Source organism: Dreissena polymorpha, chromosome 1, assembly GCF_020536995.1.
Source record: "Dreissena polymorpha isolate Duluth1 chromosome 1, UMN_Dpol_1.0, whole genome shotgun sequence".
NCBI lineage: Eukaryota > Metazoa > Mollusca > Bivalvia > Myida > Dreissenidae > Dreissena > Dreissena polymorpha.
The window spans coordinates 112,194,423-112,304,278 of NC_068355.1; the positions used below are offsets into that span (position 1 = coordinate 112,194,423).

The 109,856-nt window shown below is 35.6% G+C and overlaps 6 protein-coding genes across 7 annotated transcripts; 3 read left to right on the forward strand and 3 right to left on the reverse strand.

Annotated features, from left to right (window-relative positions):
- Positions 1-2,362: 2,362 nt before the first annotated feature.
- Positions 2,363-5,783, forward strand: LOC127844862 (uncharacterized). Its single transcript, XM_052375426.1, has 5 exons — positions 2,363-2,456; positions 3,068-3,181; positions 4,127-4,270; positions 4,823-4,918; positions 5,277-5,783. The coding sequence occupies exons 1-5, from the start codon at positions 2,363-2,365 to the stop codon at positions 5,510-5,512; spliced, it is 684 nt and encodes a 227-aa protein (XP_052231386.1). The 3' UTR covers positions 5,513-5,783.
- Positions 5,784-19,306: 13,523 nt separating this feature from the next.
- LOC127844930 (uncharacterized) lies at positions 19,307-19,828 on the reverse strand. Its single transcript, XM_052375528.1, has 2 exons — positions 19,693-19,828; positions 19,307-19,608 (listed from the first exon to the last, which is right to left on the reverse strand). Exons 1-2 carry the CDS (start codon positions 19,826-19,828, stop codon positions 19,307-19,309), a joined length of 438 nt encoding a protein of 145 aa, XP_052231488.1.
- Positions 19,829-19,976: 148 nt separating this feature from the next.
- LOC127845002 (uncharacterized) lies at positions 19,977-20,972 on the reverse strand. The gene is made up of 2 exons (XM_052375643.1): positions 20,894-20,972; positions 19,977-20,641 (listed from the first exon to the last, which is right to left on the reverse strand). Exons 1-2 carry the CDS (start codon positions 20,970-20,972, stop codon positions 19,977-19,979), a joined length of 744 nt encoding a protein of 247 aa, XP_052231603.1.
- Positions 20,973-28,373: 7,401 nt separating this feature from the next.
- On the forward strand, positions 28,374-81,149 carry LOC127844534 (uncharacterized). Of its 2 annotated transcripts, XM_052374864.1 has the most exons (12): positions 28,374-28,658; positions 70,011-70,098; positions 70,495-70,682; positions 71,824-71,951; positions 72,647-72,828; positions 73,110-73,226; positions 75,459-75,595; positions 75,914-76,833; positions 77,156-77,301; positions 78,074-78,147; positions 79,804-79,889; positions 80,891-81,149. In XM_052374864.1, exons 1-12 carry the CDS (start codon positions 28,529-28,531, stop codon positions 81,005-81,007), a joined length of 2,313 nt encoding a protein of 770 aa, XP_052230824.1. In that variant the 5' UTR covers positions 28,374-28,528; the 3' UTR covers positions 81,008-81,149. The 2 variants fall into 2 exon arrangements, with proteins under 2 accessions (XP_052230824.1, XP_052230831.1); XM_052374871.1 differs by lacking the exon at positions 78,074-78,147 and having other exon boundaries at positions 80,891-81,027.
- Positions 81,150-85,797: 4,648 nt separating this feature from the next.
- Positions 85,798-86,538, forward strand: LOC127845063 (uncharacterized). The gene has a single exon (XM_052375767.1). The coding sequence runs from the start codon at positions 85,798-85,800 to the stop codon at positions 86,536-86,538; it is 741 nt and encodes a 246-aa protein (XP_052231727.1).
- A 9,449-nt stretch (positions 86,539-95,987) lies between these two features.
- LOC127844637 (uncharacterized) lies at positions 95,988-108,964 on the reverse strand. The gene is made up of 3 exons (XM_052375045.1): positions 108,800-108,964; positions 97,930-98,087; positions 95,988-97,678 (listed from the first exon to the last, which is right to left on the reverse strand). The coding sequence occupies exons 1-3, from the start codon at positions 108,873-108,875 to the stop codon at positions 97,583-97,585; spliced, it is 330 nt and encodes a 109-aa protein (XP_052231005.1). The 5' UTR covers positions 108,876-108,964; the 3' UTR covers positions 95,988-97,582.
- Positions 108,965-109,856: the final 892 nt, after the last annotated feature.

A 109,856-nucleotide genomic window follows, 5' to 3' on the forward strand; every position in this document is an offset into this window, starting at 1 on the left:
AGAGATCAGCAGCGCCATCAAGCAATTGAAGAACAGCAAATCTGCAGGGCGTGGCAGCATACACACAGACGCGTTAACGGCTGACGTCAATACCCTGTGTGGAGTTACTATACCCGCTCTTTAGTAAGACATAGGAAGAAGAAGAATTTCCATTAGAGTGGAAAGGGGGATACCTCAACAAGCTCCCCCAATAAAAGCGACCTCAGTTTCTGCTCTAACTACCGAGGAATCACGCTGTTGTCCATCACAGAAAGGTGTTAAATCGCATCCTGCTGAACCAAATGAAAGACGCAGTAGACCCACATCTCCATGACCAGCAACCCTGTGCATCATTTTGGAACAATCTCTGGTGTGGAATTCGCCCCTGTATGTCAACTTCATTGACTATGAAAAAGCGTTCGACGGCGTTGACCGAGAGTACATCTGGAGACTTCTGAGACACTACGGAGAGCAAGGAAAGATTACCAACATCATCAGGCAGTCTTATGAAGGGATGACCTGGCGAATCTTTATTGGCAGACAATGCACTGACGCATTCGAAGTGAGAACGGGGATAGCCAATGCTGCTAACTCTCACCTTTCCTGTAACTACTGACCATAAATTGCGTAATGAAGACATCGACGGATCAGAAGCGGAATGGAATTCAGTGGACACTCTGGAAATAGTTTGAAGACCTCGACTTTGCCGATGATCTGGCTCTTTTCTCCCACCCCCAACAACAGATCATCATATGCAGGAAAAGACAGACATGGTAGAGGACAACTCAGCTAGACTGGGCCTCATCATCAACACATGGTGTTCAACAACAACGTATACAACAGCACACGTATCACAGTCCAAGGCAAGGCGCTTGAGGAGGTGGACAGCTGGTATCTCTGCAGCATTTTGGACAACCAGGGAGGAACGGATGCAGATGTCAGCATCGGTAAAGCACGAGCAGCCTTCCATCAGCTGAAAAACATCTGGGTATCCAACGCAATTTGCATCACCACCAAGTTTAGGCTCTTCAATACCACCGTGATGCCAATACTCCTCTATGGAGTAGAGACCCGGAGAACCACTGACACCACCATAGATAAAAAAAATACAGGTCTTCATCAATGCCTGCCTAAGGAAGATCATCAAGATCCGCTGGCCATACAAGATCTACAACGAACAATTATGGAGAAAAACAAAGCAGCAGACAGTTGAAGAAGATATCCTTCAGAGACGTTAGCGTTGGATAGGCCACACTATTCGCAAGCCTGCATCCAAGACAACAAGGCAATCCATCACATGGAATCCCCCAAGGGAGTAGGAAGAGTGAGCGGCCTAGAAACACCTGGTGCCGTGATCCGGATGCAGCTGCTAAGCAGATGGGTCAAACATAGGTGAAGCTGGAGAGACTCGCATGGAAGAAGCTGGTTGGCGGCCTATATGTCCCAGACGTGACCACAGGCGAAGATGAGATGATTATCAATCGAAAAGATTTGCGCATATTTTATATGCCTCATGTATGGGTTGGCTATCCCATGTTTAAATACACGCATTATTTACTTTGCTCGTGTTAGATAATATCAATACAGTAATAAGAGTTTACATTTCTGTGAATATAAATATGTGAATACATATATGGTTATATGTGTTGTTTTTTACCATAGATACTGTTTTACAATATATACAGAAGTTTATATACGTTATGATTAACAAACATCGCTGCAATATCTTTGACTCAAGTTATCATGTCCGCAGCAGCCAGGAAGTTAAATTAACGTATCGCGTTAAGATACTCGAATTAAGATTTCGCATTATCCCAAGTTTCCTGTCGATTTCCTTAATCTATATTACTTTATAATATTGAATTATCACAATCCAATCGAAAATTACATCGGGTACTCGGGGAGTGAGGCTATCTTAATAAAAGAAATGCATAAAATAATCCATCGCGGTATATATATATATACCAAACTGCAGTTTTTCTTCATTCAATTTTATTGACAATGTTAGCTATGAAAGTTGTAATCGGTACGCTTAACGGATATACATTATATAGATTGATGCTATCAAAACGTGTGTGCAATGAAAAAACATACACCATGCAAGCATGGTATTCATTTTGAAATATCATTAATGTGCAACTTTGCCATCTTTGAAACTGGAATTTTGTTTATTTTGGCATAAATCGCTATTCCTAAAATATCGGAACTTAATGTTATAATGTGGATGAATGACACGGACATAGAGGCGTTTGCGGATTTGATTTAACTAACGATGGCAATCTAATTAATATTTATGTAAATGTATTAATATAAGATTGGAACGGTCATGTAAAATTACAGCTAATGTTTGCTTGTGCCAAATGTAATTTATCACCTCTCTGAGATGGGTATTTGTGACAATGGAGGGATTATTTTCGTCGGCAACACAACCGTTCTGCTTATAATCGCGCTCACGACGGACTATTGGGAATATAGAGGTATAAACAGAGACCAAGTCATAAAGGAAATAGAAACAAACAATTGGAAAACGCATGTTGTGCTACCTTTCGATACCAATTCGTATATTCAAATTCGGACTATTAGCAATAAGACGGAAAATAGAACCTTTGAAAATTCAGACGATTGTGTGGATACCTGCTTTTCGTACCACGCACCTGTATTTGTGGTAAAACATTCCATGTCAAACACAGCCAGTGACTACAACAGCGATGACAATGGGCTCGTAATGCCAAGAACAGCCAATTTCAATGCCTCAAATGTCATCTGGCAACATGAAATTAATTTGTTCAACCAATACGGCAATCTTTTTCGAGATTGTGACGATGTTGAAGGTATATACCAGTCGAGCGAGCGAATTTCCTCGGAGTTTTCAAACACATCGAATTGCACTGCAAATCAATTAAAGCAGGTTAAATTGTTTGCTTGTAGTAAATTTATATGTATAAGATTTTGCATTTAATGTTTATTTTTCATGTACCGAGTTGTGTGAAAAGTGAAGCGGTAAAAGGTTAAGAAAAAGCAAACCCTAAACTTTTTGTTCAGAAACGTGCTGATTTGCTTCCAGATTTGTCGTATTATATTATTACAGAGGTGGTCCGTGCACGAATTGGTCTCAACTTTTCGCGACCCAGGAATTGCTTGTATGTTTTGTTTTCGGAAGATTCAAAAAACGATGAGCTACAACATGCGTCGGAGCTTGCATGTAAGTAGAACTATCTATGAAACAATAAAGATTGTTTAAGGCATTTATATTTGAGGGCACAACAAGGAAATACCAATAGAATAAAAAGAAACTAGTTCTGTTCTGGTTAACTTTAGACGAATAATATTTTGTCTGTTGCAAACGTGGAAATTTAAGAGTACTTGATCAGATAAATACGGAATGCGAATGTTTTCTGTTTGGTTGACGGCTTCTTCGTGATCAATGTTTTTTCTCAGACATTATACCAACATATTAAAGTAAATGTGTGTGTTCAGTTATCACATATACCTAATTAGGAAAATTTATTTTTTTGCTATTAAAGCGAGATTATACGAGTTTGTCAAATATTTATAAATTATATAAAATGTGTAAAAAAACTAGTTTTACATATATTTCAATATAAATTAAAATAAAAGTTAAGAAGAACATGCGTCGAAAAATGCAAAATAAGCATGATATTTAATTCTGAAATCGAAAAAGGCTGTACAGTATATCATGCATGTACGATGTGAATCTAAATTTAGTTTAACGGTTTATTTTAAATTTCTGCAACGATATATATTCATACGACACACGAACACTAGCTCCGATCCTAATGAAAAGACGAATGCTTCGGTTATTGTAGGAAAATATGTACGAAATATCTTCGTCACAATCGGCTAGGGGCGCAAATTTGTCTTTGCTGCATTTTATGAAATTCGTCTTTAATGTATAATTTTTCTTGCCTATTTTGTGTTATTAAAACATACTTTTATCAATATATTTCAATTTAACATACATAAAAATCGTACAATCTCGCTTTAAACATGTCAAACATTCCTATTGCAAATAATGCCATCTTTGATAGGAAAGATGGGACAACCCGCAAAAATAAATCAGCGAAATAACAACAGTATGCACATACCATTTATTATATTATTCCTGTTTGGTTTCCGCTGTGACCAGTTCTAAAGTCGATGGCCTGCGCATGCGCAGTTGGATGTATTGTTCTCGTAGGCGCTGCGTTTGTTACCGGATGGCATGCCACGTTCTTGAGGTTCCCTAACACACGTTTGTTCCACATCGCTTCCATTATGTCGCTTTCAGCAGGTACTGTTGATTTGTTCTATTATACATATTGAGTTATTTTTATTATTTGTAGTATTATAATTCATACTAGAGAAATATTTACGCAAGTTTTCTGTTCAAATTAAACAGAATAATGAAAAGCACACAACGCAGACGAGCTAAGATATTGCAAAAAACAGCATCAAATATTATTGCGATTTGTCAGAACAATTATATGTATTTTACGATTTGATTATTATATGTATCGTTGTAAAGTGTATATTATAAGCAACATAAGTGTGCCATTGCAACTTTTGCATGATAAATCATTCCATAATCTTCCTCAACAAATGAACATGGGGTTTATACAATACTATTTTGAGAGGTTTGCATTTGCTATATGTATACATTGTATTACGATAGACAGAAAACGTTAAATTCTAGTTTTAATAAAAAAAAACTCACGGCAAACATGACGTAAAGTAGACAAGTTTGAAACAACATTGCGTAGCTTCTTTCTGTCTTAAGTTGACGGTTACACGGTTACATTTTGGCTGATAAATTGATCGTCGTGTAATATGTGGTACATTCCAGGGTTTCTGCTAACAATTGGCATAGCACTCTTCCATGGAAGGTGCTACGTTCTGCGTAAGATGGAATTATTTCCAGGCCAAGATGTTCCGTTCAAAGGTAATTCATGGCGAAAACGGGTTTATTGTTGTAATTTTTGTTAAAAGTGCGATATTCCGACATACTAGACTTTCTCAAAATCTTGATTTTGCTAAAGGCTTTCTTACAAAGGACAATTTTTGCTAATGTCAAGCATGTTTATTGAAGAATGTTGCCTGCAAAACATGTCTGTGAAATCCGATCCGTGATTTAGAACTCACGACCAAAATTTGACCAAACATGTTGTTGTAGAAGTGATTTGCTTATCCATTGTTCTTCTAAGAAAACGATCTTAAGAGTGTCTAACCATGTCATGGCTTTTAACAAAAACAATACAGAAAACTTGACATCCGTTTAAATTAAACACTATTCTCGGCAGATTTGATACACCGATCCAAAGTGTACAGCTACGGTTGGTCGTTCGACCTTGCCTGGCTGTGTGTCGCCTGCAGCTACATATCTGCTTACATATGGCTGCGCAAAGGACATGGAACCAGGCGTACGATTGCCAACGCCGACACGACCCTAAGCCGGGCGACACAAAAGAAAGTCACATGTTTGGTAAACTGGAAACCTCATAAAACAATGAGCCCAACTACTATTGCTACAATTTGATCAGTTGAGGCGACAACAAATTGATACGTTGTTCAACGGCAGACGCGTGTAAAATAGATCAACAGACACAAATTTATGTTTTATAGTGTTATATTTCGGCCCACACATATGGAGAGAGCGGACACAACAAAATACTTTTATTATTCCAAGTTCGATATAATACGAGGCTATCGAAAAAAGGAAGAATAAAAATACTGATTTCTTGATATTTTGACCGTGTTTGTTCTTGAATTGTGATAGTGATTGTTAACAATGACTTCCAATAAATCATAACTGCTATACCGGTATTGTGGGATTTTGATCTAACTTGACACAAACGTAAACCCCACGGTTAACCCATTTATGCCTGGCGTTTAGAAAAAAGGCCTTGCCAAACAATGTAGACACAGATGAGACGCCGCATGATGCGGCGTTTCATCAGGGTCTGCGCTGTTTGCTTAAAGGAATTTCTGTAAGAAATATTCTAAATATAGAAATAAATATACAAGACATCCCTTATTTTGGAAATATTTTGATCCAATTTAGAAGGATGGGAGAGTCCACTAGGCATAAATGGGTTAAGGTCATATTTAAGAGGACGAAAGTCAAAGTTGACCAAACACAGCTCGAACAGTGCTGTCTCGGCTATTACTTTGCAATATATTAATGGATTTTAAAATTACTTGACTTGCAACTGATTGTAAGAGGACGTTTCGAATGTTTAACTCTTCTATCTACCGTAAAGTCAATGCCACAGCTCAAATATAAAATTTGGCAAAAACAGCTGGGACTGTTACTTTTTCATTAATTACGCTATTTTAAAACAACACACCACTGATGACAAACATCAGTCGTGTAATCCACGAATTCCGTCTCATTATCTCTGAGGTCCGGTTAAAAAAAATCAAATTTGGCTATTAACAGCTTGTTCAGGTTGTAACGTTTTTAGTTATTTTTTAATTATAAGACAACCTTCTACAAATAACTACCATGAGTGAATTTGAGGATACAGAGTGTCGCGTGTATGACCTGTCTCATAACTTCACACGTCAATGTCAAACGTGGGGATAAAAGTCAAAATTGGCTGTAAACAGCTTGATGTTAGCCAAGTTTAGAAAGAAAAGTGGAACTTGGACGCGTCCGTTTACTCCATGGACAAATGTCTTGTTCATTTAGGTATGAACTAGTGTTCTGTTCTCTTAGTAAGTTCGTAACTTCTAGCAGGTCAAGCCTACAACAATTGATGTCCGTGAACTCAAATGAGCGCTTTAGGGCCATCAACCCCCTGTTATTTGTTCATATTTATCACGACTTAGTATCTCATTCCTATAACTTAGTATGTCGTGGTAGTATTAACTCGTGGTGCAGACGTTACAAGTAAAGGGAACGAAATAAGTAAGTTTTATAAACAACATAACTATTAAGTTATCTTGTTCCGACGACTTAGTTAGTTTGTTACCACGATATAATTATCTCGATACCACGATGTATTAAGTCATAGAAACCTGTTACTCAGTCGTGGAAACTAGTCACTAAGTCGTTGGGACGATATACACAAAAATATGCACATGTCATTACTGTTCTTCGTAATGCAAAACCAGAAGTATACTGTATTCTTAATCTACATTAGAGTGCTACACATAGCATAAAAGGGACCTTTCACAGATTTTAGCACATATAGAAGTTTGTCATTAAATGCTATATATTGATAAATGTAAACATTGGATCTAAAAAGCTCCAGTAAAAAGACAAGAATAACATTTAAAAAAAAAAAAAGTAACACTCAACTGGGATCGAACCACTGACCCCTGGAGTAAAAGTTTATCGATGAGACCACTCGGCCATCCGTGCTCATACAATTATATAAGCAATCCTTGTGTATCTCAAAATATAACGACAACATTAGAACTCTCCAAATTATTCAATCGTTATCAATCAATTATAATTTTCAGGTTTTTAAATCGTCCAGATATGCATTAAATGGATATTTTAGAGCATGGTAAATTTTCAGTATTAATTTTTCCTCACAAATATCATAACTACAACGAGAATTTGCGAATCTGAAACAATCTTTTTTAATTTTGTCAATTGACCTAAACGTGAAAAGGCCCCTTTAAATGTGTCTAATATTTACTCTTCAAACAATTATAAACAAAACAAGCACATTGTACGTACAAATCTACACCATAAATCTTGTGACTATTTACTTTCGATAAAGATGTATTTAACGTAAAATATATTGACATATATGTTGTCGACAATTACGGCGATTTTTTATATTATTAAACAATTGGTTTGTATTGAATTTACGAAATAAACTAAACCATGCCTATTTTGGAACACTCTGAGCTTGAAAACCATTCCACGAGTGAAATCAACCCTCTGTATTATAATTCGAAACGTTAATAATTTATGACACGGTCATTTATTTACAAAAGCAAAACACTCGTGCAATAAACAAATATTCTTCACAGAATAGACACACGTACACACGTGTGTTTCATAACGATAATAAAATTATTATATGCTGTATTTTATTATTTTGTTTATTGATCAATACTCCGCGGATATATTGTCAGAAAGCGCGTTTAATTGTGGATCAAAATCGATTGTTGTATTTCTTGATTTTAAATAGTGCACCGATTTGCCTTTAACACTGTGCACAATTAATTATGCAAACAACCGAAATAGACGATAATCTAATACGAAATTTATCAATTGCACGTGTGTGTTTAACATCAAGAAGCCATGCATTTTGGTTGCTAATCCTTAAAAGCCACACCTCATCCATTTAACAAACGCGAATAAAGTCTGTGACACTGTGTGTCTTCTATGTAATTAATAGGTACATATAAGCCCACTGGCACTTTTATTTGACTTTCCTTTCAGCGCTCGCGTTCGATTCTCCAATTCATCTCGCCAGCAAATGAACAGAGCAGAGTTTTTGTGTAACAAACAATAGCATAGCCGCTTTCAGTCCTTTTGATAGCCGCTAGGTTTATTGCGCTGTTAAAATTTAATTAAATGTAAAACGAATCATTTACACGTTGTTATTATTATTATTTTCGCAGCTTATGTTTTCATTTATAAGAGCCAATGTTAAGGCCTCGACCAAAAGAGCTCGCAGTTTAATTTAGCTATATGATTAATAAAATAATACAATGTAAATAAATTTTCAAATAACATGTTTTAGTACAACAATTAGTTTGACTAATACGGTGTTGTGGGATATATCGGCGAATTGTAGACGTAAACAAACATTATGGTGAAAACAAATCTAAAGATTGTCGAACGGACATTGGAGCTGCACCGTAGATGCGTGTGTTTATGTCACTAAGGTAAGGACTATAGAATTATAGAAATGTATATTGTGAAATTGAATAATAAATTATGTATGGAATATGTAAATATATGGTTTACATTTAAGATACACCTTTATAATAACATATAAAGAATGACTCCATAATGATCTCGCAATTTTGACATGTTTTTGTAAAGTCATATAGCTCCTTAAATAGCACGCATATTTTAGCTTTGAAAGCGGATAGCTCAATTATATTAAGATTTTTTATTTATAAAGAACGTTGGTGATGACATCTAGCAGATCAACGGGTACTTCCGGTCACTTCAGTTGAACAGCGCAATTTAAATACCTTTAATTCAAACATGTAGCTATTTGTAGCAAGATGTTGTTTTTTAGATCGTGTATCAAAGAACTGTGAACGTCGATAAAATAACTCGATACTTCAACAACGAATCGATTGTGGCCTGCGTTACTTTAGAACCATTATCATACAAACATACCTTGGATAATGAGTGCCCGGTAAACAATCGAGCATCTTCACAGTGTTTGCTTGATGTGTTTTTTTTCAAATTTCTCCAACGACGTACAGTCTAATTTATTTTCTCACTCATATTTACTCATGGATGAAGTACGCGTTTGGCTTTCACGTACAGGGCAATCACATGAATCGGTTCTCATCATTATAGTTATTTACACATGTTGGTCCTAGTTTATATTTCACCACGCTTATTACACTTGTTTAAAGATTTGTAGTAGTATTGTTTTGATCTTCAAAATCCACAGGGAAAAGCTATTCGTAATGTATTAGATATGCTTGGAAATGCATATCTTTGATAAATGTTTAAAATAATCCGTTTGATTAATATATGATTAAGCAAAACATACTACACCTATTTGCATATACAGCTGTGATAGTATACATACGTAAAGACACAAACATATATTTACAGAAAAAAGTCTCCCAGTGACCAAGTGCATATTACAGAGAAATGCATTAAACATGCGACTAAATATTACGCCTTTTATGAAAGATTTGTTATCCCTTCTCTACAATGCTATGCTCATGAGCCGTACCAAGACAAAACCGGTCGTTATGAGACTCATATCATTTGTTTAATATACATTTTTTTATTGCAAATGTCTGTCACATTGAACGGCGTATTGCTAACATTATGCTTTATCGTTATATGTTGCTAGAATAACGGCATGTATATTTGCGATTTACACACTAAAAAATATAGAGCGCGCTCTGTGAAAAGGGTTTTTATACATGTGCGTAAAGTGTCGTCCAAGATAAGCCTGTGCAGTCCGTACAGGTTTATCAGGGTCGACACTTTCCCCCTTTAACTCGATTTTTGCTAAGAAGAGACTTTCTGCAAACGAAAAATACCATAAAGACGGAAACTGATTCGCCTGTGCGAACTGCACAGGCAAAGCTGGGACGACACTTTACGCACATGCATTGATTTCCTTTAATCAGAGCACGGTCAAATCATGTTTTATTTCCTAGATCACCCTCGGTGTCAGTATCAAATGCAAGTTGTATATAACGATTTATACAAAACTTCAAAAATTTCTGTTGTACCAACACAAACACAAAATAGTTTTATATCACATTCTACAGCCTGTAGTTAATGTACAGTTTCAAAATCAAACGTCTTAGCTCAAGCAAACACAACCATTGAGCATATTGAGAGTAAAAAAATTAAAAACGAAATGGGAATTTGACAAATATGACAAAAATTGTAAATAAAGATTTATGCAAAATAAAATATCATAAAATGTCGTTGAATTTTCTCTCAAAGTGTCGATAATCTTCGATTGCTCTGTCGACGACCGAGTTTTATTCAATATTCCCAATAACTTCTTCATCAAACGCCAATTTTCAAAGGAAATCACAGGCAAAGCGTAAACAATGTTGAAATCAAATGCAGGAAATATGAATAGCACAACTGGTGTTGATTGAAGATAGTTAAAGGGATCTTTTCACGCTTTGGTAAATTGACAAAATTGAAAAAAGTTGTTTCAGATTCGCAAATTTTCGTTTTAGTTATGATATTTGTGAGGAAACAGTAATACTGAACATTTACCATGGTCTAATATAGCCATTATATGCATCTTTTGACGATTTTAAAACCTAAAAATTATAAAGCGTTGCAACGCGAAACGATTGAATAATTTGGAGAGTTCTGTTTTTGTCGTTAAATTTTGTGAAACTACGAAGATTGCTTATATAAGGTATAAAATACTTCATGTATATGTACTCGGCGGAATAGCTCAGTAGGCTAAAGCGTTTTTACTTCAGGACTCTGGCAGGACTCCAGGGGGCAATGTTCTTTTCCTTTTTTTGATTTTATTCTTGATTTTTTACTGGAGCTTTTACGATCCAATGTTTACATTAATCGAAATAAAGCATTTAATGAATAAGATAAAAAATGCCAAAATCTGTGAAAAGGCCCCTTTAATATTCTATTTACCAGTGTCTATGCGGAGAAACGAACTCCGGATATTGCGGCAATTTGCTGTGCATAATAGCCATTTCTTTCTACACAGCTCTCTGACCAGTCGTTTTTAATTTAACGATTTATCATAGTAATGAATGTTGATCTGTCATACTATGCATTATTTATGTTTCCCGGCTCTTTACCTTTCGTACAACATTAGGATGTGTGCAATCTTTGTTTTAACCGTGTTAGATACTTGTAAAATAAATTTGTCAAAAATGTATTCAGTCCGAATATCTCGTTTCGTTGTCGTTTTACATGATCTTAAAGTCATAAATGCACATTTTGTAGTGGCAAATATTTGCTAAACTCTTAGTTATTAACTGTTAATATCAATTGTGTACGTCTAGAAATATGGACGCAAGAGGCCAAATGAATAATCTGCAGTTGTAATAAGTATTGACATATCAATTGTTGGTCTAGTGGCCATCACCGTTAACCGCCCGCACTATATATAGTAGGAACAATTGCTAAGTATAAACGCTCATAACGCATAACGTTTGATATAAAGTTTGATTTAGGGAGCTCCACTTTCAATTTTCAACTTTCAGTAGTGTTTTTTTAATATTATTATAACATAACTAATTGACGTAGATGGATACATTACATCTTACAGATAGAGACGTACTAGTACATAAGAGGTTCCAGGGAGGGGGGGGCGGACGCGGCGTACGCCCCCCCCCCCCCTAAAAAGCCAAGTAAAGTCAATTCATATGATGTTTCACACTTAACTAGATCTAAATCATCTATTTAAACTTGTCAAAGCCTTCAAAATCACTAAAATCGTGGACCCCCAAAACTATAAACTATTCACTTGTTTGGCATTATAAGAATGTACTTTGATGAAAGTATATAAGGCGTGACATGCTCGAGAAGTGGTTGTCAAAGCCTTCAAAATCACTAAAATCGTGGAGCTTACGGGGGGCTTCGCCCCCTGGGCCCGCTAGCAGGGCTTTGCCCTGCACCCACCAGGGACCCCCAGCAAATATTTCAATAAATGGCCCCCAAACAGAAATCCTGGATCCGCCCCTGTACTAGTATGTATTATTTAATCGAAAACACTGCTCTATTTTATACATTTCTTCATGTATTCTTCTCAACTGAACAGCCTCTAAACAAAGGCGAATGTTTGCAATTTAGATTTTCTGATTGCAAATTATGATATAATTCGTGTCAATTATAATGTCAAAAAAATGTGTCTTGTTCTGAGAAAACTGGGCTTAATGCTTGTGCGTACGCCGTCCCAGATTAGCCTGTGCAGTCCGCACAGACTTATCAGGGACGACACTTTCCGCTTTTATGGTATTTTTAGTTTCAAGGAAGTCCCTCCTTACCGAAAAGCAAGTTTATGCGGAAAGTGTCGTCCCTGATTAGCCTGTGCGGACTGCACAGGCTAATCTGGGACGACACTTTACGCACATCAATTAAGCCCAGTTTTCTCAGAACAAGACACAAATAATACACATGTGACAATTTTCTTTTTTGCTGACATTTGGAACAGGAATATACCCTTCCACGTTTTGGTAAGTTGACCAAATAAAAATTAAAAAAAAATAAAAATTGCAAATGTTCGTTGTTGTTATGATATCTGTGAGGAAACAGTAATACTGAACATTAACCATGCTCTAAAATATCCATTATATGCATCTGTTGTCGATTTAAAAACCTGAAAATTATAAAGAGTTGCAACGCGAAACGATTGAATACTTTGGAGAGTTCTGTTGTTGTCGTTATATCACACTACTAGGATTGCTTTACAAAAATTAATATATAAAGTATAAAATACATCTTTCAATGTACGAGCACGGATGGCCGAGTGGTCTAAGCGGTAGAGGGTTCTTCTTCTACGTTTATTGTACTATATCCCTCTCTGGGGCATTGTCGTACAAGAAAAATGGTTAAAAAAATCGCAGTGTGGCGCAGTTGAATAATTTTTAAAACTATTTACACATTCATTGTGGCTTATTTCGGTGTCATCCCTTCCTTGAACGCTTCAAGACTGTGAGCCGTCACAAGGTGGTTAGGCAGTTGGTTCCACAGTCTTGTTGCTGATGGAAAAAAGGAGTGTCGGAGGTAGTCAGTATTGCAGTATGGTACGATGTATCTAATACTGCTGCTTCTTGTGGATGATATAGCAGGGCGGAGGTAGGGGTCAGACGGAATATCAATAAGGTTATTAATTATACTGTACATCATGGTAACCTTAGATGTTCGGCGTCTCGCTTGAAGGGGCTGCCATCCGATGTCTGCTATCATCTGTGAACTACTGCTTGTAGTTCGGTAATCCCATTTCACAAAGCGAGCAGCGCGTCTCTGGACTGCTTCAAGTTGGTCGATACATGTTTGAGTGTGAGGATCCCATGCAGCGTACTCCAGTATTGGACGCACTAAGGTGGAGAATGTACGTTCTTTGACACTGGGTGGGCAGCTGGACATGTTGCGCTTCAGGAAGCCTAGACTGTTGCTTGCCTTCCAGGTGACTGCAGCTACATGTGGTTTCCAGGACATGTTATCCGAGATAGTTACACCAAGGTAGTTGCCTACCTTTACAGGTGCAACCTTCTGACCATGAATAAGGTACTCTGACTTTATGAGGTGCCGCTTTTTGGAGATGTGTATTACTTCATACTTTGAAAGGTTGAAGTACATCTGTCAATCCTTTTCTGTAAGAAATCAAAATCTGCGTCTTGTGCTGTCTTTATCCTTCTGTATAGGAGAGTGTCATCTGCAAAGAGCCATGTTTTTGAGGTTACAGTGCCTGAAAGGTCATTGATGTAGACCAGAAAGAGCAGAGGTCCAAGTTAAGAGTCCTGGGGGGACGCCTGATGTGACGTCGCCTGAGTTGGAGAACTGTCATTTAAATAGTACCCGTTGACTCCAACCAGATAGAAAGCTTTCTATCTAGATTGACTGTATCTTGATGAAGTTATTTTTTTTCACTTTGTCATTGCTGTCAATGGCTGTCGTGCAGAATTCTGCGAAGTTGGACCAAAGCGTGTCGGCGTCTGTCCTCTCGCTGAATTTTGAGGTGAAATCAGATGAGACATTTCTATCCATTTGTTTTAGGCCTTCGATATTTGCTTGTTTCCAGAGGCGGATTTTGTGGCTGATTGGTCGTTGTTTATGTGCGATGTCATGATCACTTATTCCAGGAAGGGGTCATGACTTTCTATGAGGGATGGTATGTTTGTAATGAAGAGGTCGAGTGTATTGTTGTTTCTTGTTGGGAATGTTACTATTTGCTCAGAGACTGCATCAAAGATGGCGTCAATTAACAGCTGGTTAGAGTTTCCATCTATAATAGAGCTGACCCAGTTAATGTCGTGGAGATTAATGTCACCTGAAATCCAGATGGTGGACTTAGTGTAGTTGAAATGTAAATCCCTGATCTTAAGGCACATTTCTTCTATGTAAGCTTGGTCTGTGCAAGGTGGACGGTACACTGCGCAAACAATTAGGGGTTGGCTTCCTGCCCTTTCAATAGAGGCCGCACAGATCTCAGTGATTGTTGTTATGTTTATTTCCGTGCCAACGATACTGTCCTCGGCTGCGATAATAAGCCCACCATGTAGGCTATAGGTTCTGTCCCTTCTAGATATAATGTGATAGCCAGGATGGATTATTTCCCTTTCATAGAAGCCCTGGTGCAGCCATGTTTCGCTTCCAATTAAAATGCCTGGTTCTGTCCACTTTTAGGAGTAGCCAGAATTCAGCTTTCTTAGCCCGTATACTTCGGACATTGATAACAAGTACGCGTAGGGACCGAGTGTTGCTATCTTTGTTGCTGCATATGGTGGGTTTCCTTGCGGGTGAAGAAGTGTGCATTGGAGAGCCGATAGAGCTGATATAGGATGTGGAGCTGCTTTGTGTGGTGTTTGGGCTTTTGGGTTGATCGTTGTTTTGAGATAGTATACTGTACGCATTTTCTGTGGCTATCGAGGTTGCAATGGAGTCAATGTGTGTTGTTTCAAAAAGAGTAGTGGAGACGTTTGGTAGTCCGCAAGTACAGCAAATCCAGCTGATGTTTTTCGTTGCTTGGAAGACTGTTAGTGGCATGTTCATACATTTACGATGAAATCACTGGTCACAGGAATCACAGGCAATACATTCTTGATTAGATTTACATGACTTTGCACATACGCCGCACGGGAATCTATAGGTTGGTCCTGGGTGGGGATGACGGTTACCGGATCTGGCGAACTTAAGATTTGGTGCATAGAATGTTGATGGAGAGGCTTCGATAGATTGTAGGAGAAGTAATGCCAATACCATGGAGACATGTTTAAGACAGATCATCAGGGAATGCATCTAGAGTCAACAGAAACGGTTTGGTATCCGCGAGTTTTTATGTCCGGACACTAGTACACTTCTGCCGGAAGTTACATTGTTGACATCTGCCATTTTCATTTTTATCTTCTCAGGCTTTGTTAGTGACTACTGCCAAGAAGGTATGACATGGACATAAAGGGACGCCGAAACAAACCATAAATCTTACAAATCGTATGTCTAAGATGTTGATTTAGTGCGAGAAAAAAATAATTAAAATAATAATTTTTGGATGTGAGACTTATTTTCCGTTTGCGCCACATGACGACCTTTGCCTTTTTGAAAAGGATTACTTTTTGTCTTTCTATATTTTTTTTTTACTGGAGCTTTTTAGATTCAATGTTTACATTTATCAATATAAAGCTTTTAATGTCTAACTTCAATACATGCAAACATCTGTGAAAAGGTCCCCTTAATAAACGAGCCAAGGCTAATTCCGAGGTGGCACTAAGGACCGGATGTTTAGAAATTCACGAAGAATTCTGCAGTTAGTAGTTTTTATCTGTTGCAGATTTTCAACATATTTTGGATTTGTTGAAATTCTCCAAAAATTAGTCCACGTGATTAAAGTCCGAGATATTAGAGGAGGTGGGATTACAACATAGACAGTTGGCATGAACGTAAACTTATGATGAATTTGAACTGGCAATATTAGATAAAATCACAAAGAGCTCCTTAACACCTTATCAGTTGAAAAAGATCAATATCGATATAACGCTTTACAATTGAACAAAAAAGAAGAGTAATTTACAAGATGGAATATTCTGCTAACATTTGAACAAGTGCTGTATATTGACATCAGATGTCAGTTTTTCGACTTGGTTGACATTCATCATCGAGTCATTTTAAACAAATTCACCTTCCTTAACAAGTGAATTAATTGTTACATTCAAGGTATCGTACTAAAAGTAAACGTGCAGGGATGTCACCAATGTCGGCATAATTATATATATTTTGTTTTTATTCACGTAAATAAGTAGATAGCATGTGGAACTTATATACAGACTGATGCGTCCAGTGAAAATGATATTTTTGTCCAGTGATATTTTGCAATAACAAATGGCGTTTTCCCAACATGAAATAAATTAAATACGTATGAACAGCTTGTATTGCGGTGACATCGTATTATGTTACCACTGGGGACTTAACACAATATATAAACAGTATAATCTCAAGTATTGTCTACATTAGTACACTATAATAATGAATAAGACGACGTTGGAAAAGCAACTTACGGGAAAATTACTCAAATGTTATAAAAATAGAAATATACACAAGATCACTGTACGAATATAATTATTATAAGTTTTGTATGCAAGCAATAAGTTTATTTATTGAGATGTGTTATCCTACATTTGGGTAAAAAAACATTTTGTATGCAAGGCCATATTTGTTTCGTGATATAACAATATAAAACAAATGTGTATGTATTTTACATTGAGCTAAACAGGCATGACAATTATATGTAAAGCATCATCTAACAACTTCTTAAGTTTTAAAGTGATCTACATTTCAACACTGCCTATTTTCGTTTTCAATAAAATGAGGCAATCGTGTTAAGAGGATTCGTGTCCCGGTGAAACTACGGATTTCTATAGTTTACGTAATTGTCCTACAATAGCCGCCGGTCTGCCTGCTCTTATTTCATTAATGCAAAGGCAAATTTCAGTTATAAATTTAAGGCTTTAAATCAATTATAAAGATTGAAATGAAACTTATTGTTACAATGTGGCTCATAAAATATTGGTTTGAGCTTAAAATAACTGTGTCTACGGAAAAGGGCGCCGATTAAACAACTGTTTGAAGAAATCATAATTTTAAATATTAATATTATTAAGTAACCGTGATTTAAAAGATCATACTTAAATACCTAATACTACTTATAAAAGCACACTATGTAGGTCCTTGTTTAAAAGATTGATTAATGATAAATGATTCGCACCAACGGATATGTTCTGAATATCTATCTACCAGCCAGCTGTCATATTTAATGAAATCGCACTATCGTGTTTTTACGAACTGACACGTCAAATGAATAAAGAAATCATAAATAGTTAAAACCATGTCATAACGACAGTATATTTGAGTCCGCTGGCTACGCATTTATTACAGTGAGAGAAATGAACAAATCTATAAAGCCGATGCAATAAGCACTGTCCCTGTTCATTTAAGATCAATCCATAATACATTAGGTAAGGTATTAAGAGAACAAAGGCGGTGTCACTGTTAAACCATGATGGTACATTTTGTACACGCATCGTTTATGATATGCAATCGCTTGACAAAAGCTGGCGGACTGCTTCCGCTTTTGTAATTGTGATAAATGCTAATGGACGTTATTTGTCCCATGCTCAGTATCCAATTAAAATACTGACCACTGACAGTCGTTGTTTCATGACATCTTAGATTAAGAAGAAGATATGGATCGGTACAGGATCCAGTAGAAGCACACACGTACCGAAGGTAGATACGCTCAACATAACTTTGTTATATATATCGTTAAAAATTGCAATTCAAAGAACATTTCTCATTAATTGAAGAGGAACGCCGCGACAAAAACGATATCGCAATGGTTAGCTGTCATCTAAAATGAACCCAAAATGAAGTCAGCATCCATCAAACAGGTTTTTGTTCAAGGAATCACATCAGCGTCTTCCATTGTCACTGCCGATTCACAACAAGGCCCCGTCCTCGGACCCCTTTGATCACCATGTCGCCACGTTCGCGACTGTTTGCAAATGATACTCTTACTTAGTAGAAGATAAGCTCTCGTATGGGCCCCGAAGTCTTAAGGGATGATTTGGACAGATTCCGGAATAGAGAAAAGTGACTAGATGATGAACCTAAATTGCATAAATGCGAGGTGATAATACATTACGAGAAAGCTCGTTTCCGTACATGCCTCGTGTTCACCAACGATCACGAAGACTTCGTGTTTGCGAAATTCATCGCAAAAAATATTGCATGAAAACCAAAGTCGCGGTCAATAAGCGAGCAATTCTCTTGCCATTCTACAATCTTAGGAGCTACCGCAGGATTGGAAAACCCGATGCTATTACACGCTTGAAATGCGTTATATTAAGCATGACACCAAAGTATGGGACCCATACACCAACAAAATGAGCCAGATTGAAGGTGCACAGTGACGTGTAGCAAGGTATGTTACTTGCGACAACAGGGCAGCAGGCAGTATCAGCCAGGAGGCCGTTTCATAAACGATCGTACGACAATTTTAATTTACGAGAGAATTTTGTAATCTTAATAAGTAGACGAACTAGTTCGCCATGCTCATCAAGTATATACTGCGCTAGAGATGCCAATGCAATCCATTAAGAACTGAAACTTTATAATCATATGATAGACTTAAGCAATTATGCATCTTCGAAAAATGTATCGAATCGTAAATGTGCACTACGATGTTTATTGAAATGGCCCCAGGTGATTATATAACTATCAGTCCGCATAGGCTAATCAGGGTCAATACTTCTAGCTTTTATGGAATTTTGCGTGGAAAGAAAGAATCTTCTGAACAAAATCCACAGACCGATCTGGGACAACGCTTTATGCATTAAGCATTAAGCATTCCTGTATTCCTTGCCTCCTTCCCTCTGTAGCGCGGCGCATGATCCAGTCAATTGCCATTGAAAAGAGGAGCGGCGAGAGGATACACCCTTGCTTCACTCAAGTTTCCACCTTGAATGGTTCAGTGAGCTGGTTGTTGTGGACGACTCTGCACTCAAAGTTTTTGTACAAGGACCTGATGACGTTGACAAGTTTCTGAGGGATGCCATAATGTCCCAGAATCTTCCAGAGGGAGTCTCGGTGTAGGCTGTCGAAGGCCTTCTCAAAGTCCACAAAAACCACATAGAGGGATCCATTCCATTCATGAGACTGCTCAAGGATCTGCCTCGGGACGAAGATGTGTTCGATGCAGGACTTGCCTTTCCTGAAGCATGCCTGTTCCTGGCGAAGAATACCGTCCACTGCTGTTGTGATGCGTTGGGGGATGATGCGGCTATAGATCTTACTGATAAGAGATAGCTAAGTGATGCCACGCCAGTTGTTACAGTTCCCCAGGTCTCCTTTCTTGTGCAGTTTGATGTTGCCGGTCTTCCAGTCGCTTGGCGCTTCGTCACTGTCCCAAATCGTTTGAAGAATCTGGCAAAGAAGCTGCGGCGTCACTGTGTCTTCTGCTTTCAGCATCTCAGGGCACACTCCATCGTCGCCAGGCGCCTTCCCATTCTTCAACTTAAGGATGGCTTCATTGGCTTCCGTTACAGTGATGTTGCCGAGGTTGATGTCAATGTCCTCTTCAGCGGTTTAGGATGGACTCGAAGTGTTGCTTCCAGCTCTACAGCTTCCCCTCTTCCACAGTGACATGAGTTCCGTCTTCAGCCCTCACTGGAAGGTCATGGTTTTTGCCGTAGTCGCCCTTCAGATTCATGGCGTTCTGGTACACTGTCTTCATGTCATTGTGCTCGGCTGCCGTCTCCGCCTCCTCTGCCAGCCTCTCTATGTACCTCCTCTTGTCTCTTCTGGCTAATGTCTTCACCACATTGTCTTTCTCACTATACTCCTTTGAAATTCTTAAGGATTTGGTGTCCAACAGTTTCTTTTTTATCTGTCTTCTTTCTTCTATACGAGACCACGTTTTTGCTGAGATCCATTTTGTCTTCTTGCTCTTTCTGAAGCCTAGAATTTCCTCTCCTGTCTCTTTCATTACTCTGTTGAAGCCTTCGGTGGTCAGTGCTGCCTCATCTTCCAAAATACTAAATCTATTCCTGAGGGTTAGCCTAAACTCTTCTTTCACTTTTGGGTCTTTCAACTTGACCACATCGTAGTGTTGGTTCTTGATGTCTCCCGTCTTGGCTTTCCTTAGCTTGAAAGTCACCTTGGCCACCAGAAGACTATGGTCGCTGCCGATGTCTGCATGTCGCATCACACGCACGTCCTGCAGAGAATGCCTCCACCGACCGTTGATGATGATGTGGTCGATATTGTTCTGGGTCCTGCCGTCTGGTGATGTCCATGTTAGTTTGTGATCTCCTTGTGCGCGAACAGGGTCCCTCCTATGACAAGGTCGTTCTGTTGGCAGACGTTGAATAGTCTCTCCCCGTTGTCGGTGATCACACCCACTCCATGTCGTCCCATGGTCCTTTCTCTGTCTTCGTTGTCGCAGCCAACCTTAGCATTGAAGTCGCCGAGCAACATCAGCACGTCGTGTTGGGGGATGTCCTCTAAAACACTTTAAAGAGCTTCGTAGAATACATCCTTGTCCTCTTCTTCCGTGTCGTCTATTGGTGCGAAAGCCCACAACAACAGACAGCTTGGAGTACTTGGAGTTCATCCTGAGGTGTCTTTGTCATTTCTTCCTGACCAGATGATGACTTCTCCGGAACTCACCTTCTGCTTGCTAGAGCAAGTCCATCTTGCTTCTGTTACTCTCATAAGGGTCAGGTTGTATAGGTTCAGCTCACTCATTACTTGCGCTAGCTTTCCAGTCTGGTAGAGTGTTCGCACGTTCCAACATCCAACTCTGATCCATCGCTTTGGCGTCAAGAGTTCCGCTATCGGGATGGGGACGTCCTTGCGGCTTTGATCCCCATCCTTCATAAGTCCAGTTGCCTGGTCTGCTTCACTCCCGGCGCCGTTTGTCGCTTGTTCCCTTGTTGTCGTTTTCGTTGCAAGCATTTTTCACGGAGTGGAGTTGCTAGCCCCACACCCAACCCTCTTCCTTTTTCATCACGGGCTTGGGACAGTCCTTGGCGGAGTTAACTATTGCATATGCACGTCTCTAATTGACTTTGTATAAAGCCCAACTGAATCTCTATGCCACGCATAAAGAATTGTTAAAGAATCGAATAGGACGACAAGCAATTATATGTTTTATTGACATATTTAGACTGTTGATCGATATTTGGAGTACGCAGTATTCATCAAATGTATTTAAAATCAAACTCATTCTATAATAAAACTGAAGATCCATACAAAAGTCATGAAAATTCAACCGTAATTGGAATTGAGTCGTTCGATCTGTATAATGCATTGGCCATTGACTGTATTATTGGATACAATCGGCCACAAACAGCCACGAAAACAGCACCGATATCAATCGATGGATTAACTCTGTAATCGCCAACTGCCTATTGCAATTACTATGTAAACTATAATCACTGGCAATTTTCACCGTCGTCATCATCAACATCCGATAATCGGGTATACGGTTGGGAGATATTGTGAAGTGTCGCGGCGATTTTGTGTGTATGAATCGAACGCTTGGATAGATTAGTATGGGAACTGCATGGAAGCGTTATTTATAATTCCTATTAATGCACTGGTGATCAGGTTCGCTACTTCATTGAAGGTGCGCGGATGATATAAAAGGAGCTTAGCTGAAGAAATGATAATACATAGATTATACATAGAAACGACTCTCATTTACACTTGGAATAAATTACATGATTTTGAAAGAGTGGAAGTAAGTTAAGGTTATTGTTTTTAATAGTATTTGATTCCATCAAACTTGGTATTTATTATAATGTATGCATTATCATTTAGAATGTATTACGATATATATGAGTCGTGCTCTGTGAAAAGGGGCTTTAATGAATGTTCGTAAAGTCTCTTCACAGATGCAGTCCGCACAGGTTTATCATGGACGACACTTTCCGCCTAAACTAGAATTTTCTAAGAAGAGACTTTATTTATACAGAAAATGCAATAAAAGCGAAAAGTGTCATCCCTAATTAGCCTGTGCGGACTGCATTAAACCTTCACACAGAACGGCTCACATTGATTTGCTTCATACCTATTTTTTTTCTTTAAAGAATACCTATGCTTCATGTCGAGGACTTAAGTTAACAAATACACTTTTTTACAGGGTAAATTGTGTTAAAGAGATCATAATTAAATTACAAACTGGAAATGTAACGGCTCATTAATAAGGTATGTTCATATTTATTAAAATCAAATTTAATAAACTGTCTTCAACGTTGTACAGTGTTAGCAGTGTAATGCCATTGATTAATTTACCACAGATTAAAATTATTGAACGTGTGAACAGTTGTTTACCTTGTTTTCGACTTAGACAGTGTGCATTTTATAGCTTGTACGAAATCCTAATCACCCTCTCGTGTGAAATAATCGCACAATTAGTCGGTTAACCCATTTATGCCTAGTGGACTCTCACATCCTTCTAAAATAGATCAATTTATTTCCAAAATGAGGGATGTCTAGTATATTTATTTCTATATTAAGAATATTTCCTACAGAAATTCCTTGAAGCAAACAGCGCAGACCCTGATGTCTCATCATGCGGCGTCTCATCTGGGTCTACGCTGTTTGCCAAGGCATTTTTTCTATACGCTAGGCATAAAAGGGTTAATGGAACAGGCACACAGCGCCTAAAGATGAGGTAGAAAAAATATTTTATACCATTTTTACTTGCCCTTCAATTGTCTTAAATATTTAAATTAAACATTTAAAAGTATTGAAGGATTCCTTACTGAAATGTTACATGCTTAATGGTTAAATTCATTGCTTTTACAAAGTTTTACACGACAACTGTCAACAGATGATATGTCCCTCAAATATGGACGCGTATTAAAACACTGTTTCTTTCTTTTACTTTTATGTGTATAAAATGACACTGTTATATAATATTGATGAAATATTAATGAAATCTTACATGAAAAAATAATATCTATAACGACAAAAAAATCATGTACGCGAGGCAAAAGATAGAAGGTACAAATGGTTAAATAGCGTTGTAAATCTTGAAATACTTAAAATTGCGGAATGGCTCGAATAAACATTACATATCTATGCTGTTGGATTCTTTATAATTTCTTTATAAATAAATTTTGGAAAATACGTTTTCTAGACGGCGCGTTATAATTTTCCAAAATAACTAAATCTTTAAAATAGGCCTCAATAAAACCATATAACAACGGAATCTCAAACAGTTAATTAATAATAAAAAAATAGGCACATTTAATTATTATTTTTTTAATTTTTAAGTCAAAAACTAAATCGTCGACACGAAGAACGCAATAAAAAGTATAAGCAGATTAGAAAAAAGAAAGTTAGAATTTATCAAACGAGCTTGATTTGTTAACATAACGCATGTTGACGAAACGCTCGGTCAATGTCATATGTAACAGTGTTCAAATTTACAAATTCAACACGCAAACTTTATATCGATGTTTTTTTTTCTGTCGCATACTTTTATCATCTTTATATCAAACATGTCTATCGCGGGGAATTGTTAGATGTTAAGTAGTATTCCTTGTTTGTACTTGACATCGTTTTCCAATACAAAGCACGTTATGCACTTAAACGATTTTTTATAAATAATTTATAAATTAAACATGCAAATAGCACCCATTTTCAATTTCATTTATTGCAGTAATTGCTGGTAACTCTTTCGCAGAACATTGACATACAAAATTTTCTTTTTTCTGAGGAATACTCATGCCTGCTGTTGGATTTAGCTTTGCGTGGAATGGGAAAGAGCATTGATAATAATCGTTTTATTATACAAGTGTTGTAGTAAAACGGGTAGGTTATGATAGACGGTATAAAATGTATGAGCCGCGCTCTGCGAAATCCGGGCTATATGCATGCTCGAAAGCTCGAAAGGTTTGTCCAACATAAGCATGTTTAGTCTGCACAGGCAATTTTGGTTAGTTTCAGTTGTTATGGACTTTTCGTTTAAAGGAAGTTTCTTCTGAACGAAAATCCAGCCCAGATGACATTGGCATTGCAGGTTTGGCTGTGCGAACTACACCGGCTAATCTGGGACGATACTTTACTCCTATGTAGTTAGCCTTGTTTTCCCAGAGCGCGGCCCAAATTTAGAGACCAGAATGGTTGCGTTAGAATCAACGACTTGTTGCAATCGGACGGGAAAAGGACATGACAATACATAAAAACTCATGGAAGGATTTAAGCTGTATTTTTTTCTTATTTTATGTCTTGTTGTTAACATTTAAAATGTTTTGTACGGTTCATAGTAAGAGTGTTAAATCTAATAAAATAAGACTTTAAATCATATGAAATGAATTCTATTTGAATCGATTATAATCACGTAATGTTTAAAGTCGATCGATTATAATCACGTAATGTTTAAAGTCGACTGGTTTGATAAAGCTTTGCTCGAAACCAGAGATACTTTCTCTGTTTAATTGTACAACGATACGTGAACGTTTAGCACTTTTGCTTGCTATAAATTCAAGTTTCAAGTTTCAAAGTTTACTCGCGATTCGGCAAGCTGCCTTTGGCAAAATACAAATACGCAAAAGAAATATGACCAAGACAAATGGACTGATAGATATATAAAAATGTATAAAAGTTGTCAATTATAAACAATCCGTTTAAAGCATTTAAAGTATATTTTGGTGTATGTTTTCGAGAGACTTACTCTAAAACATTGAATGCCTGATGTATAAAATTGTTGCGAAGACATTAAAAAAAATTATGACCAAAAGAAAAAAGGTACTGTGTTAAATGAAACTTCATAGATACGTTTTACCAAAGTGAAGAACATATAAAGGCTTATACGTTAACGACTAATGTAAGTTGCACGATTAACTGAATCTATGACATGCAATTCTGTACTTACAGCACTGTCATACAAAAGCACCCTCCTTAAAAAATGTGCACATTTCATCTTCATATGTCTAAGAATAACTCGGATGCAGACGGGTAAAATAACGAACAAATTTCCCCCCAGTAAATTGATTCTGATGTGAACCGTGTAACGCGCATGAACAGGAAAACTAATATAGGCATGTGCCTTCTATCGAATCGTTTTAACAAAGTTTAAATGAGAGTGGACAGAGTAATTTAGAACAGATCCTTTTTTGTAACCAGCACGATCATTTTTAATTTATTCATATTAAAAATAAGTTATCCCTTTAACTTCGTAACCGGGGCCATCAAGGGATTTTCATTACTGAACATGTTCCCAAAATACAGTGTATATTATTTGAGGATGATGTTGGGAGTTGCTCTGAAACCGCTATTGAACTACAGCGTCAACTGATATAGTATTTTTTATTTTTGACATATAAATGGTATGACTGTAATAAAAAGAAAACCGACATAATTGTATTCAGAAATGGTGGCCCATTGAAAAGTTGGAAAATTGTTTCTATATTTGAAATCGTGTAACTGTTACATCAGTGTTCAAATACATGAGTTAACTGTTACTCCTAAATTATGTTTGTCCAAGTCTAAAGCTTAGCTGGCAATGCAAGCAAAAAACAACATCAATGCGATAAAAGCTACCAAGGCTATTTTGGAAAATTTGACCTTCAAGAGTATTTCAAACTTTTTGACTCAATGGTAAAGCCAATCTATACATACGAGGCGGACATTTGGGGCCATACCTTTTCCTTAAAATATAGAACAAATCCGGACTCAATTTAACAAAGATTTTCTTGGTATAAATAGGTCAAACAACAATATATGGCTCTAGGGGAGGTTGAAAGATTAGGAATGTGTAGACTATCATATCAATTGTGTAAAGTACTGGTGTTAACGTATTCACATGCCATTCCATAGATACCCCAAAAACTGTTATAATATGTTGAAACGCCCGGGTGAAATCGGAGGGACCAATTGTGTTACGTCTGTTAAAAGTCTGGTATTTAATTATTGTGTGGGTTATATCTGGTAGAATCATGATGTTGGTAATGTTGATGTATTTTTACAACTTTTTAAAGATCGCCTTATTTGTTCTTACAAGCAAAAATGGTCAGGGAATTTATTCGACTCGTCTAGATGGAGAAGCGGACAATTACAACGAGCGAGGCATGGTATAGGGGCGATAACCCTGGGTTATTGCTAGGTTAGGGGTCGGGTTAGGGGTCGGGTTAGGGTTAAGGTATGGGTTAAGGCTAACCATAACCCAAACCCGACCCCTAACCCTAACCCTTACGCTAACCCTCTACCCCCCTCCCCCCCCCCCCCACATGCGCATAACAATAACATGCCTCGCTCGTTGTCGTTGTCCGCTTCCCGTCTAGATGTGAAACATAAAGAATGTATCAATCATTGTTTGAACCAGAACAATATTCCGTAACCCAAACCCGACCCCTAACCCTTACGCTAACCCTCTACCCCCCCCCCCCCATGCGCATAACAATACAATGCCTCGCTCGTTGTCGTTGTCCGCTTCCCGTCTAGATGTGAAACATATAGAATGTATCAATCATTGTTTGAACCAGAAAAATATTCCGTAACCCAAACCCGACCCCTAACCCTAACCCTTACGCTAACCCTCTACCCCCCCCCCCCCCCCATGCGCATAACAATACCATGCCTCGCTCGTTGTCGTCCGCTTCCCGTCTCGATGTGAAACATATAGAATGTATCAATCATTGTCTGAACCAGAAAAATATTTTTCGCTTAAAACACCATTCTACTATAGAAAAGCACTTGCAAAGTGTAGATGTTCCAACCACAAGTTTCTTATCGAAACTGGGCGATATATTGGTATAGAACATGATCTTATATATTGTACACATTGTCTAAATGTAGAAAACACTTGTGTCATTGAAAACGATTTTCATGTATATTTTTATAGTTCTAAATTTCACGAAGAACGTAACATGCACCTTTTTTTCTTGGTATAGTGGAAACAGAGAAGAAATTAATCTTATCCGTCTGACATAAACGAAAAATTATATTAAATTGAAGAAAAAAGCATTGTTCATATTTTTCTTAATGCGCAAAGCACAAACATAAAACTATTCACAACGCATGTATGTATAATATGACATGTCTGTATATTGCATTTTGGGCCGGTGGCCTTTCATTACGAAATAAATTGGCTTGTCTTGTCTTTTAAAATGCATAAAAGTTTGGTTATTAACATGCACAATGTAGAACTTTCAGAACTGTTGCTCTAATATGTTTTCAGCTATTAAATGCAATATACGATAAACAAATGGTGTTTTGATGTGTTCTGTGTGAATTAATCACATAATATTCATAGCCAATAAACCCAAACGAATCCGCATTTAAGTTAACGATCACCGGGTACGCCTGCTTGTTTTCAGCGATAATAACTTCACTGATTAATGCATGATGAATAATAGGAAAATAACGTGGCATATTCTGCTTTTAATGCATGATTACTGTTGTATCTTTATGTCTCCCTTCCAATAGCTTAGATATTTAGGCTGATTATTACTGCTTTATTTTCTGTTATCCATTAATACCAATTCTTAGTGTAAACGTTAAGTATTGTTTAGGCAAATTTTACCTGAATATTCTGGAATGTGAGTAGTGCCATATTCGGGATTGATTTAGAACTTATTCGTGTTAAATGGTTTTCATACAATACATACACAGGCTTGTAATAGCTAATGACCTTAAATAAGACAATTAAACAAATATTTGATAATTGTTTATTTTTAAAGGAGCGACGTGCTTGAGGTCAAAGAACTCATTAGCAAATCATGTTTACAAAAAATAATCCCATAGATTCTAATTTCATTCGTAATCAAGATATTATTTTTAGTTCATGTATTACTCTTTAAGAATGTCATTTAAATGTGATTCTTGGTGGTCTTAGTATATAGTAAAACCAATCATACGATTGTAATGACGCTCGTTTTGTCTAATCGTTAAATTGTCTGTCCACCTGTCCGTCCATTCTTAAATTTTAATAATCGCTTTTTACTTTATTTAAGATTTTGGTTATCAATCTAACCACGGTTTTACTTGTTTTGTAGGTCCAATTTAAATCGCTAAACCGAACGGACAACCTATGTGCGACGTTGACAATAATGCGCCATTGGTTCATGGATGTGTGCTACAACCGTCATTGCCTCGATTTTAAGGGCTTTTGTTTTAAAATATACTTTTGATCAGTGAACTGCGCAGACCAAGGACATGTCTCTGCTATATGACAAGGTGATTCACATTGTGTCAAAGTGCCCGGATGAACGATCGGACGCTGAAATCGAACAGATTTTGCCATGGTTTCGCAAAAAGTCGGAGCTGTTCAAGTCGCAAAAATCGGGTAAGTGACCTTGACATTGCATATAGGTTGGACAGTGGTTCGTAGTAGTCGCCGGATATCCAACCTAGGCTTACTCGAAAGTTAGTCGTTTTGTATATAACAAAACTGTCAATATCGATACTTAGTGTTTGTGACTTATAGAAAATGTTGGGAAAAGCAAGTAGTGAGATAGGTGTCTGTTCTTATTATAACAGTATTATAATGGCGTTGAATACTATTTACTTTTTTAGCTCACCTGAGCAAACTGTGCTCATGGTGAGCTTTTGTGTTCGTTTTTAGCCGTCGTGCGTTGTGCGTCGTGTGACGTCAACATTTGCATCGTTTAAAACTCTAGAGGCGACAGTTATGCCCGATCTTCATAAAACTAGGTCAGGCGATTAGTGCCAATGAAAATCTTGGACTTCCGGTAGTTCGAAAATGGTTCCGGGTTGTTGAAACACATTGCTGCCAGTGGTCGGAGCATTTTTCCATATATTGCTATAGTAATACCTTGTTAACACTATAGACCCACATTTATTGTCTGATCTTTATGAATTTGAAACTTGGTAAGAATATTTGTATCAATGATTTCTTGGATGAGTTCGAAAATGGGTTCGGTTGGATAAAGAACATGGCGAAGGTTGGGGATTTTTCCTTATATGGCTTTAGGAAAACCATGTCAACACTCAGCCATATATATCGTCCGATCTTCATGAAACATTGCTAGAAGAATTGTACCAATTATATATTGGACGAGTTCGAAAATGGTTCTTGTTGGTTGAAAAACATTGCAGCCAAGGGGCGGGGCATTTCTCCTTATATGGCTTTTGTAAACATTGTTCACACTCTAGAGGCCACATTTATTTTCCGATCTTAATGAAACTTGGTCAGAATATTTATCTCAATTATATATTGGACGAGCTGATAATTGTTTTGGGTTGGTTGAAAAACAATGCTACCAGGGGACAGGGCATTTTCCTTATATGGGTAAAACCGTGTTTATACTCTAGAAATCACATTTATTGTCCAATCTTTTTGAAACTTGGCCAGAACATTTATTCTAATGATTTTTTTGATAACTTTGAAAATGGTTCCGGTTTGTTGAAGAGCATGACCGCCAGGTAGGCAGGACATTTTTACTATATGTCTATAGTAAAACCTTGTGAACACTCTAAAAGTCACATGTATAGTTCAATATTCATGACTTGGTCAGAATATTTGTTCTAATAATATCTTGGGCTGCACAAAACAGGTCAGATCGTTTGTGTCTTACGTGAGCGACTTTGGACCTGTTTTGCCCTGTTATTTATATTACAATTTTTGTTTCACAATAACGTTGTTCCCATATTATAAGAAAAGCCCTTATTATTTTGTACGGACCTTTAAATGTCATATAGCATTCAATACTGATAGTTTAAGTAAACCGATTATAAGAAAACGTATATCAGTAGCTTTGTTTGCTGGATCAGATCGCGATTAATTGATTACATTTGAGTCGCGTTCTGAGAAAACTGGGCATAATGCATGTGCGTAAAGTGTCGTCCCAGATTAGCCTGTGCAGTCCGCACAGGCTAATCAGGGACGACACTTTCCGCCTGAATTGGATTTGTGCTTAGAAGAGACTTCATTTAAACGAAAAATGTCATAAAAGCGGAAAGTGTGGTCCCTGATTAGCCTGTGCGGACTGCACAGGCTAATCTGGGACTAAACTTTACGCACATGCATTATGCCCAGTTTTCTCAGAACGCGGCTTAATTGATTACATTTGATGAAAGTACTACTCACTGAAACACAAGATGAAACACGTATGAAATTCATTCAATATTTTCCTTTACAACACAAAACCAAGTTTAGTATAAACACTTATAAACACTTCGTGTATTGTTCCTAAGATATATTCAAAAGATTTATTCATCTGATGATCAGATGGAAGGAAAATGATATTTTCCGTAATTTTGAAAAGGCGCCATTGCTGAAACATCAATAAAAAGTATTATAAGAGAAATAAATTGTAAATCAAATAAATTAACTACGATTGATACTTGAACTCGGCAGAAATGTATATTAGCCTGGGCATAAAGACTACACTTTCAAATTTTAATAAAAAGATTCTTAGACGGAAACATCCATCTATCAATTTGAAATTATAATATTTATCCAGAGCATGAATGCATTTGAATGCCATGTACTAAAAAGATTACCAGATATGTTAATATTGACTTTTTATGCATCATGTTTATTTATTTCATCGATCATTTTCCATTAAAAGCATTGGAAAGTATGAATGGATGGGGAGTGCGGAATGGGCATTTTACGTATTGATAATTAAGGACCTAACACGTTTTTGAAACGCAATTGAATATAGTCAGTGGTGTCATTTAAAATGCCATCTTTCAAATCCATTCAATTTCATTCGGTCGGCGGACATGAAATGGCAAACGTCATTAGCAGTAAAAACGACTGTCATTAAATACATTTGTAAAGATTGATTGAATATTAATGACACCTCCGAATAAGGTTGAAGGAGTTAATTTTGCTGTCCTAATGCACCAGTTCTTAAAGTTTTGTTTTTAATGGTTATTACCCTCAACGTTGTTTCAATAAAAAACTATTTTACATTCGAGTATGAATCCTTCAATCATCTCTTTCATCCGTCTAGTTTAAATTAAAAGGTAACATAAAGGTATCATATTCAAGTTAAAAAATGTGTTTTTCCATGTCAAGTTATTCGTTACAGTTGCAAGCTACGAGTATATTTATTGATGCTTTTTTAGAAAAATATTAATCAAACTTAACCCATTTATGCCTAGCGTCTAGAAAAAGTCATTGGCAAACAGCGTAGACCATGATGAGACGCATGAGGCGGCGTCTCATCAGAGACTGCGCTGTTTGCTTGAAGGGATTTCTGTAAGAAATATTCTAAATATTGAAATAAATATATACTTAACATCTCTTATTTTGGAAATAAATTGATATAATTTAGAAGGATGAGAGAGTCCACTAGGCATAAATGGATTAAGCTAATACGAAAAAAATTAAACCTGGAATAACGGATTTCAGTTGAGTGTTATTGTTCACCTTCGGCAACCAGTTCATTTTTTCTTCAACCATGGCTTGATTGTATGTTTGTTAAGTAGAAACTTCATGTCTAAACGATCAGTCCATCTCTGGGATTAGGTTGCTGATATGTATGACAGACAGTCACTTGTTTCTAGAAATCAAAAGCAGTTGAATTATCTCAATATTTTTTATCGATTAAGCATGCGTATACACGGAGCAACACTATCATAGCTCCACAGACGTGGTTTTACCCTGGAATAACTCCCTCCTGAAAAATAAATGCAATGGCTAAAAACAAGAAATTGAATTATTGAAATATCATTGAACATGAACAACGCACACACTGCACAATAAACTACGAAAATCACGAGTTTCGATCGGTCACAAGTCCAATCTCCAAACAAAAGTTTGTACATTTGTAATTACAGTTGCTTTCGTCTCCAAAAGGCAAGAACATATTATTTAGAATAGATATATTTTTATTGCTATTACACCAGTTGCATGTCTATCCCTAGTATCGTCCCTCTTAATTTATTCATACGAATTTTGGAAGTGAACAAATATAAAAACACGCATGTGTTAAATGTCATTCTATAGTTAAATGTGTATTCTTGAACATAACGACGAAAACTGCATTTAAATCGGCAATGTTCTGACAAAATACTGGCTATACTTAGCTCCTTGTAGTAATTTGCTTCATGTACAATTGTCTCGTAGTTTAGGCCATTCTGATTGGTTGCCAAGATTTGTTAATATGCGCATGTGCTTTTTTTCTTAAAAAATAGTAACTTAATGGTAAAACGAAACCATTGCTCATGTTGTTCTTAAAACGTTTTTACATTTCATTAAAAAAAAAGCGACATTTGATAACACAACTCATAATCCATAAACAAACTAACATGATTGTGTTACGTAATTAAAAATCATTGCATCACCCTGGAATAAACATGACCTACTTTCCAACGAACACCGGGAATGATCGGTAATATATAAACAAAAAATAAATTACAACTTCTTAAAATTGAAAAAAACAGCATTAATTTTCCACCACTTCTCGAATGTTTTTCGTTAAAGGCACGATACTATGAAGAGGACCGATACTTAGAAAGTAAGGAGTATTTTTTCTTGTAACTGTCTGAAGGGAGTAAGGGGCATTATTGACTTAATCAAGCTGTAAGGTTTGAGCTTCTGAATATGTAGGAAGAAAAACATTGTATACTGCATATTTAATCCGAATAACGAAGGTTGCGCTGCAGGATTTGAAATTCACATACATATGGGAATGATTTCTCTTTATCACATAAAGCTATTTGTGCAGTTGCATTGATTCATCTTTTTCCCTACGTTTTCAGTGCTCATCATTACAAAATAAACACGAAATGCGTGCGCATGCGCATTGTAAATGTTGTGTGTAGGTATATCAAGGTCATGTTCTAATGTGAAAAAGTGGGATGGGAACCGAATGCACGAATGAAAAAGCTCAATACCCCTTATTAAATTACCAGAATGTTACAAGTAAAAGACCCTTAAACAATTATATGTGTTAAAAAAGACCGTCGTATATAAATGGTCGCAAATACTGTTTGCAAAATCATTACAAATGTGTCATAGATTGGCGGTGTTTTAGGAGGAGAAATACAAATTAAGAAATGTTGCGGAAAACTATTTTTAAGTGCTTCTGTCATGCATGCATGCAAAAAGCTAAGGACGTTTGTTAAAGTATATAAACCATAACAGTTATCATGTTATGGCAGAAGGCCAGTTTCTCACTTACCGGTACGTGAACTCATGAAATCACTCTGACGTACTTAAATATAATACTTAATCATTATTTGAATGTAATAGTCACCCCCATTGTTGGACATATATAAGAGACAGATTTACGTTAATACTATGTTTGCACCATTTGTTTGACTTTTTGACTGCTTTAATCCATAATTATGTACACGTAATTTACAGTTCATTGACTTCGCTACAAGAATACTGCATTTGATTTAAAAACAAAGTCTTTGTTAACTTGTTTATTGAAAACACCAAAGCTGGGAAGGCATTTTTTAAGGTCGTCGAGTGAAAAGTGGTAACAATATTATATGAAAGCGGCAATCTTCTTTATTGAAAACGGCAATCTTCTTTATATGCATAAGTCGAATATTACCTGTATTGAGCCATAGAATAAAATGAATTCTTTAAATAATTAGAACATCCGATAATAGTTTTCTTTCGGTACATACGAAGAAAGATCTTCTGTATGTGGTCTGCATTGTATTTTTTATTATCTGAGGTTAAGATCAAAAGTAATCTTTTTTTACCACGAAGAAATCAGTACCGGTAGTCTTTATTTGACGACTAAGAAAAACACTGATTGTATTAATTTAACAATAAAGAAGAAAGCAAAGAATGTCTTTTTTGATGAAGAAGAAAACACTGTCTTTATTTTAAGATGGAGTAGCAAGTGTAGGCACTTTATGTACGTGTTAATGTACTATAAACGTATCCAAAATATTTCAGACATTGAAGAAGAATCGATCTACTTTTTACGCGTGCAATATTAAAAAGTATCTAAATTACAATTAAGTAGAACCGGTATTCTTCGATAAGTCAGAATCTATGTCTCAGTTTGTAATCCCAGGACACCGCATCATACTGACAATGGTACGTATGCATTATTTAACACTGACAGACGTCGGTTCATACGCTGTTTTGACAGCGCGGATATTAGTTTATTGAAATCGGCTCACAATTGTCAGTTATGTAATATTTAATCAAATAACGTAGGTCGACTTATGTTGTGAGTCATGTTTGACTGGTGTATTACATTTCGACCGTGCTCTGTGAAAAAAGGTTTTAATGCATGAGCCTAAGGGGCGACCTTTCCGCCTGAACTGGATTTTTGCTAAGAAGAGACTTTCTTTAAACAGACAATATCATAAAAACGGAAAGTGTCGTCCCTGATTAGCCTAGTCGGACTGCAGAGGCTAATCTGGGACGATATTTGACGCACATGTTTTAAATCCCCATTTTCACGAGCACAGCCCAAATAAATAAACGAACATGTCCGACCCGAGTGTTTGTGACATTTGCGGTAAAGTTTGCATCGGTTTGCTGTTAACAATTGATATATTTTTTCTATAAAAGCTATTTTGTGACTTCTGGGCATGTCTAGCGCAGTAGGCGGAGCGCAAGTCGCTCCAGCTGAGAGTCGTTGGTTTGAATCAGCACAGCCACACAGCTTGTTGTGAGGTCATAAAGTATACCCATAACCCCCTATCACCCACACACCTGAATCAATAAAGACACTGTCTGTGAACTGTGTGCTTTCAACTACGTTTTTGTTAACTTATAACCATTATGTGTATAAAATACTGCTTAAATACGCGTTTATATATACAAACAAGTAACAAAACAAACAAGACTTGCTCCGGGAAAATGGGACGAAATGCATGTGCGTAAAGTGTCACCCCAGATAATCACGCGCGACACGTTCCGCCTTTACGTGATGCCCGCTAAGTAGATACTTCCTGTAGCGAAATATATCATTAAAGCTTATATGTGTCGTCCCTCATAAACCTCCGCGTTCTGCACAGGCTTATATCGGACGACAGTTTACGCTTATGCATGAAACCGCGTTTTCCCATATCGCGCCTCAAATATTGGTCAGTTTAAAGCACGTGCTCTTACGTTTCTTAACGCCGTACACGTGGCGCAACAGTCGGTCAGGCTGTAGTGGTTGCACCAGTAGTCGGGGTCCTTATGCATGCCCCACAACGAGGGTTCCGTCAGATGCAGGCAGTCCACCGAGCCGTCTGCCCACCAGATGTACCTGTCACGGCACGTGCTGCCGGCTGGTGGCGGCGGAAATATACCGTATACATGTGCAACACGAAGATTTTCGTCGCTAGGTTTACACGATTTTGTACTTGTACAAATGGCGGATTATAGATACAAATACTGGAGTGAAATGAAGGAAATATAGTAATAAAAGAAGCATAAAACGAACGTTCAAGATACCCAGAAGCTCAGGATCACCAATGAGGTTTACTTGGGTCTTAATACCATGTTTTAATACGACATTGTGACTATGGTATAGTGGATTGGACGTCTGCGTATATATCGAACAGATCTGTGTTCGTTAGTTACTTTCAATACTCAAGGGCGTGGGGGAAATAGGTTTTTACTATTTAAGGTGTGGGAAGTAAATATCATATTAGCATGTTCACTCTTGATTGTTCTTGATTGAAATACACGTACAGATGAGCATCGAGATGTGCGTATTGATCAAAAGTTCGTGTCGCATTAACCCATTTATGCCTAGTGGACTCTCCAATCCTTCTAAATTGGATCAATTTATTTCCAACATTGGGGATGTCTAGTATATTTATTTCTATATTTAGTATATTTCTTACAGAAATTCCTTCAAGCAAACAGCGCAGACCCAGATGAGACGCCGCATCATGCGGCGTCTCATCTGGGTCTACGCTGTTTGCCAAAGCCCTTTTTTTAGACACTAGGCATACATTTTTACTATACATACTAACTCTGTTGAAACAGGGCTAAGTGCATGTCCGCACAGGCTAATCAAGGAAGACACTTCCCTTCAGCAGATTATCGTTTTGAAGAAACTTCTTTTAAATAAAAAGCAATCCATAAAATAGGAAAGTGTCGTCTCCGATAAGCTTGTGCGGAACGCCTTTCCTAGACTCGAACTTCTTCCCTTTGAAATAAAAAGCTGACATATAGACCACCCGGTTCCCACGCTGATACATGATGTAGAGCATGCTTTAGCCTATATTAGTATTAAACATATTGTCACAAAATATAAAGAAAGGAACACAAACAATCCAAATTATTGAAATATTTCACGTGTTTAACGTGTGTAAGTCATTAATGTTATTTTGTTCCTTGAGGTACAGTGGTCTTTTATTGTTTAAATCTGTGACGAAAAGTAGGAATATAATCATGTGTGAACCAAGTGAAAAAATCTGTGAAGTCCCATTCCCAAAATACGTTGAAATATAAACTTGGCAAAACTCTTCTCTAATGCATAACAACCGGCATTCAGAAACGTATTTAAGGCGGACAATTATTTTAGATTGAGTAGAAAACTTCTGCAAACATGATGATTAATCTTGACTTAACCCATTTATGCCTAGCGTTTAGAAAAAAGGCCTTGGCAAACAGCGTAGACCCAGATGAGACTCCGCATCATGCGGCGTCTCTTTAGGGTCTGCGCTGTTTGCTATAAGGAACTTCTGTAAGAAATATTATAAATATAGAAATAAATATACTAGACATCCCTAACTTTGGAACTAAATTGATCCAATTTAGAAGGATGGGAGAGTCCACTCGGCATAAATGGGTTAAAATGCCTTAAGGTAATCTAAAACAGATGCAAACTCACCCAGCGTTCCGGCAACGGTGAGCGTCAACAGGGTGAGAGCGACCGCTATATTCATGCTTTCTCCGCAGTTTGAAAACTTACTTTAACTTGTGTGCACAATTTCTTATCTCCTATCTTCTAACTCATGAACATATGGGGACCGATTTGACTGTCGTAATAGTGGTACGTCACCCAAATTTAGAGGTCGCCGTGGTGTAATGGGTATGGTGTCCGCCTAGCGACCGGGAGGTCACGGGTTCGATGCCCACCGTGGGAGCGTTCTTTAGATCTCCCCCAAAGATACAAAGTACTGGTACCAAGCCCAGGAAACGGACTCGAGAGCGTGTATAAAAGCCCTAGGCTTTCGATGCAATCGAGCTAAAATAAATAGGCTTAAACTAAACTGCTGTGTCATTATATCGATTACAATCCATTTCTTCGGAAACCTTTTGTTTTTTGGGCATTTACAAAATGCCCAAAGTTTCATTTTGCTTTTTGAAAAAGTTTCTGTTAAATAGCGCCCAATGTTAATTATTTCATCTCAATGATGTAACGACAACTAATAGAAAGTCTAAGTGTGTGTAAAATATAAACGTATAGCTGATGATTTATTTTAGAATGAATGAGTTTTCCTGCATTTGATCTTTGAATGAAATGTCGGGTAAAACGCCTTATTTGCATATACAATGACGACCTGTAAGCAGATATTAGGCGTAATGTTCTCGAATAGTCATACATAGATGAAATACAGAAAAATACCATTTAATTCTTATAATGATAATAACAACATAATGGATTCGACACCTGCATTGTTTTTTAACTATAAAGACCACACCTGATTTTTTATTTTCTGACATACGAATCATAAATCACTTGATAATTCGAGTTGTTATTGCCGTTAAGGTTTTATAAATCTAGACTGCAACGACTGAATCATCAGAGACGATATACGCTTTTTTATTGTACGATGCGTGCATCATGCGAGAATTTAAAATATTAAGCTTAAAGTCCACGATTATTATTTTTCATTTTTATTGCAAATGGGCAACATGCAATGAAATGAACGGAAATGTAATTTATGAAGCACCAGTAACGTTTCAAAACCACATAATGTCAGCGATGGGCGCAAGAATCCTATCCCGAGATCTCACCAGCCTGAAAAGTAGAAAACAAGTATCATGTATATTTCGAAAAGAATGTTTCCAGGTATAACGTGCTAACTTAAAACAAACGTACATTAATCTTGAACAGTAAAATGATAATGTGTTATGATAGTATAATGCTATTATTTCAACATCCCGATTTTAAAACATAGTTTATACGAGATGGGGCAGTGTGTAAACGGCAGACTTCCAACCAGCACTATATGGGAACATGTGTGCTCTACAGCTTACTGATAAGAGCCCAAACGAATTTATAACATTTCCATCGCAATTGTTTAAGCAATACCTTTTGATAAACCACGTTTAAGGTAGCGCACCCCTAATGATTTCCCGCGATTTTTTCGAAGGTTTAAGAGCCTAATATAAGGTGCCGTAGCCTAGTGGCTAAGGCGATAGACTAAAAATCTTTTGGGATATTCCCGCGCAGGTTCGAATCCTGCCGACGACGTATACTTTTTTTGCGACGCGTTTTATTTCTTTTCTTACGTAATTTGATTTAATATCTGGAAATCTGGATGAATTCAGGAACTTTCATATACCCCAGTGGTGCACATAAACTGGGCAAAAGCCGAGTGTGGGTGGTTTTGAAAAAAAAAAGTATATATTTTTTAAAGCACGGAAAGACTACCTAAAAATTTGCATGTAGTTCAGTGAAATGATGCTGATTAAGAAAATAATAGATTAGATTATATTTGGATAGGTGCCCATTACGGGTGCACTACCTTTACACCGACCTTTAAATAAATGAAGTCACGGACTATAGACCTTTAAATAAATGAAGTCACGGACTATAACCTGTGTTGTACACACACAGTGGAAATAACCGCTGCTGCGAGGAGGTTTCAAAACTCTTCACGGTAATCTCCCCTTAATCGAAGTATAAGCAGCGACACATTATTAGTGCCTAATCTCAACACAGAAAAGAACCATGGTAAACAAATCGTGTTACTGTCGTTTGTACAAGAATGCGTACCGGTAATCACACTTCCCGAATGTGTATACAATATTTCCTAGCAATCGAATCTTTTATTGCATGAACATTGTATATAAGTGCGTTTTGCTGCTCTCAACCTCTCTAAAATGTAGCTGTTTGATTTTAACAACATATATTAATAAAAAAAATCTGACCTTTATCATTAAGTATTGTATTTATTTTATTCAAACAACTGTATGTTGCGTTTACTTCAAACTGTCTTTGTTGCATTTCTATGTCTGTCAGCTTGTGACAAAATTCATTATTTTTAGTAACACGTTAATCGGAAACACAAAACGTGTTATGTCGCGAGGTTATATTGTTTAACTTGTGACTCAATATTAAGGGTTAAATGACGCGCCTTTGAAGCGTTGCATCAGCGGCTTTCTTGTTCCTCTACAATATCGATATATGTGACCTACCTAATTTTTTTTTCTTCAATATTTCTCGCATAAATATTGCCCAAAAGAACCTATTTGTCACACGTTCGATCAATCGGCTGATAGCATTTAGTTGATCTTACGTTTCGGAGATTGGTGCACGTTCTACAGCATTCGGTGAGCGGGTATTGGTTGCACCAGTAGTCCGGGTCCTTGTGCAGACCCCAGAACGAGGCTTCCACTAGGTACCGGCACTCAACAGAGCCATCGGCGACCCAGACGTATCGATCCTGACACGTGGTCGCACCTGTACGGGTTGTAACGCGAACGTGTGTCGAGTTATGAGAAAAGCATGTATCAGCCATCGATTTAAGCGTTAATTCAGAACGTAAACAAGTTACTGGGGAGAAACAATAAGCTGGGCTAATTTTTCGAAAAATAATTACAGACCATATACATATTTAAAAATACATATTTTTTCATTTATTTAGGAACCGGAAATGTTTATTACATTTCAAAATATTGTGAGGTTCTTAAAACACAAGTGCATGAAGATACTGTTGTTTGAAGACCTGTGATTGTTCTCTTTGTAATGTTTATATATTTTACGGCTAATACGAGTCCTCATGTGGCAAAAAAAGTCGACGAAGTGTGTCATGTGTTATTGTTGTATGTGTACATGTAAATGTACATGTAGTACATTTTACTGTCTGTATGTATTTATCTGTATATCAAAGTCATATGGTTTGCCCATTTATTCAAATATGACTTCTTCTGAGAAAATTGGGATTAATGCATGTGCGTAAAGTTTCGTCCCAGATTAGCCTGTGCACAGGCTAATCAGGGACGACACTTTCCGCTTTTATGTTATTTTTCGTTTAAGGAAGTCCCTTCTTACCGAAAATCTTGTTTAGGCGGAAAGTGTCGTCCCTTATTAGCCTGTGCGGACTGCACAGGCTAATCTGGGACGACACTTTACGCACATGCATTATGCCCAGTTTTCTCAGAACGCGACTCAAATATACATAATAAAAACGAATTTAACGTATTGCCTACATGACATTTATGTAAATTTACGTAAAACATTTGAAGTGACAAGATGTATAAATACTTTACAGAGTCTTCAAATGTAGAAAGAAAACTAATACTTATAAGTATCTTACCAAAAACAACAGCAGCAACGAAATTCCCGAGAAACACTACAAACAATAACTTAGTCATGTTTACAACGTCTTTGTACTTCTGTTATCGTTGACCGTTTTGAAATGAGATCGAGAGAGAGAGAGATAGGGCAAGTAATATATATACGTTATCTAGGGTTTATGCCATGATTTTCTGTTCCTATACTTTGTATAAACTGCAACCAATGAGAACGACGCCGTCCTCGGACGATACAATCGGCTGAGGTCCGATAATAGTTACGAAACTGATGGACCTTGTGTCCGACAAAAAACACAACAATATCAAAGACATTGATTAAAAAATGAACACGAAACTATGAATATGTAAAAAAGTTCCGGTTTATGTTTAATTTACTTCGATAGATTATTAAACTTTAAAATTAATTTTAACAACCAGTCGAACTGGCTTTCTTTGCTGGTGTCGTAACAAATTCCAAGCGCAATTCTTCGAATCAGTCAAATATTGCACGTTTTTCGTGACGTATGCGACAAAACACATTTTGTGTGGTTGAACTTGAACATTACTTTTTAGAAAAATTAAGAAATTTCTTAACATGTCACAAAATTACAGCTCCTTTTAAGGAAATTCGTGGCGAGTAAAATTGCAAAGTATATAAGAATCACAAAGCCTTCTTCGCTTTCAACTCAAAGTTTTACGATATGTTTTCATATAACGAGTTTAAATTACGTTGTTATTGTATTGTATTTATAATTGTTAAATCATAATAATAAAAATTAACTCTACAAAATTATTTTCTATTGTTTGTTGATGAAGAACGAGGTCCGATAAAACCTGATAAGGTCCGGTAAATTTTAAAAGTTATCGGACCACATTTTGGATAAGTTTTTTCTTGTCCTTCGCATGGGTTGGTTGACGGAATAAACAGGGTTTTTGCACTGAAAAAGCGACGTTATCGCCGACCGGTTTGAGTTGGAAACCGTAGTTTTCAATTGATGGGGTAACACAAATTCGAAAATTTAATAAAAACTAATGCTTTTTTTCAAGATCAGAAAATGAAAAATATATAATTACATAAACTGATCATTTAACCACGTACGTCGGAAACAGTGTCATTGGTGAGGTTAGCATTTAATCATATATCATTATTATTTGTACATTTTTTTGCCAATTCTTGAATTAGTACGCTTTTTATTTTAAACTTACTATCTAGTAATAGAAATAACGCATACAAAGTGAAAGTGATTGAAACTCCATAATATATAGCTTTGACATAGATATAACAAGAGATTTGACATCGTACGTGTATTTTTATCGCACATTCCTAAATGAGGACATGAAATTTGGCCCTTGCATGCGACTCATCGTTCCATTTAAATATCATAACTAATAACTTTGGTAATGAAAGTTGATTGGGGCTTGATATGCTATAAATTTACTACTTTTTATCCATAAATTCGTTGATGCTGGAGGTGTATGCTCGATCTTGATTGGGTCAAAAGTCAGATGCAGCATGAAGCTCCAGCATCCGGCATCCGCGGCTATCAAAGGCACAAATTACCAGCCGAACGCATAAATTCGACCAACCGATTCATATAGACAACATGATAAACTTCCGGATGTTATTTATACAAAATACACCCTGGTTAAACGCTACCATTAAGTCAAAAATTAATGAAAATGAAATACAAATGTACTTATTTCCATAAAAACCATTTTTTCAGGCACGAACGCTTACGTAACGAATGAGAAAATATTGTCATGTTGTAACATAAGACAATCCTTAAAGTAGTCGATATAATTATAATAATATACATAAAAAACACACTATACGCACAATAATCTACAAAGTTCAATAAAAACAACGACAAGTCTACATACGTTTAAATGAGAGTGATGATATGTGATTCGGGTGTTCAATGATTATAAACACAAATATATCATTATATATTAATGAAATTTTATGTAAACTATTTAACTGTTCTTTGCTTTATTTGCCCTTAAAAGTTCAACGTTTTTTTTCACTAAAATTTTGTGTAAAATGTACGAACTTTTTTGTTCTCTTTACATGAGGAAAACTTTTACAATTTCAACATTTTTATACTACATGTATAAAGAATGGCGATCAAATGAAGCGTGAATTTAGAAATCTATAAATATTGAATGCAAACAGAAGTTCATCTACAACGCCAAAATATTTCGGAAATGCAAACATTGCTGCCATCTTGAAGTAAGATACATCTTACATATATATATATATTTTTAAATTGACCACTTGGAATAAAGTATGTCTCTCTAGGCCTTTGTGTGTCTAAGGTTCTCATATTAATTATTTCGATTATGCTATCCTTATGCTTGTATTTAACACAAAAATGTAAACCGTATTTGAAATATTGCATTCTGAATTTTGAAGTTTTGCAACTGGTCGACGCAGGCAACTTGACTTCTGTACTTCTTTCCTCGTCTGATGACGTAATTAATGACGTAACAACTTTGAAGAAATGTACTAGTGCCACGTGTGTTATCTGTCTGGTTCTGATTGTACGGCGTCGCTCAGTGTTAAACACGTAATACATGTACTATGTTAGCCACAATTAAGGTGCCTATGAAGATTGTTCTCTTGATGTCGTAAAAGCGTCCCCCCGTCTCCCCATACTTGGCGTCTTCGTAGTAATCCCCTCTGAAAAGCACATCGATAGTGTAAGATCTCTCTTAAAGGGGCCTTTTCACGTTTTGGTAAATTGACAAAATTAAAAAAAAATGGTTCAGATTCGCAAATGTAGTTAGATCCCTGATATTTGTGAGGAAAAAGTAATATTGAACATCTACCATGCTCTAAAATATCCATTATGCATCTTTTGGCGATTTATAAACCTTAAAATTATAAAGCGTAGCAACGCGACACGATTGTATAATCTGGAGAGTTCTGTTGTAGTGTGTGATACTACAGGGCTCCAGGGTTAAATGTTTCGAGCCCAGTTGAGGGTTTCTTTTTTTCTTTTTTTTCTTTTTTTCTTTTTTTTCACTGGAGCTTTTTAGATCCAATGTTTAAATTTATCAATGTAAAGCCTTGAATGGCAAACTTCAATACATGCCAAAATCTGTGAAAAGGCCCCTTAAAGTCATACGTGAACTACACCAGAGCCCGTCTTCACATACCCTTTATAAGAAATGAGATTTATGCACTAGGTTCATACAACCGTGAAAGGCGCTCGCCATTCTTTTATTCTGTGAAATAAATTCGGTATATAAGTATTACCTGTCTCAGCCTGTCGCAAGTGGCACAACAACGTGTCAGCGGATACACGTTGCACCAGTAGTTTGGATCCAAGTGGAATCCTTGCGGACTGACCTCGGTTAGGAGCCTACATTCGTATCTTCCCTCCAACCAGATGCTCTCATCTATGCACTGCATCCCTGAAATGATCAAAATGTTCAAGAATCAAAACGCTTTTAAAATCGGAAGAATATGTTAAAAAAAAGAAGACAAAAATCAAGATAGTATGCTTCATTCGTTTATTCTATCTTGCTTAGCTCTATGAAGGGCGACGTATAAAATTTGACAGTGGTTTTATCCACTTAGTGAAAGCTGCAGTTTTCATTGCTTTGCGTTTTACTTTAAAATTTGTTATGGTCCTATGATATAGAGCCGATATTTAACACTAGCATCGACGTCCTATCCATTATAACTGACTGATGTCAGATGTTAAAGGGACCTTTTCACAGATTTGGGCATGCATTGAAGTTTGATGTTAAATACTTTATATTGATAAATGTAAACATTAGATCATAAAAGCTCCATTAGAAAAACACGAATAAAATTACAGAAAGAAAAAGTTACCCTCAACTGGGCTCGTACCACTGACCCCTGGAGTAAAAGTTTTACGCTTGGCCCACTCGGTCATTCGTACTCATACCATTAGTGATGTATTTTATACTTTATATAAGCAATCCTCAAAATATAACGACAACAGATCCCTCTAAATTATTCAGTCGTTTCGCGTTGCAACGCTTTTTAATATGCAGGTTTTTAAATCGTCAAAATATGTATATTATGGATATTTTAGAGCATAATTTAAATGTTTAGTATTAATGTTTCCTCACAAATATCATAATTACAACGAAAATTTGCGAATCTGAAACATTTTTTATTTTATTTTGTATATGTATTAAAATGTGAAAAGATCCTTTCAAATGTAAAATAACAACAACGTTTAAATCCTGACAAGACTAATACAAAATTGGGAAAAATCTCAAAACTAAAGTACAAAACTATAGAAACAAACAATGTGTGGTCATTTTTCTGTATATTGTGGCTGACAAGGCCATGTATACACCAATACAAAAGTCGTGGTGTAACTTTGGGTGTTCGGTTAACCCACTTGTTGGTACGAGCGCATTTTACCCCAGCGACCCGGGTTCAATGGCCGCTCCAGGCGCACGAGTGTTTGGCTCGGGGCCACCAAACCGGGCAGTTGGGGTTTTCCCCGGGTTCTCCCTCCCCCCTACGAATCCGCACAACACAAGCCACCATCAAATTGATTATGTTTCAGTGACAACCAAATAGCTGGAATTTGCAGCTTTGATTAAAAATTTGTACCAACTTTCATGAGTCAAGCGAGTAAACAGACACGAGTCCTGAGGAACATTCCATGTCCACAGTCCATGCAGCCTCAGGCGCGGAAAGACTTCATAAATTTCGAAAAAACACATACGTAGTGTAATTTTAATACACATAATAAACCTGCGGCTTAAACAGAGGGGGTAATTAAATACTTTCTAGATGGCGACGTCAGCGCCGAAACGAGTATTTTTCGCCGTTTCATACCCTTTATTAAGTTTGTTTTAGTTTGTGTATTCATTTCACTTTCCATCCGTATCATTAAAGGGATCTTCACGCTTTGGTAAATTGACAACATTGAAAAAAGTTGTTTCAGATTCGTAAGTTTTCGTTTTAGTTATGATATTTGTGAGGAAACAGTAATACTGAACATTAACCATGCTCTAATATAGCCATTATATGCATCTTTTGACGATTTTAAAACCTAAAAATTATAAAGCGTTGCAACGCGAAACGATTGAATAATTTGGAGAGTTCTGTTTTTGTCGTTAAATTTTGTGAAACTACGAAGATTGCTTATATAAGGTATAAAATACGCCAACAATGTGTACTCGGCGGAATAGCTCAGTAGGCTAAACCGTTTTTACTTCAGGACTCTGGCAGGACTCCAGGGGTCACTGGTTCGAAACCTGCTCCGGGCAATGTTCTTTTCCTTTTTTTAATTTTTTTTCTTGATTTTTTTACTGGAGCTTTTACGATCCAATGTTTACATTTATCAATATAAAGCATTCAATGAATAAGTTAAAAAATGCCAAAATCTGTGAAAAAGCCCCTTTAAGAGTCATTAGCGTTTGTTTCGTATTAATATTCGTTCGATATATCGACTTTACTCGTTGCGTATTTTCTAAGCAGGAGTTGTAATTGTGTGATCCCCCTAAGAGATTTCGTAGCGAGCAAAGTCGAGCTATTGGGCGAATATTCATACGAAATAAACGCTCATAACTTTATGCTTATATGGCTGGAAAGTGAGTGGCTTTAAGAAAAAACAATAAAAAGTAATACGTCGTATGTAATTGCGAAAAACCTGGTTTCGGCAAGGACGTCACCATCTTGACTCGCCTAAGATCGTCACGTGATTACCCCCTCTGTTGTAGAATTAACTGAAAGCGTCTTTTAGTTCATATCTTTATCAATTTGTGGTTCATTTGGGACTTGAACTCGATTTAACAATTATGTACGCCAAATAAATGTCGTAATGCACTGTAAGTCTAAATATACGAATTCACAGATGGCAATCACACTAGGCAGTCACATAGTCGTGTTTAGCGTTACTGATCGGACTTCCATTCTTGACCTTCATTTACATTACTGAATCGATAGGGTTTTATGTAAACAATTGTTTTAATTACGAGTTGGCCATACTTTATCAAAATTAGCAGCTATTATAACATAACGATAATCAATGTTGTTAGGTTGATATCATCGTCGAAACCGAATGTGTATATTCAGGATCTTCTACATTGTAGCGTGTTTCATGGTAAATTGGAATGATCGTAGGTTTCGACAATGTGTTTAATATGCAGATTTATTAAAAAGGATTGGCGTTATTAAGCATTATTACTTGGCACTATCAATATTTAGATTTAAAAAGTAACAACGCAGATTTAATTCGGTTATTTGGTATTGACCAATCTCCACACAGAGTTGTCGGTCCTTACTCTCACGATACAATCTCTTCAAGTGCAATCACAAGAAAATCCTACAAGATTTAGTAGGATTTTATTTTTTTATCTATTTAATTGAGAAAAGTAGTATACATTTTTTATATTTTGAATTATTTTTATGTTTTGAATGAAAAAAGTGTATAAGTTTAGGTTCATGCAAATATACAAATTGACAAAATTTTAAAAAGTTGTTACAGATTCGCAAATTTTCTTTTTAGATATGATCTTTGTGAGAAATCAGTAAAACTGAACATTTATCATGCTCTAAAATATCAATTGTATGCATCTTTTGACGATTTGAAAGCCTGAAAATTATAAAGCGTTGCAACGGAAAACGATAAAATACGTCTCTCATTGATTGGGCACGGATGGCCGAGGTGATCATTTACTCCAAGACTCCAGTGGTAAGTGGTTCGAGCAGTGGATGGTTACTTTTTTCTTTTCTAATTGTATTCTTTCTTTTTTACTTGAGCTTTTTAGAATCAATGTTTACATTAGTCAATATAAAGCATTCAATTACAAACTTAAATACATGCCAAAGTCCGTGAAAAGGCCCCTTTAACCATTAATTGTTACTCATTGAAAAAATATAGAGACCAAATCTTATCAGAATAACACGAAGAGCAACATGCGTACCGGTAATCAATGATAATGCAAGCTAATAACTAATTCACACACGCATTTATAAGTTATTTAAGGCGCAAATGCCACAACTTACAAAAATATATGAAAATAATGTTCTGAATGTTGCTTTTCAACGCGGGATAATTGACTCCTGTGTTTTCATTAATTCAAAACTGCACTTTATAAAAATAATAAAATAAACGAGACTATCACCATACAAATTGGCAAACATTTATGTTGACCTTGAAAGGTGTAAACGTGTGTCGATATTAAACGAATGCTTAAATAAGATATAATGTAGATCAAGGTTGAAATGTCAAGACAATGACAGCTCTCTATCTCCGTATAAGTGACATTTGTGACCGCGTTTGTGCCATTATTTGTGATTGTTTATTAACGTTTTTGCCTGAAGCACCTGTGCAATAAGTTGGTTTATGATGAAAAATAATTATTTTGTATTATACTATGTGGGAGGTTTTGTTTCCAAACATAAGTATACAAACTGAAAGTGGTTATTCCGAAACAAAAACTATTTTATTTTAATTGTAAACATACTGTTATTTGTGATTTAATGCACTTAATAATTGCTTGTCGATTGATCACTGTTTATCTGCAAATATGCCAATATACACCGAGTTGTAATTACGATGCGCATGTGATATTACTAAGCGCTATAGGACTATTATAAGGTTACAAACGACGAAACATCCAAATACAACAAATCAAACAAACAAACTTATACATCAATAGCAGAGTATTAATAATCGCCGACTGGTTGTCTTTTCGAGCTCTATTAAAACCTTAAATAGGTCGGTTCATGTCCTACGCGTCAAACTAAAGGCCCGAACTCTAAACCAAGTTCTTCACATTGTGGTGTTGATTCATATTCGATATTATCGTCCTCTCGTTTATAATTGACTCAAAGTTTAAAGACTCTTGTGCAGTTACTTAAAATCTATATATTGTATACTATTAATCGGAAAGTAACTTCGTTAATTAAAGTAAAATTCTATATGAGCTGTGGCGAATACACGCGCGAAGAGAAACGGTTAGTTATATAAAAGCAGAACAAAATTACATCACTTTTCAAAATAAGTGGAACTACAAACATCGATAGCTCATAGTGAAAAGATAACTTCGTTTCGGTAAATAGTATTGTCAAAAGTCAGTGAACTGGAGTCGAACACTGCGAACGTCTGCACTCAGGGGACACAGGTTTGATTTTCCATCATATGAGCCGCGTTCTGACAAAACTGGGCTTAATGCATGTGCGTTAAGTGTCATCCCAGATTAGCTTGACTCAGTGCTCACTCTGGCTCTCAGAAAATAATAGCCATAATTTTTTCCCTTAAAAAAACATATGCGGACTTTTCCGCAAAACGGTACTGAAGGCAAAAAGAAAGAAAAAAACAATGAATCTCATTTTTTCTATGTTATATTAAAGTTATATCTATTGGATTTAAGTTATATATATATATATATATATATATATATATATATATATATATATATATATATATATATATATATATATATATATATATATATATATATTCTTATGAAATATTATCATGGCTTTACAATAAATATTACAATCAATGTTGTGGGTGTGACTAAACAAACCAGATCTCAGCTACAGTTACATACACATAACAATTAAGGGCAGAGGCCCCAACCCACCCAGAGCCCTTACTAATTATACTATTTTTTAAAATAATTTTTCCAATTGCAATTTTTGGTGAATACAGCTCGAAATATTATAAACCACACATTCCGTATCACCGCATGTGTATTCGTCATTCTATTTTTGCTATTATGAACTTCGAAAATAAATCATAATCGACGAAAAGAATACAGTATCCGAAAACGGTAATCCGAAAATTAGTACGCGTTTTGCACATGAAATATGCATAATATAAAATATTAATATGCATAATCTAAAATGTGCATATCGTTCGACTACTTTATCTCTTAATACGACGTTTGCCATCGGCCGTAATATTGTAGGCAGAGGCCAATATCAATTGTAAATGATTTATTCCCAAAATAAAACTTTCGCAATGCCGATCATGTTTACATCCAGAGCTCCAGATAAGGATTTGTGAAATTAGTAACGGTACTGCTACTGGCAGAAAGAAAAGGAGTAACGCTTAAAATCAATTAGTTCCTGTACTACCATATCCAAAAATACAGGTAGTACTGTACTACCCGTGTTCTTGGATATTGAAGGTTGTATAACTGACTTTACAGAAACATTTGCAGCAATTATAATAAATATATGTAGCTTCTTAAACAGTTACTGTATTAGGTTTTCCATTCTGAATTATGATGCAAATACAACTACACATTAAAACTAATGACTAATACTATTTCTTCATTTTTCTTGACAAGAAAACACAAGCCAACTAGTAAGCTAAGTAAATGAACACTTATTTCACTGTCTCATTCGTTTCCATCGTGTTTTCTAACGTTTTAAGCCACCGATGCAGTTCGCACATGCTAATCAGGGACGACACTTTCCGCTTTTATGTTTTTTTTGTTTCAAGGAAGTCCCTCTTCACAAAAAAAAACAAACAAGTTTAGGCGGAAAGTGTCGTCCCTGATTAGCCTATACGGACTGCACATGCTAATCTGGGATGACACTTTACGCACATGCATTAAGCCCTATTTTCTCAGAACAAGGCTTAAATCATTACAGAAACACAAGTGTGATCTAGTGCAAACACACTGGTATCAAAGCTCAGGTTCAATCCTACGTTAGTGTGGTCCAGTGGTAACAAAATGACGAACTAGTTCAGGAGTAGCAAAATGTGTTCCTCTGGTAAACTCTTACCATTATACTGGCGCTAGAACTAAAGAGTCGCAATCTTCAGCTCAACATTTACTATAGGGTCGACTCTGTTAATAACAAGGCATATACACGTAAAATAAGGTCCATGTTTGAGGGATAGTCAACACGTGACCCTTTTTCTATGGTGGATGAGGCAGGCGCAGTCAACTTTAACATAATATCTTTATCGGTGCAGATACAGGAATTAAATAATGCGTTGATAAATTTAATGGGTGAAAAACCTTCACTTTCTTAACATGTTTGTAATGAGGAAAAAGGAGCGTCTTGTTCAGTTATCTGGTTATCAATATTTTACAAGCAAACAAAAACATCAATATCACGACAATGTATTGGTAGTTTTGTTTTGCTAGAGGGTTGAAATCGAAAGATAGATACATAGTACATTGACTAGGTTCCGGTTGAAATGAAAAACATAATGATCGTCGTTGAGTACATGGTCCTTGCAATTTATCCCTAAACTGTCGGTCCTAATCTTTAGCAATCAAGCCATAGTTAATGTTTTTAATAATCAATGACCGCTCCGGTTTGTACTACAAAGTAAAATCTTTGTATAATACGTCGTCATTCGGAAAACAGAAATGAACTTGATAATGCTTAACCCCACGTCCGCCGCGTAATAGTAAGTCAGTTAACTATGTAAATACCGGGATAGTACTACTTAAAGCAATTGTTTAAATTGGTAATAAGAAATATTATTGTTTAAAATCCGTTCAATCATTTAGGTTAACAATTCACATCTGTTGTTACAAGTTTTTTTCTGTTTATGTCCCTATTTTTTGTGTGATAGGCCTATTTCACCATGGACGTTCTCGTTACAGTGTTGTGTTTTTGGTCTGTCATTAACGACATTACTGACATGTTTGTTCCCGTTGCATGGCCATGACAACATTCAGGACTTACAGGGTTTTGTTGATGACATAAAGTCGATTGTCTAGTGAATATAACTTTTTCTATTCTTGTTGTTGATGGTGGAAATTATTATATAGAAAATGACAAAAATATCGATTTTGCAAGTCATCATCATCATATACTGATCATGAGGGCACGTCAAACATTTAAACAGTTAAAAGTCTGTCGAAGCCTGTTCATACCACTTTACTACTGCTCACACATATCTCTTCTGGTCAGGGCAGGTTTGGTTACATTATTGCCTCCTACTTAACGATACTCATGCCTTTATCGATGTATAATCATCGACTTATGATTCGACGAACAATGCATTTTCTTGTCTCATCGAATGCATGCTGTGATATCTCGCAACATTGCATCGCATTTTCCTCGCTTCAAGCACTTGTTAATCTTAATGTCTGTATTATCATTTTCCCAATATTTTTTTCATAAAATGGTTTAGAGCAACATTTAGGTTACAAAATGCTGTTCGATACTAACGTCAAAATTTATGATATTTACAATGACCTTTTCTTTCCTGTTCAACAAAACAGCACACGCAGTTCACTTTTAACAGCACACGCAGTCCACTTTTAACATTTCGTGATATTTAAAAGGTGTTCAAAATCGTTGCAAGTTTAAGACGAAATGCTAGGTGTGAGATTGTTCAAGAATTCCTAAAAATAAACTACATATATCTTTTTTTCTGTATGTAATCACTCACTTAAATGTATATGCTAAAGTCATTTAAGTGGAAACGACTTTAATGTTGGCTTTACACAACATCATTAATTATGTTAAAAAAAAAAAGAATATTGCGTTCATGTATTTTGCATTATTGCATATAATTATAAATAAGCATTACGCATATTATACTAAATATATCTTATAAATTGGCATTTCGTATCTCACTAAAAATAATACAATCACATTTTTATTTTCTTACCGTTAACACCAGAACAACACATGTATGACTGAAACGCCACAGTCTAAGCTTGCATAATTGTCTTAATGAACTCCATACTTATACACACTCAACCATCCCTAACATGTTAATATCGCGATATTTAAAAGTTGTTCAAAGTCTTACCAGATTTTACACGGAATAGTATTTGTGTGATTGTTCGTCAATGTCTAAAATAAATCCTCATTTATTTTGTTTCTATGAATTTACACTTTCTTCTTTAATTTATGCTGAACTATAAAACGTTATTTTTTAAACAAACATCTGTTCTGATTTATTCATGTGACGTGTGAGTCACTTTAATGCACAAGGCATTACAATTGACGTTACAGAACAGCACTACTACGTAAGTATTTATTATAATATATATAACATAACGAACACGTAAGATGCTTCAATGTAATAAATTAAAATTGCTTACCAGTGTTTAAAGCAGAAACAAGCAAATTGTCTTAATTTTCCTAATCTTACCATTTACTCCATAACAAAACATGGATGATAGTAACACCAAAGTCAACGCTGCCGTATTTGTATTTATTGACTCCATCGTTATACACAGTACACACTAGATCAGTAGCCCGATCGACTGACTACGATGGCAATTTCGCGTAGTATTTTGATTCTCGATTAAGTAGAATGTAGACGCATTCGTGGTCAGTAGAGTTAAATCTGGTTCGTACGGTGTTCCGTGAAGCCACTCGATTGTCGTTCTGTTGAATGCACTAGCGAGAACAAGGAGCGAAATCACGACGTGAGAGCACGAAATACCGATGCCCAAACGAGAGGTCACGAGATAGTATTATCGCAATCTCGCATCGTAATATCGTGTCTTCTCATCGCGTTTAAATGATGAAAATGCAACAACGATTCAATAACACGATATTAATTTCGCGACCACGCAGATTTCGCAGCGTTTAAGTTCTAGTGGTTTCGTGATCATTTGAGTATAAAGTCTAGAACGCGATATAGCGCTATTAACTGTACTGTACATGTTATTGTATACAATACGTAATTAATTATATCAGTATATATGATCTGCATTGTAAAAACGTTTTCTTAATTTTTGATAATGTACATTTTAAAGCGCACACTTAATTATAATGATAATATAAAGAGCATTGGTAGGTATGTGTGCGCCTGTCAGGGCCGGAACCAGAGAGGACCCAACTGTGGGGAACAAGATTTGTCCAGATGCGGGGGGTAGGGGGGGGGGGGCGGTGGCAAGAAGTCAGTGTACAATGAATGGTCAAATAATACGTTGATACTTAATATGGGTGCGTTCAATATAAAGATGTTAAATACAACGCTGTGTACTAAATATGTTGAATTGTTATTTAAATAAGTGATAGACAATACACTGTGTATACTTGCCCTTACAGTTGCTTTAAACCAATCTTCGAGATCATTGAGACGCTTATTTAGTGTAAATGACAGACGTTCACTGTAATCTAGACACTTTAAGTCTACTGCCGAAAAGAGTGCTTATCGCATTTGAGATATTGTTACTATGGCGATAATCAATTGCTAATGTTTAACATGTGCCCTCTGCGGATGTTATGTAATAACAAATAGCGGGGGGAGGGGGAGCACTTCCTCTGTCGGAAATCGGAGAAATGAGAACATCTGGTCAAGTTAGTTTTACAAAAACTACTCACACAAAAGGTTTCAACTGCTGGTGGTCGCACGTTTTTCTCGTGCCCCCTCCCAAATAAATATGTGCCTGCCTTTCTACCCCACACAGGTCTATCTTGAACGACGCTTTTCTCTTTCTGGTTTCAAGGAGTTGCATTTTTTACCAGGTGTCTTTTGTCGCACGTAATTGAAATTCCGGATAAGACTTTTGGATTGCACAGGCTGATCCGGATGACAAACTACAAAGATGCATTAATACAGATTTTCTCATATAGAAGCTTGATATTTATAAAGTGACGTAAAGCATTGTTCGAGGTTGCGAAACTCAAATACAAATTCGTTTCGGAACTTATTTACTTTACTATGATTATATTTAGATACCTTGATTAACTTTGTGATATCAACTGAAGTCCAACGCGACTGCGTTCCCAGTCGGTCTTCAAAGTCAACTGAAATTCGTTCAATATATTTAGTATTGACGGATATGAAGAGTGCTTTTAAATTGAAACTTTTTTTGCCCCGCGTATGTAATACTTTGCCCCAAGGCACCGGGTTACGAGGTTAAATGTATCTGCCCTTTTGTAAATTAAGTGGTTGAATTGCTGTAATTGCTGTAATTATAACCATCGTGGGATTTAAAAGGTATATCGTTTTATCAAAACATGGTTTTACTTGTGACTTAACCAATTTATCTTGCCTATAATTTAAAATATTTAGAAAGTGCAATTCTGTGCCCCGGGCTTCCCTAAACCTATTATTCACGTTATGCAATTTATACCATGACAAATATTTCGAATATTTCAAATATCCCAACGTCCTTATTAGTTCTGTAATGTATGTCAAAGTTCACGTAGGATGTCATCAAATCGGAATCTCTTTTTTTATTCAAGACATACAATGTATGCATGTATATGATCATACAACAAAGTGATTGTACAAAGCAATAATGTGCAGACATGTTATACAAGATATGCTAATATATATATATAATTTTATATACATTTGTTGGTTTTCTTAAGGTTAAAAAAAGGGGTTAATATGTTTTTTTCTTTGGTTGTTTGAGAAAATTTTAAATGATTTAATGATTTTAAAAAGAGAAAAGAAAAGAACAACAGAAGAATAGAAGAATGAAAAAATGATGAGTTGTATAAAGTGGGAAGAAAGCATACTGGACTTGTGTGTTTTGTAATATATTCACAATGATCTTATAAGATTGAAAAAAAATATTCAAAAATATTTGAGAAAGATAAACTAACATTAGAGTGAAATGTATTTAAGTGGACAAACATTATGAGAATTTAATCCGATTCCTTTTTTGTTCAACGATTTGTAATGTGACTTTACTGAGGGCTATTTCTTTCTCAATCTGGATTATTAGTTTAAGACTATGGAGAAAACAATTAAACGTTGGTACTTGTTTTCTGTACTTCATGTAAAAGATAAAATATTTCATCAATATAAGAATAAAATTCACAATATTATTACAGTCTATTGATTTCAATGCACTCCCAAAAAGATGTTCTATAGTTTCGATGTTTTCACTGCAGAAGTAACAGAGATTTGAGTTAGATTATTTGCATTTAAAGAGATATTTATTTGCAGCTATAATTCTATGGATGTAATTATATTAACAATTTCTCAGTGTGCTTTCAATAGTTGCTTTATATGGCATGGTAAATATATGTTTCCAATTAAGTTCATGTTCTCTGAAAAGGACTTGCCATTTATTCTGGGTTTTGGAGTTTTCTGTAGGGTTTTTAATTGGTAGTGTGTAAAATATTTTGTTCGTTTTGTTTTTTCTTCCAAGTATGTTTTCTACGAATGTTGTTTGAGTACATGGTGTATTATTTGTATTGATTTCAGATTTAATATGTATGGGTTTGCTTTTGATTAATGTGTAGTCCTTCAGAAAATTGCTTGCAGGTATTCCGTATATATAACATATATTCTCGAAAGAATAGAAGTCCTTTATTCTGTAATCGTACAATTTGTCGACATATTTAATGTTTTGTTCAAACCAATGTTTATAGAAAAAAGTCATATTGTTTGAAGTTATGTCTTTATTGTTCCATAAAATAGTTTTACTGCTGGTTTGGGTTTCTAGGTTATGAGTAACATCACTCCATGCTGATAGAACATCAGACAGAAATATGTTTTCGTTTGCAATTTCATGTAAGATAGTATTGCTGATGTTACATTCAAAAAGTAAGGAGTCACCATATTTTTTTAGGATTTTCTGGTAGAATAATTTTCATTAACTCGTATTGGTATTATCTAGGTATCTTTTAACCCAGCTGCATTTGATTGCATTCAAGAATGAGTCAATGTTCGTTAATTGGATGCCTCCATTTTCTACAGATTAAATTAACTAAGTATGTTTTATTTTATCAGGCTTACCGTCCCATATGAAATTAAATATTCCTGATTTTATATCGTTAATAACATCATTTGGTGAATTTGGGAGAACTGTTAATACATAAATTCATTTAGGAAGTGCAAACGTTTTCAATACTGTGTTTTTTCCGATTAGTGTAAGTTTACGGTGATGATACCATGATTTTAAGCAGTTTATAAAATTCTGTAATTTAGGTAGTATGTTTTTAAGAACTGTATCCTTTTCATTATTTGTGAAAGTAATTCCTAACATTAAGGCTTCATCGGATGTCCAATTAAATTTCATTTCTCTTTTATATTGGACATTACTTTGTTTTAATTTACCTACTCGTAGCACAGTACATTTACTTTTGTTTAGTTTAAGACCCGATGTCATTCCGTAAATGGTTAGCGACTCTATTAGGTTATGGAAAGAATAGAAATTGTAATTTAAAAAATAAGTTGCATCGTCAGCAAATAGGGACTGTTTGATTTCTTCGTCAGGTTCTAGTGATATGCCTTTTATGTGTTTATTTGATTGGATGTGATGTGATAGATACTCGATTCAAATAATAAATAGCGATGATGAGAGTGGACATCCTTGTCGAAGCCCTCGTTCGATGTGAAAACTGTTTGAAAAGAAGCCATTGTTAATGATTATACTGTTAATATCGGTATAGAATAATTTGACCCATTGAATGAGACTTTCACCAAAGTTCATATTATCTAAGCAAGAGAACATAAATGAATGATCAAGCGAATCGAATGCCTTTTCAAAGTCTGCAAAGAATATTAGAACAGGATTATTTGAATTGTTGAAATAGTTTATGCATTCTTGGATAAGACGAACGTTTTCACCAACGTAACGTCCTTTTATGAAACCCGATTGAGATTTTGAAATGATTGATGGTAATATTTTTTTTAATTCTGTTTGCTATACTTTAAGTTGCAATTTTATAATCATTGTTTAGTAAACTAATTGGGCGCCAGTTCGATAAGGACTCTAAGTTTTTTCCAGGTTTTGGAATGAGTGATATTATACCTTGTTTTTGAAGCCTAGTTAGGTTTTCATTATTATATGAATAGTTTAGTGAATTAATTAAATGTGTTTTGATATCATTCCAGAATATTTTCTAAAACTCAATAGTGATGCCATCAGATCCTGGACTTTTGTTATTTTGCATTTATTTTAGTGCTAATTTACAGGATTTACAGGATTTATTTCCAAATACATTGGGGCAAAAATGCCCATGAGTACACAAAAGTATACGAAAGATGTTCTACACATATCAAAGTCAAGGTCATAATAAAACATGCATATTGTTACACAATGTTATGAAGTACAATATATTCTCTATGAAAATACAAAGGCATATGAACAAGTGAAATGTCTTACAATCCAATAATAAAGCATTTGTTATATAAAACGTAGTACAGAATAATACATGTACTAAGGAAAATATAACATAATGTAGATGTTTATTCAGGAAAAGAGGCAATATGCCCATCATTCCGCATGTAACACATGACAAAGAAACATATAACCGGTTAATGGTGAGATATGTTGCATCATGTTAGATATCTGTTAGATATATGCTGATACATCAGCATGTAGTTTTGATTGTGAAAATACAATAAAAGATAAATAGATAAATAAACGTTTGGAAGAAATGGGAGGAAAAAGTATAAAAAATTAATATAACGTGTATTTGTCTTAGGCCAGGGTTATTGGGACATTTCGGAGAAAAATGGAAGTTCTATTCTAATGAAATGTAACTAGAGTTTATATATTAAAAAGTGTAAATTTAGATTTGAACGGTATATTTAGTATATATTTGAGACACAAAGGTGAGTTAACCCAAAATGGATATTAGATCTAGGTAGCCTTTTTTTGGTGTGTGTGTGTGGGGGGGGGGGGTGAAAATGTATATTCCTTGTTAGAAAGCCAAAAATATAGAAAAACTCACGTAGGCGTGCCATAGTGTTTGATTTCAGGTACATGTACATATACGGGTGCATTTATCAGTAAAAGTTATTTACATATATATTTACATACATGTTTAACAGTTTACAAAATAACATTTGTTATATACACACACACACACACGCATAAATATATGTATACAAATATTTGGTATCATATAACATTTTTACAACCTTGGTAATGTAATTATCCCCACGCTTTTTGAAAAAAAGGTGGGGATATTGTGGTTATCTCCGCCGTCCGTCCGTCCGTCCGTCCGTCCGTCTGTCTGTCCGTCCGTCCTGGCCACTATCTCCTCCTACACTAAAAGCACTAGAACCTTGAAACTTACACACATGGTAGCTATGAGCATATGTGCGACCCTGCACTATTTGGAATTTTGATCTGACCCCTGGATCAAAAGTTATAGCGGTTGGGGTGGGGCCGCGTCAGAAATTATCACTCATTTTTTTAGGTTATTTTACATTTACTTCTTTATTTCTACACCGATTCACTTCAAATTGATACTGGACCTCTCTTATGACAATACGGTCAATCTCAACCATGCATGGCCCCATTCCCAACCCTGGGGCACCCCGCCCACATAGGCCACACCCACCAAAAATTTCCATTTACTATAATTTTTTCATTTCTACACGGATTCACTTCAAATTGATACTGAACTTTTGTTATGACATTAGGGTCAATCTCAACTATGCATGGCCCCAATCCCAACCCTGGGGCGCCCGCACACATAGGCCACACCCACCAAAAAATTCTGTTTGAGTTCTGTTTTTATAATCGATTCAGCTCAATTGACTACAAATTATGACATTGGTGCATCTCAACTATCAGTGTTTGAGTTCTGTTTGTTATATCTTCGCCATTGACTACAAATCAGTGTACAGTTTTTTGTTCACTTCTACGTTTTTCAATGTTTGCGAAGTATTTTGTATTTTTTTCATTGTGTTCAACATGCTGTGCACGCGCTCTTAGTTTTATTCCAGTGAGATGTGTATGATAGATTCCATCTAATTTTTTTTTTATGTTATTTTTTTTCAATGGCGGTGGTATCATTTGTGTTTGTTTGATGCAATTGTTTTTCAAGCGTTTCAATGGTTTTGATGGTTTCAGTTTCAAGTTTGTGTTTTTCTTTTTGTTTAAATGATGTGTATCTAATTATTGTGTTACGTATATTTCCTTTATTACTTCCCATAAGGTGTTTTGGTTTGCAACTTTATTATTTTGAACTGTATTTAATTTTTCCTGTTTTATTTGTGTTTGATATTGTGTATCTAATAAGATGCTGTTGTTAATTTTAAAGTATCCTGGGCCTCTTTCAGGTTGTATATTGTGCAGTTTCAGTTCAACTAGAGAGTGGTCAGTCATAAATCCTGGTTTTATGTTACATGTGTCAATTATGTTGCAAAGTGACTCAGATATTAAAAAATAGTCTAATCTACAAAATATTGTTGGTTTTGTGTTTCAGTGCTAGGTGAATTTGCTTTCGTTTGGATTTATTGTACGCCAGATGTCTATCATATTGTAATTTTCAATTATGTTATTCAAAATGTTTCAATTTTTAGAATGAGCATAAAGGTTTCCCTTCTTTTAATCTAATAATGGGTTAAGAACAGTATTGAAATCACCACCGATTATAATGTTTTTATCTTGGTTATTGATTACAAACGATTGTAATGTTTCGTAAAATGTGGAATCATCTATGTTAGGGCCGTAAACGTTGATTAATGTTAATTGTGTTTCATGTATTTTGATATCTATACTTGCTTGTCTGCCAATTATTATTTCGTTAAAATTATCGACTGTGATCCCAATATTATTTTTAATCAGAAAGGCAATGCCTTGTTTAATAGTATGTTGTCCACTAAGATAGATATCTCCGTCCCATTCATCTTTCAATGTTTGTGCTAAAGTAGGTGTCAAGTGACTTTCTTGTAATAGGCATATACTATTTATTTTTTGCCTAACGATTTGAAGATTTTTATGCGTTTATCTTTATTTTTAAGCCCTTTTACATTCAAAGTACATAATTTAATCATTTAAAGAGGTGTAGGGTGTAGGTTCTATTTTAATACATGTCCAGTTGGTTTCTATTATAATACATAAGATGTCCATACAAACAAACAAAAATAGAGAACAACAATTAGGGATATAAAAAGATGCATGTCCCATGGCAATGAAGAAGTAGAAAAAAAGAATCACAAAAATGAGAAAAAAAAACAATTTAAAGAAAGAAAAAATAAAAATATAATAAAAATGGAACAATGTACAAAAGAAGGTTCTAGGTATGTAGATCCCAGTTGATGTGGTTTACAAGCACCCACTGAGTGATATATTTACATTAACAATACATGAATTTTACAACAAAAGAAAAGTGACCTTATAAGAAAAATTAACATTTTCTTCTTAATGGTTGTTAAGATAAAAATAAAACATCATCGTGTAAGACACAATTATGTATATACTGATTTATATTACAGGTAAGATGATAGTTTAAATTCTCTACCTAACTGCATACTCTCTTGATGAAGTATTATTTAAAAAAAATTAAACACATACAGACACTACAAATGAGTTATTCGCAAAAAGATATCTTCACATTGTCAATATGTCAATATGTAAATACAATTAGTCAGTATTTAGTTATCTAAATCAATTATTTCAGATAATATAGAATGCATTCTGGTAAGAGTTTAAATAAACTAACAAACGACAACAGAAAAACAAGCAAGCAAAACAACACCACAAATCAGTGACATGCAAAACGAAGATTTGACAAATACATTATAATAACATATAAGTTTTTCAATAAGCATATTATACATATTTAAACGCATACATAATACTTATAGACAGACATTTCCTCTTAATGGTCTTTAAAATAAAAACACCATCTAGTAAGCCCAATTATGTATATATTGATTTATATTACAGGTTAGGTGATATTTTAAATTCCCTACTGCATACTATCTTGATGAAAATTCTACAAAAATTTTAACATAAATTATAATAATGTTTAATAATGTATTTGCAGAAAGATTTGTTCACATTTTTAATATGTGAATAAAATGAGTCAGTATTAAGTTATCTAAATCAGTTATTTAAGATAATAATTTAAATTCCCTACCTAACTGCATTGTATCTTGATGAAAATTCTACAAAATTTAAACACATACATACAGTACAAATAATGTATTCACAGAAAGATTTGTTCACATTGTTAATATGTAAATAAAATTAGTCAGTATTATGTTATCAAAATCAATTATTTCAGATAATATAGAATGCATTCTGGTAATAGTATAAACAAAGTAGCAAAAGACAACATAAAAGCAAACAAAAACACACCTCAAAATCAGTGCCATGCAAACAAGAAAATTTGACAAATATATAATAACAACAATAAATATATTATACATGTTAAAACGCATACATAATACTTATAGACAGACACCGACATCGTAAGTGAAACATAAATGAGTTTTTTCCTTTAATAAATACATGAATGTATGTATTGTTGCCGTCTTTATACTAAGTGATACCTCTTTAAATACAGAATAGAAAAATCCTTTACTTAGGCATCAAAATCATACAATGTATTTATAGTCAAATAATTATAGATTGACATCAATGGGAATGCCAAGTTATATTGTACAATTTAGTTGATTATTTGTATTATTGAAAAATATATGTCTTGTCCATGAAGCATATCATGAAACATTTAAAAACAATTTTAAATTTTGAAAAAACTATTTAAAATGTGTATATGTTTTACAGTTAAGAAATAACTGGTTTTGGGTACGAATAAACCTTAATTTCATCGACTTTCCAAGTAACAAGATTCATAAACATTGAATGTGTTTACTTGTATTTCGCAACGGTGACCTACATTCTTGTTAATAATGCCCATGTTTTTCAGTGAAAAACTGCATTTCTCACATTCATGTCAATTGTCCTATACACAAGATGAGGGCTGTCTATAAAAACATGCTGTGTGTTATGGTATACTTGAAATATGTGCTACATTGCCTTTGCGATTTTTCAAACACATAATGTTCATTTGAAATAACATTACTTCTTAAAACTGTTTTTTACGGTTAAGTTTTTTCAAAGTGGGATGCCAATTAATTCTATACAAAAATTGACTCGAATAGGTGTGTATTTTGTAAACAGCCCTCTATTTGAAGAAACACTCCAATGAACATTATCCTACATTGTCCATAGAAAAATCATGCATGTAAACGTCACCATGCAAGTACCGTAAAACTTCTTAACAGCCAGTAACATATAATGTAAACAAACACATGCAAGAAAAAAAGGTGTAGAAGAGCATTAACTACAAAAAATGATTGAAATGTATTGTGTGACATCATTGTTCCGTATGCGTTTGTATAAAATTTCAATATTGTTTTTCGTGTGTGTTGCTTTTTTAATCCCCGTGTGTTTGAATATACATTGTTAAAGACTATATACTTGTTTATATTTGGGGTAGCCATTCTAATATTTTTACAGGCTATAATCACGGTTATAAGTATGCCAATTTTAAATTGTATAGTCTGTTTCCTAAAAATATGTACATGTATACATATGATGATGTCATATAGTTCCTTTCATTGATAGTGATTTTTTAAAGGTCATAATACGTTCTCATATATTCTGAAAAGCAGACTTTTATAATAAATTGAATTATATAATACTACGTAAACAACAGCATAAGACTAGTTATGAATGTCAAAGTAATCTGTAGATAGTCAATAGATATCAGTTATTTCTCCATAGTTAACAACATACCAGGTCTGTTTGTAATGTTTAAGTATCTTCTAGCGACTTACCGTGCCATTACGTCTGTACTGACTGAAATCTTCTATGACACCACTCACATTGTCATAGATGTCGAATTTAATGCGTTCACCCGCGACAGTTTGCTCGTACACCGCCCCATTGAAATACCAGGCACTTTCGATGTCTGGATGAAGGTGGAGCCTGTTGATGAGCCCTTGATTGGGCTTGGTGACATCATCAAATCGGAATCTGCTGAATGCTCAAAGGCTTTTCAACACGATACACTTTGTCCCATATACAACCGTGGGATATTATTTAGTAGAGACTCGTTCTGAGAAAACGGGGCTTAATGCGTGTGAGTTAAGTGTCATCCCACATTAGCCTGTGCAGTCCGCACAGGCTCATAAGAAACGACACTTTCCGCTTTTATGTTTTTTTTCGTTTAAAGGAAGTCTCTTCTACACGAAAATCTAGATAAGGCGGAAAGTGTCGTACAGGCAAGCCTGCACAGGCTAATCTGGGACGACACTTTACGCACATGCATTATGCCCTTTTTTTCTCAGAATACGACTCAGTAGATAAGTTACGCACGTTTACATGAAACACCATGACGTATGCAACACTGTTATTATGGTCATTTCTGACAAATACCGTTCTAATGTTGAATTCATAAAGACGATTTACAATATCGTTGACAAAATGTTTATCAGTAATATATGAACCATTATTTAAATTTTTGACGCGAAACTTGATTATGTATTTCAATAAAATTATATATAATATTATATATTGTATTGTATTTAACAATCCAATGCGTTAATTCCAGCTTTATTCATTTTGTGTTTATAGTTTGTATTCTTTTTATAAACTTAGTGGGTAAGAACTTAATATTTCTCTCATTATTTATTTTTTGCTTCCTTAAATGATGACACATTTTGGGTTGACTTTCTCTGCGTCGGTTAATTCGATGCATTTAACATACGCGACTTTTATGTCAATTATTTATTCAGAATTTACAATATTTATATATATTTTTTTAAGTTTATATTCGTTAAAAACGGTAAGTTTTAAGTGAAATTTAAATCTGGGTATCAAGTGCGGGGACTTCCAGTCCAGTGTTTCGTAAAGGAGATATACCTTATACAGAAAAAAACATTTTTTACGCTATGAAGGTTCGGGTCGGCTAGTTTTGTTTGCAGATCACTGAATTACAAATACAGTTGAGTCGCGTTGTGAGAAAACTGGACTTAATGCATGTGTGTAAAGTGTCTCCCAGATTAGCCTGTGCAGTCCACACAGGCTTATCATTGACGACACTTTTCGCTTTTATGGTATTTTTAGTTTCAAGAAAGTCCCTCTTTACCGAAAATCAAGTTAAGGCTGAAAGTATCGTCCCTGATTAGCCCGTGCGGATTGCACAGGCTAATCTGGGACGACAATTTACGCTATGCATTAAGCCCAGTTTTCTCAGAACACGACTCAGTTATACATGGCATTTCTATTCCACCATACTAATGAGTTTTCGTTGGCGATGTTAAAATAAATATATACAATATGGAGCTATTACGAGAAAATATATAAACATAGAAATGTCATATTTTATTATGCACTCAACAGCATAGCAATGCTCAACACAGAAGGGTCTGAATTGCTACCCTGGGTAAATTATCCCCATATAATATTAAGTAATAACGCCGTAGGAGATTTGCTTGATCAAGGACCTTTTACATTTTTCATGAAGTCAAACTTGGTAGGAAACGAATCGGTTAGGCCTTGGATAACCAGAAGTGATCAATGAAGGGTATATCAATATCTTCAACGTAAACTTGACACCGAAGACATTTAAACATTAAAAAACTCACACATTATTTAACAACATGTAAATATTTTTTTCGGCGTCGCTTTAGATGGGGGTTTAACATCGCTTTATTAAGAGAACGAAAAGTGGGATTATTCAATGCATAGTAGAATGGCACAAAGTATGTAGTCTTAGGAAATTGAAACTTACGAAGTCACCACGGACTGTAGATAATTATATGTCAATATACGCTCCGTGTATCCACTCAATAGTTGTTTCATACACATTTCTGAAACAGCATACATTAACGTTGGTGTAAATAGTAATCCCAATTAATATTTACACCATAATTGATATATGTTGGTACAAAAATGTGTCAATACACTTTTTAACAGAAAAAGGACTTTATAAAGAAAATAATGAGTTCTGAAGAAAATAGTTAACACTATCAGGCAATCATTGTATTTAAACAGAATATTATTTCTATTCAGATAATAAAACACATATTTTATTTAGCCTACAGCACTTTATAAACCTTAACTGAGACCGTGTTACTGGAGTAGCGCACCCGGATATTCATGGCTGTGTTCGCAAAAACGCCTATGCTGAAATACACATTTTGCGAGGCATTTTCATAAAAAGAAGTGGCACTAATTTTCATTTGGTATTCGCATTGACATTTTCGAAAGCGGTATTTGTGGTCTCTTCTGTAACTGCTGTTATAGGCAGGGACTAATACAAAAGTAGGCGCGTGTTATAGGCATGTGTCCTCTTTCTGAGCATCGAAAACCGGTATTTATTGTCCCCTACCGGTGAAACCGGAGGGGACTTATGATTTGCGCTGTCTGTCAGTTGGTCTGTCTGTCAGTCTGTCCGTCACATTTTTCTGGATCCTGCGATAACTTTAAAAGTTCTTCATATTTTTTCAGGAAACTTAAAACATGGATAGATGGCAATATGGAGATTATGCACGTCATTTCATTGTAACTACATAGAATACAATCCGGGGATGTGGGTTCTCTGGGTGACTGATAATATCGTGTTTTGATAAGACAATTTTTTTTTAGTAAGACTGCCTTAGCCATTAAAGCATTTGTCCCAGATATTTTCCACTGTTTTGTCCGTATAGATTAGTAGGCGTATATGTTCGACGTTGACACTGCCCTTCGTTTTGATGTTCAACACATGCAAATGTTTACTCGCTACAGTATATATATTTTGCCGAAAAACCGGAAGCACAATATTTATCGTAAGAACAGAATTGCAGGTACAATGATTCTCTGCACAACAATATGGAGAGAATTTATGTTTTCATGACTGGTGCCATTGTTGTAAAATCATGTGGCATTAATGCCTCCCTCAAACAGTGGTTATGTCGAATATTAAATTTATAAAATCAGTTTAGTATCAGACTTTTGGGAAATGTTTATGTAGACTTAAAATTTGTATTTATTGATGTAGGATTTTCTTACAGAAGTAATGAAGTGAGTTGTTGCAACTAAAAAATACGCAAATACTAGGAATTAACCAGTTAATATTACCAAAATTAAGACAATTACCTGAAATAATTGTTGATATACGAAATGTTAATAGCTGGAGATGTCGCATTCCATTAAAGGAATACATAATGAAACCCAATCTTAACATACAAGTACATATTGATTTTGAAAAGCGAATTTTCGTAACTTAATGGTAAAAGCAAGAATGGAATTAGAAAAATGTCAATGTAGCATGTGAACTGATACTACATCTACACAAACAACTCCTTTGTTAAGGCAGATATACACCATTGAAGGAACATTTGACTCCGATGATGACCCAAATAAATAGAACCAAGGGTAAAAGAAACGACACAATGAAACACATGGACCAGCAATCAGGAAATATGTATGCAGCACGTAATCGAATGATTTGAGCTTAATTGAGTGAATATTTTAACACAAACTTAATTTCGGTGTGAACGGACGTGGTTTGGTCACCTACCAAATCACTTATTGAATCGCGGGGTGATATTTCTGTTTGAATATCTTTGAGAAGGTTGTATAGGGTCACTAGCTTTTAAAACTTTCTCAATCGAAGCTCAAGCCTCTTGGACTTTCTCCGTTTTCCAAGTTCCGTCCCACAATAAGACCCGCGATGTATCAAATTTTGTTGTTGTTATTGTTGTTGTTGTCATCAACTGTAAGTTAACGTGTACACATGTGCAAGTGTAGCGGCGATCGAAAAAAGTATTATTGTTATACAAGAACGTTGTATACAGCTGGTACTGATGCTAAAATAACGATATGAGTAGGTGTGCTAATTACACAGTCCCGGAGGTTTCCCACAGGCTAATATGGCCTGTCGCTTTTGAAATCCGTTGTTTATATGAGATGGTCTTCTGACGTGCCTTAATTGCCGCGAAAAGTCTTAATTAGCCACCCGATGTGTTATAATGTGTAGTGATTATCTGTTTATGTAGACACTCTCCTTAACATGAACAACATGTCAGTAATTAATTTAATGTGAGTCTCTCGGTAGCGAACGCTTATCGATTCAAGAACCGGTTACTGTGGACACTAGAGAAGAGAGAGGCTACACCAGATATCATTTAGTTAAGATCTTTGATTACACGCATTAGCTGTAGAGTATACATACGTTAGCTGTATTATTATTTCAAGCTATGAAAACAAAACAAGTGCATTCTGTAAATGTGTCGATATGACGCTGAAACAAGTAAAATTGTATAATAACTGTGCAAATCTCACCTGTAGATTTCGAATCGTAATTTTTGTTAATTAACATAAAATAAAATGTTTTTTCATATTTTCATAAATGAAAATATGTATTCTGATAAATTATCTCAATCATTTTCATTTGTTGTTTTGCAGTAAAATAATTATAATGAAAAAAACATTTAAGAGCACATCGGGTTTAATTGTTAACCTATAAAGATAAGTTTATTGTGTTCAACCTGCTTTACCATATTGTTATCCATTTTAAATAGTTATGATAGTTATATGTATGTTAATCATATTAATTGAATATTAACATGTTAATGGCATAGCTATGTTAAACGGTGAGCTATTTAATAGCTGAAATAATGCGCCTAAATATAGCAGCAGTTGCTTACAAATAATCGGTTGACTCATATGTGAAAAATAATGAGTGGCATTGAGCTTCTCATAACAATTAAGTGGCCTGCAACCAATAATTTCAAACGAATCTTCGACGAAAGTGTTTCGTTTGCATACGCATCAATACAGCTCATTCTAAAAGGTGAAACGTATTTCATTGGACCTTTTCAAAGTATTCAATTGTTGACAACATAAAAAAATCGTTATTATAAAAAACATATCATCGACATTATTGGAAAGATGGACGGAGAGTCATTCGCTTTAGCATAGGACTTCGTGTTAAAATTTACACAGCTTTCACCATTATAAAAAATGTTGTAACACGTTGTGCATAGAAACTTTCGCGTAAATTTACAAGCAAATAAACTAAATGTTAAAGTTAGTACTGGTTTTTTTACTTATTAATTATTGTTCATTATCTTTATAAACGATTGATACTAAATTGTAATGCATGAAAAGCTGATAACAAGTTACACCAATTAAACTTATAAAGATACATTTACCGCATGTACAGTGTATCGCAAACGTGTTGTTAACTTCTTTTCGACATTGGTTGCAAAATCTAGTTCATATAGTATTTATCGAAACAAAGAACAAAGAAGGAAACATATACGTTATAACTTGTAGTCATTCTATTTTGCAAAGAAGTCAGAAAAATCATGTTTTGCTTACATACAACTGCATAATGTAACTGCGCCAAATACACATTCAAGCATAACGTCACTGCGCCTAATACACATACCAGCATAACGTCACTGTGCCAAAAACACATACCAGCAAAACGTCAATCCGCCAAATACACATACAAGCACAACGTCACTGCGCCAAATACACATACTAGCATAACGTCACTCTGCCAAATATACATATAGAGGATATTTGTTGGATCCGGTGGATTATCGATTTTAATTCACGAGTGATCATAGAAAATAATATTTTCACGAGTGGCGCAGCCACGAGTGAAAATATATGTTTTCTTTGATCACGAGTGAATTAAAGTCGATAATCCACCGAATCCAACAAATTTTCTTTTTATTTAATGCATTTTTCACAGTTTATATACATTGTTCAAGAGTTTAACTAACGAATTTTGCTGGGATAATGACGTCATTTCGTAAAAAAAATGACGTCATTTCACAGTAAACAATGAAAATTATCGATAATTCTCACTGATAATTTTCACTGTTTGAAACAGTGAAATTATCAGTTTTAATTCACTGATATTTCTCTATAAACCACCGGAAAGCATTAAATAAACCAGCATAACGTCACTGCGCCATATACACATACCAGCATAACGTCACTGCGCCAAATACACATACAAGCATAATGTCACTGCGCCAAATGCACAAACCAGAATAACGTCACTGCGCCAAATACACATACAGGCATAACGTCACTGCGCAAAATACACATACCAGCATAACGTCACTGCGCCATATACACATACCAGCATTACGTCACTGCGCCAAATACACATACCGGCATAACGTCAGTGCGCCAAATACACATACAAGCATAACGTCACTGCGCCAGATACACATACCAGCATAACGCCATTGTGCCAAATACACATGCCAGCATAACGTCACTGCGCCATATACGCATACCAGCATAACGTCACTGCGCCAAATACACATACCAGCATAACGTCACTGCGCCAAATACACATACCAGCATAACGTCACTGCGCCAAATACACAAACCAACATAACATCACTGCGCCATATGCGAAAACCGGCATAACGTCGATCCGCCAAATACACATACCAGCATAACATTAATCCGCAAAATACACATACCTGCATAACGTCACTGCGCCAAATACACATATAAGCATAACGTCACTGCGCCATATACACATACCAGCATATCGTCGAACAAATCATTGTAGAGTGTGGCTTCTCATAAAACGTGTATTTTCTTTTTAAAAGGACATACATGTACATGTTCATACTAATTGCTATGTTTGTTTAATTTCAGAAATCGTAAAGGACATTTTGAAAAACTGTCGATTCATGACTTGTAATCGAGACTATGTCCTCATCAAGCAAGGCGACATGGGTGACTGGTAAGTCCTGCTCTTAAACAAGAGTTCAAAACTTGATTATGGTTTAGTTGACTTGCGAAATAATTTCTAAATGAGTCACGTTGCATCGTTCTCATAAACATTAAGTGAAGTTTGATTCGCTTTGAATCCGATCTTGACTACCGGTGGTCAGGCGAATTGTGTCCCAATCTCTTATTAATAATTGACCGGATCAATGCAGTAACACAGGTAACACTTTCCCTATGAGAAAACCTGCTAATTGGAATTTCTTCAACAGATGTTTCGTTAGAAACACGCGTGCAAAATAATAAACTTCAGAAATAGTTAAACTGTGGCCAAAATTTCCGCACAGCAGTTTTGTCTTCTAGCGTTTGTGATAATAAAATTAATTATAACGACGAACATTATATGTTTCAGTTTCTACAGCATTCTTAACGGATCTGTAGCCATCCACATACAAACGAACATGCCAGAAGAGGGCATCCCCTATGACCTTGGTGCTCAAGATGCCGACGCCGACAGTACGGAGAGTGTCATCGACACCAGCGGACAAAACGGGAAAGAATTGGATCGATCCATTTTCGGGAACTTTGTCGGCACAATACGTAAGAGGGGCGAACTCCTGTCAGTGATCTCCCATTTAAAAATACTTTTGTTTCGCACATGATTACGTTTGTTGAGCAAATTGTGTATTTTTAATCTAAGTTTTATTCAATTTAATACAGTTTCATAATGGTATAGTCCGTAAATGTCATGAATAGTACCTGGTTATTAAGTTGAGAGATTGTCAATCTACAATGCGATATATCAATACAATCTGATTTTCATATCCCAAATTAATATATTAAAGAAGTGAAACTCAAGCTGCTGGACTAAAACATGTTTGTCGGTGTTGCGTACTAACTTTTGTCGAGATTATATCCGTTTGACTGCCGCTATTAACTTAATTACGTTTTACATGTTTCTATAGGGATTATTTATACAAATATCGCGCCGTGGTTATAATTAACATTTCTGTTTCAGCGCTTTATTACAAAATGACGTAGAAAAAACTCACTAGTTAAATGTGCCAATATATTACCGTTATGCGATATTCACAGAGTCTGAATCGAATGTCATATAGCATGATTTGTGGTAGTTGCTAAGTGCTTTTTCAATGTTCCTTTATGAAATTGACGAAACTTCATTTACAAAATGTTGCGTTAATCACTAGGGCATGAACGCATGTTTCATTAGCAATGGAAAAATCATATTTCTCATTTATTGTTTGAAATAACACATTAAATATCTGTTTGTGATTGATGCTGTTCTCAACGGTTCCTTTCAAAAAATGACGAAAACAACGTAGCATTTTTCCTTCGGTGGTTCGATACAAGTCATATTCGACCTTCATCTTACCTATTTACCACGAATATGCATTGAACAATAAGACTGTTGGACTATCAACAACAATCTTTCAATAGTACAAAAAGGTTTATTTTGTTGACGTCTTTGTATTATCTGTTTCAAAAATATGGATCGGACATACGTTGATGCAAATTTAATAATTATACCGGTAATACATTTGAGAAGTTAAAAATTTCCAATTTGAATGGATTATTAAAAACACGTTACTTAATGTCCTTACCTAAAAATGTTTACTTCTAAGATATTTCTTGATCAGGAGTGACATTTCGATTTTTATAAAGTAAAAGGTCTAAACCGTAAACACGCTTAGTAAATATTTACTTATCTTCGTCCTCGCAGCCGCCGGAAGGAGCTTCGGGGAGCTGGCGCTCATCAACGCCGACTGTGTGCGGAACGCTTCCATCATCGCCGACGAGACGACGGATCTGATAGTGGTGAATCGTGATCTGTATAACCGATCACTCAAAGTAAGATATGTTACGGCAGAACTCTAATCCGATCACTCAAAGTAAGATATGTTACGGCAGAACTCTAATCCGATCACTAAAAGTAAGATATGTTACGGCAGAACTCTAATCCGATCACTCAAAGTAAGATATGTTACGGCAGAACTCTTATCCGATCACTCAAAGTAAGATATGTTACGGCAGAACTCTTATCCGATCACTCAAAGTAAGATATGTTACGGCAGAACTCTAATCCGATCACTCAAAGTAAGATATGTTACGGCAGAACTCTTATTCGCTTAACTTTGCAACACGCTCTTCATAAATACATACATAATGTCAGAAAAAATATTTCCATTATGATTGTCGAGTACTTATCATATGCAACGTTTTACCAATTTCTGAATGCGAAATTGCACGAGATATCGATTAATTATTTACATGTACTAACAGGTTTAAACCTGTTGTTGATGATATTTTGTTATATTTCATATTTGGTAGTGATATTAATTGCACATTTCTCGGCTAAATGTTAAGCGTGTTGTGTCATTGTTTAAACATAATATTTCATAAAATGCGTTTTTCACGCACCAGAGCTTCCTGTGTCGTGCAGCATTTTTTTCGAACAATCAACCATTTTGATTAGAAGTTCAATGTCAATGTAATGGCAGTTTCGTTTGGCAATGTTTTATATCTACCGTATGCATTCTTCGCAGGCGTTTCAAGAAAAAGAGTTCAACGAGAAGAAGCGGTTTGTTGAAGAGTTCCCGTTGTTCCGGGGTTGGCAGACGAAGTATCGGAAGCAGCTCGCCATGTCGCTTCGCAAGGAGAAGGCTAACTTTGATGGCATCATCATCAAACAGGGCTGTCCCACAGACGGGATCTGCTTTCTTTTGAGGTAAGACCGAACATTATCACGGCGTTTCACAGCGATTTATGATATCGAGCTACCAATTCGTGACGGTTCTGCACGTCGACTTTATTGGAATTAAATTTACAGTATTATGTTCCAATAAAAAGCTGACAAGAAGTATATGTACTCTGCTAGTACAGTGAATCTCACATCTCTTGTAAACTTTGTACACAACTGGTTTAATATACATGTATATAACATAATGTGGCCGTTGTACAGATCTAGAAGGAATTTTGTGTTTTAAACTTTACTTGTGAATTCTGCAGCGGACAGGCGAAGATTCTGGTGGACCCACAACAGCACGAGTCTCAGTACTCAGAGCGATTTCCGCTTCCGGATATTGCCGAGTTGGAGAAAGTGGAGGCCAGGGAGTCCATTCGCAGGTAAGCTTACAGACCGACGGGGTACGCTTGACGATGGACGTTATTTAATGGAGTAAAAAGTGTTTTTAAATTCGTGTATAGTGTTTTTATATTCGTGTATAGCATGGTGAGTCAATGAGTTTGAAGAGTCATGAATCGGGATATCTTCGAGAAAACGTTTAATGTATTATGCGATTTTACTGCTCAGCGCCTCGATTGTTAGGTATAAATAGCGAGTGAGTGCGCGCACGTGCAATTGCTGTCCGCTTAGCGAAGTGGTTGGTACACGCGCTTTTCACCTAGGCTACCCTGGGTCAATCCCCGTTTCCGGAACATGTGGGATTAGTCGGTAGTCACTATACATGACAAGTGTTGTTTCATCGAAGTACAAAGGCTCTCCCTAAAAAATACGACCACATTAACATTCAACATATTTCAGTTACAACTTAAAAGCTTAAAAGTGCTGCTATTTTAGCTCGACTATTATATATGAAATATATATAGTGGAGCTATCCTACTCACCCGGCGACGGCGTTCCCGTTAGCGTTAGCGTGCAAATGTTAAAGTTTGCGTACTACCCCAAATATTTCCTATGTCCCTTGACATATTGCTTTAATAGTTTGCATACTTCTTTTCCAACATGACCCCAACCTATAAACAAGAGCAGACAACTGTATCAAGCATTTTGTAAGAATAATGGCCCTTTTTTTCACTTAGAATATGCATATTATTGATAAATCTATGTTAAAGTTTGCGTACCACCTAAAATATTTTTAATGTCCCTTGACATATTGCTTTCATATTTTGCAAACTTCTTTACCAACATGACCCCAATCTATAAACAAGAGCAGACAACTGTATCAAGCATTTTGTAAGAATTATGACCCTTTTTTGTCGTAGTAACTGAATATTTTGTTAAATTTTGTGTTTAGATCCACTTGACTTCTAAAGTACCAAAGCTATTGCTTTCAAACTATAAATATTTTCTTACTATCATGAGGGTACTGTACCTGCCAAGTTCAATTTGACCTTGACCTTTGAATGACCTTGACTCTCAAGGTCAAGAGTAAATTTTAGTTAAATTGCCATAACTTCTTTAATTATGATAAGATTTTATTAATACTTTGACAAAACAACACTTACCTGAATACCACAATGGATTCCACCCAAACAATACCCCACGCCCCAACCCAGAATCCCTGCCCCCCCCCCCCCCTCGCCCCCCCCCCCAAATTTTTTTTATTTTTTTTCCCCTTTTTTATTTTTGAAAGATCATCTAATACCCCCCCCCCCCCCCCGGACTGCCCTGGCTAATCTGGGACGACACTTTACGCACATGCATTATGCCCAGTTTTCCCAGAACACGACTCATATTTCAACCTCAGGCGCGGAATGACCTCATAAACTTCGAAATACACATTCACTTGCAACCTTTCTTTCATGACGTCACCTAGGACATCACTGGACTCGCTAACGAATCGTGATAGAACAACTTTTAAGCACAATACGACTATTGCTCTAAAATTGTTTAAAAGACAATACTTAATAAGTTTCCATATATCTTTAAGCAATCTTGATATTTTTTTTAAGATCGAGTAGATGTGGCTGGCTGTAATGCTGCTGCCTACGCACCTAACTTCAATTCGAACGTTAACTCAGAGCTAGTTATAGAGATTCTCAGACCTATTCAGGCTACAGAACATAAACACTTTTTCTAATTCAGAATCATTTCATGCTGTGTACAAGAAAACGGCAAGATTTGCGAAGAACAGTGGTCTAGTCGTAGGATGCATGTCTTGGAAAGTCTATAGTTCGCACAGAGACGTAGATCTCTGGTTCGCATCCCAATCAGACCATTGGGCATTTTATGAACATATAATTAATCCCACGCTTGCTTCTCCCCACCCAGGAGTATAAACGGGTATCTTTGAAGGAAATAAACCAATGTGCCATGGCTGCAAACTGCGCCGAATGTAAACAATAATATAGCATCATACCCCCCCTCCCCCCCAAACACAACTCGATTTCTGTTTATTTTTTTTTCACCTAGTAAATCTAGCTCTCGAAAATCGAACAATCAAAATGAAGTCATGAACAGAGTCAGCCATTACGGACATCTGCGGGTGAATACGCATAATGGCGAGCAGCAAATACAAATTAACCTCTAAATAATGTGATGGAAATCATAAATCACCGTTTGTTACTGACGCCTTAAAATGACTTGAAATCAACACATCAGTCATATGTTTGCAGGGAGATGAACCTCGCCGTACCGCGCACCGAGGAGAAACGCCATATCTACGGGCCGCCGCGGACGCCCAGCTTTGGAGACCGGAAGCGAACGCACCGGACCGTGGAGGTTTGCGTCATCGGAGCAGTGGAGGTTATCGGTGTGTTACGTTTAAAAGAAACGCGATCAAATTATGTTCGTTAAAATGAAGTTCAACATAGATGATCATCATCATCACCAAGGCCACCACCACCACAACCGTGATCATCATAAAAAGTCTTCAAATAATACAACATAATTAGCATCTACAGTGTTCACATCGTCATCATCAATATTTTGTGTAGCTTTATAATAACCATCAGCATCAAAAGCATTGCCATCTTCTTTGACACACTAGCAATATCAATGATTACCATCGTCATTATCACTGCAGAACGCTTATTGTTCGCCCGCATTATCGATGTATTTCTCTTTGCAGGAGACCTGGAAATCGCATTCGGGCTCCCGTCCTACGCACAGACGATACAGTGTACGCAAGCCGTGGAAATGTTCGTTCTTGACCAGAAAAACTACGAGCGTCTGATCGAGAAACGCAATCCACAGTCGCAGGACGCCATGCGAGACTTCCTGCACGAGAAGTTGAAGGTCCGCATGACGTGGATACAGCCGGACGACTTGCCACTTTTGAGGTACTTCTTATATAAATTAGACGAGAAACGGCGGCAAGAAGAAAATAAGTGGAGAGAATACAATCGTAAGCGGGATAATCGTGAGACGGTTGATTTTTGGAAAAGCGGGAAACTCTTTAATGGGCCGTTAATTGATCAATACGGGCCCGGGAGTGTGTTCTATACTATACGCATGCGTGCTAACTCAAAAAGACCTCCATTTAAAGCAAAATTAGGTACTTCCGGTTTTGGAATAACGAGAGCATTGCCGTCAAGCCGCCACACAAACGGTACCGGAAAGCTCTCGCGCACGACAAACGCGCGAGGTTCAAATCTTAGCATCAGTGCTCAAAATGGGACCGTATCTAATATTAACGGACACTCCGATAAGCCCGGCAACACAACGAACAACAAATTCAACAGTAGCGGAAGTGAGGACGAAACGGCGTCGGATTCCGACGTAGACGCTACTGACGGCCCGCGGGTGTCGCGCTCAAGTAAAGTCGTTTGCGACAGGATTAAACAATCGTCGAGGAACACGAATTCCAATAAATCTGGATCGGGTTGCTCCGTTGATGAGTTTATGAACCGAGAAATGAACGATCTGGCGTTGACGCGGCTTGAGACGCGCATCGAGGAGTGGCACACAAGAGTGAATAAGCTGGAGGAGGGCCGGAACTCTCGTCTCGACAAGAAACACATGGTGAAGTTGCACAGGTATCAGGCAGAGGTAAGCTTTACATGGATATTGTGTTGTTTTGCTGCTTTTTTACTATCTGTTTTAAAAGCGTTACGGTATCAGCAAACTTAGTTTTATGACCAAACGAAAAAACAACAACACAAAACAATTTAATGTGCAGTAAATGGCATGATGGTGAATTGACTGCAGTGAAGAGAGGTACAGTTAAGTTACTGAATGAAATAGAGCGATATAATTTAAGCAAAATGTCAAGTAATCCTGTTCCATTTGAGTTATTTGCAATGTTACGTCCAGTATCAGTATTTACCACAAAGAGGATGCCGAATTTTTGTTCTTGGTTTGCATTTTCCAGAACAGCAAAAAGCCACTGCCGGGGAAAAAGATCATTTTGAAACCTCGCTCCAAACCTAAACCCAACGCGCTGACTATTCATTTGGAGGCGATAGACAACGCTCACAGGAATGCCACGCCCCCACCTGATGTACAGGAAGAGCCAAGGTGAATCCGGGTTCCGCTGTCGTCATACTTTTGTAAAATTGCTTTTTAATGGAGCTTTAAAACACAATTTGCTACCGTTTGCACTTAATACCTACTTTACTTTTCTCTTTTGTGTTAATTTTATTTTATCGCAGGTTTCCTCAAATTAGAACGTAATTCACTCAGTGAACACTTTGTTTTGTAAATACTATATATGCAATATAATGAATTTAAATTGTATTTTCGCAATAAATCGTAAACAAACCTATAAATCCATTCCTAAAGGGCTGGTATTTTGTACAGTTTATCGCGCAAATAATGTATGATATTATTATACAGAAATAGCTCAAGTCGGAATCACGTTCTCTTAAAATCTTAAAATAATACGTCTTATGCTGAACATCTTAGCTAAACGATTACTTTGCATTCGTTGTTGCCGGAATAAGTTAGAAACCCTAGTACGCAGAGTTTATATATGATTTTCGTCTTTGTTCTAAATAATTTGCAGTACTGTTTTTAGTAAATATATATAATGCATACCGGGCATGTTTTTTTAAATTAAGACAAATTCTTTAATTTAATTAATAAAAGCAATTATTTAATTAATAAGTTTACTATCTTTCTATAATATTTCGTGTTTCTTAAATACTAAACTTTTGGGGATTTTTAAAACCTATTGTTATCAAAATAACCGCACTTTTAATGCTCACTTTTTTGTATTAATACAAAACATTAATACACTTTTAATCCTTACTGTTTATGTTTATACCAAAAATACTTCCCCTTTCTCAAGCACAAGCTCAACACGTGACTGTACTCGCGAATTAGCACGTGTCAATACGACACGTGACACGTGGGAGGAGACAGGTCTGTTGCATAATATAGTGTTGAGAATTGACACGTGTGTCGCTTCCTGACAGCACTGCGCACGCGCGACCAAGGGACTGAACTCTGTGTGACGGGGAGGGAGGTGGGAAGAGGGGGGAGTAGGTGAGAACGTGGGACGTGGGATCACGGTTATTTTTGTTTGTCTTGGATATCGTTTAGCCGTGTTCAGTGAAAACGGGTTTAATGCATGTGCGTAAAGTGTCGTCTCAGAATAGCCTATGCAATCCGCACAGGCTAATCAGTGACGACACTTTTCACGTGTATGGTATTTTCTGTTTTAAGAAAGTCTCTTCTTAGCAAAAATCTAGTTTAGGTGAAAACAAAGTATGAATAAAAAACAAAAACAAGTATTACATATTTACACAAGACAATACGCTTTCCGCTTGGGGTTCAATGGTGGGGTGGCGTGGCTTCACGTGGCTTTGCATTCGGTTATACTCGGGACACTGCATTAATATCCAAATGCTGCATAATCTTTGCATTTTGTTTGCATTGAGACATCATAAAGCACACATACAGAGTTGAGTCATTGTTTCCAACTGTAACACTCTGGATTGCATCGAATCCGCTTGGACTATATTCTTCTTTTTGTGTTGTTTTGTTCACGATCTTCTTGCCTGGCAGTCCTCCTCTCTGTTATTTTACCATGGAAGCGTTTTAATTAAATTACCAATATATCTTTTGTAACAATATCTGATTTCATTTGTTTTATTAGAGTGCGCACAGGTTGTACTTTTACAAAGTATTTAACCGCGCATGTATGTATATGAAATAGATGCATCAGCTTTCTTAAGACAGTTGCATATAGGCTGGTATTATACCTTCACTCCTTTGAAATGCTCATTTGACAAGGGCTGTCCAGTAAGCACTGCTTCTCACATAGGAGTCCGGGGTTAAACCCCGCTCGAAGCGCATGATGATTGGTTGATGTTCACATTACCATATAAGTGGGGTATACTTGCATCCCCGTACAACACAAGACATAAATTTAATTTCTTTCAGTAAAAAGTTTAAGAGCTGGGCATCACAGCGATACTTAGAAACCCGTTCATTTAGTGTATAAAGTAGGCATGCTGGAAAAGGCATACATTTCTAAATACAGCCATACTTATGCACATTTTTTTAAAGATGCCATTCGTTAGAAAATATAGCACTATGCAGCTCGATATATTCTTCAATATAACTCTACACAGTGCTATTACACCACCCGTGTATGCCTTTATGCATAATTTATTCAATGTTTTGTGCTACTGATAACTGTAGTACTTGCTTTTGTACATGCAGCAGTTTATATGCATGCTATCGTACTTCGCTGCGAAATGCTGTGCATCTTGGCCTACTTATTTTGCTTTACCATATTGACTTTTATTATCAACATTATTTTTTATTCTTATAATACTGATGCGATGTAATGAAGCACATTTATCATTGTTTTATTAAAAAATTGAACATATGTATTTTAAATGATAGCATTTGATTAAATGTGTCGAAAAACAAAGACATCTTAGTTATGTAAAATTATCGGCTAATAAAACAAAAGTAAATTTTCAAATGAAAATTACATTCATAATACACTTTAATTTATGAGGTAATCACCGACTCTAGCTTTAATGATGACGTCATTACGTATTTCAGACCCGCCGTTGCGTCACTGCGGTATAAGGAGACCACAGTCTTGTAAACCAGTGACGTTAACTACTCCCGTACCACTGAATCGACGGGTACGTCCTTGTTATATACCACCATATTAAGATATGCATTAACTTTTTAAGCGTAAAACACGTGTAAATATATTTGATGTTTACATCACCTCGTTTATTTTGGCCGGCCAGCTATGATACCGTCATCACCAACTTCAATGTCACCTCATATGCTACGAATATCCCCACGTGCATTGCCACCAAATATCCTACTGTATCTCACCACCGAGTGCATTTTCAAAATCTACGCTTACAACCGCATCACCTTCGTGGTCACTATCTACGCTACCAGCATCAAGCAACTCATTCTTTCCACCAAAACCATCAACTGTTTTGACACCACAAACTCATCAAACATAACCACATGCATTGACACCATGTTTGTTACCACATCACACTACATTCATGTGAATACATCACCACGACAATTATCAACATTTAAGATACCAACATGGCCACAATCATTGTCACCATCAACGCTGTCAACATCACCACGCGCATTGACGAATTTAACGCACCACATTCAATCCCACATATAGGCTACCCACACAACCGTGTTGACAACCAACATCCCCGCGTTCATGACTGTCATCTTCGCGACCAAAGTCATCACATTATTTCCACCATATCCGCTACCAGTATCACCTAATTCATTGCACCAGATACGCTACCAACATCGTCTTGATCGTACTCATAGACACTACCAACATTCCCACGCTCATTTCCATTATCTACGCTACTCACTTCACCGCGCTCATTTCTATTATCTGCGCCTCAAACGTCACCGCTTTCTTTACAACATCCTACGCTACCAACATCATCCCTCGTGCAGTGCCACTACATCAAGCATATTGCCACCGCAAATGATACCGCAATCATTTTCATTCCAGCCACCTATAATTCCAACTAAAACAGATCTTTCACTACTACATGTTTATGTCCACCACATGCGCAAACAAATATCCTGAAATGACCGCGTTCTTTGCCACCATTTTCGTAAGAGTTTTCATTCTTGTTTTCAGCCGAAATCTGCCCGGAACTACACCGCGGAAGAATACGTATCCCTGAAAGAAGAGCTTCGCCGGAAGCAGATCGCGTATAAATCCCTCCTAACTCGACCATCGACTTCATTTATTTAGAAGACCAAATTTTTAGATTTTGATTTCTATGTTACTTATTTTAGCATAATAATGCATGGCACTACTAAATCTCGCCATTTTAACATGACGGACTATATTGAAAGGATGTATTAATGCAATTATTAAAACCAAACCAAACTCATATCGTTCTTTTGTTCTGTCGATTTTTACCACAGTAGTGAACATTGTTTAATTGTCTACCGGTAGTCTCGCTAAAACAAAACCACCTAAATACTATAAATTATCTATACAAATTCGAAGATACGTTTCTAGGTTCATTATGTAGATGTATAAGTCATTTCTCGTCCTTGCACTTCGTCGGATCCAATTTCATTAGGGGTCATCTACTGTCCACGGCCAATTCACATGTAAAGTATCATGCCAATCGGTTAATTTGTGGACGAGTTATATATCGGAAACGATTTTCACACTTATTGTGATAGTGACCTTGACCTTTGACCTGGTTATCCCAATTTCAATAGGGGTCGTCTACTGTCTACGACCAATGCACATGTGAATTATTAAGCAAATCGTTCAAATTATTGACGAGCTATTGATCGACAACGATTGTCACACTTACTGCGATAGTGACCTTGAACGTTGACCTAGGTGACCCCAATATCCATAGGGGTCGTCAACTGTCCAAGGCCGATGCAAACGTGAAGTATCAAGCCAAGCGGTCAATTCGTTGACAATCTATTAATCGGAAACGATTTTCACACTAATTGTGATAGTGACTTTAACCTTTGAACTCGTGACCCCAATTTCATTAGAGGCCAATGCACATGTAAAGTATCAAGCCAATCGGTCGAATCGTTGACGAGTAATTGATCGGAAACGATTTTCACATTTATTGTAAAAATGACCTTGACCTTTGACCTAATGATCTCAATTTCAATAGGGATTATCTTCTGTCCGAGGCCAATATACATGTGAGGTATCAATCCAATCGATCTTTTCGTTGACGAGCTATTGATCGTAAATGACTTTCACATTTATTGTAATAGTGACCTTGATTTTTTACCTATTGTTCTCAATTTCAATAGGGGCCATCTACTGTCAATGACCAATGCACATGTAAAGTATCAAGCCAATCGGTCGTTTCGTTGACGAGTTATTGATCGGAAACGAACTGGTCTGCCGACAGACCGACAGACCGACCGACATCCAGCGAAACAATACCCCCTCTTCTTCGTAGGAGGGAATGATAAGAGCTGGTTATTATGACTGAAGCGAACGGAAAACCAAGTGAACATCGCCAGCATTGTAACTGATTTGAAAAAGAATAGTCTGATTGGTTGCATTGTATTGAGAATTGGACACGGGGACCACTAAGATGTCTTATTAATTAAGCATAACTATGAACGTTGTGCTGACCTAATCCCCACGGAAACTCAAGAAACATTGCTTTGAATGAACGGAGGTTCCGACGGTGATGAAGGTGATACGAAACGTTTTGACTTTGCTTTTGTGTGAAAACTGCATATAAAAACTGATGCGGTGGCAAAATGCATTCAATACTAACCCCTTCAATGCGTGAACAAATCGAGCAATTGCGTTCAACGTTGTCAATAACGTGTTTGTTTGTCTGATATAAAATGTTCTGGATTTGTAACGAGGGTAAATAAACAATTGTAAAATCGATTTCCTCACAAAGATTCAGTCGGATCTAAAAGATAAACCCACTCACCTTTCACAAATCACAAACATCGCAAAATGTACGGAAATTTGCCATGTTTGAGTAAAAACGTGATGGCTTTACTCGATACTTTTCTTGTGATTGGTATTAAATGGTTAAAGGGATGGAACTTCTTCATAGACGATGTCAACGAAATAAGTAGAAATCTTTTTTGAAGAAGTCGAACATAGTAATCCCACTCGTGAATTCGGAAATTGTGGCGATTTGTTAGCGCGAAGGACTTGCAAGTACATGTCATGTTATCAATACACGAGGGCCTTTCCAGACTTTCGTAAACACATTATACAATAATAGCGTACTGTCGAAAAATACTTCCTATACAGTTTTGTTATTTGGTATATAATTAAAAAAAAATATTTTTTCATATCGAAATTAGTCTACACGAAAACAAATGTTATTCGACATTCACCAACCACGTGAGGCCATATTTAATGCCATTATTCTTATGGAAACCTACGGTGACAATGCGACTATCAAATGTTTTACTATGCTGTGTTATTATTCATTGTTTTTGGTCGTTGCCGGATTTCGTTCCGTGCGTTAAATTAATTGCTGTGTGTCGATCTCAATAATGCAGATAATGCAGTTGCTTAAGATAAAGCAAGGATTAAAAAAAGTTGACAGAATGTATTGATCCGTTAGATACAAGCAAGTGTTTGACATCAATCTGATTGATTCAAGTGTGATTGGCTTACAAGCTAATTCTAGGGATTGATAATAACCATATACCAAACCATGTATTGGCTCTAGAACCTACTGCTATGTTAACTGAAACAAATGAATTCAGAATAGAAAAAAACCCAGATAGGTGGTGAAGAATCAATTAAAGTGTGTGAGTGGCACATTGAAAGCCAGATCATATGTTCGTTAATAGATTAATCTGCTGTCCTTTGTGTCATATAAGACAACATCTGAATACATGCGATGTCTACGTAATTTTTGGCCGATACATAGGGTTCAGCACCAAAAGTGTTGAGGTCAGGTAGACAATGACTCAAGGGTGTCAATGTATCGGGTGACATGTCTGTACCACCACAGAATATTACATGTATACCAGGTGTCAATCAGAACAAACAACAACTGATTGGATGCAATAAGGTGCCTGGGTAGTTTGGTAAGTGTAAGGGAACATTTATTCAGATGCTGAATGCAGGCAACTCCATCAGACTGTTAGGCGATATGACAGCTTGTATGAACGAAAATGTGAAAGAATATTTGTCTCAGAATGCTATGGAAATGATAATAGATACAGAGGAAACGTGTTTTACAAGACAGAACCTTTGGGCAACCAGGGTAGGGAAGTCGGGTAAGGCTATGTCATCGCTAGCAAGCTTGCCGCCAACCACGGAAGCATTCTATGCAAATGTGAAACGTGTTCACATACAGGCGTGTTTATGGAGACACGCATAAGATGCAGACCCCCTTGATCTGAATCCATGCGATAAAACACACTTTTACCCATTGCAGTAGCATCAAATGTTGCTTAATCTCCTCTCAATGCGCTTAAAATAATAAAATGTGGGTGTATAAGCGATAGCCTATGTTTACACTTGGGTGCTCGTGCGACTATCATGTACTATCTTTTGCGCTTGTCAAAAGATTCAGGTCGACATAATACAATTTATCAATGATCAGAAAAAACATGCCCATGAGATAACTTGCTTTGTCCATGAGGAAGGAAAGATGGAGAATAATGGTATATTGCTTTATGTAATTGTCGGTACAAAGACAAACATGGGAACTGAACTAATATTTACATAGAAAACATCGCTCTGTGCTAGACAACAACTCCCAACATGAGATAAACTAGTATACATACTAAGTTATAACATAATGTTTGAAAAAAATGACCTTATCATGAACTTGGTGAACAAATGTGGAATTATACGTTTAATGATTTTTCAATTCATACATGATGTGCCTTATGACATTTATGATAGCGGTGTATTTCCATAACACATGATACCTATGACGAAGTTGCTGTTACTTGTAAACGCGGATAATACTACTTTTCTGTAATGGTCAGGATTAGGTTGAAATGTTCTTGTTATACTATACTCTGCATATGAATTATTTGAATTCATTAAATCGAACACTTATTAACCACTTAATTGCTGCTAAATTGTCATATTGTTTTATTTTCATAATTTTTATGTGAAAATTTGGGTATGATCTTGGTTTTAAGAGCAATTTTTTAAGCAGCCAAATCGATTCTGGCAGCTATTTTGGACGCAATCTTCATTTTTTTTAATAACACACGTTTGCATTTCTTTATTTATATTTAACATGTTTAAATATATCAAAATGGCATTATTATACATAAAATGATGCATTTCTATTTGTTTAAACAAATCAGACCGGAAATGGCCGCCATCTCGGACGCCATCTTGAATTTCTCGTAACACCCAAAGATACAAGCCCGGCATCATTTGGATTCTTCATCAGTTGCATGTCTCGAAACAAAAAACACTTTAACATTTACTATACACAACAATGTCGGGTTTAGTGAAAAATGGCCACCTTTCTGCCGGACTTCAAAGGGTGTTAGGCTAAATCCAACAGCCAAATTCCGTTCACTAGACTACATACTACTTAAAGAGTAGTGAATTCGTTAATTGATTTATTAGTTTATTTGTCGGCTTGTTTTATCAATCGCGCTGAAATAACTGAAATCCATAATCAGATCTGTCACGTGATATGGCGCGGAGAAGACGTGTTTTACATCAGAGAGAGTATTTTTGATAAAATTAAAATTTAAAGAGTGTGAAGTGCTTGGATTTATATCGGAATAAGTGAGAAACGTTATATGTGACTAATTATTTGGTTTATTTCAACATGAAAATGATAATTAAACATGACGAGGAAGAGAAAAGACAGAAATAGTAGTGGGAGTGCGAGCGGGAATGTAAACAAAGCTACCAAGCCAAGAGGCCCGTCTGAAGAAATTGACTCTAATATTTCGGTGAGTGAGATTTTAAGTAAAGCTAGTGCTGTGTTATTCCCGGATTCGAACTCTGCGGATGATAACACATTTGATATGACACCAGGGAATAATTCTAACTCTAACTCTAAACAAAGCAGTTGCTCAAATATGGCAGACGGAGGACGCGAGCCGACTAACAAGGATCTTATGGATTGCATGAACGCATTAGGCGTTAGAATAGGAGCCATGGAGCGTAAGCTCGGTGTCCTCGATAACCTGGAGGTAAAAGTTATGGACTTTGACAAAGAGCTCAAGAAAATTTGGTTGGCGTTGGACGACCGCGTAAAACGCACCGATGCGCGAGTTATGTCGCTAGAAGAGCTAGTGGATTACGCAGACGTCGGGGCGGCGCAGATGGCCGAGAAGGTGGCTATGCTGGAGAAACAGCGGGAGGAGCTGCGGGACGACGTTGCGTACCTGAAGTCGCAATCCATGCGGAACAACCTAGTGTTCACAAATATCCAAGAGGACAACTCCACCGGCATCGAGACGGCGGAAATTACGGAAACAAAGTTACGTAATCATTTACAAGAGAAACTAAAAATTGCAAAGGACATTGCAGACACGATCCGCTTTGAGCGCGTTTATCGTTCACCGGGACAGCCAGTTTCCGGTAAGATTCGCAACATCGTTGCCAAATTTACATTTTTCAAGGACCGGGAGATGGTACGGAGAGAATGGAAACACCTGTCAGGAACCGGATGCCAAATGTTTGAACAGTTCCCACCGGAAGTGGTTGAAAAGCGCCGAAAGTTAGTGCCTAAAATGAAGGACGCCACAAAAGAGGGAAAACGATCTTGGATCGTGTACGATACCCTGTACGTGGACGGTAAACCAGTGAAACAGTAGGAGCACGACGGGGATGAACTTTCTATCCTTTCGTGGAACATTCATGGCCTTACCAGAGACAAAAAGGAAAGTCCTGACATTGTAAATATTTTAAAACAGTCTGATATTTGTTTTCTTTACGAATCATGGTGTGATTCTAACAGTAATATGAATCTAAACGGATACATTTCACATAATTTTTACCGTAAATTTCAGCATAGAAGAGCCCGTAGAAACAGTGGAGGAATTGTTTTATATTATAAAGAGCAATTAAAAGATGGAATACAAATAATTAAAAATCATTTTGATACAATCATTTGGCTTAAACTTGACCATTTATTTTTTAATACCCAGAACAATATTTATGTATGTGGAGCCTATATCTGGGGAGAAGATTCACCTATGTACAACAGTATTAATATCGATTTATTTGATATTCTAGAAAATGATTTGTTTCTGTATGATAGCTTAGGAAGTGTTTTTATTTGCGGCGATTTTAACAGTAGAGTCGGTCAGAAAAGTGATTTTATTATATTTGATAAAGTAAATGATTGTTGTGATTGTCCTGATTATGTTTTCGATAGCACACCTGCACGGGCCTCCAATGACAGGTCACATAATAACCACGGGATAAAAGTGTTAGATCTTTGTAAAGGTACATGTTACCGAATTATTAACGGTCGTATAGGTAATACTGATCAATATACATTTTTGTCCAATAATGGTTGCTCAGTTATTGATTACTTGTTAACAAAAGAATGTAATTTTTCCCAGATAAAGTCATTTACAGTATGTCCATTCAATGAATGGAGTGATCACGCCCCATTGCATTTTTCACTGAACTGTAATAACATTCCCCGAGATGGTTTATACTATTCAGAGACTAGGTATAAATGGGATTCTACGTTTAGAGAGGAGTTTCGCTCACGACTTATTTCTCAATTGCCTTTGTTTAATACCATTGTTAATACCGCAGATTATTTAAGCAGGGATTCCGTGAACAATATGTTACTTTTATTTACAAACACTATTCGTGATATAGCTGACCCTTTGTTTTCGAAAGAGTGTATTTTTAAAGATCAGGTTGCTTTTGAAAATTATACTAGTAGTAATAAGGAGTGGTTTGACAGTGATTGTATAGATGCCCGTAATTTATATCTAGATGCACTTCGATGCTTCAACACTGATAAAACATTTAACAACAGAATAGTTTTATGTGAGAGAAAAAAAGAGTATAAAAATATTGTCAGAAAGAAAAAATGTTGCGATTATAAACGAAGAATGGATAAAATTACAGAATTAAGGAAAAGTAAACCAAGGGAATTTTGGAAACATTTTAAGTCAAAAACCAATAGATCTAATGATATACCGTTAACTGAATTCACAGATTATTTGTCGAGGGTTAGCTCGGATAATGTTGGTGCATCGAATTTAGAAGCGGAAAGTTTTAATTTGTGCAATGATTTTAATCTTCCTAATAATGTATATCCTGAACTAGATGAACCGATAACGGTGCATGAAATAACAACTGCTGTAAAATCACTTAAGCGATTTAAAGCTTATGGGAGTGACAACCTTTTAAATGAATATTTTATAGAATCTATTGACATTCTGTCATCTTATTTATGTGATTTATTTAACAATATACTAAATTCCGGTTATTTCCCGGACCAGTGGACGGAAGGTATTATTATCCCCCTTCATAAAAAAGGTTCCAAATCCGATGTTAATAATTATAGAGGAATTACGTTAGTGAGCTGTTTGTCAAAATTATTCACTACTGTTATAAATAAACGCGTTGAAAATATCTGTACAAAACATAACATCATTTCGGACGCCCAATTCAGATTTCGAAAAGGACGATCTACTACTGACGCAATATTTATTTTATTTTCTTTGATAAATCATTATTTATTTGAAAACAAACGTTTGTATGTTATTTTTGTCGATATGATGAAATGCTTTGATACTATTTATAGAAATGCTTTATGGTTAAAAATGTTTAAATGTGGTATTCAAGGCAAAATATTAAGAATCGTGAGAGATATGTACCAAAAAGTTAAGTCATGTGTAAAATCATTATCTTCATTTTCGGATTACTTTAGCTATGCTGTTGGCTTACGTCAATGAGAAGTTATGTTGCCTTTGTTATTTTCTATCTTTGTAGAAGATCTTGAGTTGTTTTTGCAAAATAATATTGATTCAGGTTTGCAACTAGATGACATTGTTTTAATTTTATTACTTTTTGCAGACGACATGGCCATTGTGGGTAAATCACCAGAAGAAATTCAGAACCATTTAGATAATTTATATACTTATTGTAATACATGGGGACTGAAAGTTAATATTGATAAGACAAAGATAATGGTTTTTCGAAAAAGAGGCGGATTATTGCCAAATGAAAAGTGGACATACAATGGCCATGCTATAGAAACTGTAAATGATTTAAATTATTTAGGTGTTGTATTTAATTATACAGGTAGTTTTAATTTAAATCAAGAACATTTAATTGGTAAAGCTCTTAAAGCATTGAATACATTGTTTTGCAAATGTCAATAATTTGATTTAAAGCCAAAAATTTTTTGTCAGTTATTTGATGCATTCGTAGGGTCATTTTTAGGTTATTCATCAGAAGTTTGGGGTTTTACGAAATCTAAGGAATTGGAAAGGATACATCTGAAGTTCTGTAAAAGGCTTTTAAGAGTTAAAACTAATACATGTAATGCATGTGTTTATGGTGAGTTAGGAAGATATCCTCTTTTTATACATAGATACATGCGAATCGTACAATATTGGTTTAAAATAGCAGCCTCTGATAACATAATTATTAAAACTGTATACAATATTGGAGTTTCAGATTACGCCAAAGGCTGTCGAAATTGGATTTATAACATCAAGAAATTATTGGATGATTACGGATTAAGTTATGTCTTCAATAGTGTCCATGATATTGATTTTAATTTTTTTAAACCCATTATAAAGTCCAGAATTATAGATTCATATAAACAAAATTGGCACCGTACACTAGAAGATAGTTCAATGTTAGACATCTGTAGAACATTTAAGTCAAATCTCGAATATGAGATTTACCTAGACTTAGTTCCAAAACATTTAAGGTTTTATTTATGCCGATTAAGATTATCTGTACACCCCCTTCGTATACAGACTGGTAGATATAATGGAAACACTATTGCTAGGCAAGAAAGATATTGTCTTTGTTGTAATACCACGGATATTGAGGACGAATTTCATTTTGTATGTATTTGTTCAACATTTGTTGATTTAAGAAAGAAATACATAAAAAAATATTTCTATAATAATCCATCTGTTATTAAGTATGTACAATTGCTACAATCAACTAATAGGTCTGATTTAATAAAACTATGTTTGTTTGTTAAGGAATCATTGAGTATTAGATTGAATTTGTTAAATCGTATAACATAATTTTCTTATTGTTCATCCTCTGTACTTCTGTATATATTTGTTTTGTAAATATTCATTTTTGTTGACACTTGTTTTCTGCGCATATACATGTTGACATATATCAATTCTAACCACCTGTGATATTGACGATGTACATTGTGCAAGTCAAATAAAATGTCTGTCTGTCTGTCTGTCTGTCATAATAACTTGAAAGCAAAGCATTGCTATTTTTTATTTCTATATTGTAAATTAATTAAGGTAGATAGGTCGGCTAAAGAAATGAGTAGACTATTTTACGATTCCCCAATAAATGAGAATATACACAGAAAATGCATTGACACGCAGAAATATTTTCAATTTGTTTTTCTATAGTATCTAACATTCTTCTTTAAATTAAATTTAGCGAAAATTATTAAATAAAGCAAAAACTATCGTAATCTTAAAGGTAAGTTCATTTTTTTGACAACGCAACTGGAATACCAAAAACGGTGTAAAAACGCTGTGTCGCCACCAAAAATGGTATTACTGGTCGTGTTAATATAAACACACTTCTCTGTTTAAATCCAATAGCCACCGCACTACCGAATAGTGTATACGTGCGATTAATTGATATCCTGGACGTATATTAGATTCATATTTATATGCGAATACATACGAAAGACGGAAGTTTAATAAAAACTAACACAAAATCATACAACTATAAACCATGAAATTCATTCATTTATCCTGTCTGATCGATGTAAAGTAGGTCAAGCGAGTTGTGTATCGTGTTATTTCTTTAAAGTTGACCCAGCATTTGTAAAAATATTTCAAGATATGTACATTTCCAGAAAGGAAATTCATTTTTGCGTTGAATAAGACCGAGATCGTGAAAATCGCTGCACAATTAATGAAGTTATGGCTGTTGAAAGCGATGCATCCCGTTTTCGTGTGATTCTGAGTTGGATACCTTGTTATATATATATTTGATAGTGAAATAAATTTTTTTTCAGAAAAGTTGATTTTTCGTTATAATATGATTATTTATCATATACAATGATAATTTTCACTAATGAATATCATAGCCACACGCTAACCACATGTGATGCGAAAATGTGCCACTTTTTCCGCCAAATTGGAGTTATCTGCGCAGTTTGTTGCCATGTTGACAAAGAAGCAGACTGCACTTGTCCGATGAAAAGTAGTTCGGGTCCATGTGGAGTCCTTGCGGACTGACCTCAGTCATGAGTCTGCTGGCCTTATTTCCGCTAGCCAGACGATTAGTGTTTACCATTAGGCGACTAAAATAACGTCCGATAAGATCTCTACTAGTAGCAATAGTGTTGTTGGTGGTGGTAGTGGTGATGGTTGTGGTTGTGCTGGTAGTGGTGGTGGTGGCAGTGGTGGTGGTGGCGGCGGTGGTGGTGTTGGTGGTTGTGCTGGTAGTGGTGGTGATGGTGGTGGTGGTGGTGGTGGTGGTGGAAGTGGTGGTAGTGGTGGTGGTGGTGGTGGTGGTGGTGGTGGTGGTGGTGGTGGTGGTGGTGGTGGTGGTGTAGGTGGTGGTGGTGGTGGTGGTGGTGGTGGTGGTGGTGGTAGTGGTGGTGGTGGTGGTGGTGGTGGTGGTGGTGGCGGTTGTGATGGTGGTTGTGATGGTGGTGGTGGTGGTGGTGGTGGTGGTGGTGGTGGTGGTGGTGGTGGTGGTGGTGGTGGTGGTGGTGGTGGTGGTGGTGGTGGTGGTGGTGGTGGTGGTGGTGGTGGTGGTGGTGGTGGTGGTGGTGGTGGTGGTGGTGGTGGTGGTAGTAGATGTAGTAGTCGAAGTAGTAGTAGAAGTAGTAGTAGAAGTAGTAGTAGAAGTAGTAGTAGAAGTAGTAGTAGAAGTAGTAGTAGAAATAGTAGTAGAAGTAGTGGTATCATTACATACTTACATATTTATTATCCTAAGACAATAGCGCCTAGAAAATCATCGAACCGAAAAGACATGACTATTTGGGCATTTATCTCTATAGGTATGATGCACATTAAGTATCATCGAAATAGTTTAGACCTTCGCAAACGCAAGTCAATCAAAAATAGAACTCGGTCTGATGTTTACAGCGGCGTTAATTTTGTCACCCTTTGTGGGAGTACAAACGATAAATAGCTAAGATTGTAATTTAATTTAGCGGTCACTTACCTGAAATATATTACAAGCCTGTGGTGTTTTTTTTTCTTTTTAAAGATTGCATGATATATTTTTTATATTACAAGCCGGGGGTGTTTTTTTGAAAGATTTTATGATATATTTATCCGAATTTCTACACCGTAATTGTTAACTTTCATGATATAGGAAGATAAAGACACAGCTACCTCTGTACAGTGAATTATTCATAAACAATACTCCGATAGCATGTACATGCCTGACCACTGGATATAGATACATTTACTTGCACAACTTACGAAATGTTCTTGAAGCTTTAGGTTGCATTAATTGGTTTCAATAATCTTAAATAATAATTGCTGTTATTTCAAACTTGACCGATATTTAATAGTCTTATTGATACCGTGTAAATGTTTGGTCAAGAATAACGTAATGGAGTGATGACATAACTTATGAGCTAATACGATTTTGCAATTCTTGTATACAAATACGACATCATACAAACATCCTTTGGCGAAATACAATTCAAACAAAATCAATTTTACATTGTATTTATCAACCACTATGTGAAGTCAGAGGTCACCCTTCCTTTCATTAATATAATTATTGCTTACCGTATTGAAAATGTTTTGAATGAGAATCTAAACGTCTGCAGTCTTAAGCGTGCGTTCAAGAGGTCAGATTTAACATTAGTTTGGTCGTGTTTGTATTTAAATTGAAAAAGACTTAGTCCCAATATCAATACTTTACATGAGATATAGTCGCGATTTAATTCTACGTTAATCCGACGTTGGTGCACTAAATTCTAGATTGACTCGGATGCACGTATTATGTATCATTAAGCAATAACCCGTGTGTTAGTCTATGTATTCGTTTCTTGATATGAATGCTTAACCCTTACAGTGCTGGAACCGAATTTTGAAGGCCTTTGCAAACAGTTTGGATCCAGATGAGACGCCACAGTACGTGGCGTCTCATCTGGATCCAAACTGTTTGCTGATCTGATAGTATTCTTTGAAAAACCCCGAAGAAAATGCTAATTTTAGAAATTCAGCAGAAGACATTTTAGCAGATGACAAATTACCCAGCATGCAAAGGGTTAATAACCCCGAGCTGTGTGTTGAGCGTACCCTAAGAAGCCTGCAATTTGACTCGCCATTTGCGTTTCTTTTGATATACAGGTTCAAAGGCAAAATCGACTCCATAACCGATGAGATATAGACCTATGTACAGATAAAGATTTTGAAATGTTGTTGTTGAATAAATATTTAAAATATATGAAAATGTTTTAGTATTTCTCATGATACAACAGCATCCAATAAATGTTGTTGTCAATGATTAGTGAAAACGATTTTTAGGGTTTTAATTATTTACGAGCAAATAACCGATCGTCATTTTGATTCTCGTTATACAATTCGATCTGAACTTGGCGTGGTTTATTGAATGGTTGGTAATCACCTTAACAAAAATATAATGTAAAAAGCGGATATTTTCCCAGTGGTAAAAACACCAAATAATTTGAGTTTAACTTTAAAGAGAATGTAATGTTTCTTAGTGCATGCTGGCACCGTCTTGGTGGTACATCAGAGATTAAACAATTATGTTAGTCGTTTAGCAACTGAAATCCATTTAATTTAACTGCGTTTTTGACCTCATTGTGTTTTTCCCCTAAAGAATCGTATTAAGCACGAACATCAAACTATGATAAAATAATTGAAGTTTTTGACTTATTTTAAACACAGTTTATAGCAAAACTCATATTTACTTTTTGAAAAAGAAGCCATCAGTAAAATTGTACGAACACACCGTTTTTCAATTGTTTTTATATGTATACGTACATGTGTTTTTTAAATCTCCGCGCTCAGTATCTAGGTGTATATATATGTTTCAGAAACGTTTAAATGTCATTTTTTATAGTTTCAAAAAGTATTCGCGACTACCTACATATGACATAAACACATCATAATTAATAACTTTTAATTTACATAATATATTGAATAAATATTCGGTTACATCCTGAACGGCTTCCCTAAATTTGTTAAGATATTGTTCATGCTTTAAATAGTTGCATAATTTAAGAATGAAAATATTTGTATGAACATGATTATGTGCATTTACCAAAGATAGCGTGAGTGTATTGTCGAATACAGGATATTTGTTCATGTCAGTGTAAGATCGTTTGTTATTTCACGAGTGATCATAGAACATATTATTTTTCTATGATCACGAGTGAAATAACAAACGATCTTACACTGACATGAACACATTTTCTGTTTCTTTTATGCCACTTTTTCAAGAAAATAATTAACAGCTGTTTCCCTTTCGCTGAAAAGTTACCCTTTCTCTAGTTGCGTGCCTCAATACATTTAAATACACAAAATAACGTCATTATACCAGCGAAATTCTCCGGTTAAACTCTTTAACACTGTAAATAAACGGTGAAAAAAGCATACAATAAAAAGAAAATTTGTTAGATTCGATGGCATATCGTTTTTTTTATTCACTCGTGATCATAATATATATATATATATATATATATATATATATATATATATATATATATATATATATATATATATATATATATATATATATATATATATATATATATATATATATATATATATATCTTGAAGTAAATCTTGATATGATAATCTGAGAATAGAAAAAGTAGTTCCGAAAATTTGTTATTTTCACCGGTGAAAATAACAATTTGTTTATTTTCACTGCATTTATTTCACTGCAGAAATGCCATATTTTATCATTAGGTATAAAAGAAGATGCTATATCTAATAATATAATAACATACATGTACATATAATATAATTTGTGTTTCTATTTAAAGCAAAGATCATATATACAACAAACATGGATAAGTTCATACCGACGATGTTTTTCATTGAAAATATCGATCAAATATTTATTTTATCAAACCCAAAATATAGTTGACCAACATTGGCATTAGCCTTGAGTACCAGTTTACTACATCGTAAACTATTAATACGTATACGAAATGCGTATCTTTATCAAAAGGAGACATCACAACAATGATGAAACCATAAACAACATTTACTGTTTGTACCAAAATTAACTTTTTGTTCATAATGATCGTTTCTCTAGTTAAACTAATTGTAACTATAACTAGCGGTACTTGTTTCTTTTAAACACCCAACGTAGTTAATATTAAAATCATGTTGAACAAAAATAAGGAAATGCATTTAAATATCAACAAAACGAAAAGTGTCCAGCAGCTTGTTTTAAGCCTCATCCTGCTGTGTTGTAGTTTAATTCCCTCATGAACGTTAAATTTTACATTAGGAGCTTGAACAAAAGGGGAAATAACTCTCTTGTCTTATATATATATAATTTCAATATAAAAAATAGACTTCGCCATATTTCACCAAAACGATATGGTTATGGTTTTGACTTCGAAAGTAAGTGTCCTAAACGCCAAAACGCCACAATTGCTCGACGCCCCACAACAACAGTGTTGTGATTTCTTCGAGCATATTGGATATAGCGGGATCGCGAGATGTATTGTGCACTCTCGCTTTTCGGTTGCATGAGCCCAAACAAGTCATTTTGGGTAATGTATTGGCGATCAAGAGATTTCGATCATGACATTAAGTCGCACATGTACGGACATTATCTTTTCCCTTTACTTGTATTAAAATGTACTTTTTTATTCTACTGTATGTACGTTACCGAGACCCGTTGATAATACTGGGAATGTATGCAGGTTTATGATTGGTTCAATAGTCAGATGCACCAGGCGGCTGCAGTATCGAGCAGAGGACAAAGGGCAAAGCAAAATCACCAATTCGATTATAAAATTGTTTAAGTCAACATCATGAGCTTTCAAACTTAGTAATTAATTTAAAAAAAACTGCGGTTACAGGCCACATTTAAGTAAAAAGAAATGAACACGAAATCTTCATATATAGTTTAATATACATTTCTTATAGATAAGGAAACATAAACAAACTGCAACATGCATGTAGATCTGTCGAGCCGTATATACGGGCCATAATTCAGCTATGTTTGTTTTGCGCCTAAATGAGTTCAATGTTTCTGTTTAATTGGAATTAAGTACCTATTTAAAAATGAAATTCCTCCTTTCGTTCTTTTTTAAACGCTCAAAGAAATATACTTGCCCTAAATTCTAATAATAAAAGAGGTCGGCATACAGATTTTTGCTTGTACAAAAGCATCAGATTGCTTTAAATGAATTGAGGTGTGCACGTTTAGAACGTTTACATAAGATTGAGTAAAATACTGACATGTTGAAACAATCCAAACAATATCACTATGACAAGAACATTTAAAACGCACTACACATATTATTTATTTCAATATAATAAAAAAACAAGGCGATGCATACATACATGCTTGTGGTAACATGCGAATACATCTATTAATGTAATTTAACGTAAATCATTCAAACTAGTCGATACATTGATACATTTTATATACACAGTCGTTGTTTGACCCATAACATGCAACATCTGGAAAACGGTTAAATTCGTGTTATTATTAATATCATGTTAATATATAACTTTGAATTGAGCTTTAAAAACGTTGTTTCAAGTTTAAGTGACGTATATATAATTCATGAAATTGGCATGCACTTTTACTAAAACACGCATTACAAATGTGAACACTCATCGGCATATGCCAATATGTAATACAATGGTGTTGTTTTAATATGTGATTTGAAAGATCAAGTATGTTGTTCACTAGGTTACCAAATATTTATTGTCATACGTAGTTATGGAAAAAATAAATATTCCCTTATTTCATGATATATATAGCAGTTATTCAAAAATACAAAACAATACTAAAAGCCCCTCAGGGATTAATCTAGGTTATAATAAAATCATACTATGCTACTCGTATTTATTATACAATGCACAGTGCACGATCACATTTAATAAATTCACAGGACAGTTTTATGGTTATATTTTGTTCTATCTTGACCTTTACATGCTATATGTAGATAGCAAAAATGTTTGTGTTTGTGTTGTAATTAATTGAGAATGAAATTTGCACATTAATTTATACCCACACATTATTATTACTCTGTGCATGGAATGGTGATTAAAGGTTGTGTGAATGTATTTGAGCGAAAATGTGTTTAACAGTAAACACACGTGATATGTATACATTGCTGTCATACTTGAATTTAAGAAAGATCCTTTAACATTGACCTGTGGGAAAAAAACGTGAATCACTGTGGTTTTGTGGGACCAAAGTTATGAGGTAAACTATTTAGATCATGTAATCCTTATGCTATAATATATCTCTGAATTTATACCGAAAATTCCACAAATCATTATTTAATTTGTAAGTATTGTAAGTGGCCGATATAGGCAAGGTTTACTGAAAACTGTACTTGTTGTCACACAGGTTGGCGTAATTGATGACATATATGTCTTTGAACAATGAAGTGCTGTACTTGTATCACGTGTGTCATCTGTCCGGTCGTGATTGGACGGTGTCGCTCAGTATTTATCACGTGATACTATTTTAGCCACTGTTCATGCGTCCATGCAAGTTGTTCTCCTGCTGTCGCTCAAGCGCTGCCCTGTCGCCCATTAACTGGGGTGTCCGTAGCAATCCATTCTGAAAAAACAAACAAACACGAAACGTGTAATATCGCATATAAGTGTTCACTTTTAAAACGGAAAACAGGACAACCCTTTTCAAACCCTATCAAAAATTGATAGTATAAGTTAGAGTTATTCTTGAAAGTTTTAACCGATGTATACTGTTTAATAACACGTGTCACACACCTGGTACATCAATGTGTTAGGCATATGTCGTTCTGTATACTGTGAAATCTATACGGACGTGTTTCTGTTCATAAGCATTACCTGTCTCAGCCGGTCACACGTGGCACAACAACGTGTCAGCGGGTACAAGTTGCACCAGTAGTTCGGATCCACGTGGAATCCTTGCGGACTGACTTCGGTCAGGAGGCTGCAGTCGTAGCTTCCCTCCAGCCAGATGCTCTCGTCTATGCACTGCATCCCTGAGGATGTTAATGTTAATGAATCTAAGCACTTGAAAATAAGAATATCGGAAAAGCATATTAATTAATGTGTTTTCCATTAATTATTTATTACTTGAAATAAAAATCGTGGGCATTTATTCATAATCGTTGGAGACAAACGATGACGACGATGATGATCATTATGACGATAACGGCGATGGTGAAGTCGGCGCCAATGATGATGGTGTGATGAATAAGGTGATTTGTTTAAATAAAAAATTATCCATTTAATTATATTAAGGATGCGACACGTTACTATGACATCCACTGGTTTACCTACATGTACAACTGTTACATGCTAATTAACTGAAGAAAAAAGAAATGTACTTATAAAATGGCCATTATTCATGTATTTTTTACATTTTTTCTATGTTAATAGAATTGAAATGGTCAAGACCAGAAGCGTTTACAAAAAGAGTGTTAGATCAATAAACTATGAACAAGATAAAATTAAAACACACAAGTTATTGTCTGCACGTTTCAGTAATGCCAAAGAATATTGGAGAATGTTAAAGGAATGTAATGCACCTAAGGGTCTGAAAGGTATATCTTTAGACACCTTTTCTGAATATTTAAGAGCTATAAACAACCCTGATAGCATATTTTTTCAAGCAGACGAAGATGTAATTGATTTCACAAATAGAATTGCCGAAAATGAATTAAAAATTATGTTTAATGAGTTGGATATGCCATTTACAAATGCAGATGTATTGAAAGGTATTTCAGAACTAAAGTTGGGGCGAAGTGCAGGGCCCGTTTGAATTTTAAATGAATTTTTAGTGTATGGTAAAAATGTATTAGTTGATAGTATTGTGAAACTGTTCAATAAGATTTTAGGATGTAATTATTCCCTTCATGTTGGACTGAAGGCTACACTGTACCTATCCATAAGAAAGGCAGTGTTTCAAATGTTACAAATTTTAGATGAATTACATTACTTAGTGTTGTTGGAAAATTGTTAACAAGACTTATAAACACTAGACTTACACATTGGGCAGAGGAAAACTATATATATGTAGAAGCGCAAGCTGGGTTTAGTACGTCAAGGCGAGTGTCTAAGTCCTTTTATCTTTGCTATGTATTTAAATGATCTAGAAGATGAATTTTACTCAAAAAAGCCGAAGGTGTTGATATTGGTACTCTTAAGATGTTTCTGTTAATGTATGCAGATGACATTGTGATTTTCGCAAATTCAGCGGAAGAACTCCAAACAAATCTAGATATTGTATCGACATATTGTAACAGATGGAAATTAACTGTTAATAGAGATAAAACCAAAGTTCTTATATTTAGAAAAGGTGGTAGACTTCCAAATAATCTAAACTTTTATTATGATGGAATCCATTTAGAAATAGTTAATAAGTATTCTTATCTAGGTATAATATTGACATCGGGAGGTTCATTCGCTGAATCACATAAGACATTGTCCGGTCAGGCTCTTAAAGCGATATTTAAACTCAGAAGATATTTGTATAGTTACGTAAATATTACTGTTGAACATATGTTAGATCTCGTTGAAAAGATAGTTAAACCAATACTCTTTTTGAGTGTAAGTTATATGATAGATTACGAGGAAAATATCTTAAGCAGTATTACTGTCATAGACCAAATATGTTTAAAACAGTCGAGCTGATTACAAATGATAATTATGAAATATTACGAAACCTAGCTGTATATGTAAGCACAGCTTTCGAAGTGAGAAAAACACATTATACAATGCATTAATATTTATATCGTTTATTGCAAGATTTTGTACGCTTCAAAATGTGTATATACACGGTAACTGTACCGTTTTCATGCATGCACCATGATGATTATAGAGTTTATGCAGATATCATAGTTATTACAACATTGTAGTGATATATTGTACTTATGTTTTCAATCACTCTATGATATGTACTATTAGACCTTCATGTGAGTATGATGCAATTCTTAAGAATGAAATTCTTTATAAATATAAAGTAATGTACATATACACACCATATATGAACATACTCTACATATATTAGCAAATTTTGTAAATACTCCGATATGATTATTACATCATGACATGTATTTAAGCACTAATGTCACCAAATTGTAAATTTATGTAGATATAGCATCATGTTTGTTGAACAAGGATCATAAAGGTCTATTTCAATTGTGTATATGTATATGTATGTGTTGAAATAAAAGTTCTTCTTCTTCATGAAGAGGGAAAAAAGAGACTACTCTCTTCAAAGGCGAAAGTTATTTATGACCGCTTATGAGACAATTTCATTTATGTCATATAAATCTGTTAGTTATAACTCATTCGATTGAATACATTTTGGAAATATACATATTGTATACTGTATATCATTATACTGCGTAAAAGAATGTGTATATAAGAAATAAACACACTTAAAAGGTTAATCCTCATGCAGCATTATTTCGATGGGACCGCGTGTATTTGTAATAATTATTGTCCTTATTTTTTATCCCGTTTTCATTTTCGTATGGTCGAAATTGTCTTACCGTAAGATTTTTTTCTTGTCGATGTTAAATAGGTCGAGTGTGTTTAGTGAAACCATGCCGATCATCATTTATTAAATATGTCTTCATCTTGTTATTTGCAGGATATCGTTTGTACCTTAAGGTCATAATGTTGAATATTTTGTTAACCGTCCGCGACCGACTAGATTGTAAGCTTTGTGAGCGGAAAAAAAACAACATTTTGACAACAGCTTCAATCTATACTGATAGGGCATCTAATCACTCGGAATATTGATATTTATTTATGATACAATAACACTTATACTGTTATCATTTTCATTTATTTTTTATTCTTAATTTAAAAAGAAATAGATGTGAGCATGTTTGTATTTTTAATTATCTGTTTCGCAATGTAGTTGTCGCCATATGTTCCAATAATTCAATAACTTTGCTTTGATCCAAATATTTTAGGAAGTTTTTTATAGCCTTCATCAGAGGGCGTAATGACGTGACGATAAGATGGCGACGGTCGTGCCGAAACTTGTATTTTCTGCCGTTTTATGCCCGTTTTAAATTTTGTTATATTGTTCAAATGGCGCTCACTTTCCAGCGATAACATAAAGAAAGTTAAAAGCGTTTATTTAGTAATAATATTCGCATTATATCTTGACTTTTCGAGCTACGAATTTTCTTAGTGGGAGTTGTTATTTTCCGAGAAATTTTGAAGCGAGTAAATAGAGGAAGTTGAAATATAGTACGAATATGTCTACGAAATAAACGCTAATCACTTGTTTGCTGATATGGTTAAAAAGTGAGTTGCAATAAAACAAATAATAAAAGGAATAAATGGTGTAAAACGGCGAAAAATACTTGTCTCGGCATGGACGTCGTTATCTTGACTTCCTTTAGATCATCACTTGAAATGGTAATCTGTTTATTCTTGTTGACAGTAGTTATATCGACCCAGTCATGTGCAGTAAAGTTGTTTAATTCATCACTGAGGATTTAATAAACTAAGATAAATACTACTTGGTAAAAGAATAATATTGTTTTAGTAAGGATCATGGAATATATGCTGAATGGATTCTTAAATATGAGACATTAAATCGAAACGGCCAAATTAAGACATTTACAATAGAAACTTTCCACGAAATAGGTTGATCTGTCGTCAATTTATAGCCAAACCCGTGCCAGTTTGTGTAGGAAGGTTAAATCTCTACAGATGCAAGTTAACAACATGCTAGGATTTAGTGGAAATTGGGTCGATTTGTGTTTGGAAAATACTTTTGTATTACTTGGAATGTTTAAGATTTCGGAAAACAACATTAAAAACCATGTGCTTAAATTTCGGCAAATTGTTTGTGTGCGTTAATATTTCATTTAAGTAATAATTTATGTTACTCTTCCTGTTGGTAGTTGCGTATTGTAGGTGTATACTGTATCAATCAATACAATAGTCCACTAAATATCAGGAACATGTACTTAAAATTATGTTTCATTTTACAATAATATGTTATTTAAGTGTATCGATTATTAAATGTATATTACAATTTTGCTTGTAAATGCGAAAACGTAGCTCTGTTTTACAAAATGAGATTGGCGGTGAACAAACTTATAGACAGGGTGGCCTCATTGTGATTGTATCATGTCCACTATACATTTATTCACATCTCGTAGTATGAGCATAATAGGTGTAGATTTATTACACGAATAATTCACCAACATAAAATCTACGAATTTTTCACCTTAACAAACTGGTCAAGATTACAACAAAGAATGATAATATTATGACGAACAAAGTTTCAATCGACTGCTTTTTATAGCGAGTTAAATAAACGTGTCAATTACGTCTACGCAAATAGACACCGTAACCCGCATTCCCTTGCTAGGTCGTATGGGTGGTATGTTGTTTTTAGTAAACGGCAATTGGCCTAATGCCACGCGCTTTTAAATATTTTTTGATTTAGTCCATGAGTAATGCATTATAAAAACTAATTTCACGTAAATCATGATAAGAAGTTTTAACCAGTTATTACGTCGTATTCCTAATTATACTATTCATGCTCGAACAAATATAATGGCGTAGTCTACTTCCGGTTGTGGTGTATATATAAATACAACGGGTTGGTGAAGATTTTATCGTTCTCCTCCTTGTTGTTATAAGAAAATTGACAATACCAAACAAATCATTCCATAATGTATAATGTATCAAAGAAACAAAATGTATTTTCTAAAAATATTTTTATGATGTTGTAATTTTAGTAAAATCTTCAATTGTCAAAAACTTTTAAAATATACAATAACGACAAGGTTAGTTTCTGACAAATACAACAAAGATGTACAATCTCAAAAACCCACAATATTTTTAAATATGCATCTTCTAATAATTTGTTTGCCAGTTCAGGCTATATATAGGACAAGTCAAAAGTGGAAGTGTCACATTGGCTGTCCGGCCGGCGCAGTGGTTTGCGATCACTGCGTGGTTCAACTACGCGACCAGAGTTCAATCCGTGCTCCCTGCGCATATGAGTACGGTTGGTTGTCACCAGACCGGAGTGGTGGGATCCGGGTTATCAGATCCCCCCCCCCCCAACAAAATACCTCAATCAAAATGATATGTTTCAATGAAAATCAATGAAAACAAAATAGCTGGTAATTGCAGCTTTTATTCAAAGTCGTTCGAACGTTTGGGAGACTAGCAAGTGAATGAGGTAGGAGTGTAGGGATACACTCCGGGTCCACAAATAATGCAGCTTCATTCGCGGAAGGACCTCATAAACTTCCACATACAAACAACTAGTGTTCCTTTAATAAATGTTCAAACCCGTTGATTTAAGATTCAACGTCTTTTAATAGATTGATTTTTAGTAGCTACGTTGATAAATGTGTGATACCTTTGTGTTATTATCTCGGTTTAACAATTCCGTGTGCGATTGTAAGGAGTAAATACATTGTAGAGTTAACCCATTTATGCCTAGCGTGTAGATAAAAGGCCTTGTCAAACAGCGTAGACCCAGACCCCATCAGGTTCTGCGCTGTTTGATTAAAGGAATTTCTGTAAGAAATATTCTAAATATAGAAATAAATATACTAGAAATCCATAATTTTGGTAATAAATTGATCCAATTTAGAAGGATGGGAGAGTCCACTAGGCATAAATGGGTTAACAATTAGCAATCACAGAAAGCAATCTCAAATGGCAAATGCCGTTGGCAATTACTCAGTCAGTTGGCAATCACACAGTCAGTTGGCAATCACACTGTCAGTTGGCAATCACACAGTCAGTTGGAAATCACACAGTCAGTTGGCAATCACACAGTCAGTTGGCAGTCACACAGTCTTGCGAAACGTTTCTGATCCATAACTACATCAACATTTTCAAAACGATAGGGTTGCTTCGGTCAAATATCAGCGAATTGATTATATAATAACGATAGTATGTAGTATTTTTTTTATTTACAAGATGTATCATGGCCTTTTTGAATGAAGGTGGGATCCGACGATGTGTTTAATATGCTCACAAATAGCATGAAATGGTTGGCACTATTACAATTGAGATTTGTTAAAGAGTAACTAAACAGATTTTATTCGGATTTTAAGAACGGGATTAAGCTTCTAAAATACAATTAAAAAACACAATCATAATCGAAAGAACCTGTTGATTATCATGCTAAATTAATGTAAATTTACAACAATAACTTTTTTTAACCACTTGTCACAACTTGAGTTTTTCAAATGAATGTATTTAATTTGCTATTGGTTAATAGGCACACGGTATCTCTGAATTAAAAGATGCCGTTCTTATGAAATACAATAAACGAGACTGTCGTAATATCAAGGGCGATTTTTAATTTTCACATTGAAAGGTGCAAAAGTGTGTTGATAATTCACTACACTTTACAAAGTAGAGACCGCAAATCAAAGTTGCAATGTCACGACACTTAATGATCTGCATCATCGAAATTAGTGACAGTTGTGACCTCGTATGGGTCATTAGTGATGTTTGTATACATACGTATTTTACTGCATGACCTGTGCATTTGGATAAATTATGGATGTGTCACTTTTCATATGCAAATCGGCTAATAAATAACGAATTTGAGGTCCGATGCAATTGTGGTATAACTTATGAGCGATAAAGGACTGATACATGTTTAAATACGGCGAAAAAACCCACACAAAACAAACAAGCTTAACATTAATCAACTTTATCTTAATAATCACGCACATATTGTCCTATCGTGTTTCCTTTTATATTTAACAGGTCTTTTGATTAGATCACGTCAAACAAATCTCAGATATAATGGTCCAAACCTAAGACAAAGTTCTATGCATCGCGGTATTGATTCATATTCGATATCCTCTTTAAAGGGATCTTTTCACGCTTTGGTAAATTGACAAAATTGAAAAAAGTTGTTTCAGATTCGTAAGTTTTCGTTTTAGTTATGATATTTGTGAGGAAACAGTAATACTGAACATTAACCATGCTATAATATAGCCATTATATGCATCTTTTGACGATTTTAAAACCTAAAAATTATAAAGCGTTGCAACGCGAAACGATTGAATAATTTGGAGAGTTCTATTTTTGTCGTTAAATTTTTTGAAACTACGAAGATTGCTTATATAAGGTATAAAATACGCCAAGAATGTGTACACGGCGGAATAGCTCAGTAGGCTAATGCGTTTTTACTGGCAGGACTCCAGGGGTCACTGGTTCGAAACCTGCTCCGGGCAATGTTCTTTTCCTTTTTTCTTTTTTTTCTTGATTTTTTACTGGAGCTTTTACGATCCAATGTTTACATTTATCAATATAAAGCATTTAATGAATAAGTTAAAAAAATGCCAAAATCTGTGAAAAGGCCCCTTTAACTCGTAAGTACATGTACTTGACTAATACTTAGTGAAGTTTATCTAACTAGTTTATAGCCTAATGATTTAATACTAATTTCTTGAATTCATGCTTAACCCATTTATGCCTGGTGTCTAGAAAAAAGGCCTTGGCAAACAGCGTAGACCCAGATGAGACGCCGCATGATGCGGCGTCTCATCAGGGTCTTCGCTGTTTGCTTAAAGGAATTTCTGTAAGAAATATTCTAAATATAGAAATAAATATACAAGACATCCCTAATTTTGGAAATAAATTGATCCAATTTAGAAGGATGGGAGAGTCCACTAAGCATAAATGGGTTAATTTTTATATAAACTATGCGAAATACAAGGACGCTGAGTAACGATTAAAAATTTGAAAAAAAAGTGTAATATTAACATTACTTCAGAAAAAGCGAAACTAACATCATTTTAGCGCATCGTGTAATAAATTTAACAGTGCCTCGTAAAACTGAAAAGTTTTAACAAGTTTATCTACTGTCAAAAGAATGATATAAAAGGGGCCTTTTCACAGATTTTGGCATGTTTTGAAGTTTGTGATAAATTGCTTTATATTGATAAATGTAAACTTTGGATATAAAAAGCTGCAGTAAAACATCAACAATAACATTAAAAAAGAAAAGAAAAAAGGTTACCCTCAGCAGGACTCGAACCACTGACCCCTGGAGTCCTGGAGTAAAAAGTTTACCATTTAGATCACTCGGCCATCCTTCCGAATACAATGCCAGATGTATTTTATACTTTATATAAGCAATCCTCGTAGTTTCACAAAATATAACGACAACAACAGAACTATCCAAATTATTAATTCGTTTCCCGTTGCAACGCTTAATAGTTTTCGGGTTTTTAAATCGTCAAAAGATGCATATAATGGCTATTTTAGAGCATGGTAAATGATCAGTATTACTGTTTCCTCACAAATATCATAACTCAAACGAAAATTTGCGAATCTTAAACAACTTTGGTTTCAATTTTGTCAATTTACCCAAACGTGAAAAGGCCCCTTTAGCGGATGTGTGATCCAAGTTGCAGACCTAAAGGATCGCAAGTTTTTTCCCGCTAAACATAAAACCTCGTGCGGTTTTTAACACTTGCGCCCGAACTCAGGATTCCAGTCCCGCGCTCAACCCTCGTGCCAGGGTCGACTCTGGAACGGTATGTTTCGTTATCGTACACTATCATGCGAAACCTCACATACAAGTCTCATGAGAGCGATAGCTCCTTGGGAAAATTGCCGTTGAAGTCTATAATAGTGTGCAAAACAGCGGGTTGGTCATCGCGTTACACTGTACGGATAGTTTTAATACAATTATATCAACAATAGCACAATTAAGTCAACAAAAGCGCAAAATCATCAACAACAGCGCAGTTAAATCAACATTTGCGCTAAGGCGCGCAGAAATAGGTCAACTTTTGTGTCTTGACTAGCGGGGGATTAGTAATGCGATTGTCAACACGTACTAACTCTTTCAGTGCTGGAACCGAATTTTGAAAGTCTTTGCAAACAGTTTGGATCCAGATGAGACGCCACAGAACGTGGCGTCTCATCAGGAGCCAAACTGTTCGCTATTCTGATAGTATTCTTTGAAAAAAAAATCGAAGAAAATGCTCATTTTAGAAATTCATCAGACGACAGTTTAGCAGACGACAAATTTCCCAGCATGCAAAGGGTTAAGTGAAGGCTGCATGGATCGATTTTCGGAAGAATGAACGTCCGCTTGAACATTTTGTGTTGCGAAAACGTTTTCCTCTGGTCAAATGATATATCGATCAAGAATTTACAAACGGATAAAAAAAGTCACATTATGCAAATACCCCGATGTGTTGTTTATAATTATATTGCAATATGTTTGACCAGTGTGTTGTTTACGCAAGAAAGATAAATAGTGAATTGAATACGTTCCGGTTAAGATACATGTATTATAGTAGTCGCTTTGTGCAACGTCCTGTTCCACCCACTTTGTCCTGAAACGGTTTGCCGAAATCTTTAGGACTCAATATGTTTGAGAATAATGACTGCTGTCAGACAAAGGGACAATGAGTCGTCATTCGGCCAACCGAACTGAACCTGATATCGCTCTCCGAGTCCGACGCATTCAATCCTATCAGCAAACTTAGTAAATACGGGGATTTGAAATACTTAAGGCTTTGTTTGATTTCATGTTTATAAACATTTATTGTTTGAAAGCATATCAGTAATTTAATTACACAAATCGGATTAAAGTTTTTTCTGTCCACATCTGTTTTTTTAATAGGCCTGTTTCAAAGCTGCGTTGATATGAACTGACTAGGTTGTAGTGTATATTTCGACTGTCGGAAACGACCTAACAGTTCACATGTTCTTTCGGTGATTGGTGATGACACTAATAAGGACTTCAATGATGATAGTGATGACATAAAGTGTTTTATCTAGTTAAGGTTGTTGTTAATATTGTTTGTTGTTATATTGATTATCATAAATTAATAAATGATCGTAGTATTCATTTCGTACAATCTACATCATCATTAATATACATATCATGAGGCTACGATAAAGGCAAGGTTTAGAGTCTAGCCGAGCCCTACCAGTAACAACACTGCTGTCACATATCCCTACAATGCATAACTTCTTTTAGTCACACAATAGCTTGATAATTTACAACTCCAGGTACTCCTTATAAAATTATCATACATTTTTTTATCATGAAATGCTTGCTACAATATCTTGCAATATGTCGCCGCTTTCAGCTTGACATAAATATTTGTCTATACATTTTGTATATACTTTGGTATTATCCCTGTTTCGATATGCTGTTAACCTAAGTGTTTCAGAGCAACATGTCACAAAATTCATATCGATTCCACCGTTAAGTTTATGTTTTCTACAACGACATTATCTTTCTTTTACGACAAAACAGCACGCACAGCTATCCTCTTACATTGCAAAATCGCGATTTTTTTATTTTATTATTGATGTTAAAAATTATAGGAAAATCCTAGCACACAATACTTTTACGTGATTTTTTCAATTGTCTCTAGATATACCTCATATTTATTATTCCCGTGTATAATCAAGTACTTAATGTTAACATATTATCCGTGTATTCTACACTCTTGAACGTGTATGTGACATGCAAACACCCAACCAGTTTTGGTCAATTGAAGTATGAGTCACTTAGGTGTATACGAATTTACACAACAGCATGAATTATAGGCTTTAAATTTTAAGATATTTTATTTGATCGTATCATCGCATATATTTATACACATAAACAGGACGATATTTAACGCAAAGTTAATGAAATAAATTAAGCTTGGTTATTTAAAAAACAGTTATATCAAGTAATGTGTCATTTTCTCTTGCTTACCGTTTACCGCAGAACAACACATGGATGATAATATCATGAAAGTCCAAGCTGCCGTAATTGCCTTAGTTAACTCCATTCTTATACACACGACCAGTAGCGCGCACGGCTTACAACGATGTAAATATTCGCTGAGTGGTATAATCCTCGATTAAATAGCATGAAGACGCATTCGTGGTCAGTAGAGTTAAACCGCAGTCATATCTGTGGTGGTACCCGGTCTTCACTATACAGTACAAACTCAACACAGAGTTGTCGTTCCTTGCTCAAACATACACGATTTCGTAGGATTTTATTTATTTCGTTTAAGTATTGTATTATGAAATGTTGAAAATTAGTATATACGTATAGGTTCATAATAAAAAAATAATAACATAACTATAAAAAAGTGGAAATAACAATGGTAAAATTATTGTACCACTTGATTAGGCAATCATCACGTGGTTGGTCATGAAGGCGGGGATCCGATCCATATGCTGGTTCCAGTCAAATCTCTGCGCGGAGGTTGTATACAGTTGTTTACATGCCATACTGTTCGGGGCATTGTGCATAAAGTTAAAATGGCGACATCCATGCCGAGGTAGTTATTTTTCGCCGTTTTATACCCGTTATTACTTTTTTCAAGACACTCACTTTTCAACCATATTAGTTCAAAGGTGATAGGATCTGTAATTATGCCATCCCGCTAAGAAATTTCTCATCGAGTAAAGTCGAGATATAGAGCGAATCTTAATACGAATTGAAGGTCAGTAACTTTCTTACTGATATTGCTGGAAAGTTAGGGGCATTAAGCAACATAATACAAGTAATACACGGTATAAAACGGCGAAAAATACCAGCCTCGGCATGGACGTCGCCATCTTGACTATCACATGATAATCCACTCTGATAAAATATAGCTTTAAGTTAATTGTATGACTCCTCATAGTTCCATATTGTATAGTTTTGAGTTCCTCTAAGATACATTTGTATATTGGCGTAGAACGGCCACATTAAACTTGTTATTGGATTGGTAAAACGTTACTTTTCCACACAAAAATTTGATTGATTCAAAAATGAC

Excerpts from the sequence above, each read along its gene's own strand:
- LOC127844862 (XM_052375426.1), top strand. The coding sequence starts at position 2,363 with ATGGGTATTTGTGACAATGGAGGGATTATTTTCGTCGGCAACACAACC. Across the intron at positions 2,457-3,067 it reads GGACTATTGGGAATATAGAG|AGGTGGTCCGTGCACGAATT; the intron begins GTATAAACAGAG and ends ATATTATTACAG. Across the intron at positions 3,182-4,126 it reads ACATGCGTCGGAGCTTGCAT|TTCTAAAGTCGATGGCCTGC; the intron begins GTAAGTAGAACT and ends CGCTGTGACCAG.
- LOC127844930 (XM_052375528.1), bottom strand. The coding sequence starts at position 19,828 with ATGCTGAAAGCAGAAGACACAGTGACGCCGCAGCTTCTTTGCCAGATT. Across the intron at positions 19,609-19,692 it reads GAAAGGAGACCTGGGGAACT|TGGACGGTATTCTTCGCCAG; the intron begins GTAACAACTGGC and ends TCACAACAGCAG.
- LOC127845002 (XM_052375643.1), bottom strand. The coding sequence starts at position 20,972 with ATGAACTCCAAGTACTCCAAGCTGTCTGTTGTTGTGGGCTTTCGCACC. Across the intron at positions 20,642-20,893 it reads CGGAAGAAGAGGACAAGGAT|ACGGCAGGACCCAGAACAAT; the intron begins GTATTCTACGAA and ends GGACATCACCAG.
- LOC127844534 (XM_052374864.1), top strand. The coding sequence starts at position 28,529 with ATGTCTCTGCTATATGACAAGGTGATTCACATTGTGTCAAAGTGCCCG. Across the intron at positions 28,659-70,010 it reads GTTCAAGTCGCAAAAATCGG|AAATCGTAAAGGACATTTTG; the intron begins GTAAGTGACCTT and ends GTTTAATTTCAG. Across the intron at positions 72,829-73,109 it reads GGGATCTGCTTTCTTTTGAG|CGGACAGGCGAAGATTCTGG; the intron begins GTAAGACCGAAC and ends TGAATTCTGCAG.
- LOC127845063 (XM_052375767.1), top strand. The coding sequence starts at position 85,798 with ATGGCAGACGGAGGACGCGAGCCGACTAACAAGGATCTTATGGATTGC.
- LOC127844637 (XM_052375045.1), bottom strand. The coding sequence starts at position 108,875 with ATGGAGTTAACTAAGGCAATTACGGCAGCTTGGACTTTCATGATATTA. Across the intron at positions 98,088-108,799 it reads GTGTTGTTCTGCGGTAAACG|GGATGCAGTGCATAGACGAG; the intron begins GTAAGCAAGAGA and ends TAACATCCTCAG. Across the intron at positions 97,679-97,929 it reads CGTGTGACCGGCTGAGACAG|AATGGATTGCTACGGACACC; the intron begins GTAATGCTTATG and ends TTGTTTTTTCAG.